The 144,179-nt window shown below is 44.4% G+C and overlaps 2 protein-coding genes across 2 annotated transcripts in view; both read left to right on the top strand.

Moving 5' to 3' along the window:
* Window positions 1–641: 641 nt before the first annotated feature.
* Window positions 642–96,023, top strand: LOC146801723 (transmembrane protease serine 3-like). Its single transcript, XM_085624036.1, has 6 exons — window positions 642–781; window positions 20,352–20,524; window positions 48,229–48,324; window positions 60,293–60,435; window positions 89,277–89,429; window positions 95,580–96,023. Exons 1-6 carry the CDS (start codon window positions 747–749, stop codon window positions 95,679–95,681), a joined length of 702 nt encoding a protein of 233 aa, XP_085480162.1. The 5' UTR covers window positions 642–746; the 3' UTR covers window positions 95,682–96,023.
* A 44,748-nt stretch (window positions 96,024–140,771) lies between these two features.
* Window positions 140,772–144,179, top strand: part of LOC146801724 (putative gastrointestinal growth factor xP1) — a 9,580-nt gene continuing 6,172 nt past the window's right edge. Inside the window, exon 1 of the mRNA XM_085621210.1 lies at window positions 140,772–140,923. Within this exon, the coding sequence (XP_085477336.1) occupies window positions 140,842–140,923 (82 nt within the window). The 5' untranslated portion in view covers window positions 140,772–140,841. The remainder of the gene's footprint in view (window positions 140,924–144,179) is intronic.

Here is a 144,179-nt window from a genome sequence, read left to right on the forward strand (position 1 = left end):
GTGTTAATGGCCTGTACAGTAATACTTCAGATTTAGAGTGCAGGAGTAAAGTATTGCAGAAAAACGTGTAGGAAAGTATGTGTAAATACTACACTCTCTTTTGAGCACGTTTGTCCACATCTGTGTATGCTTTTGTAATCCCAGGGGCTTATTTACAAGCCCCTTGCGCCGCCTGTGCATCACTTTTAAGACCCTTCGGCAGCACAGAGTGCAGCTCCATGTCAACGAGGCCATGCAAAGCCACTTCGGTTCAGCGTAACATGTAGGTAATCATTTTTATCTTGACTACTATTATATTACGGGATGAATTTCATCTGGGGCAGATATTAATGGTCGCAAAAGTCCATATAGTAAACTATTTCTTACTTTGCTAGCATGAAATAGCTATTTTACCTTTTTCACATCCCTCTGCATTATTTCAAAGTTTGTCCTCAGGTGTGAATTATGCATGCATAATAGAGAAATAACCCCCTGGATTAATTTGGAAATTAATTTAAGTAACCCACTGATTTTGCTTCGTGAGTTGACGGAAAAACTTCCTATCTATCTCTTTGTAAAGATATTCAAGCTCTGGCAATGTTGCAGTTACTGCCTAGAATGACAAAGCACATTTTCTTCCAGACTGCGGAAGGCAGAGAACGGTACGCATAGTCGGCGGCTCCTCCTCTTTCTCTGGACGGTGGCCGTGGCAGGTCAGCTTGCACTGGAGAGGAGTCCATGACTGTGGCGGGTCCATCATCAGCCCTATGTGGATAGTGACAGCAGCACACTGCGTTTACAAGTACGTGGTGAACCTTATCTCTCACCCAATGACTATTTTATTCTAAAGCCCATGACTAACCAAGTGGTGTTATTTGAACATAGAATATTTTTTAGCCAAAGGAATTTCCACTCAACTGCCCTTCTATTTTCCTGTTTTTCAATTTTTCACGCAAGCTACCATTGAACATTTAAATCAGGGTGGCTCAGTGAGTTGAATATTCACGGTTAAAAAATGTGATGATTAATAGGGCACAAGTTTGAATCCTAACAGCTGACTCAGCATTTCATTCAAAGCAGCTAAATTGAGGAGCAATGTGTTACTCACTACGATTTCCTTGCATGTATCTACATATAAAGATTTTTCTCTTATCCTGAAATTTCAGGAAAATTAAGAGAAACATGAAATTACGCAATGTGCATAAAATATTTTTGCTGTTTCCGTTTCCGACATTTCGGTGTCAGGGCATATCCCTTATAGAAAACTAACTTAATATACCATCAGAAGACTTGTTTAAGTGAAAACATTATGCACATTTTGCATTACATCAGATTCGGGAATTATGCAAGGCTACAGTGGTGTGATAAAATGATACACAACCCTGTATATAAATGCACTTTTCTAACGAGGAAGGTGACGATTACCTTTCACAACGGGAAAGATACCTTTAAAATTATTTCCTATAGTAAACTTCCTTGAGTTTCTTTTTTATTATCATTATTATTATTGAGACTTATGTAAATGTAATGTAAATAGAACTGGATTGCGGTACAAAGAAAACTATTTAAATTAAATACGGATTATAGCACTTCTAATTAAAATGTGAATAATGACTCTTCAACATACCCGAGTAACAAGTCACATTAAAATGTTAAAGTCCGGTAAGGTAAAACAAATAACAGATGAGGAGGTAAATGGGTAGCCGCTACTAAATAACCTGCACACGACCTAAAATGAATCAGTAACCCATAGTCATAGATTTCTAACTAGGCATTCCAAATTGCTTGAACTGTTTCCATATTATCATGAAACCTGAAATAAAGACTTTACATCAGTGCTAAACTGGATAACTCATATGATCAGTAGAGAAATGATATCTCTTGTTTATTTTTTCAATTCCAGTTACCCAGATAATTCAATGGTGGGCTGGGTGCAGTCACTATAACTCAGTCGGAATAATGACCTAAAATAATATTAAACCAATAATATTTACTACCATTGTATTGTTAAGGTAAGTTTGTATGGAATCAAGACTTGTGAGGGGCATATTTATCAAGGGTTTTGCATCGCCCTTAGACCACGCTTCTTTCCTGAAGCTCCCACCTCTCTTGGAAACAAAGAATATGGTAGCTAGAAATGTACTCCGCAATGTTCAGCTTTTTCTTTATTTCCGCTATGTTCCATGAGAGGAGCCCAGGTTTGGACAAATCACTATTGTAAGTGTGAGTGGTTGCGGCGTTAGCGATCATAGGAGGGTTGAGGGGATATGACATCAGTACTCCCAGGGGGCGAGTTACTTCGGCCTGATTATGACTTTGGTGGCGTGGGCTGCCATGCCACCACCCTGCTCCCACCACACTAAAGCCGACGGCAAGCCAGATTACAAATTTTTTTCGTGGTCTGTTGGGCAGATGGTGAGGCCGTCCCACGGCAGTGTCTACAAGAAAGATACTGCAACGGGAGCGTCAAAGGCTGTTCCTGCACAACATGTGCCCCCCTGCATGCATCCCAGTGAACAGGGGCAACAGGGGGCCCTGTAGGGACCACTTTGTTTCCCCACCACCAGCATTTTCAGGCAAGCTCACTGCCATGAAAAGGTTTGTGGTGGGGAATCTTGTAATATGCTTGGCAGTGCTAACAAGGAAAAAATAATCTCAAAAATATTTGCTGATTTTCCAGGATTAAAAATCAGAAGAGATTATCTGGCAAAGTTAGGTTTTACAATTGCACAAATTTGTTTTTTGCTAAATTGTTGTTTCTTTCCAGCTAATTGTTTTTTTTTTCACAAGAATGACTTTGTTTATTAAGAATAGATTCAATTGGAAAAATGGATTGGGTAAAGAAATTCATAATCCATTTTTGTTTCAAATTGACTTTTTTTAGTTTAAGTTTTGTTTAGTTTTTATTGTGAAATGATGTATTTTGAAAAACGGTTACTTTTTGAAGATTTGTGGAGATATGCCTTTTCCCAGGGAAGATGATGGTGGGTGAAATGAGGAGAAATGAAAAGAGACCCATAACCAATGTATTTTTTGGGCATATTACATTTGTGGAACCCTAGTAGTGAAATATCTCTTTTAGTGAAACAAAAAAAGTCATCAGTTGCTGTGAGACACATTGGTGAAGTTTAAATGTATGACGTTTCTAACCCAAACTTCAAGCACACGGGGCTAGTAATTTGTAAAAGACTGACTTAACTGATTTAATTTGTCTATTTATTGCTCCAAGGTAATCTCAGATTAAGATTCACGTGGTAATGTAAGCTTCCCTATCCTGCCCTATGAGAGCTCTTTAAATTTGAGTTCACTGCCAGAATATCGACCCTCCAAAAATACCCACTCTGAAATATTGTGACAAAAATATTGATGTCAACAATATCGTTACCCAATACTTATAACAGTAAGTACAAAAATATCGAAATAAATATTGTTGGAATATATATCGTTGCATTATATATTGTTTTTGAAATATATATCAAAGTTAAACACATATACAATAATTAATATATATATTTACATATACCTACTTCAGTACAACAGTTGGGAAAATGTTGGATTGCAGAGGGGTGAAATTTACTATTCCCACTCCAGTCAGTACAGCAGTAGGGAAAGTGTTGGATTGCGGAGGGGTCAAATTTAATATTCCCGCTCCAGTCAATATAACAGTAGGGAAAGTGTTGGATAGTGGAGGGGTAAAATCTGCTATTTCCACTCCAGTCAGTACAGCAGTAGAGAAAGTGTTAGATTGCGGAGGGGTAAAATATACTATTCCCACTCCAGTCAGCACAACAGTAGGGAAGGTGTTGGATCGTGGAGAGGTAAAATGCACTATTACCACTCCATTCAGTACAACAATAGGGAAAGTGTTGGATAGCGGAAGGTTACAATTTTCTATTCCTACTCCAGTCTGTACAATAGTATGGAAAGTGTTGGATTGCGTAGGGGTAACATTTACTATTGCCAGCAACATTAAAAAAAAAAAAAATCTTGAACAAAAAAACATTATTTCAAAAACAAGGTAAATAAAAGATAATTAAATATGTACAAAAAAACCTACAAATATATGTAATATTAATTTTTTTTTAAATGAAAACATTACAATGTTAAATACATATCACACATAACTACAAATTTTATTAAAAGTAAAATTGAAAAATAATTTTCATGCAAATATATATTTTTATTTAGAAATTATTTATTAACAAAAAAATTTATTACATAAATTAAAGTTAGTCACTCCCTACCCTATAACCCCACAAAACTCACAACCTGCACCTAATACTTAACTGTAAAAAGCAAAATATTGACACTATTAATATACATATTTATCTAAAAACGAATTATGTTAATTAAATATTAAGGCCTGATTAAGATGGCGGTCGGACTTACATCCGACCGCCATCCTAGTGGGAAACGCCCGACAAGATGTTGGCAGTCCAGCACCCTGAATAACAATGCAACCGCCTTCAAGACAGTCCCAAAGTGTATTTTTTGTATTGCGGTGGGTGCTGTGGGTTGCAGCACACGCTGCAGTACAAAATATGCAGCCGTGCATATCCCTGCACCATGTGGCAGGCACCATGCAGTGCCTGCCACATGCTGCAGGGATGTTTTGGGGGGCACAAGTGGTGCTCCAAGGGGCCATGTCGGAGGGCCAAGGAGGAAGGGGGGGCCCCCATGGGCCCCCAGTGTCCCTTTCCGCCTGCCTTTTCATTGCAGGCAAACCGCCATGAAACAGCTGGCGGCGGTGCCTGGCAGGTGGCAGTCTCAACAACATCGTAATCAGGCCCTAAGTTATTAATTAATTAATTATAATTAATTTACTTCCCAAATTATACCCCCACAAAACACAAAACACACTCATAAAATTTACCCAAAACAGTATTTACACAATTATAAAAATAAAAATTAATATTAATGTAAAAAATAATTCTTAATTACTTTAAATTAATTTATTCCCCACCCCATTCCCCTAAAACACCCACAAGCCACAACTAAAATCTTAAAAACAAATGTAATTGCACAATTAACATAATCAATTATCAATTAACCAAATATTATTAATCAAAGACTAAGTATTAATTCATTACAATTAATTAACTTCCCACCCTTTACCCCAATAAAACCCTAAACCCACACCTAAAATTAAATTAATTATTAATTAAAAAATAATTAGTATTTAACAACTAATTATTAATTAATTTGAATTAATTTTCTCTCCACAGTTTACTCCTTTAAACCCAACAACCTGCACCTGAAAAAAACATTTACACAATTAACATAATTAATTTTCAATTAATCAATATTAATTAACAACTAATTTGTAATTAAATAAATGACTTTCCATTTACTCCTATAAACTCCACTATCAGCACCTAAAAAATATAAATAAAAATACACAATTAACATAATTAATTATCATTTAATTAATTAATTTTATTTAACAACTAATTATCAATTAATTAAAAATAAATTACTTCCCACCCTTTACCCCCATAAACCCAACAACCCACACATAAAGTTTACATTTACAATAATCAAAAGGACAATTAACATAATTAAATATCAATTAAATACATAATATGAAATAAAATAATAATACTTATATGTTTTATAATTAAATTGCTTCCCACCCTATATCCCTATAAACCCACATACCGCTACGGCACTAAAGATCACAAAAAATAATTTAATACAATTTCATAACTACTAAAAGTGTAACAAATATATTAAAAAACAAACAAACAAACAATAAGTATACAAAAAACATACATCATATACATTTCAAATATATACTTAAATACATGACAATAATAAGAGAATGATATTTTAAACAACTATATTTTTGCAAACTGTATTAATGACTTAAGTATTTTAAAAATCCCTTTTACTTACCTTAGAATTGATATTCTTGACAACGATATTTGCTGACGATATTTTGATATCACGATATTTTGGACACGATATGTTGGCATGGCGATATTTATTTTAATTTTGTCAGCTTGTTGCACCTTGCATTGAGGGAAACGGTCTATCCTGCATGATTGCCGTGAGGGGAACAGCTCCAATTTGAACTCAATCGCTGTGAGGGGAACGGCAGTGGACTACATTATCCAGCAGCCTCGCGCCACCCTGACGCTGTTCTCGCACCCGGAGGCCCGATAAATTACGACACCACCTCCCGCACCGCGGGACGCTTGTCAACTTGTTGCACCTTACAGTGAGGGAAACGGTCTATCCTGCATGATTGCCGTGAAGGGAAAGGCTCCAATTTGAAGTCAATCGCCGTGAGGGGAAAGACAGTGGACTACATTACCCAGCAGCCTCGCGCCATCCTGACGCTCCACTCGTGCCCGGAGGCACGATAAATAGCCACGCCAACTCCCGCACTGCGGGACGTGCACGGGCATGCCCGGGCAAAGCCCGGGCCAAAGGCTGGCCCGCCCGTGCCCGTCAGCGACCGGAGGGGACTGGGCTGGGCCACCCCAAGAACTGGTCTTATGTATGAACTGTCCGGTAAGACTATAAGATTATGTGCATTGTCTTAGATCAGTGTGGTATTGATTGCTGGTCCTCTTTAATTAAGTCATATTTGACTATTGTTACCCATACGTCAATGACTATGAGTAAGCGCAAAGGCGCGGCAGGCTCGTTAGAATCCCTATTGACACATGAAATCCAAATGACTAAGAGACAGTTGTCATTGGATCTTACACAACTTCTAACATATAAGCAACCATTTATTTTTTATTCTAATTCGAATGACTCACCACAACAACTCCCACTAAATCCAAAGATAATTGTTCAAAATAAACCAATGACATCTGCTTTGTCAAGCATATCATCGCCAGTCATAAGCCCAGTCTCAAATGATCACAGTAGACAGGGTATAGGAACAAGATCACGAGCTCCAAATGTATTCGAACAGCCCAAAGGGAAAGTGCACCGAGCTAAGCAAAAGCGAGTTATGGGTCACCAAAAATCCAAAACTAAGAGTTCCGGGGGATCTAGGCCCGTGTCCCAAAAAACTATACATGTAGACGACCAAGTTGTAACATTAACAAATACTGTCAGCACACAGACAGATGAAGTTATCCACCCTCCCACCCTAACCATGAAAGAAAGTCTAGGGGTTCATGATTGTACATTCACAACAGTATTAGAATCAACATTTGGGACTATATCATTACAAATTACTGAATTGATGAACACAAAGTTTGGCATTTTAGACAAAAAGATCGATCATCTATATGCAGTGATAGAAAATATGGAGGTAGTAGGGACTCAAGCCACCCGGATGCTATAGAAGGGGCGTGTGATCCAAAGAAATTAGAGGGTTCCCAAATTCTTAGCTTAGCTGGAATAAGTAACGGGACAATAGTACACACGTGGAAAATTCCATATCGCAAAGAGAAAATAAGGAGAAAAGTATACGGGCAAGGCCCACAGAACAGATCATAAAATAGGGGAAAGGCAAGTTATATGTCCTGAACAGGTAGCCCTAAATGTATCGGTAAATCGCTTGGGTTCGGTTGCTACAAAAAACTTGCAAGGCGCAACTTTGAACCCAAGTATTGATGTTATAGGGTTACCACCTGCCTCATGTCCCTACGTATTAATTTTAGCTGGGGTCCCCGCCTTAAAAAAGGAACAGAGTAAATCATGGACCAATTTGCGGAACAAGACCGTTGCTTGGTTGTTTAAACATAAATATTTTAACCCACAGAACGTGAATGACATTCTAATGGTTCACAGAGTAGATTGGTGTTTCCCCAAAGAAGCTTGATGGTGATTGTATAATAATACATTTTTGCAGACCCCATATGGTTCAAAGATTGCTAAATACGCAACAGGAGATATCTCTCCAAAAAACCTGCATCTGTGTACTCCCCCTAGGATATTTTTATAAACCACACCCTAGGAAATTTGTTCACGATAATACCCCAATATTATCTTCAAATAGATTTCAGACGCTTTTTGACCTAGATGCCCTAGATTGACAACCAACTCATGGAGAAAACAACATATATCCTTTTGCTATTACTCAGCCAAGTTGTAATGTGGAGCAGATATGCTCCCCATTAGGACAGCACTTAAAGGAGACACAGGGGGAGGTAAACGTCATAATACAGCTGAGTTGAATGGACAATTAGGAGTGGAAGAGTCATAGGGGGTACCATCTAGCTTTTCTCAACCTCCTTTAAAGGCCTAGGCTAAATTCAATAAAGATAGGAGCAAAGAAAGTGCCAGAAGTACACCTTACCTCCTGGAATATTGCGGGATTAAATAGGAATGTTAGGGACACTGAATGGCTGGAATATATAGAGCAAAGTGACATATACCTATTGCAGGAGACCTGGGCATTAGACACCCGTCACAAGGTTGAGTTTAAGACCTTCAGTATTAATGTTATTTCATCAGCTAGAGGTAGGCCTTCAGGGGGTCTTGTTATATGGATAAGAATAACTCTTAAAATCGTGTTAACCCAGTTGGATATATTATATCAGGACTTGATTGGCGTGAAAATCAAAACACAGGATAAAAAAACAATATACCTGATTAACATCTACAATAGGCCAAGTCCAGCTACAAAAGAATCTTTGGTCACTAAACAGCTTGATTCCTTTCTAAACGTACTAGAACCTGGGGCAATGGTAATTATAGGGGGTGACTTAAATTGTAACTTTGAACCAATGGTGGGCTTTGAGAACCTCTCTGAAGAGGAGGATGCAGCAAATAATATCCCTGCTCTTGAAAGTAGCTCGACAGTGCCTTGTACTATAGCTGTCGCACAAATTATGAAATTAACAACAGGACAGGGAATTAGAGCTTGTAATGGTCGTTTACCAGACCAAAAGCTTTTACTTTTAGTAGAGGCAATTGTAAAAGCAACTTAGATGATATATTGGTCTCAATCGAATTCTGGCCAAATGTACTTGATCTGAAAATAGACTCCAGAACTGATAGGGTTCAATGTCCCTTACATTTGACCTTAGCAACTGACCCTTTCATTGATGTTATTGAGTACAATGAAGATATTAATATCTCAACTGATGACATTCTTGTTAGCTACAATCGCCGAGCTGTAAAGTGACCACATATTCTATGAGACATTCAAGCCATGACGCAGATTTAAAACACCTTTGCAGATGTTGTCTCTCTGCACATGGATTCTCCCGTAACAGAGTTTACGACACATTAAGCTTTGATAGAAGCTTTAGTACCGATTGTTAGTAGAATAACCAAAGATCGTAGTGGGAGAGACTCCAAAACAAGAGATAACACGTGGTATAATAAGGAGTGTCAGGAAGCAAAAGCTGATCTTATATTGGCCATTAAAATAAATTATATATTGGGCATAAGGGAGAAAAGATCTAATTATAAGTGAACTCTTACCGATGCCAAAAAAACATGGGAGGACAACATCTGGACAGATTTAATATGTGCAGCCAAGTCCAAGGACCAAGTAGGCTTTTGGCGCCTAATTACAAAGGGCAACAAGACTGGTAGGGACAGTAAGGACCTCTATCTTGATGCTAAAACTTGGGAGGATTATTTTTTCAGCCTTTATGCGGCAGTTCAAAATGAAAAAATTTCTGCCAGTGCAGCTCCTGTAGTTAACCATAATACGAATGAACTCCATTTTAGCTTGGAAGAAACACTAATGGCAGTTAATGCAGTCAAGTCCAGGAAAGCGCCCGGCTCCGACAATATCCCAGGAGATATGTTAAAGCATGACAGTAGTGTTTGGGGGCCATAAATAAATCGTTTATGCAATGCTATTGCATCTGGCTCTCCCATACCTGATTCATGGAAAGGGGGAGAGATCATTGCGATTTTTAAGAAGGGCAATTGCTACGACCCCGCAAATTATCGACCTATAAGTTTATTTGATATTTTACAAAAAATCTTCGCTAGGCATATTTTAATGAGATTAAATGGTTGGCTTAAAGAGAACAGCGTTCTCTCCAAATTCCAGGCGGGATTTAGATAAAAAATCAGCACAATTGGTCAGGTTTTTAGATTAATTTGTTTATGCTGGAAATACATTAATTTAAAAAAGGGCACTTGTATATTGCTTTTGTAGACCTCAGGGTTGCTTTCGACCTCATTCCACGAAACTTACTTTGGAAATCATTGAAATCTCAGGGACTGACAAACGATCTACTCGCACAAATAATAAGATTACATGAGGATAATTTTGCCAAAGTGAGATGGGGACCGAGGGGCTAACTTCCCAAGGCAATCCCGGTCAAAAGGGGTGTACATATTGCAATACTAAGGGCCTTGAAATAAATGCCAGCAAAACTAAATATATGCCAATAAACCCACACAAGTCTTTTAGAAAGAACCTAGCAATTAACAATCAAAAATTAAAACATGTTCAATCTTTTAACTATCTGGGTATAACCTTGGATACAAAGCTGTCCTGGAAGCCACAATTAGAAAAAAATAAAATTACCCTGCTTCAAAACACATTGCCTATAATGAAGAAGCATGGGACTAGTATCTCGAAGGCGGTGTCTCCCGCCCTAGAGGTCTTTAAACATAGAGCTCAATCAGCTTCTCTTTATGGGGTGGAAATGTGGGGGCCTAATTGTAAAAAGAGTTTTGAACCAGGAGAGAACACATTTTTTAGAAGATTGCTAAGTTTACCAGTGCGAACACCCCTAATCCCGATTGTTATGGATTTAAATGTTAGGTGAACAGACCACCACACAATATTAAGACCCTTATTATATTTGGTGCGGCTCTGGTCAACCCAAGAATTGATAGACTATAAGGAAGGTCTTGAGGAGATCTTAAGTATTGACCAGAGCAAGAACATCTCTTGGCTTAAACATGTTTCTTCTTGGTTTGAGAAACTAGGCCTGTACCATTTTTTGGAACACCCGACACAGTTGACACTAACATCTAGAGAACTGCTAAAATCAACATTCTGGACTTACATTCAAAATAACGTGTTTCACGGCACAGATAATGGTTCACTAACAACCAAGTTCCTTCTTTTTAAGGAGGTAGCCAGTTTCGAATATTTTTTAGATGAAGTTCGTCCTCAACTGGCCAAATCGTTATAGTTCAGATATGGGGTGTTACGAACTAATACGAATATGTCAAACTGGGCTACAAATCAAGACGGTATCAGTAATGAATATTGTAAATTATGTCAAAATATGTCTAGGGAAAATGATTCACACATTATTCTCCTGCCCAGCGTATGTAAAACCAAGGAATAAATGGATTAAACCCATTTGTAAAAATATGAATACTAGACATAGCCTAGAGGCAGGAAGAATACTGAAAACCAACACATCTCAAAAGGTTGTTTTTAGTATTAGCAGATTTTTGTTTAATGTGAGCCTTATAAGGGCATAAGCAGGGATAACACTTTAAGGTCTAACAATCAAGAATAGGTATTTTTAAGCTAATTGTTTCAGTAAATTATGCACATGTACTTTAGGCCTATTGGTGTTCTAATGCAATTTGTGTATCCATTGATTGCTATAAAGTATCTTTAACCTGTGCTAACCAAATGGGAATATCATTTAGAGCTATATATACATAATGGATTATGAGCCCATATCGGAGTAATGGACACTGATTTTAAAATGTTTATGTCTAGTTTTAACTATGTATATATTTTATCTGTTACTTTTGCGGCTAGGAAATGAAATGTATTTCTTAACAATAGCCCTTAAATCGATGAAGTGTTATGTATTACAACTGAAGCTGCTATACTTGCACATTAATATCCAAACAAACTGTATGTTAATTTTATGATGCATCTTTTATGGTTTTATGTGAACCGAAATAAAGATATATTGAATTGAATTGAATTGTTTTAGATATTATGTCTGAAAACCTTACATTTGCTGCTGTAGATGAGTGGGAACACAAGGACACTATTGCTATTCATTAGCTCCCATCAGAGCAGAAGCAGCAAAAAATGTTTGTTTATCTCGATGGGGTTTGTTCACTATATGCACATATCTACCTATAAGAAATTAGGTTACTGCTTTGGGGAGGTGGGGGTGAAATCCTTCTCAAGCTACAATCACAATTCTTCTCAAGGTGAGCCACAAGGAAACACTAAATTAACCTGTGCTCAACCCTTTGGAAGCTTAGCACAGAGCAGTCATGCTTAACTCAGAGGCAATGTGTAAAGTATTTGTGCACAAGAGCTGTGCCCAATTGGGGGGCGTCTCCAAGTCGCACTCTGGTTTTGGTTTTCAATAAAGTTCATACAAACAGTTCGTGAAAGTTTCAAATGTCTATTGTTCTTGATTCTTATGCTTCTTTCTTTTTTCTTATTCATGAATTACTACTTTCTTCAGTAATATCAATGTGTTTACACACATTTTTTAAGTTATGCCCAATGCATTTCGGGCTTTGCCCTTCATCAGGGGCCTTTTATTCTGAAAACATAGAATTAACATTCAGCATAGCACTGGAAATGCATAGATGACATTATACATGATGATCAAATTAGGGTATAGTAGAATGCCGATAGTAACTAAAATGTGATCCCTTTCATGGAAAAAGTAGTGACCATATTTCAGTAGGTACATGATGATAGCAACTGTTAACAAAACGAACAAAAGTGAAAGTTTAAGTTTATAGCAGTAGTTGTGTGCCATATACCGATGTTGAATGCGTTATCGATGTTTGCTAATTCTGAAATATTAAAAATCGGAGGTATAGTGGGTTTGAACATGCAACCAAGGTGAGACACGAAACGTAAAATGTGAACCCTGTGGGTTGAGGCGGAGTGATAATCAGCATGCTTTATTTAAAGGAAACGGATTGAAACGGAATGGAAAATATCGACAGAAAGGTCAAAATAGAATGGAAATGGGGCTTGGCATGCTTAGTGAACAAGGAATGAATTAAGAGGATTGTTCTTGACATGCATGGTAAACGTAAGTATATTCATGGTGAACGGAAATATAACCCAAACTTACGGGACTTCCAAATGCTCTCGCAAGTCATGTTCAAGTCGCGTATTACAAAATGTATAAACCTGTGGATACAACTCTATGTTAGTCACAGGGAGCCTGCGAGTATATTTGGAGATTAATCACAATTAAGAATAAAGGCTTACTTTAAGATTTGAAGTGAGAGAATTAGTTCCCGAAGTTATCTCTGTCGCGTTGTACGCGTACCTACTAAGACGCCGTGTTAAACCGAGTCTAACCCGAAAGTACGTGATCATGTAACTGGACTACGGGGGTAAACATAGTGAACAGATTATTGTGACGATCACCCAGTAAAACGCGAGTGTGTGATAAATTACTATGTGTTGTGCATAACAGAATATTATAGTGGTGTCCTCCTAGTTCCAAATGTATCTAGCGTTCAAACGTTGTCTGTACACATGGAACCACGCGTCAATCTAGGTATTACGTGGTTATAGGAGAAAAATCCGGTAACTCTATGTATTGAAAAATGGGTGGACAATGGTTATAACCTAGTTGATAATGGTACTGTAATGACATTCACAATCACCTATACCATACATTGTGGAAGGTCAGAAAACTAGATGGAGTTTATAAAAAGCAACTTAAATCTACTCGTTCATTCAGTTCTTTGGGGTTCACTGTATTGAGGTAATTAATCCAGTGAATATCTCTTTGCAACAGATATCTTGTGTTGTCTCTTCCTGGCAAAATAGTTACTCGCTCCAGTTCCAAGAATCTTAATTGACTCCTATTGTGGTTATGAAAATTGAAATGGCTAGCCACGGTGGATTTGGGCTTTTTGGTATGAATATTACTTTTATGTTCTGTTAAACGTACTTTAATATTACGTTACGTTTTCCCTACGTAGGCATATCCAAAAGGACATTTCAACATATATATCACATTATTGCTGTCACATGTCGCTGTTACTCTTAATTTAACTTGTGTTCCTTTGGTGGGATGGGGGATCTGGTTCCCCTTAATGATAGCGTTGCGATTTTCACAGTTCAAACAGGGAAGAGTACCCCGATAGTTGGTGTCCTTCTTGTCATCTTTTTTGTTAAGTATTTTCTTTAAATTGTGTGTGCGTAAATAAGCGAATCTGTGTCGTTGTTGAAAGATTCCTCTGAAATCCTCTTCAAGTGTTAACATAAACCAGTGTTTGATTATCGACTTCTTTATTCTATGGCTTGGGGTTAAAAATTTTGATACGAATACCATTCCACGTTCATCCTCTTCTGTCTTCTTGTTAGTGAGTAGATTGTCACGTTCTTCCTTTTGCACCTTGTTCATGGCCTCTTGTAGAATGTTTTCCGGATAACCTCTTTGTTGGAATTTCTTAACAGTAGTCACCATGCTTTCTGTGTATTATTCCTCAGATGATGAGATTCTTTTTATTCGTAACAATTGTGAAAATGGTAGGTGTTTTTTAAGGGATGGCTGGTGGAAATGTGTGTAATGTAAAAGGTTGTCACAGTCTGTAGATTTTGTATAAGCACTTGTGGTTAGTTGCCCATGTTGATTTTGGATTTGAACATCCAAGAAGGTGATTTAATTTTTTAAATGGGGGATGTGAAACTTATTTGCTCATTTATGGTGTCTAATTTTTCATTTGCCTGGGTCAGTTCTTGTTGCGTTTCTTTCCAAAGGATGAAAATATCATCTATGTATCTTTTGAACATGATCAAATTATTTATCCAGTTCTGTTGGTTTAATATGTGATCCAATTGAAATCTGTACATAAAGATATTTGCATATGCTGGGGCAGCACAGATTTCCATGAAAGTGCCGGAGGATTGGATGAAAAACTCTTCCTGCCATTTAAAATAACTGGAATAGTGTAAAATGGAATAATTCAATCAAAAATTTCTTCAAATCTTCATCCTTGTCTGTCATCATTAAAAATTATTCTACTGCTTGTATGCCTAGATTGTGAGGGATTGAGGTGTAAAGTGATTTTACGCCGATTGTACAGAGGAGGATATTCTCGGTGTAACTTGATTTTGCTTTCTCCAAGATGTTATTCTTGTGTATGTGTTTTCATCATTCACATGGATGTTTACATTTTCCAGGTAAAAGTCGGTGTCCATAACAACCAATGCTCCCCCTTTGTCCGCTTGGCAAATAGTTATTCTGGTATTGGTAGCCAGTTGTTTTAGGGCCTCCCTCTCTTTTTTCGTGATGTTCGTTGATTTTGATCTGGGTTGCTTAAAGATAGTATCTATGTCTTTGAGTATGACTTTTTCAAAGGCGTCCAATACTTTATGACTGATGGGTGCAGTGAATCTACTCTTGTTGCGTAATCCTTGTAACATATCCTTCTTTGGCTCTTCTGCTTTTTCACTATATTTTCAAAAAAGTGTCTTAGCCTTAAAGGTTGTATGAATTTATATACGCTGATTTGAGTTTCCAAGATGTTTGAATGGTATGTTGGGACATAAGAGGTTCCTTTTTGTAATGTTCTGGTCAGTTTTTCTTTTGAAATGTTGAGTAGTAAGTTCTCTCGTGTTTTTCGCCACTGGATCTGGTGGTATTCTTGTGTTTTGACCTCCCCCTCCAGGTTTTCCTGGTGGTCCTGGGCCCTTCTCTAAAAAAGAACTGGTAGTTGTACTTGTTTGTGTGGTGATTGTGCTTGAAGTTGAAGGTGTTTCATCTTCTGCTCTTTGGTTTTCACGTTGAGTAAATGGTTTCTTTTGATATTGTGAATCATCTGATGATGATGTATCATTATCCGTAGATCTACCTGTGTTGGGTTTCTGTTTCCGACGGCGCACATATATGTCAGTCCAATTGTAAACCTCACCAAGCTTATAATCTATTGTGTCTCTTTTGAACTTTCTGATTTTTCGTTTGCTTATTTCTTTAGTGTAGGTATCCAATTGTTTGTTGATGTCGTTCAAAGTTTCTTCCCAGTCTTCTTTAGTCATAGCATCAGTGAGTTCCTGTTTTAATTGATTGACTTCTTTGTTTAAATCCTCTAGCTATTTTGATAATCCCTCAATTATTAATAATATTAAGTCTAAAGAGCTCTTATTCAATACAGCATACTATTTGTCAGTGAAACGGGTATTGTTTTTACAAAGAGTAGATTTTAAGGATATTCTTAAACCCCAGGGTGTTCGCTGTGCTTTGTGATATTTGATGAGTGTACTTGCATGTAGATGTTGGTTAATGATCCCTTTTGACATGTATAAAAGTTGCTTAATATTGGTTTGTTTCGATCCAGTACCGGTACTTATGCTGTTTCTTCTATGAGTGAATAAATGCGTTGGGTTTCATCGTTGGTAAAACAAAATGTTTCTGCTCTGTGTTCCGTTAAATTTGATATATCCTCAAAGGACATGTTGAATGTTGGGTGCATAGTCTAGATTACTCAGAACACGAATATTTATTTCTTCCAAATGGAAATTGGACCCTTCGAACAACTACGTGGTTTTATGATAATCCTGTAATTTTGGGTTCAAGCTGAATTAAGTATATTCATTGATGCTGGTTGGTTAATCCTCCTGAGTATGAGGATGTAATAACTAGATGAACAAGCGCTGTCCCCAATTGGGGGGGCAAGTGGACAAAGGGGGAGCATTGATTGTTATGGACACCGACTTTTACCTGGAAAATGTAAACATCCATATGAATGATGAAAACACATACACAACAATAGCATCTGATCCAACTAATGAATTCTTAAAAATTCTTGTCCAAATCATTGACAAAGCAATGGAATATGGTACAATTGGTAATAAGGAAAAAGAATGTCTAATCAAAACAAACCCGGCCATACCATACATATACCTGATCCCCAAAATTCACAAACAGTCCACAAGACCGCCTTTTAGACCAATAGTTTCTACCATCAACTCAATCCATGAACCAATAGGAAAATACCTTGATAAACATTTACAGCCCATCGTTCAAAACATGTCCACATATATAAAAGACACTACCGACTTCATAAACATTTTGGAGAAAGCAAAATCAAGTTATACAGAGAATATGCACCTCTGTACAATCGACGTAAAATCACTTTACACCTCAATTCCTCACAATCTAGGCATACAAGCAGTAGAATACTTTTTGATGATGACAGGCAAGGATGAAGATTTGAAGATATTTTTGATGGAATTACTCCATTTGACACTTTTTCACAGTTATTTTAAATGGCAAGAATAGTTTTTTTATCCAATCCTCCGGTACTTTCATGGAAAACTGCTGTGCCCCAGCGTATACAAATGTCTTTATGTACTAATTTCAATTGGATCACATATTAAACCAACAGAACTGGATAAATAATTTGATAGTGTACAAAAGATACATAGATGATATTTTCATCCTTTGGAAGGGAACACAACAAGAACTAACAGAGATTTAAAAATTAGACACCATAAATGAGCAAATAAGTTTCACATCCACCATTCAGAAAAATGAAATCACCTTTGTGGATGTTCTAATCCAAAAACAACATGGGCAACTAACCACAAGTGTTTATACAAAATCTACGGACCGTGATATCCTTTTACATTACACGAGTTTTCACCAGCCATCCCTAAAAAACGTCTACCACTTTCACAATTGTTACGCATAAAAATAATCTCATCATCTGAGGAATCATACACAGAGAGCATGGTGACTACTGCTAGCCATTTCAATTCTCATAACCACAATACGAGTCAATTAAGATTTTAGGTACTGGTGTGAGTACCTATTTTGCCAGGAAGAGACAACACAAGATATCTGCTACAAAGAGAAATTCACTATATGAATTACCTCAATACAGTGAACCCCAAAGGACTGAATGAATGAGTAGATTTAAGTTGCTTTTTATAAACTCCATCTAGTTTTCTGACCTTCCACAATTTATGGTATATGTGATTGTGAATGTCATTACAGTACCATTATAAACTAGGTTACAACCATTGTCCACCCATGTTTTCAATGTATAGAGTGAACGGATTTTTCTCCGATAACCATGTAATACTGGGTGATCGTCACAATAGTCTGTTCACTATGTTTACCCCAGTAGTCCTGATCACGAACTTCCGGGTTAGACTCGGTTTAACACGGCGTCTTAGTAGGTACACGTACAATGCGACAGAGATAACTGCGGGAACTAATTCTCTCACTTCGAATCTTGAGGTAAGCCTTTCATTCTTAATTGTGATTCATCTCCGAATATACTTGCAGGCTCCCTGTGACTAAGATAGAGTTGTATCCACAGGTTTATATGTTTCGAATACGCGACTTGAACATGACTTGCGAGAGCATTTGGAAGTCCCGTAAGTTTGAGATATACTTCCGTTCACCATTAATATATATATTCGTCCACCATGCATGTCAAGCACAATCCTCTTAATTCATCCTTTGTTCACTAAGCATGCCAAGCCCATTTCCAATCTATTTTGACCTTTCTGTCGGTATTTTCCATTCTGTTTAAAACCATTTCCTTTAAATAAAGCGGGCTGATTATCACTCCGCCTCGACCCACAGGGTTCACGTTTTACGTTTCGTGTCTCACCTTGGTTGCATGGTCAAACCCATTATACCTCGATTTAAAATCTTTCAGAATTAGCAAACAACGATAACCCGTTCACCATCGGTATACGGCACACAACTACTGCTATAAACTTAATCTTTCACTTTTGTTCGTTTGTAACAGTTGCTATGTTGATGTTAATGGTTAATGTTATCAACACTTATAAAGCGCACTACCCTGGCGCTATGATATGTGTGCCCAACTGATCACAGATGATATAGAAAGGCAGTGAGCAATGTGGACAGAAGAGGACTAAAAAATGATAAGAATCATGCTCTGGGATAGAGCCATGTCTTTATTCTTTTCCTGAACTGAAGTAGGTCTTCCAACTGTCTGATATCAGTTGGGAGTTTGTTCCAGAGCCACGCTGCTGCGGTGCTAAAGACCCTACCTCCTGATTTTGTTCTTCTAAATCTGGGCACTTTCACCAGTTTGGCAGAGGAAGAACGAAGGCTCAGGGTAGGGACATACCATACAAATTTGTTCTGCACTGGTTTAGGTCCAACACCATGCAGAGCTTTAAACACAATGCAGAGCGACTAAAATTGTGACCTTTGGGATACTGGGAGCCAATGCAGCACCGAAAGAGTCTGAGAGGCAGATGAGTGTTGTGGCCTCATTAAGGCTAACTTAGCCGCCATTATCTGGATTCTCTAGAGTCTCTCAGTCAAATACCTTGGAGACTCCAGCAGCAAGGCATTGCAATAATAACCAGCCGGCTCAAGATCATACTAGTGAAGTATGGTTACTCACTACTTTTCCTGTGAAAGGGATCACATTTTTGTTACTATTGGCATTCTATTTCACCCTAATTTGATCGTCCTGTATAATGTCATCTATGCATTTCCAGTGCCATGCTGAATATTAATTCTATGTTTTCAGAATAAAAGGCCCCTGATGAAGGGCAAAGCCCAAAATGCATTGGGCAGAACTTTAAAAATTTGTGTAAACACATTGATATTACTGAAGAAAGTAGTATTTCATGAATAAGAAAAAAGAAAAAAGAAAGAAGCATAAGAATCAAGAACAATAAACATTTGAAACTTTCACAAACTGTTTGATTGAAATTTATTGAAAACCAAAACCAGAGTGTGACTTGGAGACACCCCCCCCAATTGGGGACAGCACTTGGTCATCTATTTATTACATCCTCATACTCAGGAGGATTAATCAACCAGCACCAAAGGATACACTTAATTCAAGTTTAAGCCGAAATTAAAAGGATTATCATAACCACCTAGGTGTGCGAAGGGCCCAATTTACATTTGGAAGAAAGTATTTGTGCAACACTTCAAACAGTAACACAGTGAAAACCCACCACAAAAGGATCCCATGTGAGTTTAGAAAATAATAGTATTTTTAATAAATGAAACTAGACCAAAACAACTAAAATTCAATCAGTAGAACTAGAGATATTCATAATAAATAAAATAAAGATTTTGGTGAAAATAGCACCAGAAAGCACAAAGGTCCACTAGTATCATTTAATTTACAGACCCTGGGCACATGTAGTGCAACTTTAGTACAGACTTACAATAAATTAAATATGCCAGTTGGGGATGAGCCATTGTCACCATGTTTTAAGGAGTGAGCACATGCACTTAAGCACTGGTTAGCAGTGGTAAAGTGCGCAGAGCCCTAAGGACAACAAAAACGAGGTCACCAAAAATGGAGGAGGAAGGCAAAAAGACCATCCTAAGGCTGACAGATCTAAAAAAAAAATCAAGAAATCTAACCCAACTAAAGCAAAGCACTAACTAGTTGAAATGGAAATAAAATGGGTCTATGTATTTAGAATGAGAAGTTGCCAGTCCACTAATTCAATGGTAGACTAATTTTGTCAATACAAATAATAAGCCTAAATAATTCTGTCTCTGTTGTAGCCGCAAATCTCCGTGGCCCTGGAAGGTGTATTCTGGGATACTTGATCAGCATAGTCTGACAGAAGCCATGTCTCATCGTGTGGAGAAAATCCTGCTGCACAACAACTACAGTACCCTTTCTGGAGACTATGACGTCGCTCTCATGAAAGTGAAAGCCCCGATAATATTTACAGGTGAATCATCGAGTGTGATCATGCAGAATACAACAGGTGTTAGACAGTTGATTCGATGTAAGGCCTAATTATTTATTATTAACATTAAATTAAAAGCTATCTTAGCAAAATTAACCTTACTGGAAGTTAAAAAAGGAGGTTTTCCATAGATAATTCAATGGGGAACTCTGCTAACTGTTGCACAATATATAAAGGCATTGTGTAAAGTATTTATGCATCATTCAAACAGTAATAGTCTATAAGTGTAAATACATACACTATACACCAAGTGCCAAGTGCCAATCATCCTCTTCTTTTTCTAATCTTGACAGCAGTCATTAAAATACTAGCAACAATAAAACAATCAAAGTCATTGGATAACATTTGTAAAAAGATAACAGCAGGTCAGACCTGAGTGAACTCCTTCCCTGTCAGTAGAGGAAGAATAAATGATCTTTGGTGACACAATAAAGATTGCAAAACAGGACAAAATGAAACCTATTCTGAAAAGTTATCACAAATACAAGGGCCTAGGTTATCAACTTTGTTCCAGCCAATAGAGTCCGCTAAGAACCGGTGCAATTGGTTCAACCTAAAACGAGTCAATAGAAAACAATGCTGGAGATTAGTAACAGTAGTGGGGTATAGCCTAATACCCCCAAAAGTAGATATGATAACATGCGTACAAACAGAAGGATTTTATTAATTCTGTACTCTCCCTGATAGTCTGAGCTCTGGCACAAAAATGTTTTTTCCCTTCCAATAAATCTCGCCTGCTGATGTTCTCAGAATGAAAGTACAAGTTAGGGCGACCCATCTCCTGGCAAACAGAATTAACATGTTTCAGCCCTGAGATGGATTTGGCCTCACTCAGTAGCATACAATCTCTCAAGATGATGCTGTTAAACTTCAAATCAGGATTAGACCATATTGAAATCCATAAAAAAGGCCGTATAGTCAGTAAGTCCAAAATGTAGCCGACCGCTAGTTATTCATGTATCACAAAAGAAGCTGTGGATTGGAGCACTTCCATGAGACATCTCAGAAATGTATGTTCAATGATTTGCAAATCATGTTTTTTTATAGCTCCAAATATCACTCCCATATGACGCCAAAGAGATGCACTTAGATTGGTAAATTTGAAAAGAGCCTTGATTGGTTTTTCCCCTAGGCGATTTGCAAAATCAAACACAGAGTCCACTGACCTGGCTTTTAGATTTTAAAAGTGAGCCCAGGAGCCCTTCACATCGAAAAGGACCCATAGATAAGGGAAAACACTAACCGTAGTAATCTCAGCCCCTGCCAGGTTGTAAGCTCACCTCTTCTTGGTTCCCCTTGCTAGCATCATTACTTGTAGTTCAAAAGAGTTTTATTGAACAATGAACCGGTAAATGCAGTACAAAATATCAATTGGGAAAGAGAGGGAGAAATAAAAGGGGGGTAGGAAAAGGGGAGAGGAAGGGGATTGCAAATGAAACGTATAAGAGAAATTGCACAGAAAAGCGATGAACATGGGCATTGAAATGAAATAAAGAAATTGTATCAATCCTGACTAAACAATAAATTACAAAGAGCATAAAAATAAAACAGCAGGATAAAATAAAATATGCAGAACGTGAAAAGGGTATCATGGGGGCTTGGGAACTTCTTGTTGAGCAGGCAATGGAAGGGAAGAGCGAGCAGCACAATTATCTAAGTATAGCGTAATGGGGAGCCACAATTCTGCACGTTTAGCTGCTAGTTGAACAGGAAAGACAAATGCATTATCAAGTCTTTGGTTGTAACAGACATTATACCACCACGCTTTAAAAGAAATGTTGGACGCATTTTTCCAATTGACAGTAATCTGCTGAAAAGCAACAGCCAATAGCAAATCAACAATGCGAGTAGACAGGTCTACGTTATTCCAGCTAGTGGACAAACTACCCAGGAAGAGGTGAGTAAGAGAGAAAGGAATGCAAGTGTGAAAAATAACATTGATTTGGGCCCACACCTGTAACCAAAAATCATGTACATGTTTGCAAAGAAATAGCATGTGTGGTAAGGTAGCATTGGGAGCATCACATGACCAACAGTTGTCTGGGGTGGTAGGAAATCGCTTATGTAGTGTAGAAGGAGTATGAAGTAGCCTATTGTAAATAAAAAATAGAGATTGTGTCAACGAAGCCGCTCTGGAAGTCTTGCGTAGTTTTGTCCAAACTTTATCCCATAAGGATATCGGCCAGTCTGTCCCAAGGTCATCCTCCCAATGAAGTTCAACCTTGGATTTGGGTCTAAGTGACTCGGGTGCGTGAAGGTATTTATAAAGAAGAGATGCCTTGGGAGCAGTGCGGAGAAGAGAATGAAGTCGAACAATAGGGGTGGTAGAAATAGGGGAAGGAGAAGAAGCCGAAAGTCGTAGATAAGTCTCCAGAACAGCAGCCTTGAGGAGAAGGTACTTGGAGAAAAAGGATTGAGGTAGGCCAAAGGAGGAACACAGGTCAGGAAAAGAAACAAAGGTGGAGCCGGAAAAGAGCTGCGAAATCCAAATCAAACCACGGGTTCTCCATGATTTCCAGTAAAAGGGATTATTGCCAATTAGGAGATATTTATTATGCCAGATAGTGGAAGAAATGAAATCAGCCACAGTCATAGGAGGGCCAGGAGCAACTGACAATAAGAGCTTAAGAGTATACTTATGAAAAGGAGTGGGAATCGATGATGGCTTACGGGAAAAAGCGAGATATTCTGCAAAGGAGAATGGGGAGAGTAAAGTATGCTCAACCTTAAGCCATAAAGGGCAAGGGGAAGTGGAATCTTGTAACCAGAGGGAGGCTTGACGTAATAAAAAGGCCTTCTGGTATGCAGGGAAGTCAGGAAAATTGACACCACCTTCAGAAGCCGAATGCATGAGCCTAGCCCGAGACATTCTGGGTTTTTTGGAGTTCCATAAAAACGAGGATAACGTTGAGTTAATCTTGGTAAAGAATTTTACTGGAATGGGGACTGGAATATTGGAGAGTGTGTATAGAACAATAGGAGATAACATCATTTTAATAGTGTCAAGACGACCCCACCAAGAGAGGTATAAAGGATGCCATCTTGTCGTGAGATCTGCAATCTTCTGCGAGCATTTGGACATACATAAAGAAATCGTGTCTGAAATTGAGGGGGTGATATATAGACCTAGATATTTAATGTGGGACGGGCTCCAAGTAAACCGAGATTCAATAAATTCTTGCTTGAAAGTAAATTTGGGGAGGAGGAGCCTAGCGCGCATCCAAGATGGTCGCGTGAGCACAGGGCTCCCCGGACCCTTTCTGCTCCTCGGAATTTATCCTGAGAATATCCTGACGTGGTTTATGGAATCTGGGAGATGAAGACCAGCTGACCACATATCTCTTTTCAAAAATCAAATCGGACCTGGGAATCCTGAGTTGTCGTCGTCGGAACTTTTGGGACCCACCCGACGGAGGTGACCGGGGTGAAGGTGACCCGTGGGGCCGGGCTGCAATTGAACAACAGCGGCTTCAGCGCGGTGCCAGTTGCCGATCCACCACTTTCGGTTTCGGTTTTGGACTTCAGGAGACCAGCTGGCGGGTGTGCTCGGGGTGGCGAGGTGCTTCCTGGGCCTCTGCACGAGGTTTTCTTCCACCTGCCACTAGAGTGCCTATCGCCTCGGACCCCCTATACCGACATTTTGGTGGTTTTCTTGCTGGTGCCCTTACACCTCTTGATTGGAGGACCCCTTGAGAGACTGTGTTCACATGGGGGGCAAAGGGGGTCCCGAGGGGCGCAAGACCAAGGCTTCTCTCCGCGGAGGAGCAGTCCAGAGCAACAACATGGACCGCTACACCCAGGGCAGGGGGTCCCCTGGCGCTGCTGGCCTCCCCCCGGATGCTGCAGGGGGAGGCACGACCGTCTCTACGGAACTTTCCCTGCAGGACATTATGGGCGCCATCGAGGGTATCAGGGAAACCATCGCGACGCAATACGAGGCCCTGGCCCGTAAGATCGACACTGTCGCGATTGATGTCACCCTGATCCGGGCCGACCTCTCCAAAACTAACGAGAGGGTCCAGGCCCTCGATACACGGACCTCCACCCTGGGTGCGGAGGTGTCGGATCTGCGGGCCGCGCTTGGAGACATCAGAGTGGTCAACGATCATATGGCCCGGCGGCTCGAGGACTTCGAGGGACGGGCCCGACGCAACAACATCCGCGTCATAGGTGTACCGGAGTCCTCCGATAGCCGCCCGGTGGACCTCGTGGTCGAGGAACTTATCCTGCAACAGTTGTCCCCGGCTGGCCTAAGTAAGTTCTTCGCCGTGGAGCGGGCCCATCGAGTTCCGGGCGGCCGGCCGCGGCCGGGGGCCCCCCCGAGGCCTATCGTGGCCAAATTGTTCCACTACAGGGACCGCGACGCTATTCTGCAGGCCTCACGGACCCATGGCCCGGTCCGTCACGAGAACTCGACCATCAATTTTTATCCGGACTTCACGCAACTGGTCCAGAAACAGCGGATGGGATTCCAAGGGGTGAAGCGCCGTCTCCGCGAGCTGGGCCTAAAGTATTCGATGCTCTACCCTGCAAAACTCCGAGTGGAACATGGGGATCGGACAGCCTTTTTTGACTCTCCTGTGGCCGCAAGTGACTGGCTGGACTCGCTGCCGGACGGAGGTGGCCGTCCCGGACCCTCTGCGGGCACCGCAGGTGACGGGTCCCCTTTAGAATGACTTTTGGTCCTTGATTTTGCCGTTTTGCACTGTACAGTTGGGTCTTACTTCTTTTGTATATTGTGTTTCACCAGGACCTGTGAGGGGGGCGGGCGGGGTCGGGTCCCTTTCCTCCTCCGGGGTCTTTTCGTAGAATGGGGTTAGTGGGGCGACAGGCACACTGCAAGTTGGGGGGGTTTCTTGGCCCGCAGGGGTGCAGGGTGGGGGGAGTTGGACTTGGGGTGGGGTTGGGGGGGAGGAGGGGTTGTTTTGCTGTGTGTTTTTTGTTTACAGGGCGAGGTATTGATTTTTGTCCACATCTGGGAACTGTGCTGCAGGCTGGGGGACCCTTGATCTATTGGAGGGGATGGGGGGGGACGGGTTGAGGCTTATGTCATGGAACGTCAATGGGTTGGGGGACCGTATCAAGCGGGGTGTAGTACTGCAATATTTGCGTCGTTTGACTCCTGATGTGGTGTTTCTCCAGGAGACGCATCTGGTTGGTAATGTTTGTCATGCAATGAACAGGGGGGGATACCGCCTCGTAGCCCATTCTGGTTTCACAACTGGTTCCAGGGGGGTGGGCATTCTCCTGCGAACCTCCCCTCCGGTGGAGATCACTAAGATAGTTTCGGATGACAGAGGGCGCTATGTGTGTCTGATTGGGAGGTGGGAGGGGCAGCCCCTTACCCTGGTTTCAGTCTACGTCCCCCCGGGCCTCCAGAACTCCACCTTCACTGACTTGGGTCGAATGCTGCTTGACCTTCCGGACAGCCTCCTGCTCATGGGCGGGGACTTTAATTCTGTGGTTTCGGGTGAACTGGATCGTCACCCACCAAGGACCCTCCCCGCTGCCCAGGCGTGGCTGGGAGGGATGTTGGAGACCTTCGGCCTGGTGGATAGTTGGAGATTAATGCATCCGACCCAATGTCAGTTCACCTTCCACTCGGGGGCATGGGAGTCTCTCTAGGTTGGACTACTTCCTTATGCCCGCGGCGCAGACCGGTCGGATTCGAGAGGTCAGGCACCTGGCGCGGGGTATCTCCGACCATTCTCCGCTGTGGCTTCTTTTTGACACCGGGTCGCGGTCTGCAGGGCGGATCGCTCCCATTAACCCATGGTACCTGCGAGACCCTACGACTCGTGACAGCCTGGTTAAGGCTATGGACCAATACTTCCTTGATAACGAGGGGTCGGTATCGTCTGCAATGTCCCTGTGGGAAGCCTTTAAAACGGTGATCCGCGGACACGCCCTCTCCCAGATAGTGGTGGCTAAGAAGGTCAAGAGTGAGGCAGTGGTGAAGCTGGAGACTGACATCTCGGGGCTGGAGTCGGCCTTGGAGGCGAATGTCACTCCGGACGGGCTCCATGCCCTTAGCCTGAAACAGTTTGAATATAGGTCCCTGGTCACCGACGTGGCCAAAACTATGTATAGGGAGCAGCAGGGCCGACTGTACGACGCCGGGGACAAGGCGGGAAAGTTGATTGCGTGGCTGGACAAAAAGGAGAGAGTGAATCGTGTGGTCCCGGAGTTGCGTGCTGCGGATGGTGTGTGTGTGACTGAGCCGGATGAGATTGTGGAATGTTTTGCCGACCACCTCCGGGCTGTGTACTCCCCAGTGACTGACAGGGATGAGGACGACTCTCGCCTTCTACTGAGGGATATTGCCTTGCCCGGCCTGTCCGTTGAGGACCGGGAGCGGCTGGACGCCCCCTTGTCGGCGGATGAAATAGCGACCGCGATCCGCTCTCTTCGCTCGGGCAAAGCTATGGGTCCCAACGGTCTGCCCATTGAGCTATATAAATTGCGCCCTGATAAGCTTGCGCCCTTCCTCAGTCGCATGTTCCGTGAGTCTCTTACGGCGGGTTCCCTTCCGGCCGACCAGCGTTTGGCCACGATAGTCGTGATCCCCAAGGAGGGCAAGCCGCGAGACCGCTGTACTTCTTACCGGCCTATTTCACTGCTAAATGCAGAGCCTAAAATCCTGGCGAAAGTCCTGGCCAATCGTTTGTTGAGCGTCGTGTGCGATCTTATTCATCCGGACCAATGCGGCTTTATCCCGCACCGCAACACCGCTCTTAACTTGCGGCGTCTTCACGGTGCCCTTGCCAGGGCGGAGCTCCTCTCCGAACCGGCCGTGCTGGTTTCTTTGGATGCCACGATGGCCTTTGACACCATCGAGTGGCCATTCCTCTGGGCTGTCTTGGCTAAATTTGGCTTTGGGGAAGGATTTATTGGCTGGGTGAAGCTTCTTTACACGGGACCCATGGCTCAGGTGGTGGTGAATGGGCGGGTCTCTCGGCCCTTTGCCCTCGGCAGGGGCACGAGGCAGGGGTGCCCGTTGTCCCCTTTGCTTTTTGCTCTCGCCCTGGAGCCACTCGCTGCTTGGCTCCGCTGGGAGCCCTCGCTTAGAGGGATCCGGTGGGCCCCGGGCTTCGAAGATCGGGTCTCGCTGTATGCGGACGATATTCTCCTGTATCTCACCTCACCGCGGCAGTCGCTCAACGTCCTCTTTGACGTTCTGACTTCCTTTGGGAACAATTCGGGTCTCACGATCAATTGGTCTAAATCCTGCGTCTATCCTATCTCTGGTGGTCCTCCTCTCCTGCCGCCTCGGCTTCCGATCCAAATATCTCTGAGCGGCTTTAAGTACCTGGGGATATACGTTTCGCTGGACCCGGTGGCTCGCTATGAGCAGAATCTCCTGCGTCCACTTCGGCGATTGCGGGAGGACACGGCCCGGTGGTGCAGGCTGCCCCTGTCCCCGCTGGGTCGGGCCGCGTTGTTCAAAATGATGTCCCTTCCCAGGTTCCTCTATGCACTCCAGAACTCCTTCGACGTTATCCCAGTGGCCTACTTTCGGGAGGTGGAGAGCCTGCAGAGGAGACTGGTGTGGGACGGGCGGGCGCGTATTGCTCTTGCTAAGCTTACTCTCCCCTGGTATGACGGGGGCATCGCGCTTCCTGACATTCGCAGGTACTATTGGGCCTCGCAGCTATCGGCCATTAACCATGTCACGTATGCGCCTGGCTTGAATCCGGCGTATGAGATGGACAAGTTCCTGCTTCCCGGCGGGAACTATAACAGGGCACTTTACTCCCGCTTGGCTGGCCGGACCCTTACGGGTCCTACTAAGATTGCGGTGCGGACCTGGAGGGCTGCCACTGCGGCCACGGGCTGGAGTGAGCGACTAACATGTGCTACTCCTTTGTTTGCCTCCGACCGCCTGGGCAGCCTCTGGACTACGAAGGGGTTTGACCAGTGGGATACGATTGGTATCAGCAAAGTGGGAGACCTGTGGCATAAGGGCACGGTTAAGACTTTCGGGTTCTCCAGGCCGAATACGAGCTTACGGACAGGGAGTTCTTCCGCTACGCCCAGGTTCGACACGCCCTGCTCTCGGTCTTTGGGGAGGGGACCAAGATCCCGGTTTCCTCGCCCCTCGAGGACCGCATACTTGACGGACATGTCCCTGACAGTACTATTTCTTTAATTTATAAAAAACTGATTAATCATCGGGCTGACCTCTTTGTGCGCCTTCGGGAGGCTTGGACGGGGGATGGGGTGGAATTGGACGACGAGGATTGGCAGTCTGCACTGTCGTCCCCCAAGGAGGTCGCCATTCCAGCTCGTCTCCGGTTGGTACAGCTCAAGATTCTTCACCGGGTGTATGTGACGGGTCCTCGCTTGGTTTCGATGGGATTTTCCGACGACGGGCTCTGTAAGCGGGGTTGTGGGCTCAGCGCCACCTTTCTCCATATCCTGTGGGAGTGCCGCGAGGTGGCGGACTACTGGCGCCGGGTTCATACGGTTATGGGACAGGTCACTGGGGTTGTGCTGCTGCCGGAGGTGCGTCGCTGTGTCCTGAATGTGTGGGAGCCCAATGATTACAGCGCGGCTCAGACTCGGTGGGCGGCCCTGGGGAACATGATTGCCAAGAGAGATATAGCGCAGCTTTGGGGCGCCCAACGGCCGCCCACCGTGTCAGTATGGAAGGAGAATATGGACTGGTGTATGTTTAGGGAGAAGACTGTGTATGTGGCCCGTGGCAAGCCGGGGGCATGGGGTAGAATCTGGGGGCAATGGAACGCGTATCGCGGAGGTATCTGTACGCCCCCCCTGGTAGACACTGATATCGCCATGTCCCCCTGACCCTTGATGGTTCCTGGCACCTTTTGGAATAACTACATATGGACGTTCATCTCCCTTGACCCCCCCCCCCCCCCCGTCCCCAGCCTCCCGGTACTCCTTCCTTTTGCCGGCTGCTTAATGGTCTGAACTGGAGTTCCCCGGAGGAAGCCTGACCTGCACTGTTTGCCCTTATACCTCGCCTTTTGTCTTTCTTTTAGTTTTTGTGTCTGTTGGACTTAAGTCTCCTGTTCCTCGAGAACTATCCGGAGCCACTACGGGGCTGAGCCCCGGGAATTGACTGCAGCCTTGATATATGGATATTTCATTCTGTACCTAGCGGCCGGCCCTGGTGGTTGTAGGCCCGTGCTTGTAACCGAATTATTGTTCAATAAAAATTTTTATAAAAAAAAAAAAAAAAGAAAGTAAATTTGGTTAGGGGAAGGATCTCACATTTATCATGATTAAGTTTATATCCAGAGATAGAGGAAAAATTCCTTACTTCAGTAATGAAAGCAGGGATGGATTCTGCAGGTTTAGAGAGAAAAAGTAATATGTCATCTGCATATGCAGCGAGTTTAACATGCGAATCTGCAATCTGGAAACCATGGATGGCAGGGTTTTGACGCAACCTGGAGAGGAAGGGCTCCAAAGCAAGGTTGAAAAGAAAAGGGGATAAGGGGCAACCCTGACGAACGCCTCTACCTAGGTCAAAATAAGAGGAAATTTGACCATTAGCAAAAACTGCCGCTCTGGGATGGGAATATAATAGGGAGACCAAAGAGATAAATCTAGGACCAAAACCAAACCAAGTAAGAGTGTGGAAGAGATAGCGCCATTCAACACGATCAAAAGCCTTTTCGGCGTCAAGGGCAATCGCTGCAAGTGAGTGTTGGAAGCGTGAAGACTTTGACAGGATATTAAATAAGAGTCTAGTGTTGTCCGTAATATACCGGCCCTTAACAAACCCAGATTGCTCCTCGCCTAGTAGATCGGGGAGAAGGTGGTCCAGTCGAATCGCTAATGTTTTAGCGAAAAGTTTGTAATCAATATTGACTAGAGATATGGGCCTGTAGTTTTTGCAGTATTGTGTATCCTTTCCGGGTTTAGGTATGAGGCAAATATGGGCATCGGAGAAAGTCCCTGAGGAGGCACCGCAAGAAATAAAAGTATGAAGTAGAGAGTGAAGTCGTGGGATCAGTAGTTTAGAAAAGTGAAGGTAGAATTCGACAGTAAAGCCATCAGGACCGGGGGCTTTGTTGGGTTTGAGACGTTGCAGTGCAGTCAATAGTTCCTGTTGTGTGATTTCTGATTCTAGGGAGGAAAGATCTGGAGGGAAGTCAGCTGGTGTATTAATGGTGGAAAAGAAACGGGCAAGGGAGCTGGGGGTAGACTGGGTTTCAGAGGTATACAGGGTTTCATAGAAACGTGAAAATTCAGCAAGAATATCAACATCCATATGCTTTAAATTATCATCAGAGTCATAAATAGATTCAATATTTAACTTATTGTGCTTAATCTTCAAATAATTAGCTAGGAGCTTCCCAGCCTTATTCCTACCCCCATAAAATTTAGCAGTAGATTTCAGCAGGTACAAGGAGGCATCTTCTGTAGACTTCTCATTAAACTTCATTTTTGCTGCAATGAGGGCTGTCAGGCTATCAGCAGAATGCGAGGTAAAATACGCATGTTCCAGTGTTTTAATGTCAGAAAGGAGATTTTTAGTAAACCTTCGGGCGTTCTTACGTTTGTTCGCAACATAACTAATAATAAAGTCACGTGCTGCTGCCTTAAAAGCATCCCAAATAGTGTGGCCAGGGAGGGTAGCGTCATCGTTAAGGAGAAAAAATTCATCAAAAAAGGAAGTAAAGGTGGCTGTAAATTTGGGGTCTGTGAGAAGGGAATTATTAAAACGCCATCTCCTAGGGCCATCATTTTTAGGGAGTACATCGACACATGTAAGGACGGGAGCATGGTCAGAAAGCAGTATCGGGCCTATCTCAGAGTGTAGGAGTGACTGAGCGAGGTTGTGTGAAAGAAAGATGTAGTCAAGTCGTGACTGGGATCGATGACAGGGAGAGTAAAAAGTGTACTCCCGCAACTTTGGATTGGAGAGGCGCCAGGAATCTATTAGTTTATGCTGTAAAATAGCATGACTAAACAGCTTGTGGGGTTTGTTGGGGACATAAGGGGCTTTGGACACCCTGTCAATAAAGGGATCAAGAGGTTGATTACAATCCCCCGCCAGGATAAAATTGTGGTCCATAAATTTAGTTAAAAGTGAAGAAAAGTCAGCCCAAAAAGAAGGTTCGCCTGTGGTAGGCCCATATACATTGAGAAGAGAAACTGGAACACCTCTAATTGACAACTTAGCATAAACCCAACGACCAGAGGTATCCGACTCATGGGAGATAACCTGGAGGGGAAGAGACTTGCGACAAAGAACTGCCACACCATTGCGTTTGCCATCACCTTGTGAAAAAAACAATTCGCCCACCCAACCACGCTTAAGCTTAACAGATTCAACCTCAGTTAAATGCGTTTCTTGGAGGAATGCAATATCAACATTCAATTTGGCAAGATGTGACAGAATCCGTTGACGCTTAATTGGGGAATTAATACCCTTCACATTCCATGATAATACATTCAACGACATAATAGCAATTTATTCATAAAAAATGTAAGTGACAGATCCAATGAGAGAAAAGCCTATAAACAGTAGAGAGTACAAAAGGAAAAAAGAAGGAGTAGTGGAGACATATTGGAGAAAAGGAAAGAAAACAAGTGGTCATAAGTATGAGCCGTATGAAGAAAAGGAGAATAAAATGCAACAGCGTCGGAAATAACCCAAAAAGCTAGAGGTAAGGAAGAAGTAGAGAGAGACATGGAGTCAGGAGGAGAGGAAATACATTTCTTACAAAAGACAAGTGCAAAAGCAGTAGCAGGAGGCAGAGAATATAAGAGAAAAATAAAGACATTGGAGTAAGGAGCCAGAAAGGGGAAAGAGGTTGAGAAGCGAGTGTAGCATGAAAAAAGAAGAATGCAATCCTCAAAGGTGCAAGGAGTTTCGAACAATAATAATAAATCAACGTGAAAATATGCGGACGAGAACACAAACATGAGAAGAGATAAAAGGGAAGGGAAAGAAGAAAAACCAACGGATAAGCCAGGAAGATGAATAAGGAAATGGGGGGGAAACATACCTACAGAGGGGAGATACGAGAAAGGGTGGAGGGAGGAAGGAACCACAAGGGTGAGGCAGCACATCGAGGAGCAGCGAGACTGGGGTCGGAAGACATCATCAAAACACGAGGACAAACTCCTGTAAGATGAAAAAAGAAAAACAAAGGGTTAAAATGTGCTGAGAAGTCAGGATGAAACCATGACTGAACACGGAAAACAGGGAACAGCCATAATGTTTAAACAATAAAAGAAACATTAACGGAGCCATATAAAGGAACAGAGAAATTCAGGCGAGCTATAACAATGAAAAGCACTAAAGAAACACAGCATAACATGCATAGCCATATGAGAATTATAAAAACAGTATTCATCCAAAAGCAGAGGATGACGGTCTGGAGGCATCCATAGCAGAGGATTTATGTGCATTAATGAAACTTTGCAAGCGTATTGGGTCCTCATAAGTTGTAGTCTTGTTATTGTGGGTGACTTTAAATAAACATGGGTGATAGAGGCCGTATCGAGCCCCCATCGCCCGCAAATCCGCTCTCAGATTTAGAAAAGCCTTCCGCCGGGCAGCCGTAGCCTTGGCATAGTCTTGCGCAAAAAACAGGGGAGATCCAGACCAGGTAAGATTCGGAGAGGCTTTGGCCGCCGCCAAAACCATCAAAAGGTCAGTGTACTCCAAAAAGTAGATGATGACCCCTCTGGGTCTCTGAGATGGAGAAGTTGAGGAAGGTGGTCGACCCAACCTGTGAGCTCGCTGAATGTTGAGGGACCTGTCCTGTGTCAGATGCAAGAGTTTAGGAAGGAACGACTTGAAGAAAGTGATTGGGTCAGATCCCTCAAGTCCCTCGGCCAGGCCATAAATACGAAGGTTGTTGCGCCTGTTTCTGTTTTCCAACTGTTCCACTTGTTGTTGAAGATCAGAGACTTGAGATTTTAAGTTGGAGACCACAGAAGATGTTTCTTGGAACGACTGAACAGATTTTTCAACTAAAGTTACTCTCGTTTCCATTTGCGACCAGTTATCAGTAAGGACCTGGAGCTTAACATTAGTCTCTTCCATAAAAGGACGCAGGGATCTTATCTCTTCTAACAACAGTTCCATAGATACAGGCCCCGAATGTTTTGGAGGCGAAAGAGAGTTTGACTTGAGTCTCTTTGTGTTAGATTTAGAGGTATCCTGCGGGATCTTAGATGGCTCCATTGGTGTATCTGAACCAGATGAGTTGAGAGAGTCTTCCAATTGCGACAGAGCGGAGAAAACCTTAGAATTCTTCACAATTTGGGGCGTAGTAGAACGAGGCAGGCGCGACATTGATTTAAGTCTGCCCATGTGGCGAATCCGTGGAATGGCTAACTCATTGGAGATCACAGGAGGCAAAAATGAAAACAGCACAAGAAAGAGCACATCAGGGGAGCGACGACGTCTGAATATCACCAGAAAGGAGTACAGCTAGCTTCAAAGCACCACAACGAAAACCTTCATCTGAGCGCACATAAAAAGTGAGTGAAGCCGTCCGGAGAAAGATCAAAATATCATCCATGCGTCAATGTAAAGTGGAGAGGTGGCACCAACTCACTTCGTAATTCAAAGTGGACTCAATCAGAAAAACGGAAAGATGAAAAGAAAAGTCCTCTCACGTACTTCACAAAAATCCGCAGCGCAAAAAAAGCGTCGACAACAAAGGGCCTCCAGGTGCGATGTAGTGAAATAATTTGCTGCTGGAAATGAAAGCAGATGAGAGGGATAGTGAAAAGTTCATGACTGAGAAAAGAGCCTTTCATGGAGGAACGTCGTCCTTAAAAGAAGTGGGCAGTCCAGTAATGCTGACGCTTCATGACAAGATAAGAAAACAGGAAAACAGGCATTCTGAGAGTCGTTAAGGGCTTGGAGTTCTAAGCATGGAGATTGCTGAACTGGTATCACCGCCGTAGCCTCATAATGCGTGTCGCGCTACAAATTCAAAATGGCGGCCGCAGCCTGACAGGACTTACAGAAGCATTTTGTAGCGTCATGGAGCCTCCAAAATGTAATTGAAAACAGCGAGTAGGGTCAGGGCATGTTCCCACACTTCACCCGCCGTTCGTCATCCGGAGAACTGGGCAGAAACCGGCATGCCTTCCAACGCCGCCGCGGAGCCTCACCGATGCGCCGCCATCTCCCGCAGGCGCCAAGCCACGCCCCAGCATCATTACTTGTGACTTTTTGAAACTGGTGTATGAATCCAGCCCACCCATAAAGGCACCAAAACATTCAGCATTCCTTTGAAGGGTGACAGAGATCCTAGAAAACTGGACAGCGTCGTCAGTGTACAAAAGAGCCGGGATGTTGCAACCACCTGTACAGCGGATATCTGGGCTAGATGCACAAAGAGTCTGCCCCAGCTCATTAATATAAAGAGTAAAAAGCACAGGGGTTAAAATACAGCCCTGCCTCACTCCACACTGCACTTTAAAGGGGGCCATTGTATTACCATCTTTATCATTTCTAATACTAGGCACCAGATCAGAGTGCAGGTCTAACAAAACGTGTATTATCTTTTTGTCTAGGCCGTTATTCAACTTAAGTTATCACTTATTAAGTGTGATAAGGTAACCCAATGTTATCATATGTGATAGATAGGTCTTGTAATAGTGAAAAACGACTTTAGGAGTTTTTCAATACCAGGACATGTAAAACTTAAATTCAGATGTCCAACTTTTTAAATACAATGCACCCTGTCCTAGGCGCCTTAGGGCCTACCTTGGGGGTGAGGGGGTAGGATTATATGTATTAAAAAGGACAGTTTAGGCCTAGCAAAAGTTGTATTTTGCCAGGTTGAAATGGCAGTCGATAACTCTACTACAGACATCTATGACAGACTTGAGACATGTTTTAAAAGGGTTTTGTAGTTGATGGTACAATGAGTACTGTAGGCACATTAGTAACATTCAATTTTGGGTACCACATTACTAGAGATTTACAAGTAAATTAAATGTGCCAATGAGGTGTAAGCCAATTGCACCATGGTTTACTTTTAGAGAGAGAGCACAAGCACTTTAGCACCGGTTAGCAGTAGTAAAGTGCACAGTCCCAAAGCCAACATAAACAAATTCAATAAAACATTAGGGGTGAAGGCAAACCGTTTTGGGACTACCATCTAAAGGTGTCAGGTCTAACCCATGCTGTCTGAGTAAAGATCTTTCTGCCAAACTTAGTGTAATTCCAATCAGGCATTTTATTCGGTAGTGATTCCCACAATTTCCTATGAGAATTCACATGCAACACATTGAGATCCCTGCTTGATGAATCCCTCCTAGACTTTCCTAGAAGGAACTGAGGTGAGTGAACATTTTTGGAAAGGTTTATCAAGATCTGTCAAGCTACATACTTGTTCTACTATATGCGTATATGCTGTTAAGACCATAAAGTATGTGCTCTGATGCCTAACACATGGTAACATTGACTGATCCCAAATTACCATATTTAACTTTCCAGTAAGGTCATAGTATATGGTGCATGGAAATATACCAATGGTGTGGGAAGTGGACAACAGAATCTTTTGTCCCATTCGCTAGGCTGACGAGGAAAACAAGATTTCAGCCCTACGCTGGTAGGAGCAATGCCACCAGTCATCTCAGAGGAGACCCTCATCTGGTTCTCCCACAGATTAAATTGCACGTTAAGGCAAACAATAAATATTGATTAACAGAATAAACAGTAATGGGTCCTACACAGTAATTGAGTTCTAGAACAAATAAAAGTTAAAGGGTTTTATCACAAAATTAAAAAATAAGCAGTACAGAATAAATGCCATAAAGGCTCTCAGGTACAAATTTATACAGAGTATGCAAAATCAGAAATTATTCTAAGTCTCAAAGGAGCAGCAAAATCAAAAATGTGTCTGACAGCATCCCTAGTAGAACAGGAAAATCTTCTCTCTCACCTCCAAAATCAAGGGTTCTTAATCACAATTTTTGCATAGCGAATTAAGAAAAATTGCAAAATCATCATGGTGTTAGCAAAAGTGTTATCAGCAAATCAGAACACAAAGAAAATTACACGTTTTTATCGTAACACATAAGAAGAATCTCATTTCTAAAAAACATATTCAGCATCCTCTATGCTAATTAGGGGTGGGTGAAGAATTCTCCTCTGCCGGCGGAGTTTGCAGAGTTTTGCCCACTCGGCGGCGGAGTTCAGCAAAGCTCAGCAAAGTGGTGCAGAGCACTGTTTTTTCTCTCGAGCGGCTCATCAACGTTAAGTTGGCGGGTGCTTGTGAGAAAAAATTTCTCGCTAGACCTCCCCCCGGCAAGCTTTTTCATTGCAGGTGGTCACAGCTGCGCAAGACTGCTCGCGTTGAGAAATCTGCTGCTTACGTTGAGGAAGATGCCGGTCTAGTAGAATGTCTACTCGAGCGGCAGAAAGGAGCAGCGCTTTGTAGTGCCGTTAGCGCTAATTTTACAGCTTGGTACAAACTCCCTGTGCTAAAAATCAGTGAGGGCAGCGCAACTTAACAGACTCCACTGCTGGCAGAACTTCGCAGAGTTCCGCTGAGTATAACTACGCGAACTCTGCCCAGGCCTAATGCTAATATCACCAAGAGATATTCTAACAGTTATGAAACATTTAAACATTTAAACTTTCACCAAATGAATGGACTAGTATTCACAACGAAAGGCAGCAGAAGGGACTTTGGTAAGGTAATAGAGAACAGGAGAAAGTTCATGGAAAGCAATGTAATTATAACAGTGGAAATAAACCACTACACATCAAATTGAACGTGCTCTGTGGAGCTTGGGGGGAAGAGAAGACGTATGCAGGAGAGGAAGTAGGAGTGAGTGACAGAGAGAAAGCATCCATCTTGCCTAAGATGGCATCTAACTGGAAAATGTGGCTTGAATAAAACACATTAATAAGCACACTTCCATAGACCATATCAAATATGTTTCAACTATAATCATGCTATATATGCAGAATATGCAGCATGCAATATGCAGCATATTAACTAAATATATTAATGCACAATATATAAACCGTGAAAAACTATTCTTACACATGCATAGCTTGACTGCTGCAGCTTTTAAATATGCAGGCAAACCTGTCAAAATAACCTTTTTTGACAGGAAAGAACCCTACTTTTAAATATTAGGTAAGTCACCACTAAGTTGGCTTTATGGCCCACAAGATAGGGTGCCTAGTATTTAAAAGTGGTGCATGCATGGCAAATTCCTGAAGAAACTACCCCCATAACTAAAGTGTAATATAAATACTATTTCGCTAAATATAGTTTCGGATAAGGCAAAGAAAATATTCAACTGCTGCTTTTCATTTCTATGAAAAATTCTGTCCAATGGTGAAGTTGGATTGCTGAAGTTATACAGGAAAAGTAACTTATACAAGTTACATTTTGCCTGCCTTAAGCACCAGTAGTTTAGTTACCATTAGGTTGCCAGCAGCTGCCCGTTGGCAGTGCTCTCCCCTTAATGAGGTGTGAAAACTGCTCCCAAAGCAGACTCAGTAGCTTAGGCCTTTGGCAGGAAAACCCGGGTGTGAGAGGTGTGGCTCATCTGAGCTCAGAAAGGGCATTTGGTGAAGGTTCATTAACTTGAAAGAGACCAGGAGGAAGCCTGTTGATTCATATGTAAGTGTAATGTGATATCTTGGGCAGATATCTCAGGGCACAGTGTAGCCATCCTGGCACCATCCAAGTGGAAGGGAAGCTGGTCTCAGAACCATTTTGGTTTGGTTGAGGAAGAAGGGAGTGTTTATTTCCCAAGACACACCCCTGGTTAGGCCACCATTTTCCTGCAGGGATGTAAGGGTTCTGTCATGATGGATTTCCCTAACAAGAATACCCTACAGAATAGTTTGCAGTAAGACAAATAGGATGTGACAGAAAAGAGGAAGAGTTTGCCTGTTGATTAGTGACTGCCCAACAGTAACCCCCACCCACTGAATAGTGAAATCCTATAAAAGTGGCATCTTACCCTCAGCTTATCAGACCAGTTTCTAGACCTGTGGACGAATGGAAGGGCACTAGATCTGCTGTCTGTGACACATTTCAAGACCTGACACTCTGGACTTGCTTCCACATGTACCCACAGCTGAAAAGTATTTCTACTGAAAAAAATGTATAGTCATTGAAAAAACAAATGTTAAAGGGACGTTATATTAGGTGAAAATGTCAATTAAAATATACTATTATATACTACAAAAACACTGAAATTCACCATTTACAGTAACTATAACCCCCCCATTCATGCACTGTGAAATCATCGATGATGGCATTTCAGATGCTGCAGTGATGTGATCAATGCAGTCATTTAACTTGAGTGTTGTAATATGAGAGGTAATTACCAGTGTGTGCAGATGGCGCGAGTTATAGTCACTTTAGTGCATAAGTTATAGTTACTTTAGAAAACTGTAACTTGTGATTTCAGTGTTTTTGTTAATTTAAAACAGTATGTTTTAATTGACATTTTCACCTAACTATAACATCACTTTAAACTATGCTTTTTCCAGTGATTTTCTATGTTTTGTTTTTAACGTAAGGTAAGACTAATGCACAGTGTGGATTTGGGCGCAGGGCCTGGCCTGTGCCCAGGCCCCGCGTTCAAGTTTGCTGTAACGTATATAGTAAAACATATGAAAAATAGGACCTTTGCACTCTGGTAATAAATGGGTGAATGTGTGTTTAGTACTACAGTTGCTCTAAATTATTTATGTTACTGGGCCATATTTATTTTTACTGCCATGGCATGAATACATTCATGCCATACTGGTGAAAATAAATATGGACCGATAAAACATGGTTTATGGAGCAGCAGTATTATTACATATGCATTTTCACATCTATTACTACAATGCAATGGTCATTTGCCATGTTATACATTTTCTCCTGCTAGGTATCTTGAAAATTCTCTTAGCTCTACTGTGCTTAACACCTTATAACAAACCCATCAATCGAAGATAAAGCCTCCAATGTCTGCTTGGTAACAGGTCCTGAATTTTCCTGGATTCTGCTGTAATCTGGTCTTGTACACGGAACGGCTAAATATGACAGAAAACAAAATAAATTCCTGTAAGGAGGATATACAACTCTAGCTTAACTTACTTTATTTGTGTACCAGTTGAATGCATTACCCATATAAGGAAAGACATGAGTATTATATAGCGCAGAATGTAGTTTAGAGCCATGCTAAGAAGGCAGCTTCAGAACCTCACTCTCTTGTAAGTGAGAGTACAGTTGACAGTTTCTTAACTCTTTATGTGAAATAACATTTTTCAAAGTTTAGAAAATCTCCTTAAAAATCTCTGTCTCTCTGGATATAGACCTGCAAATTCTCATTGTGATGTGTTGGACCTAGCCCTTTCTGCAGGGCCACCCCAAACATTTTGCCTTTCTCATCCCCTTTTGCTAACCAGTGCTAACGTGCATGTGCTCTCTCCCTAAAATGTGGTAACCTTGGCTTTTCCACAATTGGCATATTTAATTTACTTATATGACCCTAGTAAAGTGCACTACATCTGCCCATGGCCTGTAAATTAAATGCTATCAGTTGCCCTGCAGCACTGATTGTTCCACTCACTTCAATAGCCCTTTAAACATGCCTTAGGCCTGCCATTGCAGAATCTGTGTGTGCAGTTCAAACTGCCATTTCCACCTGGAAAGCTACTTACTTGCCAGGCTCAAACCTTCCTTTTCATTACATGCAAGCCACCCTTAAAGTAGGCCCTAGGCAGCCCTAAGTGCAGGGTGCAGTGTATTTAAAAAGTATGACACGTACTTTTAAGTTTTAGATGTCCTCGCAGTGAAATACTCTTCAATTATTTTTTCACTACTGTAAGGCCTATCTCTCCCATAATGTAACATTAGGACTGACTTATAACATTTTATAAGTGTAGTTTCCCATTGGGACAAGATAGGAAAATCACATTTGGTGTCTCTGGGCTCACAATTTAAAAACACAACCTATGGTGAAGTTGTTTTTTAAATTGCAGTTGTGAAAATGCCACTTTTAGAAAATTGGCATTTTCTTAGTTAAACTGTTTGGTGCTTTCTGCCTGTTACTGGAATACACCTCTGGGGTGGGTGACAGCTGGCTTCCTGCATTCCCTCTAGATGGCCACATGCAAAGACTGAGTAGGTGTGACTAAACAGCCATCTGCATGTTGATGGGTCATCCTGTGGCAGGATGAGAGGGAGAAGCTGGCACTTGCACCTGATTAGGGCTTTGCATGTCCCCACACATAGGGATGCATACCCCCATGGTGAGTCTGGGTCCAGGGCAGGAAAGGCAGGACATTGTGCACTTCAAAGCATCTCTTTGAAGGCACCCTACTTCAAAGGTCAAATGGGGTATAAGTACTGGACCTCTGACACCATGATTCTAGAACACTTATGGATCTAAGGGCATTCTGTCAGGAAGAAGAGCTGCTGTCCTGAAAGAGCCACTTTACTAAATGTCTTGCTATGTTGGCCTGCTGTTTGCTGTGCTGTAGGAGGGACTGCCACTTTGTTACCTGCTTTGCTGTGCTGGCCTGCTGCCTCTTGCCTTGGAGTGAGAAGGACTGGACCTGCCCTCTACATCCTGGAACCCAAGATCTCCAAGGGCTTGCTGGCTTGCCTCCTGTTTTTGATGTCTCAGGGCCATCAAAGACTTCCTTCAACTCTGCTTCAGCACTCGACTCTGCCAACTGAGAGTCCTGCCCTGAAAAGAGGTGCCAATCCAGTCTTGGGCGTTGAGAGTAGGTTCTGAATCTGTTTTTCCACACAAATCAACGCAGTGACAACTTTGCACCAATCGGACCCAACACATTGCCCTTTGAATCTGACACAGAGCCGCTTCAAGGACATCCTTGTGCGACGCTACAACAAGGTGGGACCTGACTGTGAGGTTCTACACCGACCTAGTGCTTGCATCATGAAGAATTTGATGACAGCGTGAGACCCGACTGTGAAGTTTGACGCATCGGTTCAACTGCGTGAATCAGAACTGATGCATCGAGTCTTTGATGCTGATGCTTGCTCCATCCAAGGTACTTTTTGAGCGCGCCCTGTGCGGGTCCTGAAGCTGCCTGAACTTGGGATTTACCCCTGTCCAGTGCGGCCTCAAGTAACCCCTATGCGTTATTTTCTTCTAAGCACTACATTGCAGTTTAATCTTTAAAAATTCATATCTCAAGTTCTATTTATTGGAGTTTTGTCGTATTTGTCTTGTTTTACTCAGATAAATATTCTCTATTTTACTAAACTAGCGTGGAGTCTTTTTATGGGGTTTTCACTGTGTTACTATAATTAAAGTGTGCACAAATACTTTACACACTGTCTCTTAAGTTAAGCCTGACTTCTCTGTGCCAAGCGATTTTTGTTGTGTTTCTGACCTACCCTGACTGGGATTGTGGATCCTGCTTGGACAGGGTGTATACTTTGCCAACAAGAAACCTCAATTTCTAACATGGTGAATACTATTGTTTATAACTACTGTATGTGAAAAAACAGCATGGCGTAAACCGGATTGTAGGTGCAATTGGGGCCTATACTGCACATGTAAATTTACTCTTGTACTTTGTAGTACATTTAATACTTCTGGCTATACACCGTTTCTGACTATAAATTTACTACAAAGTGTAGACTTACATGTCTCCACACCCTTAAGCAACATGTGGAGCCAAATATATAAGTGTAAAGTTACTCCAGCCAAGGAAAGACCTGGAGTGAGTTCAGCACCACACATGGCCAATCAACGATCAACGGTACTGCAACGCTCTGCCGTGTAAAAAAACGGAGGCAGGGAGTTAAAATAGAGGCCCATAGCAAATAATGTAAAAAAGAAAGAAATATTTTGATGTTTTAAAATCTATATAAACGTAACACTTCTGGCCATTCATCATTACTGAATATAAATGTACTTCAAAGTGTAGATTTGCGTGTCCCCACACCCTGAAACAGGGGGTGGAGCCAAATTCATGACTGCATATTACTACAGCCAAAGAAAGACCTGGAGTAAGTTCAGCACCACACATGGCCAACCACTGGTACTGCAACACTCTCCCATAGAAATTAAGGGAGGCAGGGAGTTAAAATGGAGCTCAGAGCAAATAATTTAAAATGTAATTATTTATTTTGATGTTTTAAAATATTATAAATCTAATTTAGTGTTAAGAGGATAAATAAATAAAACATAAATATGTTATGCTAAACTATTTTAATAACATTTTCATTTCCTAAAAATGTTTTTGAAAAGTTGAATTGATGGTTAAAACAGCCTTTTGTCTTTCTTTCACAATGACAGTGTTGCTATCGCATCTTTGATCAGTACACTTGATAAGCTCACAATTGCAGTCCTACTCTTGATTCAAGCACCTACCAATGAATCCTGCCTAGTGTGTGAAAATAAACATTGTAACTGCAGGACCCTCTCAGCAAAATGTGATCCTACATTGCACTTTACAGTCTTAATTTATATGTCTTATTAAACATATGCTATAGTGTCAATATATTACAAAATAAATAAATGTTTTAATTACCTTCAAAGTGCTTTGCATGTACAGTTTCACCTCTAATAATAAACATTGTTGCATAAAGTACATGTTAAATATTAGCAAAACTTTACAGACATACCTGGGATTGGGATGACATTTATAAACCACTTGACCTCCAGCATGATAGTTTATAAATGTCACACGAACACCCTTGAATGGATTATATTGCACAGTTAGCCCTTGTGCATTCTCTCTCTCTCCAAGCAAGCTCCTCATATTTTAATAAGAGAATTGGCGGCACTCCAGGAAAGTCAAATCTAGCTATATATGCATATATGTACACAGGAATACATACAAAACGATTGTGCTTTGCCATTTGAGGTTACAGAGGGTTTTTTCAAAGCAGTGGATGATGTGGCCAGAACTCTAATGTGGGACGGGGTGCCTCGAGGATAGCCCTACTCACACCAGCCTGGATATCCCTGGAGGGGGGATTGCCCTGCCTAATCAGCGTCTCTACTACTGGGGACCCAGCTCCTGGTAGTTAATGATTGGGCTTTCTCATCCAAACAAGGGCCATCACTAATGGCGGCCCGGCTGGCAATGGACCCTGAGGGCTATGTTCACAGCCTCTACAAGATTAGAGAGAGGGCCCCCCTGCCCCACCATTGGAGATGGTGGTAAAAATCTGCAAAAGGGCAACGAATGCCCTGGGGTGGAAAGGTAAAGTGATACCCGCTGTGGGAGGCTGATGTCTTTGAGAGGGATAGAAGACTATGACAATTTAGACCTGCTGGGCCTATTTAAAGTAGTTGACATCTGGTGCAATGGTAACATCTTAGCTGCAAGACAAATATGATTTGGCTGGCTCTCAATACCTCCGATACCAACAACTGTCATGTATCTTATTGTAGTAATCAAGTCCAGGCTGATTGTGATGTTTCAAGAGGATTTATTCAAGTTGGTTACAAGATGTAGGTTCAGTAGTATTCAGCAGTAGATTAGTTGTAAATCAGCCCCACCAGGAGCAGCCAGCAAGGCGCTCAGCCCTTCTCCAACTGTGTAATTCTTAGATGAACATTCCACATTACATCATCTCCACAGTGTTCCACTGGTGGAGCAGTGAATGGCAAGAACAACACTATACCAAGATACTACATATCCTCCTATATTCCAGAAGGAAAACAAAACAGAGAAATAAAGAATTAGATATAGAGCTCAGAAGAACAAAATCGAGAGGAAAGTACAAGAGAGAAAAGAGCGGAGGTAGAAAAAGAGAAAACAAGCAAAGGTCATAAAGAAACAGATAAAGAAACAGATAAAATAACTTGTTTCCCATCCTCCTTTCTATAAATGAGAAAAAGAAATAAAGAAAAGAAAAAGAAACCATCAATGAGTACTCTCTGCACACCAACTGGCCAGGTGAGTGTGCGAAAGCGATCCACATCAGGAAGAAACAAGATGACAGAGAAGACAAGAAATACAAAAGATTACTCATGCTTCCCTGTAATAGAAATAAAGATAATAAAATGTTAACAGCACTGGGTAAAACAATCTACTAAAACAGGAAACAATACGAAGAGAAAGAACATAGCACCCAGTTAAAATAAAGATAAAGCGCAGGGCAACTTACATAAAAGAAACACATGAAGCGCAGGGCGACTTACACAGAGAAACGCGTGAGGCGCAGTGCGATTTACACACAAAAGAACAAATGAAGCGCAGGGCGACTTATGCATAACAAATAACGTGAGACGCTGGGCGGCTTACATACAAGACAAACGTGAGGCACAGGGCGACTTACACACAGGACAAACGTGAGGTGCAGGGCGGCTTACACACAGGACAAACGTGAGGCGCAGGGCGGCTTACACACAGGACAAATGCGAGGCGCAGGGCGGCTTACACACAGGACAAACGTGAGGCGCATGTCAAACGTTATCATTTCGGGTAAGAACCCGGATACATAGATAGGAACCATGACTCAAATGTGGGTAGGAACCCGAACCAATGGGTAGGAACCCATGACAGAGTGCACTTAAAAGAAATGTTGTGCACTGTAAAGATAAAAAAATGTTGTGCACTGTACTACACTAAAAATATTGTGCACAGAGTAGGGAAAACATGTGCATCACATTATACTCAAAATATTGTGCACTGTACAAGAGGGATGACACCCAAGTTGTGCACTGATCAAAAAACCAAGTAGCTGTAAACCTAACATATACATAGAATCTAGTGACCCAACATAAATGTAGAAAAACATGCCTTTCCCATGACAAACCTTTTTTTTTCAAATGCCATGCGTGGTCAGAGACGTCTTGTAGATAAAATGAAAAATCTCAAAACCAATTTGCCCACTAGACGGTAGCGTAACTCTGGCAAGGAAAACAGAATGCGAAAAACAAAGTCTCACCCCACAGTTTAATTACAATGGTGCACTGAGCAACAAGTCACTGTTGTTTGTTTTTTTTAGAGCCACATGTGCTCCAACAGACCTTCCAAATATGTTATACCGATTACGATAAGGAAAAAAAAATAATTCTTCATGTTGCAGATTCTAAAATCTTAAAGTGGAACGAGAAGAAAACAAAATGGATGCTGTCATCAAAAAGTAGACACTTAAAGGATCCAGTCATCGGAAGGTAGACGCGTTGTACAAGAACAACTTTCACTCACCGCTGATGTACAAACCATCGTGCTCAGTCCTCTTAAATACGACGTTCTCGTCAGTCTTCTGGTTGAACTTTATGTAAAAACAAAAGAACATCGTGGTTGGCATGGTTGGCAAAAAGATGTGAGGAAGTAAAATGGCGGCACGTTGGAGATTTGCAGCCGGGTGGCTCACGGCACGTTAGGGCATGCAACAATGGAAGCAGAAGCACTCAAGGAAAATGCAGGACGTCACAAGAACCATGGAGAATGTCGAGGTAAGTGCATGCTTTTCTCCTTGCTCTCGAGACATACTTTGAAAAACAACACAGCTGTTGATGAAACTAGGATTCTATATGTCTCAGAGGGGCCCCAAGAATAAGTGACAAAATAAGGCTCACCTTGCCACGTGTGAATTACACTGCCAGACATCGCCAGTGAAAAGCACAAGAACCCAGTAGCTCTCACAAGAGCCAAGACAAAGATTGTCTCGAATTTCTCTAAATGTCTGCTGATGTTGAAGAGAAAACGTGCTGCCTATCATAAACGTGCTGCAGATCATAAACGTACACAAGAGGTAGAAAGGACGCTCCGTGTATCTTCACGAGCGATGATTCAACCTCCTACCCGGCTGAAATGTAAAAGGATGATGATCCCAGTGAGGGGATGCGGCAGTGAGAGGAAGCTTATAAATAAGGCAACAGCTTCTTTACCTAAAAGCACAGTTGAATACTCTAGGTTAAATAAAACCTTCACCAGGCACTCGAGACGCTGTAGGAACAGCATGCATAAATGTCACTTTTCTGTTGAAACGCGGTAGGGAGAGCATGCAAGTACGTGCATGTAAATGTGACACACATTCAGTGTGCAGACAGCTTACTCTTCAGAAGAGAACCAAATTAAGGCAGTTCAATTACCTTGTTTGTTGATAAGCTTGAGCTGGTTTTGAGACAGGAACTTGCACTGAAAAACCTTGTTCCTTGCATGTTGATGCGCTCTAGGAACAGAAGAAACAGCCCTTTTCAGATGCAGTGAGAACAGCAGGCAGAGGCTTAAGCTGTGCAGAAATTGGAACTGGCGCTATTGCGTTGAGGGCGACCGGTGGGAGGTCACTGGTGGGGCTGATGTGTTGCCAGTAGATAAGTAAGTGCAGCTGTAGATACAAGAGTAGATTGAGGTAGAGAGTAGGTACTCCAAATGTCCTCAGAGGTAGCAGAAGCGGGTTCTTAGGTTCAAATCGTCGCCAATAAATTGTAGTAATCAAGTCCAGGCTGATTTTGATGTTTCAAGAGGATTTATTCAAGTTGGTATCAAGATGTAGGTTCAGTAGTATTCAGCAGTAGATTAGTTGTAAATCAGCCCCACCAGGAGCAGCCAGCAAGGCGCTCAGCCCTTCTCCAACTGTGTAATTCTTAGATGAACATTCCACATTACATCATCTCCACAGTGTTCCACTGGTGGAGCAGTGAATGGCAAGAACAACACTATACCAAGATACTACACTTATAGGGCTAGGGAGGCCTAATGGCAAAGATCCCAGAAGAAACCCCTCTGGAATATAGAGTCCTAGGGCTCCCCTGATTAGTCACGCGATGTCACAAATATACTCGACCCTGCTGCACAATAGTCTTCCCCGTTCAACAGCCTATGGGGTAATGGGAGGAGTACCTGGATAGGTTGGAGGATGATGATTAGGGGGTGGACAGGAGCTATCCTTGTGAGCTGGCCATCAGGGCAGGATTCAAACTGATACAGCTGAAGATTCTGCATTGGGCATACTACACCAAGATCAGGCTGTATTGTATGGTTAGGATAGAGAATACCTATGCGCTCGCGGGTATGGACACAGAGGGACATTACTCCATATGATCTGGAGCTGCCTGAAGATTCAGGGCTTTTGGAGGGGGGTGCGAGACAGAATCTCAGATACTCTGGACATTGCAATACACATCACCCCACAAATAATGGCCTTAAGAGTGTGGGGAGATCAGACCCTGGAGTGCTATACTCTCCTTTTCTAAAGTGTTGATCGGATGGTGGTGCGACATGACTTGATCTGGAGATGGGGAAGTAGTATAACCCCATCTATGCAGGAGTGGGAAATGGGTCTGGATTGGTGCATGAGGAGCTGGTGCATCTAGCGAAGGATTGCCCCAAACAAATAGATAAAAACTGGTGCTCATAGCGAGCGGCAGAGGAGGCCACTCCCTGACAGCTCCAGAGGAGCACTGACTGGTGGGGTGGACTGGGAAGGAGGAGTGTTATGGGAACACGGGGCAGAGTAGGCCTTATTGATGGTGTTTCCTATTGGGGAAGGAATTCACTGTACCAATCCCACAGTCTCACTCTTGGGGGTCTATCGTTATGCCTTTTGATACTTGAGGGAATTTTGGAAGGAAGACTGGGTCAGCGCACCTTACACTGCTGTTTTTCTTGTTGTTTACCAAGCTTTTGTACTTTATTACCACTGCGGTGGCATTTGAGATGCTAATCTTAATTTAAAAAGATTTGAGGAAAAAAATGTCAGTGCATTGAATGAATCTATGTTTTTTTCCACGCCAATCTTTGCAATCTTTCTTCTCTTCGTAAATGTTAGATTTGGTGAGACCCATATGCCTTCCAGCCACAGGACAGAACTTCTCATCTGATGTGCCATGCTGGATTTCTGGATGGGGAGCTCTAGAAAGTGGAGGTTAGTGCTGTCACAAACGTTTTACTTGAGAATTTTTTTTTTTACCGCAGTAGCTATACCAACATTACATCTCAAGCCCTGTAGGACACACTTTGATCTCTACAGCACACCCTTAACTCACTGAGCCATTGGCAGCTATTTTCCTTCTAGTAGAGGGGCGCGTTAAGGCGCGGCAGGGTCTCTTCCTGAGAGGCATCTTTCCGAGTTTTGGATAAGTGGTGACTCTACACGACTGCTCTGCAACTTGGTTCTTTCTTGCCAAACAAGTGCTGTCTTATCCTGGTGTTAGTGATTCCTGTCAAAGCTTTTGATGTCTATCGAGGAGGGGGTGTAGTCATATAAACACTGGGTTGCTGTGGGCCATCCCCCTTTTACGGACGTTATCCAGTTATGCGGAATGGAGAGCGTGCGATGCAGCACTTTATTTACACATAGTTTTATCGAAAGTGTAACTGAAAATGACACAATCTCTGTAAACGAAGAGCTTAACTGCCACACCTACATGACTATAACTTTCAGAAGGACTCTACATAAGTTACCTTCGCAGAGCTCTGAACCAGCGGGAGGGAAGAGAGGGGCGCTGACTCCATTGCTGGCCCAGGTGCCTCCAGTAATGGCCCAGCCGCCTCAAGGACCCTTGGCCTCATGACACCCAATAGAAGTTGCAGTGAACAGACAGCACAGGGATTTAAATTCTAAAGGGTGGGGGAGCAGATGGGCTACCAGTGTTTAGTTTATAATTAAAACAAGGAGCGGGAGCGCAGCCCGATGAGAGTGAGCAGTATCAGGGGAGCCCGAGATAGCAAGGGGAGGAGAGCAACCGTATGAAAGATAAAGCTCTGAGGCAGGGAAATGCTCATTCAAATTCAAAGAAATAGTTCCTGAACAGAAAGTAAAATAGAAAAAAAACAGAAGCTGACAAGACCTGGGAAATACTCCAGGGATTGAACAACTTGGAAAAAAGGATGAGCAGGAAGCCAAAGTAACCAATAGCAAGCAATATTTCTTACAAGACAAACAACTAGACCAATACAAAGTGATAGGAGGAGTCAAAGCCCACATAGTACATGCAACAGGTCATCCTGACAGTGCAAGCGCTGTCTAGGCTTTACCTAACAACATGCCCTTTATTAATTCTTAGAACTTGCATCCCCGTAGGAAGATAATCCAAGTTTGCATAGCACAACTGTAGGTAAATCTTGCAAAACTGACTTTGTAGACTGAAATTTCAAACACTTCTATAAATGTCATTATTTTTGTCTAGGGTGTGGTAGTACATTGAACTAGAGCATTCATATTGATTCTAAAATTACATTGAGTTTTTAGCAGTGGCATGATCTGTTTGTATGACTACAACTGACCACTGTCAGATAGAGGGGTTTGCAGGGAGGGTGCCAGATGCTTCCTGACTTGGCACCTGAACCCAAAGGAAAGGTCAATCAGAGGCCCAGCAGTCCAAAGTAAATCCTTTGTCCCCATGGTCCTTCCTCAGTTTGCTTATACTGTTGAATAAATGTCCCTTTCTAGATCATTTACCAAACATTTGACCCAATTGGATCTGGGCTTGAAAACACCCTGGCACCTTAACACACATACCAACTGTAATACCAGTGGAGTGATCTACATGATCACGTGCCCTTCATTGAAATACATAGGGATGGCCACTCATAAAGTAAACACAGGATGGTGGAACATCGGAGTGCTTTTAGATGTAAAAAATCAAACACATTATTGACAAACCTGGATATTATGTCAATATGGAGCCCCTGGAAAAATTGCTGTTTCGGCGTGAACAGAGGTGGGTGTTCTGGACAAAAAGCCACATGACAGGACTGAATGGGGATATTCTGTGGGGCTCAATGTAATGGGTGCATATAGAATATCAGATATTTGTCTAGAGTACCATTGGCGGGAGTGTCCAGTAGGTGACTTTTGTTAATAAGAGGACGGATATATTTATTCCCTGAATAGACTATACTGTGGGGGATTTTAAAGATTACCCTTCTTGAGACATATACCTTTCAATTACACTAATCACATCACATTCTATGTTTAGACATGACAAGTCCATATATCTATTCAATGCGAGATTAGATTTGTATTATTCCATGACTGAGTCATTAATTTACATATTGTGGGTCTAAAATGTTAGATTCTATTTGAGGATGATTGGCTGCACCATCTAGCTTTATTGACAATGTAGCTCATGGTGAATGCACCACGATACAACGTGCTGAGAGACTACAATTCCCATCTTTTTGTAGTTTTTGTAGTTTTCTGTAATTGGCTGCAGCACCGATCTTTATTGAGAATGTAGCTTATGGTGTGTGCACAACGTGACGAGAAACTATAATTCCCATCTGTTTGTAGTTCTAGTAATCGTTTTGTAGTTCCGATACTTTTGATATAGGTGTGTCCTAGTTTTCCCTCCTTTCCTTCCCTCCCACCCCCCTTTTCCGTCGAGGGTGTAAAGGAGCTATACCCTTGTGTAAACATCATCCATTAAAGGCACGCTTTATTATCTGAAATAGTAGTTAGTATGGAAGCGATGAAGTATGACCAGCAGTAGAACTACTTGAGTAGTCTTGTGGCAAAACCGGAAGTTGCTTTGCACTTCCGGGGCACTACGCACGACGTACAGGTTGTTTTAAACGGAGGACACCGGGATCACCCCTTCCCCTTCGGCCGATACACAGACAGCGGAGGACTCGGGGAAAGTCAGTAAGTGCACAAGGAAATAGTTCTGGAACTGATAGAAATTTGTTGTCTTATTAAGTAGATGTCGATATATATGCTCAGCAAATGAGAGTATGCAGCACTGGTGGTCCGTTGTTGATGTAGGAACGTTATGGTTGACATATTAGGGTGCCTCACAAGTATGAAAGGAAGATGATGTGCCTTTAGGGTCTTTTTTATAACAAATTGATCGCAATGCGACCACCTGAGGAAACTATGGTCCATTGTAAGTGATTGATGTGTATACTGTATGATGTAGTGACCGGGGTCAGGGCACTAGGACCCTGTAGTGGACGATGGGGACAACAAGGGAACCAAACACCACATCCGGTCAAGGATGTGGGAGGGGACATTACATAGCGAGGAGAGAGCATGAGCAGACGTGCGTGGGCACGGCACAGCATACGATATACAAATAAAGAATACGAGATCCTTACCTGTCTCCTGTGTATCTGTGGGGCGATGACACGACAACTGGCGAACGAAGGCGGGATCGTCCATCACCAAAGAAAAAAAAAAAAGGACCAGAAGTGGACCGGAACGTCGTTTTCCCTGTGAAGAAGTGCGACGGAACCAGGAGCCAAGCCTGGTCCGCTGGCCAACACGAGGGACATCGTGGCGAGTGGCGCGGCGGTGACAAAGACGAAACGGAGCCAGGAGCCCACCCTAGTCCGAGTGATGCAGCTGAGAGGCAGCAACGCGGGAGCCTACCCCGACCGCCGAAATAGCGGTAAGAGCGCTGTGAGGCTGCATGCGGCAAAGAAATAAGGCATCGATATACAAAAAAAACAAAACAGAAGAGCCGGCAAGCGTCAGCACCGGAGAGTGCTCGAAGGAAAATAAAGGAAAAGACGCGCGTTAGTTCAAACGAACTCTCGCGAGAGCGGCTGCCATTTTGAAGTCAGGCAGAACGAGCCAATGAGAAGCGAGAAACAAGCAGCGGCCATTTTGAGAGGTCAGGCAAAGCGAGAGGGACAACGAAACATCGCGAGACTACGGGGGCCAATTTAGGGTCAGGCAAATAAGTCAATAGGAAGCGAGAAACAAGCGGCGGCCATTTTAAAGTCAGGCGTCCATTGAAATATATAGGGAAAATGGAAAACAGTATAAAAAAGACTGAAAATAAGAGGAAAACAGTGAAATAAAGTAGAATAAGGAGGAAAATAAAGGAACACATAAAGAAATTAAGAAAATAAATAGGAAGAAGTACAGAAGAGTGCCAAAGAAAGAAAATGAGTGATGATGAGAAGCAGAGCATGCAAGCAATATTCCGTAGGCCACTACCGTTCAGCCTATCGGAGCCGCAAGCACGCATCCGGTGGGAAAGATGGATTAGAAAATTTGAGCGTTACATGAGTGCCACAGACGTCCCGGATAGCAAGCAACTGCACCTGATTCTGAATCTCGCAGGGGATGAAATAGAAGATCTGTTATTAACATTCCCCGTAGATCAAACAGTGGATTACAAGGATATGATACAGTGTCTCACACAGAAATTTGACCCCCAACGAAACATCGATTTTGAAAGATACACATTTCACACGGCATGCCAGCAAGGAGAAGAGAGCCTAGATGATTTTGCAACGAGACACGAGTTTGACAAATTTGACAATGAGCAAGCAACAAGACTGAGCATCTTCGAAGGTTGTCAATCAGTGGAATTTCGATCACGCATTCTGATGCAACCAACGACGCTGGAAAAGATATTGACGATAGCTCGCACAGAAGCACGGGCTACAGAGCATGCCAAGCAGATGGAGATGGGAAAGGAGAAAAGAGTAGCGCAAGCACATCGCGTCACTGGGAACTTCAAAAAGAAAGAATTCCAGGCGCCAGTCCCACCAAAGAAGGGCGAACAAACATGCTACCGATGTGGCCTCGAATTCTCGAACGTTGGTGCTTGCCCAGCAATGGGCCAGAAGTGCAGGAAGTGCAACAGGGACAATCATTTTTCAAGTACGTGCATGACCAGGCAATTTAGAAATGAGAGGGGCAGAACAATAAGACCACGGATAACCAGCAACAGGTATGCACGACACATGGAAATGGCGAATCGCAGCTCCTCCGATGAAGCAGAAGAAACAGCAGCACCTGTGAGGGAGGCGAGACTATATCTTATGTCAGACGTACCAAGAGAAGCCAATGGGACAGAGCACGTTCACCTAGTGGAGAAGCAACAAATAAAGAAAACAGCCACTGTGGACATTGGTGTAGGGGACCACCAAGCAAAATTCGTGCTTGACAGTGGAGCAACATGCACCCTCATGTGCATGTCAGAATACAAGAAAATAGAGTGAAACCACAAATATCACCGTCGACCGTAGATGTGTTCACATGGGGCTCCAAAAGCCCGGTAGAAAATATGGGAAAGTTTACAGAAACTTTAACGTACAAAGGCAGGTCCTACCAAGAAGAAATACATGTGCTCAAGGGAGACATCCCAGTGCCATGCCTGTGACGGCACAGGTGATGGGGCTGCTAGCAATGACATACCACATGTCGGAACCTGAGAACATCCTACAAGAGTACTCAGCCATACTGAAAGGTCTTGGTAAGCTGAAAGGAAAACAGATAACATTACACATCAATGAAGCAATCAAGCCGGTGGCCCAACATCATAGACGAGTACCAATTCACCTACAACCACAAGTAGAAGAGGAGATAACTAGCTTACTAGCGCAAGATATAATTGAACCTGCCAAAGGGCCAACGCCTTGGGTGTCTCCGATTGTGGCAGTTCCAAAGAAGAGCACATCAAAAATCTGCATCTGCGTGGACATGAGGATCCCAAACACCGCAATCGCAAGAGAACGTCACCCAGGGCCACTCCTAAATGACATGATCAGCTTCCTAACTGGGGCCTGCAGATTCTCGAAGCTAGACTTGTGCAAGGGGTACCATCAATTAGAATTGGACCACCAGTCCAGGTACATCACGACATTCTCCACACACCTGGGTCTATTTAGATACAAGCGACTGAGTTTCAGAATCTCATCCGCTGCGAAGATATTCCAGGGAACAATACGGCAAGTGATAAGGCCGATACATAACAGTCTAAACTATAGTGATGACATTTTGGTATTTGGGAAAACAGACAAAGAACATGACACTGGGTTGTGTCAAGTGTGCACACAACTGGAGCGAGTGGGCCTAACACTGAATGGAGAAAAATGCGAGCTGGGGAGAAGGGAACTAGTGTTTTTCAGACACATCTTCTCCAAGCAAGGGATGAGGCCAGACCCTAGCAAAGTTGAAACACTGAAGAACGCAAATCCACCGACGGATGTTGCAGAAGTAAGATCATTTCTGGGACTCGCCAGCTACTGTGCGCGGTACATACAGGACTTTGCCACAGTGAGCACACCACTACGAGAACTGACCAAACAAGGACAGAAGTTCATCTGGTCTCAGGAATGCAACAAGGCATTCGAGGAAATAAGACAAGCAGTGGTTACTGTGGAACATCTGGCCTACTTTGACCCTCTGCTCTGCACTGAACTGACTGTAGATGCCAGCCCAGTAGGACTAGGGGCAATACTAGCGCAGTACGTGCCAAGGAGAGATTCACAACGGAAAACTGTCGCGTATGCAAGCAAAAGCTTAACAGACATTGAAAAGGCATACTCACAACCAGAAAAGGAGAGCCTAGCAGTGGTATGGGCGCGTGAACACTACCACATGTTTATCTGCGGGAAGTCATTCACTATTGAAACTGATCACCAGGCGCTAGTGACGATCTATGGCAGCCAGTCAGCCAAAATGCCACCCAGGATTGAACGCTGGGGCATAAGGTTGATGGACTATGACTTCACCATTGTGCACAAGGCGGGGAAAGAACACAACCAGGCAGACTACATGTCGAGACCCATTACCACATGCACAAGAAACGACATCGATGGCAGAGGAATACCTCAACTTCGTACTAAAACAAAACACCCCAGCACCGATAACACTCGCGGAACTAGCAAGAGAAACTAAGGAAGATGCCACACTGCAAAGGGCCATTGAGGTAACGAGAAGGCAGAGAAGGAGACACATTAACAATAACTGCACCTGGGTAGCAGGAGTATGCAAGGAAGAAGTGCTAGCTTTAAAGAAGGTACACGAAGAACTGTCGGAGACAGACACAGGAATACTGATGAGAGGGACACGAATAGTGATACCAAGCTCACTCAGGGGCAACTGATAAATCTGGCTCATGAGTCACACCGAGGCGTAGTAGCAATGAAGAAAATGCTAAGAGAGAAAGTATGGTTCCCTGGCCTAGATCGCATGGTAGAAGACACCATAAAGACATGCCACCTCTGTCAAGTGATAGGACCACCGACTAGGCACGAACTACTAAAAATGTCAGAGCTTCCACGAGCAGTGTGGACGACACTAGCAGCTGACTTCTTTGGACCACTAGAAACAGGAAACTACCTGTTTGTGGTCATCGATGAATATTCACGACTTCCAATACTACGACACGTCCCGTCGACATCTGCAACAGCAACATTACCGATACTAGATTAAATATTTGCAGCCTGGGGTTCACCAGAGACACTAAAAACAGACAATGGTCCTCCCTTCTCAGGAGAAGAATTCTGCAGATTCATGGCTTATGTAGGGATAAACCACAGGAAGATAACTCTGCTGTGGCCTCAAGCAAATGGAATGGTGGAGAGGTTCATGGGGAATATCAAAAAGGCAGTTCAAAGGGCGAAGCTAGCACAGATATCACTTAGCCAAGCTCTGTGCCAAGAACTACGTAACTACAGAAACACCCCCCACAACTCCACTGGAAGGTGTCCGGCAGAGTTAGTCCTGGGAAGAACAAGCAGAACGAGGCTTCCACAAATAGAAGCAACAATGGCGCCAGATCACAGCAGCATTGCGGCAAAAGACAGAGGAGAAACAAAAAATGAAAAGATATGCAGATGCCAAGCGGCACGCCAGCTCGTCAGATCTAAAGGAAGGAGACACGGTGATAGTGCGTCAACGACAACTAAGGAAATCTGACAGCATGTCCTCCAAAGATCCACTAATAGTTACTAAAGTGAAGGGCCCAAAGATCACGGCAGAGTCAGAGCATCAGAGGATAACACGGAACAGCTCACATTTCAAAGAACTGAAGAAAAAGTAAGGGGGGGGAGGACAAAATTAAGGAAACAGCAGAACAAGAAGAGCAGGAGCAAAATCGGAATGAAATGGAGAAGGACCAGGAGGAGAGCGACATGCAGACGGCCAAAAAGACTTATAGAAGAAATGTAATGGTGGGAAGCGCACCGACCAGTGCCAGGGCAGATGTACATCGATCGCCATCAACAGACCTCTGCTTTTTACTTGCTCGTCACTTCTTCGTGACAAAGGGGGGAGATGTAGTGACCGGGGTCAGGGCACTAGGACCCTGTAGTGGATGATGGGGACACCAAGGAAACCGGATACCACCTCCGGTCAAGGATGTAGGAGGGGACATTACATAGCGAGGAGAGAGCGTGGGCAGACATGCGTGGGCACAGCACAGCATACGATATACAAATAAAGAATACCAGATCCTTACCTGTCTCCTGTGTACCTGTGGGGCGAGGACACAACATATGGGTGGTACACTTCTATGATCGGATTTACGTGCGTCTGAAATATGTACTATATAAATCAGAAGCGGTATCCTTAAGTCCATACTGGGTTCCATCATGTTGTCAATTGATGGCACTTACACTGCTGAAGTGACACACCTATGACGTACATGTTTCTGACAATGGAGCGCATATAATGTTTGGAGCACTCCTTTGTTAATCATTCGACCGTGTGACAAGAGGAAGATATGTAGATAGGATACTTTTATGTGTAATAATTTATGATTTGTGCACATACTACACCTCTAGATTCTCGAGATCCATGTGTAAAGGACCTTTTGAAGGCGGAGGCAGACGAGGTGTCTAGTATTGGTGAGATTGTGTTAACAACACAAACCTTTTCTCATTTTTTTGTCACATGTGTAATAAGGTGGTATGCACACTGGTGTTTTTGGTTGGCTTGGTGGGTACATTGAATTCTGATTGATAGAATTAACTCTATTTTTACAGGATACGGACCAAACTACAGCTGGTTTATGGTTATTTCCATTCAATTAAGTCTGGTAATTTTTACATTCATTATTTTTCACAAACAATAGCAGAGTGACATGATTTGGTCCTGAAGAATGCCACGAACCTCTGTGGTCATCAAGGCAGAAACATGTTGACCTAATCTAATATAGGGAACATCCATACCCCTATCCTCACACTGGGCCCGATTCACAGAATTAACTTAAGACAAAATCCTAAACTTACTACTTTTGGTATTCACAGAATGCACTTACTACTTTTGGTATTCACAGAATGGATTTACGACTACTAACTTTACGTCCGCACTCGAGCTGGAAATTCCGGCCCGGAGGCGGAGCTTCCGGGCCAGAGGCGGGGCTTCCGGGCCGGAGGCGGAGCTTCTGGCCCGGAGGTGGAGATTTTGGCCATGGCTAAATCTCCACCACTGGCCGGAATCCCCACCTCCGGCCCGGAAGCTCCGCCTCCGGCCAGGAAGCCCCGCCTCCGGGCCGGAAGCTCCGCCTCCGGACCGGAAGCTCCACCTCCAGGCCGGAATTTCCAGTCCGAGTGCGGACGTAAAGTTAGTAGTCGTAAATCCATTCTGTGAATACCAAAAGTAGTAAGTGCATTCTGTGAATACCAAAAGTAGTAAGTTTAGGATTTTGTCTTAAGTTAATTCTGTGAATCGGGCCCACTGTTTTTATGTCTATCCTTTGAGGACACCTATTAAGGTTTTTTGTCCTCTCATGAGATTGTTTTATGTCACTTGTTTATAACTTTTTTTCGCACTCTGCCCCTCACTCTCACCACCATTTGATGATTAAAACACCCCTCGCTCCTCTCCTGCTGTAGCCCACACTGTGTACCTTGCGGTTGCAGTGTGTAAGAGGGAACCCAATGATGAAGCATGTCACCTCTGGGTGAGTGAGGGTTCTCGTCTTTACAATAATAATTGTCCCCACGTTTACAATCAAATATTTTCAGGCCATCCGGTTACTTGTTGTTAGTAGGACAGATGGTGCATTACAGAGCTGTGTCCCATATATTGCCTAAAAGGATATATTGTATAGGCTGTACTAAGAAAGGAGCTCACAAAACACTCTGGGCCCGATTCACAGAACTAACTTAAGACAAAATCCTAAACTTACTACCATTTTGGTATTCACAGAAGGCACTTACTCATTTTGGTATTCACAGAAGGCACATACTCATTTCGGTATTCACAGAAGTTAGGAGTCCTATCTTTAGGACTCCTAAATGCCTTCTGTGAATACCGAAAGTCTTAAAATTAGGATTTGTCTTAGTTTAGTAGTAGTAAAGTTAGGACTCCTAGCTTTAGGGCTCCCAAATGCCTTCTGTGAATACCGAAAGTCTTAAAATTAGGATTTTTCTCAATTTAGTAGCAGTAAAGTTAGGACTCCTAACTTTAGGACTCCTAAATGCCTTCTGTGAATACCGAACGTCTTAAAATTAGGATTTTTCTCAGTTTAGTAGTAATAAAGTTAGGACTCCTAACTTTAGGACTCCTAAAATGAGAGAAATCCTAACTTTAAGACTTTCGGTATTCACAGAAGGCATTTAGGAGTCCTAAAGTTAGGACTCCTAACTTCTGTGAATACCGAAGTGAGTGAGTGTCTTCTGTGAATACCAAAATGAGTAAGTGCCTTCTGTGAATATGAAAATGGTAGTAAGTTTAGGATTTTGGCATAAGTTAGTTCTGTGAATTGGGCCCTGGATTTCTTTAGGATTTGACTTAGTACCCTGGTGCATTCTCACTCCACAGAAGTAATGCCATTCGACTGCCCTTTCTGCACAGTCCGGCCATGTTTACTAGGGTGTGTCTGTAATGCTGTGCAAGGTATGTGTTCTTTTTATTCTTCGTGAGCTCCTCATAATTACTACATTTTAGCTGTGCACCAGGTTCGCATTTTGCGCTGCCCCTTCTGATCCTCTCCTCCAGATACTGCACTTTGCTAAACTTCTAAATTAACTCATGTCAAGCGGGAGCACTTTTACTGCCAGCACTGCATGAAAAGAGGGAAAACAAACTGACAAGTACTCAACGGGCCATCACCAAAAATACGGGCAAGCTGCCAATTTCAGACACGGAATTCCTAGAGAGGTCTGCGCGTGCACGGAAACTGGGACATACACATGAATGCACTGGGTACATCATTCATGTCTAAAGTGCACACTCACACCTGGCTTTTGTTCTGTGGAGTATGCTTACAGTGCAAATGTGTACATTATGCCTTTTACAGGGTTAGGGGTACACTGTTAATAGTACCCTATGTGTACAGAGCAGTAGGAAAAATAAACATGTTAATTTGTTTGTACGTGTATAGTTTAAAGAACCCAAAGCCCTCTGATGTGGTCTGGCCATGTCATATAATTGTTTTACTTTAAGCTAAGAAACACAGCAGCTGACACCGCTATGCAACATTTAAAAAAAATAAAATTGACAAAGCCAGTAGATCTTGTATAGGCGAAACCTATTGGCTTAGCCAATGCTTATAAAAAATGACTACCTACCAAGCTTTCCTTATCAGAATGTGTTGCAAAAAATACCACAGTGGTAGCAGAATTCCTAACAGGATACATAACACTGGTAAATGGAACCAATATAACTGCTTTATGTATAAGCAGGCAATATGTCTCAATAACTTAAACACTCGCTGCTGACTTCTGCTGTGACTCGCCACTCACAATCTTTTTTTTTTTTTGCTGAGTTTTATATAGCGTGAACTTGACCAGAATTGGGTATCAGAGCGCTTTACATAGCACCAGTTACGTTACATGAGGACACATTCATTTTTGTCAGGCACGGGGAGATTAAGAGATTTGCCCAGAATCACAGGATGTTCAGCGTCGTTGCCGAGACTCGAACCCCGTTCCCCAAATTTGAGGTCGAGCGCTCTAGCCGTTAGGCCAACTCCTCTCCCCAAGTTTGAATAAGAACAACTTCAACTCGGATTTCCATCGTTTTGAGGTCAGTAAATCGAGTCCCATCAGATTTGGTAATAAGAACATTGGTTATTTAAAGTGATTAGAAGACAGAAGTGCTGTATGAAAAAAGAAGTTACTGTTTTTTGTTTCAGATATTTGAAAGTGCATAATGTAAGTGAAAAGTTGCTGATAATCAGTCACATATTTTACTCCCGCAGGTGCACCATCCATGATGCTACAAGAGGCTCAGGTCCTGCTGATCACAAATGCTGTATGCAACAGCCCCCGCTACTACGGCGGGCTGATATCAGGCCGAATGCTGTGCGCAGGGTTTCCGCAGGGCGGGGTCGACAGTTGTCAGGCAAGTATCAGCCACTAGAGTTTCCTGCTTATTGCATCCCAGCATGGCTGCTACCCAGGCCCCACTACAAACAGAGATAGTGCTGGCAACATGTCAAGGGCACGGCTTACCAGCAATGGTTAGTCATTGCTTTATGTGTTTTTATGTAGCGTGTACTTTACCCGAAGGTGTGAGAGCACTTTACAATAGACCCAGTTACATTACATAAGTACTTCAGAGCACATGGATCACATATGAGATACAAAACAGACCATGAGTCTAAACACAAAAGGAAAACGGTAGAATGGTGTTCACAAAAGATGTGCAATTTAAACTAAGAGTGTAGATGTAATCTGCTACTATTGCAGGAGCGGCCGGTGCAGGTAAGTGGGGTACGGCAGGGGGATGTGTGAGGGGGGAGTCGACAGATGACGATGAGGGAATACAACATTAAAAAAAAGAAAAACACTTTTCTTGCGCTCGCTGCATTGCCGAGTCAGTGATGCGACGAGCGTAAGGTAAGTGTTTTTTTTTTTTTGCATGGGATGTTGAGCGTGAGTCTGGCCATCGGGTTCTGAATGGTCTGCAGCCTTCTGGTGCTTTTTAATTGATCCTGGCATGGAGGGTGATCCTGTATTCCAGCTTGCTTGTGACCAGGGCATGCATGACGCTTTTCTGGGTGCTGATAGGGAGCCATTTGAATACCTTCCTCAGCATCTTCAGGGTATGGAAGCATGAGGTGGTGACAGCATTGACTTTGTAGCTTATGACAAGTTGATGTTGATGATGATACTGAGGTTCTTGGCATGGATGGTGGGTATTGATCCTGGCTCTGTTTGCCACCAGGTGGAGTCCCACTGTGATGTGGTCTTCCCAAAGATCACAATTTCAGTCTTGTATGTGTTCAGCTTTAGACAGTCTTCATCCAGTGGGCAATTTCAGTCATGCAGGCATTGTACTTTATCTGAGTACTGGGCTTCTTGTCGCTGAGGGAGAGAATAGAGTTGTGTGTAGAGGACATCAAAATGAGCGAGTGGACTTTTCTGGCTAGAGGGATCATGTATGCATTGAAGAGGATCAGACTCAGGCCTGATCCTTGCGGAACTCCGCAGATGAGGTTGTGGGCATCTGGGATGTACGGTTCCAGGTTGACAGACCGGCTCCTTCCAGTCAAGAGGGAGCAGATCAATCAGAGTGCTTATCCCTGGATTCTGGTGTCATGTAGGCACTGGATGAGCACAGGGTGGGACACTATGTCAAATGCTGTGGAGAGGTCAAGGAGGATGAGGGCTGCAGTTTCTCCTCTCTCTAGAGTCATGCTGATCTCATCTGTAGCAGAAATGAGGGCAGTTTCTGTTCTGTGGTTGGGTCTGAAACAAGACTGAGTGGTGTGGAGGAGTTGGTGGTCATTGACGGCCCTGGCTAGGATGGTAGCAGAGAGATTGATCTGTAGTTGGCGAGTGCTGAAGGGTCCGCAGAGGGTTTAGTCAGCAATAGAAGCGCATTTACGTTTTTCAAAGCAACTGGGAATGTCGTGGAAGAGGTGGAGGTCTTCAGAATGTATGTGAGCATTGCCCTGATGGGTTGCAGTCCTCTGCAGTAGGAGTGGTGGGGGGAGGGGACCAATGGAGCTCAATGGTGGAGTCAGTTTCTTCTGGGATGATGACAGGCCATGTGTTTAGAATTGATACTTGACGTGGTCTGTCGGATCTGGGTGCGGGCTGGAGTTGCGCTAAATGTTAGTAATTTTGTTGCTGAAGAGTTCTATTCTATTCTCCAGAACTTATAAAGCGCATGGGTACCAGGATCAGACTTCTCAGTGCTATTGTAAAAAGAGGAGTGAGTGAATTAAAGAGAATGGGAAAGAGTTAAGAAACAAGATACGCCTTAAGTTTTTAGCTGAACCTCGCAAAATTGTCCTCCAATCTGAGGCTGGTAAGCAGAGAGTTCCAAAGCCTAGGTGCAAGGTAGGCAAAAGAACTGCCCCCACTTCTAGCTTTCTTAATTCTGGGTACAAAAAGCAGTCTACAATTATTTGATGGCAAATCCCCATTGGCATGGTGGGAGATGTCCATTTGCTGCAGAACAGATGGGCCTGTGTTATGCTTTGGCCAATATAAAATGCATAGTGATTTACATTGTACTTTGCAGCTTTTAGGCAGCCAATGAAGCGTTTTAAGCACAGTGCCAGCCAATTGTGTTATATGAATACCTAACAGTATCTGTTGAGAGATATTATTACAGATGTCGTGCCCGGGATAGATCGAGGTAGAGGTGGCCGATGGTGAGGTGAACTCTTTCACAAAGGTGGAGATTTCTTCACTTCTGTTGGTGTTGGCATCGATGCTGTTTGCCAGAGCAGCACATTTGGTGGTCCGGATCATTTGGTCATAGCGTCTCATGGCGGATTTGAATTGCTCCTTTTTACAGTGCAGCTCTGTCTGGTAGCTGCTGCTGTCCTCGTTTGCTGCTGCTGACCCAAAGTTCAGGAGTTTGAGGCCCTCCTCCACCCGCAGGCTCCTGCCTGCACTTCTTCCCGAAGACACATCAAAGGCAAGCCTCTCTGCACCAGGGACCCTGGTTCTCGGAAACTCCACTGCTACGAAGCCATCACCCTCCTCACTCTCAACCCTGGATGCCACGCCGCCTGCCATCTAGCATCACTGAAGATGAAGAAGGTTCATGAGCCCTTCACCAGCTGGAACTGCAACCGCGCCTTCACCCACGCCAATAAGCCAACTTCTCTCGCCGCCGCCCAGCCGACCAACAGTGCACCCGACAGGCTCAACTGCATCCCTCTCAACGTGCATTCTCTCCACAAACACGCCACCTCTCCTGACATCGCTTTCTTCACTGAAACCTGGACTAACTCCTACTCCGGACATCACCATCGCCATCCCAGATGGCTACAAAATTACCTGCAAGGAACACCCCATCCGTCCAGGAGGAGGCATCACCATAGTCCACAAGAACACCCCCGACTGAACACGCACTCTAACAAACCAATGACAACCACAGAGGACCTCCACTTCCAGATCCAGACCAACCACAACACCACCCTCCACAGCACCCTCATCTACAGGTCCCCCTGCCCCTGATCGCACTTCACCAATGCTATCATAGACCTCATCGCACCCCAGGCTCTCGCATCCACCGACTACATTCAACTCGGAGACCTCAACTTACGCAAGGACAACCCCCAGCGACTTGAACACTGCCTCCCTACTGGAGAACCTCACCAACTTTGGACTCAAGCAGCTAGTCACCGCACCAACTTACACAGCTGGCCGCACACTCAAACCCATCTTCTCCACCAGCAGGAACATCAGCTACAGCCAAAGCTCCGAACTCTTCTGGACTGACCACCACTGCGTGCATCTCTCCTTTGCCACACCCACTGTACACCACCACCCTCACTGCCCCATCACAGCTGGATCAAGGCCACCGAAGAACTTCTCGTTGACTCCACAGCACAATGACTCCACCTATGCCAACGGACGCCAACACAGCAGCACGCAACCTCCACTGATGAATCTCCACTGCGCCAACTCTCTGGTACCCCTCAAGGAAAGACCAGGCAAGCAACACTCCAAGAATGCCAGCTGGTTCACTCCTGCCCTCCACAAGGTCAGACGCACCTGCAGCCGACTCGAGTAGAGAAGGAGGAACAACAGAACACCAGAAACTCACGCTACCTTCAAATCCTCCATAAACGCACACCACCTCCTCCTCAAAACCACAAAGAAAACGGCCCTCAAAGACAGAATGAGTGCCAGTGCACACAGCAGCAAAGAACTCTTCACCATCATCAAGGAGTTTGCCAGGCCCCACAGAGGGACCACAAACGTCATGCCCTCCCAAGACCTCTGCAACAAACTCGGCACCTTCTTCCAGCACAAGATCAGCCTGATCTATGACAGCTTCAACACCCTAAACCCTACCACTATGCCCAACACCACTGCATGCAACCCCACCGCACCACAGCAGACCGTGCTCTGCCGGATCCCACTCACAATAGAGGACACACTCAAGACCACGAAGAGCATCCACTCAGGATCCGAGTCAGATCCCAAGCCAAACCACATCTTCCACAGAGCAGCTGCCACCCACACCACCCAGTTTTGACACACCATCAACTGCTCCATCAAAACTGCCATCTTCCTCGATGACTGGAAACATGCCGAAATCAACCCCCTGCTGAAGAAGCTGTCCTCAGACCCAATAGACCTCAAGGACTTCAGACCCATCCCCCTCCTCCCCTTCCCCGCCAAGGGCATTGAGAAGACCATCAACGCCCAACTCTCCGCGTTCATAGAATTGAACCACATCCTGGACACCTCGCAATTGGGCTTCCGAAGCAACCACAGCACCAAGACTGCTCTCCTCGCCGCCACCGATGACATCTGCTCCCTCCTCGACCGGAGCGTGACCACTGCCCTTATCCTACTGGACCTCTCAGCCGCTTTCGACATCCCCTCCCCCTGCACCCTAATTACAAGACTCCACAAAGCTGGCATCCACAACAAGGCACTGGACTGGATCCACTCCTTCCTCACCATCTGGACTCAGCGAGTTAGACTACCCCTGTTTCTCTCAGAACCTACAGAGATCATCTGCAGAGTGCCCAAGGGTTCCTCCCTGAACCCCACCCTCTTCAATGTATACATGGCCCCCCACGCAGCCATCATCAGAAGCTACAGACTCAACATTGTCTCCTACACTGATGAAACCCAGCTGTTCCTCTCCCTCACCAATGAGCCCACAACCACCAGAACCAACTTCCACAGCGGAATAAAGGCCATTGCTACCTGGATGAAAGACAGCTGCCTCAAGCTCAACTCGGACAAGACTGAGGTACTTATCCTGGGACCCACTCCTTGAGCCTGGAACAACTCTTGGTGGCAAGCAGCTCTGGGACCCCCCTCCCACTCTAATGGACCTCACATGCAACCTCGACATCATGCTGGACTCATCGCTCACAATGAGCCGCCAAATCATCGCAGTTTCCTCAGCCTGCTGCCACAAGCTCCTCCTGCTTCCAAAGAAATTCAGATGTATCCCCACAGAATCCATAAAGACAGTCACCCATGCACTCATCACCAGCAGACTTGACTAAGGCAACGCACTCTATGCTGGCGTCATGCAGAAACAGCTCAAGATAATATAGAATGTTCAAAAGGCCTCAACCATCCTGCTCCCCCACATCCCCTGCCGTAGCCACATCACGCAACACCTCCGACAACTCCACTGGCTCCCAGTCAACAAGAGAATCACCTTCAAGCTCTTCACACATGCCTACAAAGCTCTCCACCACGAAGGACCAGCATACCTGAACCACCGACTCACATTCCACATCCCCGCCAGACAACTCCATTCCGACCAACTTGCCCTAGCCTCCATCCCCAGGATCCACAAGACCAGAACAGAAGGATTTTCATTCTCCTACCTTGCTACCAAGACCAGGAACACCCTGCACCTCCACCTTGGGAAATCCGCGTTGCTGACCCAGTTCATGAAGGACCTCAAGACCTGGCTCTCCGAATGATCCTCCATGCAATGGGACCCGCAGGCCCCCTCCTCCCAGTGGCTTGACACCCTCATGGGTGAGTAGCCACGCTTTACAAGCCCCTGATTGATTGATGTAGATTTCATTACTAGCTTTCTGTTGGGTCATGTAATTGTGCTCCTGCTTACATACATTAAATCCGCCCAGTGCAGTCGGAAGACCTTGGTATCATTTGTCTTCATCAGTGCAAGAAGTTTGCCATTGTTCCTGCCTCTGAGTTCATGGTCTGGTGGAGTTTTGCAGGTTGCTTTGTGGAGGTTGCAGGACTGCCACATGGGAGCTCTTCTTTCTCTTATGCAGCACAACAGCTTGGCCATAGCTCCTGCCCATCCTAGTTGTTTTTCTTTCGGTGCCCAAAACAATATTAGTCTTTCTGTATTTGCTTCCGTTTTGTCCTACTCTGGCTTGTCCAATTTCTTCTAGTTCGGCTGCCAGCAGACTGCTTAACCATGACATTGCCGCACACAGTAATGACTGTGACAAGACAGACAGGATGTGGAGGTAATGCAAGCAATCTTAATTACTCCTACTCCAGGACATAATCATCACAGTCTAGAGGCCAGTCTCTCCCCTCCCTATCTGCTGTTATTAACAGCTTGATATGTGCAGGCCTTGGTGCTGCTGTTAGTGGGATTTAAGTTTAAAGGGGATGTGTGCTAAGAATTGCTAAAGGAAAGGATGGGCTATTTCTTCAACAATTCAAGGGGATACATTTGAAAGTAATCACTTGAAGGCATGATGTAATAAGGCTAGCTATCCTGTGGGTGAACCCAACCTCACACGTGGAAGATGTATGATGAGGAAGATGTGGACTAAATGTATTGCAGGTTGCAAATAAGTAATCTGGACATTCTTTTCTCTTTCTGACTAAAGTCTTGAGAAAGTGAAAACTAATTTAAAAACCTTCAAATCTCTCTTGATGGTAAAATGTTCCTATTCTAGCCCTGCTTTCTCACCATAGCTGTTTAATAAGATGTCTAATACTTTTTATCATGAGTCAACTGAACGTTATCAAATACACCCAAAGACCTCTGATAACTTTAAGGTAAGGTTAGTGTTTGTTTTAGAGGTAGTCTGGTTCAGCCTGTAAATACGTTTGCCTGCTACGCCCTACAATCAAAGTAGAAATGTGTGTGAAGTGTGGTGTTATCATAACATTTAAAGTCTCTACGTGGGCGTCTCAACTGTGATTACCTACTTCTGGGCCAGACATATATGCAAAATACTGATACTCCAATGCTTACCTGTACTAATATTGAATTGAATGTAAGCATTCAAACCTGCCTTTGTTTCAAAACTCTTTAAGGTTTCTGTATCTTTCTTTGTTTCACCTTTTTTTTTAAAGTTTCTTTAGCACAATTAAAATTACAGTATAATAGATGGCGTAATCAGCAGCATTTTGCAAATAAAGTTACAGTGGAATCAAGTTGTGCCCAGGATTAATGGCATGCAGGGCAAACAGTAAAGGCAAAAGCGAGCAGTGTGACAGGTACCCCTGGTTTGTTTTGTCTTCTTTGTACTTTCATTACATGTGAAGTTCCATGAAACCCCATTTGGCAATTCACAAGTTGTGCATCAAAATGGCCGGCTGGCGAGAGCTCATAGAGAGAGCTCCGATGGCTTGGGATCACATTTTGTGATATCCCTGTTAGCCCCAGCCTCAATTGCATCGAATCTACAGAGGATTGTAGGTAACAACGGCTGCAACTTTGCCACCAACTTTATCTTGATTCCAGCTTATTTACCTCATCACCAGCTGGGTTGTGGGAGAGGTCTAGATCCTACGAGCATTCGGGATCAACAATGATGCTGATCTAGAGATTCGGAGGCATCGACATCAGTGGTTCGACTCCTGATCTACGTCTGGGATCTCTCTACTACTGGACCAGGACTGGACTGCAGGTCTGGCGGGATTAATTATGGAGACGCTCGCAATACAGACCAGATATCCCATCGTCTATCAAGTGGCCCTGATAACATAAATCGTTGGCTACAGGGTCTTGGTCATCAGCTACAGCCACTCACAGCAGCGGGTCCTGTGGCGTTTTTCCTGCCTCGTTCCCCCTGCCTCGAAACCGCATTTAGGAGTGAGATCGACGGAGAGAGGAGGGGGTGCTGGACCTCCCTGTGCTCGTTCAGTGCTTTACTGCTTTGTTCCCCCCTGAACCAAGACGTGCTCTTAGGTGTGATCGACGGAGCGTGGTGGAGGCACTGGGCTCTCCCTTCGTTTGTTTGGAGGTTCGGACCAGTGATGGTTGTGTGGAGCCCTTAATTGCTCGTAACGCTTGCTGCAGGTTCCGGATCGAGAGCTCCGGTCATGTCCTGCATTTGATACCCGGCAGGCTTTCCTCTCGTTGACCTCCTGCCACGATCCCCCTCCTTGTAGACTGTGATCAGGGTCGGAGCTGGAATGGGGCTGGGGCGCTCTACCTTGGGCACTGAATCTCCCCAAGTTCTGCCGAGGATCCTGCAGCAGCAGGGGACCACTCACCGAGTGCCCTGAAGGCATGATTGATGCCCGCCCTCTGGAATCGACCTGGGAACGACCGGCCCTGACCCGACGCCACTGCCTGGGGTGAATTAACAAGAAGCGGGCGGGTGAGTGATACCGGCCAATGTATCTGGCCGACCATGCAACAGTGATTTTGGTCCCACCCACTACAGTGCAAGTGCATTGCAGTTATCGGGCACAGTGTATATTTAACGAGAGCTGAAATTCCTGGCCCTGGAGAGCATTCCCACATCTGGGGCTTGAACTCTATTTTCTATGAAAATCACGTCTCCCTCTTGCCTGAACACAAGGATCGCCTCATACAAAATGGATAATCCCAAGAAACAAACAAAGGCCTGTAATCTTCAAACCCAGTGATAGGAAAGGAAAGAGGACTTCATTTAAGGTGATTATTGCAGTCATTTTACCCTAGTCTTCTAAATAAAACTAATAACCTCTCCAACAGTTACACTACAGACTAAGATAGACTCTTAAATTCTTAACCAATACACCATTCCTACCGTTCTCCATGCCATGGCTTTTCGATATCTTTCATTAGCCCCCCTTTGGGCTTACTTAACCCGAGATGGTTCCCTATCTCGTTAAACAATGGTTGCAAAATTGGAACCCACGGGCATCAATGCCTTTTCCATAAAATATCCCCCAATCTACTGAAAAAACCCCAAACTTACCCTGAATATATACTAGCAAGGGACGCCCCGCACTGTTGATGGGGACTACTTTACGTACGCTCCAGGAGCACTAATTGACCTGTCCCAGCTCCCCTCTATTTAGCTCTCTTCCCCTGGTTCCCTCGAACAGTAATAGGCAATGTCACATGACCGCAGCTCAACACTGCACGCATAGAACATGGTCACAATGTCAATAGCAAACTGACTCAAAAGGCGCACATCCTCGGCCTCCATTATACCCCACACCCTAACATGACATGACATGACTCAAGGTCACTGAGGTTCATATACTAAGAACCAGTATACTCCCTCTCCTCCTCTATTACTCACGAAATAATCCCACCCCAACATGCCCCTCCGCTCAGCCTTCACTGGATTCCAGACTCTGGAAATCAGGTTCGAATTGCCACACAATTAACTACCCTCCCAACCTCTCCAAAAACGCTATTAAATCGCTAAAACACAGAATACTCAAAGCTAACCCAGAAACCCTTATCTTTGACCCCTATTTCTGTCAAAAGAAAGGGGCGATCACTAGCGACTTGATCTTCATACCAAAAGAAGAGCTCAGTGGAGAACTGTGTTCCAATCCTTACTCAAAATTGCCGCAGCTAAGAAATTTCCCCACGGTCTTAGACCTTCGGCTGTGACATCACCCTCATTCAGAGCAAATGCTACTATATCCATCTATAACAATGGGATTATACTAATTCAGGCCACCGACCGCAACCTGGTCATCATTGACTTGACCATAGTGACACCCCTACTCACCTGAGGAATGACCTTTCACTATCTTCAACTCATGGCCAACCTGAGCGGGCGCTATTGCCCCACTACCAACGATCAACAGCTCCTCATGCTTTGAACAACCTGCATAGGACCCCAGTTTTAGGCACCACATACTCATCGACCGTACCCCGACCACCCAGATCTTCCCAACTCCATTCCAGCACAGTCGAAGAAGCCTCTATCCCTAGCCCCAACATCCTCGCCCACACCCCCCACTCTCCCTTCCCTCCGATCTCACCCCCACATAACTCCCTTTGCCCACAGCTGGCTGGCCCTCTCTCCTCCAGGATAGCAACGCCCACTAACCCTAGCTTCCGGCTTCCATCTAAGTCGGAAATCCTCCTCTGAAGCTGTCCCCCCCAATTCCCCTTATGTGAACGCAATTACGTCCACCATAGTGGACCCCACCTCCCATCCCATACACATGAAACATGAACCACCAGCAGATCCAGCTGCTAAGCTCAAGGAATTAAATCAGGAACTGCTCAAGCTCAAAACGGCCATTCAAAATCTCATTAACACCACAGCTGACCTGGCCCTTGAACACGCCCCCAACAAGTCATCGCAGGACCTCCTGCATCCAATCCAGCACCACCATATCCCCCTTACCACTCCCACAACACTACCAACCTACCACATGCTCAAAACCACATACAAGAACACTATGAATACCATCCCCTACCCAACGACCCACACAGACTCACCAGAGCTAATAATCAGCTCTCAGAATCAGATACTCTCGCCCTCCTCCAAGCGTACAACGCCCCCACTCGACCATACCTGACCCCTATGGATCCTCACAACCCTCCCCCATAAATCCCCCTGTGACAGGTCCCCACAATTCTTACCTTACAGTTGTGGAGAGATCCCACAGGGATGACAAGGACAACCCCCTCCTGGACCCTTTTCCTCCTGGAAGGACCGAGTGCACTAACCAGGACAGAGAGGGAGCTGGGGGAGGCTGCCACGATCAGGTGAGGGTGGTGTGTCGGGATGGGGCGTCTCTCGTGAACAACCGGGGTCTTGGGTCGGACGCGAATCCCACCTAATCAGGACAGAGAGGAGAGTGGTAAGTGCGGTTTCCAGGAAAGGAAAACAGAGGCACAGGTACGCAAACACTAACCCCCTGGTTATCGCTCACTGCAAGTGTTACCTGAAGGTGGCGCTCCTGCGCAGGAAAGATGAGACAAGTCGGCAAGCGCTTCAGGGTGGGAGGCGAGAGAGGGTGTCAGCGTGGCGGAAGCATACGCTCCTGCGCTGTGTGCTGATGGGTACCAGGAATCGGTCCAAGGGGGAAAGCTCGTGGGTAACCTGGCGTGGCAGCGCACCTGCGCTAGTGAAGGAGGGGCAAAGTAAGGGTGACTCCGTGCCGTCGCACAAGTCGTGGGTGCTCAAGGGGGAAGCGCACCAGCGCTAGTGAAGGAGGGGCAAAGTAAGGGCGACTCCGTGCCGTCGCACGAGCCGTGGAGAAGCAAGGAAGATAGCGCTCCTGCGCTACGAGAGGGAACAGAAAAGGCGATGGAGACTCTACCCGAGTCTCGGTGAACAGCAGCTGTAGGCGCCCATGCGCGGTCCAAACGGAAGGTCTGGTTGCTGTTAGAGCCTTCGCTACGCTCCTGCGTATCCGGCGAAGCTCCGTGGAATGAATCCGAAGCACCGGCGTGGGCGTCCGTCGGCTTAAAGTACACAATCCGCCGGAAGTGGGGGACGGCCAATGACAGTGGCCGAGTCGATCACAGCCACTAGACCGCTACTCCGTGAGAAGCCAGTAGAGGGGAGGAGTCTCGTCCCGTGGAAGGCCTCGCTTCCGGCCGTCGGGAGCGAGGAAGCGGACGAGATCATGACACCCTGAAACAGAAAATCCCAAACATGACAGCACAAAGGCTATTAAATGCATCACACCTAGAGCCCTTAGACTCAACACCAATACCTTAAACCCCAACAATCTCATGCAGATACCAATCACGCTACCATCAAACACGGAACACAAAACACATCTGAAATGCCTGCCACTTACCTATGCATAGATATCTCCAGCAAGCATAGACCAATTTTTAGCCTTCGCATCTTCTATCACCCGCCGGGAGACAATCCCCCCTTTATTGAACATACTATGGAAACCATCTCCTCCAACCTGGGACAACACTGCCCCCAGGTCTTTCTTGGAGACTTCAACCTCCACTGGAATGACCCACATGATCAGGCGGCTAATACTCTCAGAAACTTCCTTAATGATCTCTCCCTGACCCAATAATGTGACAGTCCCACTCACAACCTAGGTGCGACCCTTGACCTAATGATCGCCAATGCCAACTCCATACAACTTGATTCTATTCTCCCCTGTGACTGGTTGGACCATCACTATATCACCTTCCGTATCCTTGCAAGTTGGAACTCCAAAAGATCTCAACCTCTAAAACAGAAACATTGGAAAAGAGCGCTCCATAATACCAACATTAGTGAACTCAAATCTCTCTGCACTACCTAACTACTATCCCCAGCTAACATGGCCAACGTTCACGACCTCACTGATCACTACAACAACGCCATGCTCTCTGCCCTAAATGCAACTGCCCCCCTTCAACTAAAAAGAAAGCTCATCAAAGACTCCAAACCATGGTTCAACGACAGCCTAAATTCCGACAAACGCAGCCTTGGACTAGCAGAACGTGCCTGGAGAGCTCCTCCGTCCACTGATCTACTCAAAACTCTTAGACTAAAAAGGAGCAGATACAATAAACTCATCAGAATGGCAAAAGCAACCTTCTTCACAACCCAACTTGACAAAGCCAAAAATTGCCCGAAAGACTCTTTGAATTGATTAAGTCACAATCTAATAACACTTCCAGCCTGTCACCCCACATCTCCTGCACTCAGCCCAGCTGTGAGGCAGCTGCTGACTTTTTCCTCGAAAAAGCAAAAAAGATCTGATTGGACCTCAAATCGGCTCTAACCAATCTCTCACCCTTGCCTGAATCCTCAGTACCTGCCCCCCTCCTACGCTATGCCGCCCCTCCCCAAAAAACAATGCCTTGTGGAGCAACTTTACGCCTGTCAATGACACTGACATCCTCAGCATACTCTCGACCCTGAAACCCTCCAATCACTTCAATGACCCCCTTCCACTCAACTTCTTCAAAGAAATGATAGGAACCCTAGCCCCGCTCTGGTCCAAGATCATTAATGCTTCGCTTCTCCAAGGGGAGATCCCTAAATCTCTGAAGGCAGGACTAGTTCTCCCTATTCTCAAAAAACCCACGGCTGACCCCGAAGACCTGAATAACTATCGTCCTATCAAAAACATTCCTACCCTGGCAAAACTCCTCGCAAAATGTGTTCATGAACAACTGCTCAAAAACATTGAACAATTCCAACTCCTCGACCTCTTCCAATCGGGCTTCTGCGCTGGACACAGCACTGAGATGTCCATCACGCATATAGTGGACAATGTCCTCTCTTTGCTTGATCAAAATGAAGCCAGCCTATTAATACTACTCGATCTTTCTACACAACAACCTACTTAACCTCCTTGAAGGTAGGAAGGGTCTCTCAGGCACTGTCCTAAAATGGTTTGCCTCCTTTCTCAACAACGGAACACAAAGAATTAAAACCAATCAAACCCTATCCGACCCCAGTCCTTGCACCCTGGGTGACCCTCAAGGGTCCTCACTCTCCCCCACGCTCTTCAACCTTTTCATTGAACCGCTGACTGTAATCCTCAAAGACTCAACATCCAATATCACATTTTTGCTGATGATACCCAATCGTCCATGAAATTATCCTCTCCTAAAGACATCCAGTCACTCAACCGAACCCTGCACAAAACCCTAAACTGGCTAACTTCCAACCACCTCAAACTAAACACCCTTAAAATTGAATTCCTCCTCATTTCTCTGACTAGGCAATCCTCCACTGTGGGGCAATTCCTAACAAACCTCACCGCTCTCAACTGCACACCACACATCATTGACTCCACTAAATCCCTGGGCGTGGTACTGGACAAGAACCTAAACATGCAAGATCACATCAGAGCATCTAGCAAAGGAGCGAACTCCAACTAAGCATCCTTAGAAAACTTAAACCTTACCTACCACAAGAAGACGTCAAATCAGCGGTGTAAGCACTAGTCATCTCAAGACTTGAATACGGCAATGCCACTCTATGCGGTCTCCAGAAACTTAGTTTAGCCCCACTCAGAGCATCTTTTAACGTTGCTACTAGACTTATCACGGGTTCCAAGAAATCCAATCACATCTCTCCTGACCTTAAAGCGCTCAACTGGCTCCCATTAGAGGCAAGGATCCAGTTAAAAATTGTGTGTATGACCCATAGAGCACTCTACTTCAGTACCCCTATCTACCTGACAAATAACCTCGAGCTATTGGGTAGCGCCAGGCCCTCAAGGAGCTCCAGCACTCTACTCCTCAAACCAAAGAAATTAAAAAAACTGAAAACCTACATACGTACTTTCTCTGGGACTGCGCCGAGAATTTGGAACTCCCTTCCTGTGGAAATAAGACTAATTCCCTCAACTCTTGCCTTCAAAAGGGAAGTGAAAGCTCTATGGATGAACAATAACCTGAACTAGAAACTTTGCTCCTCTATCGCCCTGCCTGATTTTACTTGACTTTGCTACCACATTCTATCTTGATGTAATTGCTAACTGGTCCAGTTAAATTTGTCACTGTTGTAACTGATATTTACTGACCTAAAATGATCCCATAGCGTTCGATCTATGTCTCCCACAACCCTTATGTTAAGCACTCTGATACCCGCCTGGGTCATGTTCGCGCTATACAAAACTTTAAATAAAATAATAATTAAAAAACATAGAAGTGATATATCGAAAACATAAATAATAAATAAAATGAATAAATATTCTACTCCAATACGAGAGCAATAATGACGCTTTAGAACACCACCTTACTCCTTGTTCGAAATAAAATCAATGGAAAACAAATGAGCAGAGACTGAACAACTCACATTTTTGACAGATATCCATTGCAGCTTAACTGTAAATCAGGAGACACATCATTTCACCAAGTACAGGTTTACATCCAATTAAACGTTTTACGTACCTAAGTGATCTGATGCTTTTGGACCAAATTATAATTGGACTTTATCCCAACAAGCAACATTTTATTACCATTAATATGTCATAAATTGAGATTGAGATATTTGTGATATTATAAATTAAAGTGTGGGTGCACGGTTAATATTAAAGTAAAATTGGGAATTGCTGTACAAGACAATTGCAATTAATAATATATTAGTTGTAAAGAACTTAAAAAGTTTGAATGACATGGTTATCCTTTGGCTCCATTATTTAAAGCATATTAATCTTAACCCACCTTTATCTTTATTATATTTTATGCTGATTCAAGCTATTATAAACATAGTTTGCATACTTTAGCTATTTTTTAGCAGAATAATGTGTGAGCTCTTCTAGGACCGTCTAATTTAACCATCCAAGGCACTTCAAGACTGGAGATACATGCATGTCCTTACTGGTGGAAATTACTAGTCATTAATAGTCATACATTTGATCTGAAGGAGTAGTACTCCCATTCACCCCAGTTATTAATACGGACAACTTTGTGAAAGCTAAAACTTTGGAATATGACATCTACAGTTGTTGATAATTGATATCAATCTGATGGCTTTATAGAGTGATGCTTTGGTGATTCAATCTAAAGTTTGTCATATGTTTAACCATACATTTTATTAGTCTTCTGTTGTTTTAAACTATAATACTCTTTTTTTAAACTAGGAACATTGCCTTACATAGAAAGCAACAAAAGTAAATCAAGTCAAATCAAACAAAGCTTTATTTTGATTGTATTGTAACAATCATAAAAAGCACAGATAAAATACATCACAAATTTAAAAATAGACACACATTTTTGTCTCATAGAAAAAGTACATTTCATGTATATTTAAATCACATAATCACAAGTACGATAAAAAGAATAAAAACAATACATCTAAAATGAGCCGCCTCCTCATTCCTAGATTGCAATACTCTTTCTTTGATGCAATATATTTTTTAAGAACATAGACATCCTCCGAGCTACATTCTCATTTTCTAAAAGCTGAAGCTTAATGAACGCAGGGCGGCATTGTCTCAAGCCATAGTTCTGTAAAATTGGGACTATCCAAGTCTTTCTTAACTCCTTATAGAGTTTACAGAATAAAACCAGATGTAGAGAGGATTGATTTGACAAACAATCGCATGGACATAGTTGTAACTCCCTGGCCCAGTCGTTCATATTGGGGAAAGGGGAAACATCGTTTACAACGCGGGGATTACATCGCGATGCCATTACATCGCGGTTTTTACAACGCAAGTCGTTACAACGACTTGCGCTAGATGGCGCTCTAGGACAAGGAATAGTATAATTTACTATCCAACACCTTCCCTACTGTACGTAGACTGGAGTTGGAATAGTAAATTATACTACTCCTAAGTCCAGCGCCCTCCAACGCAAGTCGTTGTAACGACTTGTGTTGTAAAAACCGCGATGTAATGTACCGCGATGTAAATGTATGCGTTGTAACGTCATACATCCTGGGGAAAGAGACTAGTCTATGTATTGTCCCCAATCTAAATCTTATTAATAAAAACCTATCAAAAACACTGGGAATAAATACTAAATATGGCAGCAGATTAAAAGTTATAAGTACCATCTGATGCTGTAGGACACTGGGCTTAATGATTTCCCCTGGCAGTCGTAGTGTGTCGAGGAAAGTCAGGATCTTTTTTCTAAGGTCTTTCCTGGATACCAAAGTGATGGTGCTAGGGTTGGTAAAATATTCGGGATTACCCATATCTTTAGTAAAGTCTCGAATATACTTAACCCATGGTATGCTTTGGGCACCGTCCAGCCTAAGACTATCTTGTAATAGGTCCCTATTACATTTAGTCTCTTCCTTAAACCAGATCCTGTGCCAAAGCAGAAGTGGCTCAAGTTTTATGAGGTCGGATATATACGGGAGACCCAGCTCCGTATGACAGACATAGGTGGATGTACTAGTGGATGCCGACAGAACATATCTTAAAAAAGAGTTCTCAACCAGTTGAATTAAGTTAGTGTCAGCAAAACCCCAAATCCCAGCTCCATAGAGAACAGTTGAGACACATTTGGCTTTGTAGATCTTCAGAAGTTCCAGCAACAAAAAGTATATTTCAATCTCATCTATACTCACTGATGTAAAATAAAATGCTATGTGTAGAGCTAACTATATGAGATATTGTTTAAATCTAATTAAAATTAGGATAAATTGGGCCCTTGGTTGTCTTTGTGGAAGTGCTCCAATGAATTTTCGTAAATTGTACTGGAGAAACATAAGATCATTTTTTAAGAAGTTTGGATACCAAATAATTAAAGGTCACGACCTCTAAACTGGACCTATCCACTATGTGTGATCTGGCACGCTTTCAGTGGGCCTCGCATACTATTCGATATCTGGGTCTCAATTTGGCTTCCACTCTATCAACGTGGACAAAACCTAATTGGGCATCTTATTGCAAATCTCTGTCGCTGGCAGCCTCTGCGTGTGTATCTGTTTCAAACAATGCCAACCTCTATCCCACAGGACGACATCATAAGTCTTCAACAGGACATCCATGCCTTTATTTAGGGGGGAAGCTACCCAGATTCTCAAACTCTGTCTTGAAGCTCCCCAGGGGCCCCTAATCTCCTTGACTACTATTGGTCATCACACCTCTATTTCATATCGGAATGGGCAGTTAGGGAGATCGAGAGGCATTCAAACGCGGACTCATTGTGTTTCCCTCCCCAAACACTTCGTGGCCCGAAACCTGTACTTCACTCCAGTCCTGGAACGCCACTCCTTTCACAGCTGGGAGAGGGGAGACTGCATCACTTTGTGCAACCTGTTTCTGGGAACCTCAATTAAAATATCCGAACAATGCAAACAGGAATTCCAAATACCTGAAACGGCTCTGCTGCAATACTGTAAGCTGCCGCGCTGGGCACTGCATACCAAGAAGATCTGAAGGACGACAGGACAATTCACTCTTTTTGAAACATTGGTCAGAGCTTATGATGGCATCAGAGTATCTCCCAAAGGCAGTGGGAAATGCTGTGGCGAGACATCCCCAGGACCTATCGCAGTATACCACAGCACGAGTCAACGTACAAACTGATGAAACAATGGTATTATACACCGACATACCAGAGAACCATTTATCGCACCACATCTGATTGTTGCTGGCGCTGTATCCTGGCCCCTGGAGACTTTCATCACAAATGGTGGTCATGCACAGTCATTTCTACCTATTGGAAAGAAATACTAGGCCACATTAAGAGCATTCTGGGATTCTCCGTCACTGCCTCCTATCTCACAGTGAACCTGGGCCTTTGCCCTGTGGACATGGAGGCCACGACACACATAGATTGGTGTGTGGCAGACTAAATGTTCGGTGCTGCCAGGAAAGTTACTGTTCTTCATTGGAAGTGAGCCTCTGCTCCTGCTGTGACATTATCATTTACCCGCCTTTGGCATATTATGGCTATGGAGCTTTTATCACATATAATTGCACATTCTGATGCTAAATTCACTTGTATCTGGCAGCCTTTACTTGACTATTTCAGACGACTGGAATAAACTTACGTCAATCCTCCCAGCCTTAAAGCGCTCCAGCTCTTTAACTCTGTTACACCAGGGCTGGGGAGATGTGCCTCTGACGCCTTTGACAAGTCCTTCATCCATTCTTTCTTGTTGCCTGGCCAGGGGCGGCTGGTGTAAACGGGCGAGATGGGCGTCGCCCTCCCACCCTGGGGGACCAAATAAATGCCTAATAGGCACTGAGCAGTTTAGAAATAAATTGTTCTGCTGGCTGCTCGTGAGTCCTGACAAACATGTGCAAATCTGTGGTTTTCTTTAGGGGGGTGGGGGAGGATGGCCCTTGCTCTGTGCAATGCTTTTTGGCTGGGCGAAGATTCCTTCGACCTGGAGCCAGAAAGCAGGGCAGTGACGACACAGTGGTGGGTGCAGCCTGTGTCTCACTGCCAGAATAACATCCTGATTTTGGGCATTATTAGCTTGGCCCAGGGAGGAGTTGGAGTCCCTCCATTAATTCCAATGGCTGTGGGCGGGGCTGTCCGGCAGGTTTAGAGATGTGTGGGGGTGTGGCAGTGGCCTTTACCTCTTCCACAAGACCCAGCAACAGTTGCAACTTGCTTGTTGTTCTGCAAGTGATTGGTTGCTGGGATCTGGGGAGGAGTCAAAGACCAAATCCAGTATTTTCTAGTTTCAGTTTGGCTTGTGCCTGCCTGCGTGCTTGCCACGCTGTCTCTGAAACTCTAGACTAGTTCACTCTGCACTGCAGTCCTCCTCCTGAAGCCCGGCTGGAGAACGTTGAGGACAGGAGGACACTAAGGTAAGCGAGTGCGACCCACCCGGCCACCTGTCCCCCACAACAACCTCTTAATTATAGGGGTACTGTTTTTTTTTCGATTGATGACGATGAGGGCCTGACATGGTGGCGTGGTAGTACACAGGCCTGGTGGTGTCTGGTTGTGTTGTGCATAAAACGTTGTTTCTACTTTCTGCAGTTCAAGCCGTTCTTTGAGGCCTGCTGTGCCGTGGCGGTAGTACTAGTTGGGACCGGGGGAGGAGGGTGGTGGGCGGGTGGCTTTTTTTCAGCCTTAGAGCACTTTGCGAGTTTGCGTACCCTGGCGGTAGCGCGCAGCGGACGGTGTAGACGCCCTTTGAGGCCTGCTGTGCTGTGGCGGTAGTAGTGCCTTTTTTATCAGCCTCAGAGAGAGTACAGTAGCACGTACTGGTGTGAGTGGGAGGCACGGGAATCGGGGATGCAAATGCAGCACGAGTCACGACTCGGCACTGCCTGCTGTGTCAGACTTGATTTATTTCAGTGTAGTGAAATAATTTCACTGAAATCAAGTCTGACACAGAGCCCCGGGCCCGGCAGTGCCGAGTCGCATGATCCCCCTGTGCCTCCCACTCACACCACACAGGGTTGTTGTCACAGGCGCACTCCGGGTCCCATTGACGTCTGAAATGATCTCCGCTGCCCAGAATCACTGTTCTCTACCTCCCATACTGTAAAGTCTAAAGCGCCTGCTTGTTTAAACACATCAAATCTTAGGGATGCCGGCCTTTTCCATCACAGTTTGCGATCGGGAGTTAACTCTTTGCCTATCACGTGATCGGCCACAGCTGTGGCGCCATTTTAAGAGCTCGCAGGGAAACGCTGCTTTCGTTTACTTTGCAGCATCGCCAAGAATTGAGAATTGAGTGGCGGCAGATTTGTTTGCATTCAGGTCAGTTGGATATTGATATCTTTTATTTTCCGTGTTTTGTACTTTCGATATCGTCCTTCAATTCATACGTGTTTCTTTTATTGGTAAGTGTTGAGCCATATTGGATTCATTACCAGGTATTTTTTGTTGGATTCCTATATCACGCATTTATGATGTTTTGGAGCAGAACTTTGCGGCAGTTTGCATACAGTTTGGAACTGGCCCTCTTATAGGCTGCCAGTAAGTATAACTTCCCATGTTTGTGCTCACGCTTTGACTTATGGTAGACGGTGTGCACATGTTGTACGTTTCGGTGTATCATATTGGCATGTTATATGGCTGCACATTAGTTCTCTGCAGCCTAACGTAGGAAGGTCTTGGCAGAAAATGAAATGTACATTTTTACTTCATCTGGCCTTTTTTCCCCCTGTCCTTATAATCTGCCCCTCTAAACGTCGCCCAACGCTAGAGACTTACTGTCCACCCCCTGGAGAAGGAGGAGGCTTCGTTGCACACTAGAATGGCGATGTTTTTGATGTTGTCACCATTCTAGTGTGCCAGGAAGCCTCCTCCTTTTACTCAAAGTGCACCGGGTGGGTTCCTTCACTCTTTATTTTCATGGGAGAGGGCAATATACTGAGAGTTAAACACACATAATGGAACCTTCTACTTTGTTCAATTACAGCTGTTCCAAGCTCTCTTCTTTGGCCGGTTCACTGTCAGGCTTGTACCAGTATTCTGAGGTGCTTGCTCACAGCTGGCCCACGCTATCACATTTCAACTATTGTTTACAACGGTTCCGCTGTAGCTGCGAGGATAGTTGTTGTTTGCGCGCCTCATTACCTCCAGAGAGGCTGGCGCTGCCAAAGGGCCACTAAAAGCCACTCACTGCTGCAACTTCAGCCTCAGAAAAGAAATAAATCTAAAATGTTGCACAAGTGACTGAGACAGTGTCAGTGAGCTGCTTTTAATGGCCTTTTGGCAGTGCCAGCCTCTCTGGAGGATGTGAAAGTCAAGATAATAGTCTGCTACTCGGGAGAGGGGGGGGTGTGTAAGACTATGTGTAGTGTACACATGTTTGGGCAATCCTTTCTGCAATGGTTCTTTGTGCGGGGCGACAACAAGGTAGAAAGCCAGCATACTGCCTAGTTCTTTCGACCCCTAGTACCAAACATCCTTTCCCCACACGCAATTCCTTCTTCTGGAAATTAAGCAGCAAGATGCAATGTATTTTGCAGTGCCGTGGCCGGCAAGCCACATTTATTGTACACGAGATGCAGCAGGTTTTCCCATGACAGTAAATTTCTGGCCTGTCTTTCATACTGCGGTGCATGTATTTATATACGTCCTTAATTTATGTCAGCTGCCTCTTTTCTGTATTTTCTTGGCGACAGGGACCCGTCTGATGCCCCACAGAAAGACAAAGTACGCCAGTTCCATATGTACATAGTAGAATAGGGACATCTTTTATGCTCTGTTACCAGCATTGTTTGCATTGCGCATAACTGCTGTGGTATTTTTTTATCTCCTGCACTCTAGATGTCTGGTTTGTAGTAATTATTGCGCTCGAGCAGTCTGTGGAAGGTGCAGGCAGTTTGTCAGGTCGAGAGCTCCACGAGGGCGCTAACAGACCACCAGGTGGCGCTATGTCTTGGAAAGCATTTTCTAATTCCAGTCTGCTAGGTGTGTGTGCCTGTTGGCTGTGTTTCTGCCCGAGTGAAATGTGAGATGAGTCGGGGGTCTACACAATGTAAGTATGAGCTAAATGGTTCAAAAATGGAGGTTCTAGTAATTGGAGGCAGGGATACGAGCTGGACCAAGGAGTGGTGGCCATCATGTCTGGGGCCGTTACCCACTCCTTGCAAAGCAGCTAAGAACCTGGGGATCTGGGTTGATCCCAGACTCTCCTATGACAACCATGTGCACAAAGTGGTAGGGAAATGCTTCGGGGTGATGAAGACCTTGAACCGTACCCTAGACCTCCTCCCTCTTGAAGCCAGGCGCACTATGACCCAAGCTTTAGTGACCTCGAGGATTGACTATGGTAATGTGCTTCTGCTCGGAACAACACAAAAAAACATCAGGAGACTTCAAGTACTCCAAAACACGGCAGCACGCCTAGTCCTTAGACTCCCAAAAAGATCAGCCTTTTAACCAGCCCTAGCCACCCTGCACTGGCTCCCCATAAAAAAGAGAGTCCTATTTAAAGCACTTCTAATGTGCTACAGGATCATCTCACACAAAGCTCCCCCCTACATGACTGATCTGGCTATCCCCTACGAGCCTAACAGAACTCTCCGCTCTGGGGTAACTGGATTGCTTAAAATTCCCCACGTCAAGAAAGCCAGAATGGGTGGTTGTTCTTTACGTGTAATGGCTGCCAAAGAATGGAACTCTCTCCCCATGAGTATCAGACTAGCGGATTCAGAGACCTTGTTCAGAAAACTTCTGAAAACCCATCTGTTTTCCCTTTAATTTCCCTCTCCTGGCCCTGACTTTTCTCCACAGCGCGGGGACACGCCGAGATGGCGTCACCATGCGCTTTACAAGCCCCTTTATTATTATTATTATTATTATGATGGGGGTTGACGCTGCCTGGTGGAGCTGACTCAGTCTGCACACTATCCGGAAGATTGATGATGGACTGTTAATAATTATATACGTGTCTCACGTATTGCAATGTGTCTCACTTATTGTAGTGTGTTAAGTTTTCTTACATCAGATGTGGACAATCCCAGTACCATTTGAGTAGTGTTTTCACTAGGATGGTTGCATGAAATTGAGTGGAACACGTGTATGTTTTCATATGAGGTGCTGTTCAAGAGCAGCCTTTTGCCATTTGCATGACTTTTGACCAATGTTTGCACAACAGTGTGGTGTTTGGGCTTTTGGCGCGTTCGGCTCTAAACCATACTGCTTACGTTTATTAAGGATATAAGCAATGGACATTGAAACGGTTCCCTTCAGGGCCCTGTAGTCATGTCCTTAACTATTCAGGTAAAACCACTCGCTGATTTCTGAATAGTGAGTGAGAGATTGTTAAGGTAACCATGTTGTTTCTGCTTACATTTCACATGCTTTACTTAATCTTGCATTCCCTATGAGTGTTTGCTTTTACTTTTTTTTTTTTAGGCACCATATTACTCTTATCAAGTGCATAATTTGAATTGAGCCACATCCAAGTGTTTATAGCGGGCACAATTAGGTTGTAGCTGAAGGCAGTGCGAGTTTCTCTCAGTGGGGCAGTATGGTGTTCAGTGGGGGAGAGGATGTGGCACTATGGCCAGGGCTGTCGAATTTGGAACTGGGGAACTGGGGAACTGGGTTCAGCCATCATGACCAGTCCACCAGACCACTCTACTGAGGGAGCATATTCCCATGCTAGACATTAGAAGGCCCCACTAGACCTTAGAAGGCTTGATGTCTTAGCACAAGCAGGTGTACCCTAGTGGTATCAATTGTGAGTTAACCTTGAAGGCCTGTCCACCACAATCCATACTGAAGTTCATCTCCAGTCTTGCGGGCAGGCCTATGAAGCAGCACACCCTAGAGCATGGGTACTCACAAACTTTCTCTCGGGGGCCAAATTTACAGTGTGGTTTGTGGCCGAGGGCCGCATCGGTGGGGGCGGGGTCAGAGGGGGAGGGGCGAGGCTAAAGTTAAAATAAATTGTGACCATGAGGTTGAACACAGGTCCCTGCAGCAGACGCCTTCGTCCAGTGAGCCACCAGACCCGGTATACACACACCTCTCAATCTCCCCGTCTCCCTCCCCCCTCCGTCTCTGTCTCCCTCCCCCCTCCATCTTCGTCTCCCTTCCGTCTCCCTCCCTGTCTCCCTCCCTGTCTCCCTCCCTGTCTCCCTCCCTGCCGATGCTGCTTAAAAGTTTACATTGTATAAATTACTGTTACTCGTTAAATATTATTGTTCCAATATAAAGAGTGGAAGCCAAGCTTTGCCACTTTAACATATTTGTGTCTATTTAATATTTTTTTAACCATGTTAACCAGTTGGTGTGGTTTTATTTATTTGTTAATGCCAAATTAAAGTTTACATTTTATACTTCACTTTTCTTTTGTACATTACGGACCTCATTTATGAGGCCCCTTGCGCTGCCGCAATGTCTCTTTTTGTGATGTTCCGTGGTGCAGGATTTTTATTTACGAGGCAGCACTAAGCCACTTTTTTTGGCTGAATGCTGCCTCGTAAATATGTTCCCCTTTAATGCAGTTTTCTGCGTGCAATGCGTGTTGCTGGGGGCATTCCCAGCAACATCCATGGCTTTTTGACACTGCCCCAGATTTACGAGAAATCGTTAATCTGAAGCAGCACCAAAAACTTACAGAGGTACAACGCGGAGAAATCTCTGTATTTCGCCTCATTTTCTTTTTTCTATGCATATTGCCTTCTGCAGCACACAGGGAAAGAGGAAAACGTCTCTTGTAATTGCCCGCAATGCAGGCACCAGTGCACCATGGTGCAACAGTGCTTGCATTGGCGCACAGCAGCTTATTGTGTGCCGGTGCATGGAGAAAGGACAGGAATGCGCCGTATCTGCTGATAGATACGGTACATTTGTGCCCTTTTCTTTTGTTGTAGGGAAGGGCAGCAGGAAGGCCTACTGTTCTGCCCTACAGCAAAACCTCATAAATGAGGCCCTAAATGCAAACTACTTTCTTCACTGATTTCAATTTTTTTCTTGTAATGCTCTACATTTATATGTTTTATTATTTATGTTTCAATTTAAAAATGTAACTTATTGTGTTAACTCCTTTTTCTCTATTGTAAATTTTGAAACACTTTATAAACCATATCTGTCTTTTTCAGTATATCTTTGCTTTCCACCCAAAACCTTGTCGTTAGGTTTGTATGTTTTACACCTCAATTTCTGTTATGTGGACTTTCTGTCAGTGTACATTTATAGTATATAAATGCTATATTTTGCAAAATAAACACAGTTTGCTGAAATATAATTTCTGTTTGTCTGGCTAATCTTAAAAAAATCAAGGATGAACTGCAATCCTGGGATGGATCTCTTTCGCCATCTAATTTTCAAAGTATTTGCAATGTACGGTCTTACCAATGGTGTGAGCCTTGATGACTTCATTAACCAATACAGTAAAGAGGAAGAGATGTGTTACAGGTAGAAAACGCTTAGAGGGCCTCTTCCCATTGGCTGTGTGTGCTTGGCTTGGGAGTCGTTTTGCAAGCAGACCAGTTAGAGGATTGAGCACATTTTTGATATGTTTGTAATGTTTTCTTCACACTTGTGCTTTAAAATGCTATATTTGGATCCCGTTTTTGCAAATATTTACAGTAAATATGTGGTGTAAAAACCACCATTTCAATACATTTTTTGCAAAATTTTCTTGCGGGGGGAATCCCCCCCGCACCCTTCTTTTTCAGTTCGGGCTCGCTCGCATCGCTCGCGCTTTGTGCAAGGGTACACATTTTTAAACCCACCACTTTCAAAATCCACCAGCCGCCCCTGGCCTGGGCCCTACCAACAGTTAACCATATCTTCCAAACACCTATCTTGTACTGAATCCCGGAGGCCTTCCTGACAGGCTGTCATATGTTCTGCTTCCTTGACCTTCTGTATTATGTTTTCTATGTTCTATTGTTTTGAAATATTCGCAGGCTTAGGCAAAAGTTACAAACGTGCTCATTTTCCCTGCTGCCATCCTGATGTGTAAGGGAATGTATTGTTATATGCTTTCTCTGCTTATTAGAGTTATCCATTCCCTGCTGTTCTCTTGGCTGTGACGAGATGGATGCCGTTGTGCACGTACAGTCAGATGATTTCACTGCTATGTTGATTTATGCAAAGGTTTTCAATAAAAAGAGTTCTTGTAAAAAAAAATTAGGAAGTGGCTGGGGAGGAAAGTGTATTAATGTTACTGAAATAGGAAATGTGAGAAATACACATTAGGCGGTCCAATGGCAATCAGAAGTTACAATCTCCAAATTTTGGTAACTGCCATCTTTCACCACAGGTGTCCTAGAATCTCTGTCCAGTGGACCCTGAAACTGGGAATCATGAACAACTTTTAGCCCTTGACTTTCAGGATAGCGGGAAGAGCAGTGCAAGGCTGGTTCAGGTAGTTGCTGTGGCCTAGGGACTCAGAACTTAGCAATGCAACAAATGACACTGAATAAATCAATGTATAGTCATCACTATTTATTTTTTTAAAAAAGGCCTGCTGGAGTGATTAACAGTAGTTTGGGGAAGAAATTCTATAGCAGGAGGACAGAAACAACAAACTTAGTGACAACGAGTGGCTGCTGCTGTTCGTGTCCTGAAGCATTTGGTGGCATATTAACAAGGCGGCGATATGAAATTATCGCCGCTTTTGCGTCTGTTTTCGGGCGAAAAGCGGTGATAATTTCATCGCCTTATCAGAAAAGACACGCTATCGCGTGTCTTGCTGACTTAGCGCCCGTTTGCAGCACGCCTCCGATCGCATCGCTAATGAGATGCAAAGGAGGCGTGCCTGACAAGACTCCCTTGGGAAAATATTGCGAAGGCAGCTTTGCGATATTAACAAGGGATGGTAGCGATTTTTAAAATCGCGTTAAGTATGCCTTAACGCAGGAATTTAACGTCTGTTAAATTCCTGACTAAGGCATACTTAACATGGGGGGTGGATTTTGTGGCTAAGACCACAGGCCCTATCTAGGATAGCGCCGTTTTCCACCATGGAAAACGGCGATATCCACACTATCCCTGGAATTTTTATCGCCTCGGCGATGCGCGTTGTTAATAACGCGCAAACCGGGCGATAAATTCCAGAGATAGCCGGCGATAAATATGCAAGCGCTAAGCGCGCTTTGCTATATTTATCCCCGGCCCTTGTTAATATGCCCCTTAGTGCTATAGACTCAATGCAAAATGCATCCTCTTTTACATTTTGAAAACAAGGATGTATTTTGTGCTAAGAAAATAGTGCTGAAGCTGAAGTATGCCCTTTACATAATTACGGGTAACTATGAGTAGTTTTGTTGTAATTGGGCATAATTACGCTGGAGGCAATTATGCCAGTTATGCTCACCCCTAAAATACACACTTCAGACAGTCTGTTAACAATTGGCCTCCTGGAGGACAAGGGAACTGCCTCTGGGAATGAAAAGGATGAAGTGGTGTCAACAGTGTCCACTTGGAAGGAATTAGTCATCTGTGATGGGGCGAGAAGACCAGAGGTCAAAATAAAGAGAGGCATTCCCAGCTCTTACTTTGGAAGTGTAGACTCCAGATGGGGATCTTAGGAACTGATACCATTAATTTCCTGAGTCATCCTAGACATTTTTTCTGTACTCCCAGCAGGAGGGAATGCAGTTTCAGCACAGGAAGAGGGTAGGAGCCTTATCTTGATGGTGTTGGGACTGAAAAGGGAGACCACGTTCTTGCACAGGGAGTAATGCTAGGCCATCTTAAATGCTGCACTCAGACACTTTTCAGTAAGTTGGAAGAGGAAGTGCAGAAATATGCCTTTCTTTCAAGGGGAAGTGGTCAGAATTGGTTCTAGGGAATTCTCCAATCACTGACCAGTGCACAGGTTGTGACTGACACATCAACACCACATCCTCAGAACATCCATGCATCTGCGAAGACACGTATGCAAGAAAGAAGACTCTGACTGACTGCTGAAGCAACAAGAATGAAGAACCTATGACTGGAGTACAAAGGCCTCTTATCAATGCTGCAGTGACACAAAAGGCAGAAGGACTGTCTGCTCTGAAGAAGAACCAGTTGACCAATTTAGGTCTGGACACTGAGAGTTCCCTACTCAAAATGAGAATGCAATAAGCGGGGTTAGTGCACCCCCTTAGGGCAGCCTCATGCTCTCTGCAGCCATCCCCCTATAGGGGTGCATTCACTTACTGCACCTACCTGCAGGGGAATCTCTGTGCCTTCTAAAATGAAGGCGGCTTGCTGCCTGAACAGAGAAACACAGAGTGACTTGCAAACAGCCACTCTGTATTTCGCTGAATGCACTGCCCTCAAAGCATCATGGGATCGTGGTCCGGGTAAGTGCATTCATCGCAATGGGCCACACTATCCCATTCTGTGCCAGGCACACCTTTTGAACGGTGCACCTTGGCACAAACAGGAAATGTGCACCCTATGTTTAAAGGAGCCTTGCCATTTAAAACCTTGTCCTTAGCGCCTTGCGGCTGTTGGAAAGACCAGGAGTGATCTCCCATCAGCTGGAACTTTGTGGGACTTCAACCTCAAAAGAACCAGGACAAGGTACTGGGGTTACCCCAGGGTAAGTACACCTTTGATAAGGCAAGACTTCTAGGTCTGCATTTATAGCCATGAAGTAAAAGGCTAGGAGTTCAGGGGGAAGGTATCAACCCTCAAGTGAGACACACAAGTGGTAAACAGACCTCAGCTGGTGTGAAACCTTGCTTTGCCCTGCTCTGAACGTTTGCCACCAAAACTGAAGGCTTCAGACAGAGCTCAATGAGGGACCTTCATCGGGTTCAGTATCCTGATTTGCTTCACTGGAATATTTTCAGAATAAAAAATAAAAAAATTTAAGTTTAAAAGTAAATACCTTGACAGATGTGACCCATTCACCACTTCATTCAAACACATTAGGCCTTATATCTCTCCTAGGTTCTGGTCCGGTCAACTGCAAACATTGACATTTCAATTGAACCATTGCGATTTCTTAGTGCTATTTACCTTAAAACTCTATGAAACTTTTCTTGATTTTCTAAATTAGTTTGAAAATGTTATTGTGTTGTTTTTAATGTTGATTGGTGCTGCTTCCCTTATCATAATGGTTTTTGTGAAAATTCTTGCTGCTTGTGTCTTTGCTACCAGGGATTGGGCAGTGATTTACTTAGAACCTTGTTGTGAACTAATCAGTGTGTTTTCATTAAAGTGGTAGGGGTACCCCTTTCCAAATTAATAATCCACTTTCTAAGAAGAACCTATTGTAAAGACAAGGTCTAGTGTTTCTGTAACATATAACTATCCGCTTTATTTCAAACTCATTTTTGGGCTTGTTGCCTTCCTTTCAACAGGGTGACAGCGGAGGGCCTCTCTCGTGTGATGGTGCTTCCTTTTGGTCATTGGCTGGAATTGTCAGCTGGGGCGAAGGCTGTGGTGATATTTTCAAACCTGGTGTTTACTCAAGTATGGCAGAGCTTGTGGACTGGGTACATCTCAAAATGGAGGCAAGTACTGTAAGAGAATAAATGGAGTCACGACCTACAAACTCTGTTGGCAGATAATTTATTTATTCATGCATTTATACATAAATGATACATATTGTACCTCTGAGTCGCAGACTGACTCAGCAATCTTTTAGAATACATTGAGGCCAGCGGCTGACTTCAGTGAACCTTACTGTGGCCGATTACTTTGTTGGTTGGAAAGCCTCTGACCGCTAGTTGGAAGCTTTACGACTGGGATCGGAGGTTTTTCGTCTGACACGGTCGGTTTGCGGTCCGACTGCCAAATTACAATGTTGGCGGTTGAAGCGTAAACTGGCTGGTCATTCCGACGTTGTTCCGACCAGCTCTCGGAGGCTTCCGGGCGGTCGGACCCTCACCGTAATCCCCTATGGACGGTGTTTCTGCCATCGGGATTACAATATTGATTTCTGACAGCCTCTCCGTGCCTGCCATTCTGACATAGAAAGGCTGTCAGAAAGTGACTTTGACCCACGGTTCTTGGCCAAGGGGGTACCTAGGATGCCCCCCTGTAAACCCTGCACCGTGTGGCAGGCACCCTGGGGTGCCTGCCACACAGTGCAGGGTTTTACACCCCCCATTTCTTTCTGGGGGCTGTTTTACAGCTGGTTTGCGTCTATAGCACAAGCTCCCAAAGAGAAATGGGAGAATGCGACCAAACAGTGTTCGGTCGCATTGGAATCAGGCAGTCGGAACCGCCGACCAGAGGTTGGTCAGTCCCATTTCCACCATGGTGTCGGTAGGAGGAAACTCTGACTGACATCGTAATAGACCCCTCTGTGTTATACTGATTTATTCTAGCCAAAACTTTCACATACTCCAGGACATTCTCTCACTCAGAACATTGCCCGAAACTGTCGTAAGGACATCATGCTATACATTATATGGTTTACATTTTCCTCAAACATCCTTCTTTATTCTAATTTAGGGATTTCTAAAGAGTGGGTCTAGCATGCAAGCTTGGATTCAGAAATCAAGCATATTTTGGTCCGCAGATGCATAATTCTCAATTTATAAAACAAATTAAAAATATGTGCATTGAAACTTTCAAATACTAATGAGGAAGCAAAGGATCAAGATAAACTAAATAATCATCCCATGGGGAAATCCTGTAAAAAACAATATGTTTGTGTTTCTCACCTCTCCATGCTTAACAAGCATAATGCAAACGTCTATAGACCCGAAAACAAAAGTTCTGTCCTTCCCTCCCCTTTGTACTTCCACATTGTGAGAATAAAGTGAGTAATTCAATACATCCGGCATTATATAGTTAATGTACTTTACTCCAGTACAAATCATAGATGATGCAGGCTAGATTTACTTTACGTAAATTAAGATTCATAGGCACATAATTCTTCTTCACATTGTCTGCCCCACTCACATTCCAATCACCCTCACACTTCATTTTTGAAGTTTTCATCCTTCCGCTATATTTACGCTCCATGTAAAATCAATTTGATCCAATATCCTCAAGCCAGGAGAGAGTGACACCAATTACTTAATATTCACCTTTCTTTTTGCCTTTTTAGCTGAACCTCTATCAATTTAATTTACCAATTAATTATGGGGTCCAAGGGGCTAGAGACAACAGCAGGGCCATTGCATCTTTACATGGTCTCACTCTGCCGGCCTTCAAAGAGAGAACTGAAAAATGCCTTTGTTCCTTCTCATGGCAATGGTTGATTAAGAAAAGAATAATACAATGAACCTAATTTTTTTTAAATACTGACTGGCACATTGGGGGTAATTCTTAGCATAAGGAAGGACAGCTGTGGCATTTGACATGGGGGGAGAGGGGGCAACCCTGACAAAATCCTGGCCCTGACATACAAGAGGTAATTTGTGACCCAAGGACCCCCCATGGTATATGGATGAGAATACTGGCAAAACTCTGCCCTGCAATATCGTGTATCATTTTTGCTTAAGGGAGAACCAGGACAAAATGCTGGCCCTGGCACAATTAAGGTAGTTTTTACATATAGTGGCACCTATAGCGCATTTTGAAAGGCTTCATTGGCTGGGCACACCATGAAAGGGCCTGAATATTTAATGCGTGCCCTTTCAGACCCAATAGCAATTTAGAAAATGTATCTGAAGATTGGCTTTAAAATGAAATAACTGACTCCATTTTTTGCAAACTTTTCTGAGCGGAATACCCCCAAACCTCTCTCGCTTCAATCGTTCACTACAAATCAGGGCAAGTATTACAGCACACAGTTTTCAAAGATAATGCCAGAAACCAATATAGATCAGATCTAAAATAGATATTCACTTGTATTGTGATGGTATAATAACCATTCAGTTATCATCTAACTTTACTAATGTCAGCTATTGTGATGTGACCAAGGCTATGGCCATGTGACATCATTTTATGGGAAGATTAATGGTTAAATGCCATATGATGTCACTTCCTGTGACTTTATTAAGGTCAAAGGGTGTGTGATGTCACTTCTGCTAACCCTGATATTTTGGTGAATCGAAGTCCATGATGCAAACCTATAAAAACATATATGCTGTCTTCAGTTTTGATTCCAGTGCACACGGCGGTGGCATGGCTCCAACTACCTAACCTTCCTAAAGAGGATTACAATCTGCCAAGACTGAGAAGATGCAGGGCCAGGTGCTGCTAGTTTGAACAAAAATTAGAAGAGCAAGGCAGGCGGTACTCATTCCCTGCAAAAGGATATTTGCTTTCAGATGAGAAATATCTGTTGTTTCAGGGCCATCATTCATCCTGAACACTGCACATTACACAGATGTCTGATTTAATATTTGCTGCTAATCATGCTGTCATTGAACATTATGAGGACACTCTCACTGCAAATTGGCACTGTCCCACACACTCTACACAGTGTTTGTTAACTATGATAAAGCATGTGGATACATGATGACACACCATACCTCATCAATGTCTACTGACACTGCACTTGCTTACATTGTTCTAATTGACATTGTACACTTCTGACACTGCACATTTTGAAACCAGATCCCCTGAGAATGAAGACCACAACGTTGCAATCATTGCCACTGCCCACTCTGCTAATGACGAAGCAGACACTGAAGATTGTGAAGCTAAACCCAGACAATTGTCAATGATTTCCATCCAGTGCAAATCTTGGCATTGCCCATTGACAAGTCAGACCACAATATGGCCTATGCTGACAGTAACTAACATTGTACTGCCCAGAATAATGCTGCCTATTGACATTGCAGACCTTGATATTGAGGGGACTGCTGTGAAACTACAGCTGGTGTTTTCCCTGACAGTCAGCTTCCAGAGGATAGGGAACATCCACTGGAGTCTGACCTGGAAAGAAGAGCTGTCTCCTTGTCCTGAAGCGCCTGGACCTGCTTGAGAAAATACTGTCAGAATGAGCCATCCCTGGGGGAGCTGCTGACTATCAGGATGAGCAAAAAGCAGCTGTGGGTCCATCCCCCAGAACAGACTCGAGTAGGAGCAACTAGGATGCTGCTGAACAAGAGCATTATCTCTCTTGCTTAAAATGGCATATGATGTGGTACTGTCCTAAAGTGTGCCCAGAGTGAACTGCGCCCCAGTGATTCCGTAGCAGCAGGATTATGGCACTGCTGAGGTGTGCCAGAGTGGACTGAGCTGCTGTGTACCTGAACATGGTCTTTGCTGTAGAACTGTTGTGAAGTGTGCCAGAAGTCGACTGAGTTTCTGTGATTTCAAAGCGGCAGGGCTGTGGATCAGGCGAAGTGTGCCCAAGCGGACTACGCTGCTGATATCATGAACATTGTGGTCCAGTGCAGACCAAGCCAACCTGCTGCCCGGGAAGTTCTTGAATTAATTTCAGCCACTGGAGATCGCTCAGGGCTGCATTCCTGTCCTTCCATTTTTGCCCACCATGCCACTCTAGACATAGATATGGCTTATGCAAATCAGTACTGACCCAGCTTCTCAAGGGAAAATTCCATCCCTAAATTCCAGGGAAGGCCCCCTCCAGAGTGGATGAGAAGCAACTCCAGACCAGATTCTGTCTATTTGGGCTTCATCCGTAGGTTGTAGCTTGAGTCCTATGGCACAGTGTCCTATGGGACATCTGGCCCCGCTTGACCGGGACAAATTCAAAGTTTCAGGCTGACTGAGATGGAGCCCTGCACGTATACCCCTCACGGTAGGCCTCGGTCAAGATTTTACCTTCTGACTTACAACATTTTCTGGAGCTTTTTCTGCTGGGGTCTCTCGATCCTCTTCACCAGTCTGGGTTCAGTGAGGGTTCACCGGCTTGTTTTCCAGGGAGCTCCTGGTCAAACTCTGTAAGTCAAGACGCAGGTCATTTCAGCAGGATGAACCAGCAGGCCAGTCGGGCTTGCAGTTGAAGGTGAGCTTTTTGGCTATCGGACCTTTTTTCCAAAGTTGCTTCAAACTTCTGGAACTTCTTCCTGAAGTTCCACTTGATGATCCAAAGTGTCTAAAACACACTCCAAGGGTCTGGATTCTCCAAGATGGCCCTTGAAAGGTTGGGACCACATTTCCCACAATGCACCTGGATGAAACCCTTACAAATCCACTAGACGCACTCCAGGCAGGGGATTCTTGGTGGTGATGGTCCAGGTGAGATCTGCTAACCTGAAGCTTGCAGGGAGTCCACTCTTTATTCCTCTTGAAGCAAGGTACATCCAAAGGGATGTAGTTCCAAATAATGCAGCAGGGGGGCAGTCAGAATGCAGGGCCTGATGGAGCAAATCAAGCTTCCAGATTGGCAAGCCTATTTCTTCTCTTAGTTTCAAGCAGCAGATCTGAGAGGCTCTGCACCTCTCACATATTTATCAGTGTTCTCAGATGTCAAGCAAAAGAGCACTCCTGTCCAAAGAGGTGCAGGGCAACACCCCAGAGCATGACCACTTTCTCCAAAATGTGGGATAATGTTCTTCCAGAAAGCACTATTCCTCCAAAATTCAGTATGGCTGAAATCCCAGCAGAGGAATAAGAACTAGTTAAACCAACGTCCGGTATGGCTCATTTCCATAGGTCTCCACCCCTTTCCATTTGCAAATTCCTGCGTTAAGCTTGCTATCTGGCTGGGTCAGAGGGCTGGGGGGTATATGGTCCTGGGATTCACTGCCTGTCCTATTCCTCCTTTGATGTTCATGATTTATCACTCTTCCCCCTGCTTTGGCATTTCTGTGTAGCAGATCTCTGTCAACCTAACATAACTAAGATGTACTGAAGCAACAAATCAAACACTTTCTAACAAGAAGGGTAGACATAGCTCTTAAAGGCCCTGAATCTGAGTAATAGACCTGAGTTGCAGGCGAGGGCTCATAAGATCAGGTGTAGCCAAAGGCAGAAGGGCTTTAATGCCATTAGAACATGCCATTCACTGAGGGTAGAGTATTCTAAATTAAAAATGGAAGAAACGAAACAGGAATATTGGAATGTTGGAGCAGAATCTTTGTATCAGCCATTACTGGCCCTGAGCAACTCCACTGTTTTCAAAGGAGCTGACAACATTTCAATGTTCTAGTATGTCAAAGTATTAGATATTGTCGCTATAGTATCTGCCACATAATATGCCTTTAACTGCATAACCTGTTTTGCATTTTGTTGCCATATAATTTACATTTTCTTGTTGCATAATTTAGCATTTCTTGTAGAATTAGGCCCTCCATTACTGCATATTTCCAGTTATCCTGTTTATGTTGATGATGTTATTAAATCACTTTGCCTCCCTCCAACTATTTCCCTGAATGTGCAGGTAATAGAGGGCGGGGTTCACTGCACTGGCTTCAAATCATATGTTTGGAAACTGAATGTTACAACATTTCTATACTCTTTCTATAAAAGTAACATTATGGCAGACAAAATATTATATATTTTAAAAAATTGACCTAGGGGAGAGGATGTGGCAAAACGGCTAGGGCGGTCAACTTCAAAGCCGGAGAACAGGTTTCGAGTCTCAATGTCCTGTGATTCTGGGCAAATCATTTAATCTCCCCCGTGCCTAACAAAAAATGAATGTGTCCGTCTGTAATTTCTTAAATTGAGGACAACCAAAAACACTAACTTTTTCATCGTTTTTATCACTCTAGTGGACGTATTTTGGATTATTTACAATGATGTGTATTTGAATGGCTCGTTTCAATTCTTTTTACATTTTTTAACAGGAAGACTTGCTGAGTGGCGGCTTAAACTCCTTCACTTTAAACTATGGCTTCCTGCCATTTACATACCTGGTCTTCACCCTCATCATTCAGTTCTACAGTTGAATCGTTCAAGGTTGGAGGATCTTCAGAAAGATGTGCTCTGATGCCAAAATGGAAAGCAGCGTTCAACATTTGAGTGATGGAACACAAAGTATTCTTTACATGACTTATTGCACGGGGTTAGTGCAAAAACGACATGAATTGATTCATTTTTTAAGAAGGTGGAATAAAAAAATAAACAATTTAGCATACTTTATTAATCAAATGATTGTAATGGACTATGTCCCATGAACAAACGTGAAATAGTTTGAGAAAAAGAATATTGGCCATCACGTTGAATTATAAAATAAGTTATATCATTTGCTTTCTGATGTCAAGTTGGGTATTAAATTCCAGTTAATGCACAACCCCTGTTTGCACAGTGATTGAAGTTTTGTAACCACTGTAATCGATGCCATTTTACGCATGTTTTTTTTCAGTAGGGCACACCTGCCATTTATGACAGCAGACAGTAGCATGGATATACAACAGTTCATCGCATGGTTCTGTCTATAGTAGTGGACTGTAGTTTGTCTACTGTATCTCAGACAAAAATCTCTCGAAGGGCCGGCTTTAGCCCTTGTCGCACCCAGTGCGACAATGTTTGTTGGCGCCCCTCCATCCATGGTGGAGAGCACCTCCACCATGGATTCCCCCACCACCACCTTTTAACAGTGCCCCTGAAGTCTCCATAATGACTCTCTTTTAGATGCATTTAATTCGTTATATAGCGTCACTCCTATCAGTGCACTTTGCATCACATACACATTACACATAGAAAAGATCAATCATGCGTGTGTAAATTAGCGTGGTAGGCAGTGTAGCATAAGAGTCCTTGGTCTGGAGAAGCACAAACTCAGAATTAAAAACGGAACACCATAGTTGGGGGTCCTCTTTAATAAGAAGAGTCGATTTCTACCCCAGTGAGCCTTTTTTGCAACAATAATCGAAGCTCTAATCTATACTTTGCAGTGTGCATGTAGTTCTTTGGTGAGGGTTAATAATTCACTGTTCTATATTAGAATTTGAACTTATGAACTGCAAGTAACAAAAGGATGTCTCTTAGAAAAGCGGTAACCACTGAACTATTTACATTACATGCACTGTGTGATCTTCATGGTACACGTTCATTGCATCAGGCATATCCACGCTGGGCTATTTTAAGATCAGTCAAAACCTCAACTAGACAAAGCTCCGATCTCTCTCCAGACAGAACATTAATCACTGGAGTTATCTTGACATTTTCATTGTTGCCTGGAATTTTCTGGAGGCAAGGAATGCTGCAGCAGGTGCTTTCAAAACCAAAATTACATTGCAAACTCGGCGCCCCCTGAAGTCAGCACCCAGTACGGCGGTACCACCCTAGAGCCGGCCCTGCCTTCGTGCGCGCTGCAACGGACACCGTTTTCTTCACTGGCAAGCAGGGCATCCCCCAACTGCCCGCCTGTGCCATCACTCAAACCTATTGAATATGCTTTGCTTTCCCTAACCTCTTTTCATCTACCTTCTTAACTTTCTTCTCACCCGCATCTAGAGCCCAGAACTCTTCCTCTGAACCCTCATCTGCCTTTTCTTTTCTGATTTCATAATTTTCCTAACAGCTTCTTGTACCTGCCTGTGATGGAGCCTTTTAAGCATTTGATACTCGACAGCCTCACTCGAGACTACTCGATTCCTCCTGATTTTCAGCCATTTAAAACGATTTTAAATTAGTAATAAATAAATAAATAAATTCTCAAAAACCCCTTTCAAGCACTGACATACACTTAGTCACCACAAGTGAAGCATTACAAACAAATTTCCTGGTTTGTATGTAATGCTTCACTTGTGGTGACTTCGTTGTGTGAACAAGCCCCTTGAGGGTGAAACGCGTCATGGCGGGTTTATGACATTAATAAACCCCCTTGGTTGAAAACCTTGGATTACTGGTGATTATTGCAGAGATCTGAGTGCGCGATTGGAACTTCGTTTTTTCTGCATATTGAATTCCGGCTCACTCCGCTGGCATCGAGCCACCCCTCTATGGGCCACGATCTCCAGAAGGAGTAACTTTTGTAACGGATATATATATCCATTGGGTTCTAATATTATGCCAGTATGCTGGACACTGGCTAACCGGCATGCCCTCCCGATCTGGTGTGACGTGCAAAGACCAGCACCTTTGGATGTTTGTATATAACTACAGCGCGTCACCCCTCCAAGTGGTTGTAACAGCACAGGCTGAGATGTACTACACGGGGAGAGAGGCTGCAGCAGCTGCTGCGGGGGTCACACCAGGTACTGCAAATATTATCCCTGTGGTCGAGAGCGGATGTTTGCTAGTCGCCGAGACACACCACTTGGTGTTTTGCAGCCCTTCACTGCATGGGCTGTCACTTTGCACTAGACTAACCAGCATGCCCCTGTTCTCGAAAAAAACACGGGAGGCATTACAGCCGACAGCAGAGGTGGGGAGTAACAACTTGTGAAAGGGAGTGGCCTGAGATCACCACAGGACCTTGAAATAACCCCCAGGTGTGAGGCTCTATTGGGAAACAAGAACCGGCACTGAAGAAAGCACAAAGACTCGCTGAAACGCGTCTGCCTGGTGTTTCCTGGACTTTGCTTTTATTTTTTGCAGAATAAATACTGGATTGTGTGCCATATATATATATTTTCACTGAAAAAACCATAGGTTTCAGGCCTGATATAGTTAGGAATTAGCATTTAAAAAAACCTTAGAAATTCACTGAAAAAACAATAGGTTTTAGGGGTGTTATAGTTAGCTGGACATTTCACTCAAACAAAACCACTGAAATTCCTCCGATATAGTTAGTTGTACTAAATACATCTCGCGCGCCCGCAGTCCACTGCTGATTAAGTCACATATTTCATCATTCATGACATGGTCAGTGACATCACTGATGACATCTCAAATGACATCACTGATTACATCACTGATTACATCATCCAGTGAATGTGGTTTGGTTTGTTATTTAAATATGTATTATATATATAGATATCAATTTGCATTGAAGAATGAGTGGATATATAAATATAAATATCTGGATGGAGGATTTGGTAGCAGTGTGATTGACTGTTTACTTGACTAATTTATAGTGTCTCACTAAATATATTGGATAGTGACTAAACTGTGTGAATATCTGTATCACTTTGTCAGTTGTTGTGTAAACTGTTGCACTAGTTGGCTACTAGCTACGTGAAAGTCTATATTATTTATTGATTAGTTAACTGGGTATTTGTATGGGAGAGTGAATGTGTGTGTGGTTCGGTGGGGGGTGTGTGACTGCCCAAAGATGTGTGAATAGTTGATTCAGTAGGTATATGAAGTTAAAACTACATGTTATAACAGTTGTTTGGGTGAGTGAATATCTTTATGGGTGTGGCGATGAGCAAATATATGTCTCAATGGTACATGTCCAACAAACTAGAAAAATAAAAGCCAGTGTATGTGTCAGTTATGAATATAAATAAGTATACATAAGAATCAGTCATTGTATGAGTGACTGTATGGATAACTGTATAGTTGTAATAGTGATTTTATAACACACTGGGTATGAGCTATTATCTATATGAATAGATGAAGTGGTGTTTTTATAAGTGTATAGCTAAGTAAAAGTAAGTATGATCCATTGTTTGCAGAAGTGAGGAGGATGACTTCATAAGTGAATAAGATGTGTGCTGGTGTGTAATGTCGATATAGGTGTATAAGTATATTTGATAGTGTTCTATTGATCATTGACAGCATGTATGAGTGAATCTATAGGTAAGTGATTAGATGTGTGTATAGATCTAGGAATCACTGAGTGGGTGTTTAGAAACTTGCATTGGTGTGTCAATGGTTTTAAATCTGGCACTCTGTATTTTACAGTGAGTGATGAAAGGTTATACTAGTGTATGATGAGGTGTTTCTGATTGTCACGTGGATGATGTCATCAGTGATGTCATTTGAGATGTCATCAGTGATGTCACTGACCATGTCATGAATGATGTAATATGTGACATCATCAGCAGTAGATTGTGGGTGCACGAGATGTAGTTAGTACAACTAACTATATCGGAGGAATTTCAATGGTTTTGTTCGAGTGAAATGTCCAGCTAACTATAACACCCCTAAAACCTATTGTTTTTTCAGTGAATTTCCAAGGTTCTTTAAATGCTAATTCCCAACTATATCAGGCCTGAAACCTATGGTTTTTTCAGTAAATTTCAAAGGTTTTTTAAAAGCTAATTCCTAACTATATCAGGCCTGAAACCTATGTTTTTTTCAGTGAATTTCAAAGGTTTTTTAAATGCTAATTCCTAACTATATCAGGCCTGAAATCTATGTTTTTTTCAGTGAATTTCAAAGTTTTTGTAAATGACAATTTTTAATGTATTAATTGTTATACTGATTTTTTTTAATACTGATTTACTACATTGTTTAAACTGTTTATTTTTAGATATTTTATTTTTTTAATTACATTATACATTACAAGACAAAATATACTTTCTCAGAATGAATTACTTTAGTTTAAATACTTTGCAAATAGGCACTAGACTTTTAAGTACAGTAGTTACAGTTGTTGCAATTTCAAACACAAAGCAACCTTGAGCTCAATGTGAATTTCTAGTCAAATGCAATTAGTTACTTTATGGATTACTTTTCTAACCACAGGACTGGATCCTAGATTCAGTCCTTGGACATCTCCCGTAAACAGTTGAGTAAAAGCGTTTTGGTTACAATAGTGATTTTTAAGGATTATTATTGTATTTTAAAAGTTGACACTTCGAAACATTTTCACATAGAATCACCAATGTAATCCTATGGCAGAAAATTCACTTAGCAGGTATGTAGTGTTATCGTTACTTTTTCTTACTCAGTGATAGGTCCTGGATCCAGCACTGGCCAAGCTCATGTAAACAGTTGAAAGAATGTGTTTAAATCATACAGACGATTTTTTAGGAATATTTTTAGTTTGTGAAAATGAACATTTTCTGCTCAACACCACACACTGGATTCCAATGGAAGGAAATACAAGTTACTGGTAAGTACGCTTAGAATTACTTTTCAGGGTCAGTGCTGGGCTAAAAGATGCAGCACTGGGTTCTCTCCTGATAACAGGTGAGTAAATCGGAATTCGTAGTTCGGCTGATTTTAGAGGAATATTTGTACGTTTCAAAAATGGACACTTAGAAACTTTTCTGGTGAAAACCACACAATGGATTTCTATGGAAGGAAATACAAGTTACTGGTAAGTATGCTTAGAATTACTTTTCAGGGTCAGTGCTGGGCTAAAAGATGCAGCACTGGGTTCTCTCCTGATAACAGGTGAGTAAATCGGAATTCGTAGTTCGGCTGATTTTAGAGGAATATTTGTACATTTCAAAAATGGACACTTAGAAACTTTTCTGGTGAAAACCACACAATGGATTCCTATGGAAGGAAATACAAGTTTCTGGTAAGTACGCTTAGAATTACTTTTCAGGGTCAGTGCTGCTCTAAAAGATGCAGCACTGGGTTCTCTCCTGATAACAGGTGAGTAAATCGGTATTCGTAGTTCGGCTGATTTTAGAGGAATATTTGTACAATGGTGACGGAAGGGGGCGGGGCCGGAGTTGACGTGTGCAAACACGCCCTGTGGCACATTTTAAGTTGGGGAATTAATTCCTCTTCAATCCAGCGGTCCCCTGGGGGCCAACTAGCCCACCAGGTACCTCCAGTATGCGCCAGGGAGTTGCGTTACAGAGAGGTGTTCAGAGGCCACGCCAATTTTTACAACACTCTGCAACGCAGCTCTGTGGCACTTACTGGAGGTACCTGGTTGGCTAGTTGGCCCTTAGGGGACCTCCTCTGGATTGAAGAGGAATTAATTCCCCAACTTAAAACGCGCCACAGGGCATGCTTGCACACATATCACCTCAGGCCCCGCCCCCTACCTTCACCACTGTGCAAACGCGCCCTGTGGCATGTTTTAAGTTGGGGAATTGAGTCCCCTTGAATCCTGAGGTCCCCTGGCGTCCAACTAGCCCACCAGGTACCTCCAGTATGCGCCAGGGAGCTGCGTTGCAGAGAGGTGTTCAGAGGCCACGCCCCTTTTTACAACACTCTGCAATGCAGCTCCGTGGCACTTACTGGAGGTACCTGGTGGGCTAGTTGGCTGCTAGGGGACCTCTGGATTGAAGAGGGATGAATTCCCCAACTTAAAACGTGCAACAGGGCGTGTTTGCACAGTATCACCTCAGGCCCAGCCCCCTACCTTCACCACTGTGCAAACGCCCCCCTTGGCGCGTTTTAAGTTGGGGGATTAAGTCCGCTTGAATCCTGAGGTCCCCTGGCGGCCAACTAGGCCACCAGGTACCTCCAGTAAGCGCCACGGAGCTGTGTTGCAGAGAGGTGTAAAAAGGGGCGGGGCCTCATTACACCTCTCTGCAATGCAGCCCCCCGGCGCCAGTAGGTAATATATATATCTATATATATATATATATATATATACACACATATTTAATTATTCAACAGTACAGTCTATCCCCAAATAAAGTAGACTCTATAAATCAGTACCCAAGAAACAACACAATTGTGAGAAATTGGGTTATTGGTTGATCGGGGTGTAAACCCTGGTCAAACAACAGCCACAATCCTATATAGGGTGAACCACAAAAAGTCCCTGAATTATTCTGTTTTTAACCCTGGGTTGCTTGGCACCGAAAGCAGTCAGGCTTAACTCAGGGACAATGCGTAAAGTATGTATGCAGCACACAAACACTAATATAGCAAAAATACAACACAAGAGAAATCCCTAGAGACAATGTGCAAAGTATTTATGCAGCACATGAACAGTAATAAAGTGAAAATACACCACAAGAAAAATCCCAAATCAATTTAGAAAAATAGAGCATATGTTAATAAATTATTTGACACCACAAAGACAAAAATCCAATCAGTAGAACCGGAGTTATGAATTTTGAAATTTTTTAAAAATTAGTGCCTAAAAGATCAAAGTACCAACCACGGACATCTAGTCAATCGAGACCTGTTCAAAGTCAAAAGTTATGGTCGACTGTGATAGAGTGTCATTCGGATACAGAAAGTGGATTGGGCCCAGTCGGCATTTACCTTTGGACTTAGAAGAAAATCTGAGAAAAAGTGTCTAAGATGGTAAAGTTCAGCAGGGAAAGGCTGCAGGATGTGTCCAAGTAGAGAACGTCATAGTTGGATGGCCTTGGGATGAAGCTGGGGTAAAGATGTCTACTTTCTGACTAGGTCACTAAAATGGAAGCCTAAAATCTCCAATGGTACAAGGCAAAGAGCTGTAGCCGAAGACAATTCCGCTGAAAAGGATTTGCCGCTGAGGAGAAGAACATAGTGGGAGTAGTCGCAAAGTCGATATGACCCGTGATAAACCTCAGGCTGATAGGCGAGCAGGTTGGTCCCGGTCTAAGTCCTCTGTTTTGTGATTTGGCATCTTGGGCCAACTGGGCACCTTGAGCACCATAACCAAGGGTCCCGAACTGGGAGGACCCCTCTTGGGGGGTCAGGACTCACTAAGGCTGAGTCCTGGTACGGGTTCAACAGGGTCCGAGCCATTACAGACCCTATGGCTGTAAACAGGAGGCCTTAACCCTTGGAGTAACTTCTGGTAGACCTGGGTGCAGGTAAAAATGCTGGGCTGAGCAGCAGGGCTGGCTTCTGAGGGTTCAAGGCAGACTCCGGGCAGCACAACAGTACTTCCAGGAACAGCAGCAGTCTGGTTGAGTGCACAGCTCATTGAGTGCACAGCTCGTCACAGCAGCAGGTAGTCCTCTGAGAGCCCATCGACAGGTCGAGTAGTGATATAAAGAGTGGGTCTGAATAACCTGGTGCTCTTCTTCTGGAAGGTGGGTGAAGCTTCTGGAAAGGTTTTTTGAAGTGCATGGAATTTCCTGACTCCCCTGCCTTGACTCCAAGCTGGCTGCAGTGGCAATGTAGGGCCATTAGGTCTTTTGTATGAAGGCAGATCACGTTATTCAATTGTAAGTGGAGCAGTGCTCAGCTCCACCCCTACCCTGCCAGCAGATGACCTATTGAGGTGCACCCATTCCCTCCATTGTGTGACTGCCTGAGAGGAATTCACAATAACTATCCACGACACCCAGTCAAGTGAACCAAAACAGGTTGCAGGCACAAAGGGCTGGGGCAAGAAAATGCCAACTTTCTAAACGTTTAACAACAACAAATACCTTTACTGATAATTATTTTGTCTACACAATTCAATTCAATAAAGCTTTATTCGGTACAAATTAATGACCATAAAAGCACAAGGGACAGACATAGTAAAAAATACAAAGGGCAAGTTACAGTAAACATTGACAATACATTAAGAATCACAATAAATTAATTAAAACTGGTTTAAAATGCGAAAAACACAATTACACACTTTGTTAAAAACACATACTTTTCCTGGAATTGATGCATTTGTTTAAAAAAGTTGCGGTGTAAAAACAAATGTCCGCAGATTGCAAATTAAATTTTAATTTCATTGCGTGCTCAACTGTACGTATTCCATATTTAACAAACATTGGTTTAAGGAAAGCAATACGAAAATTAGAGTACAGTTTACAGAACAAGATAAAGTGCAGTGTGCTTTGTGTGGAAGTCCCATCACATCTACAAGGCCCAAATGGATGTTTTTTCGCTGTCGGATGGGCCACCAAATGGTGTACCATTCCAAATCTGAGTCTTGTTAACACAAATTTATGCGAGGGCCTTGTAACCAAAGTTAGATAGACAGGGAATCCTTCCGTAGATAAATACCTATTGTAAAACATAACAGTGGACAGAGTTCCGGCAGCGACTGCCCTCTTTCTCTCTGCAAAATCCAGAAAAGCCCTTTTCAGCTCAGATTTGGGGATCGATAGAACTGCTTTGGGGTCTTTTACAATATTCAGGTTAAAAATATCTGAAAAACATACAATAATGTATTTAATCCAGGGTATTGCTACAAATTTGTCTAATCGCAAACAATCCTGGATAATAGACCTAGTAAAGGACTTCTCATCCTTCAGCCAGATAGACCGCCAGGTCATCAAAGGCCTAAGGGATAAGAAGTCGAGTAGGTAGTTAGTTAACAGATACTTCCTGGTGACTCAGAACATTAGAGGCCGAGGTAGGCAAGCATAGAAGTTTTTTAAGAAAAAGATTTTCTTTTGTCTACACAATTGGACAAAATAATTATCAGCAAAGCTATTCTTCGTTGTTTGATTTATAAGTGGCCCAACCAGGCTGAGCAAATAGGCCCAACCCTCCAATTTGGAAACTTTCTAAAAGTGGCATTTTTAAAGTTGCATTAAAAATGTCTGACTTTACCATCAAAGAGGGTTTATCTTTACAATTTATAGGCACCAAACATGACATATTTACCTGCTCTCAATTAGGAATTGCAGCTTATTAAATGTAATAGGAAATCTCCAATGTTATCCTCTGGGAGGTGTAGGCCTCACAGTAGTGAACAAATGTAGGAGTTTTTCACTACCAGGACATGTAAAACTTAAAAGGCACATGCCCAGCCTTTTAATTACACAGCACCCTGCTCTATGGGCTACCTCGGGCCTATCTTGTGGTGACTTATATGCAATAAAAGGCGAGTTTAAGGTGTGGAACGGGGGTTGGTTTTAAATGCCAAGTCAACATGGCGGTGTAACACTGCATTCAGGCTGCAATGGCAGGCCTGGGACATGCTTTAGAGTGCTACTTAAGTAGGAGGCACAATAAGTGCTGCAGGCCCACATCTAATTTACAGGCCCTGTGTATATGGTATAACACTCTACAAGGAACTTATATGTAAGTTAAATATGTCAATTAGGTATATGCCAACCAAACCATGTTTAGGGTAGTGAGCACAAGCTCTTTAGCATTGATTAGCAGTGGTAAAGGGCATAGAGTCCTAAGGCCAACAAAACATATTTCAGCAAACATTGGAGGTAAGTAGGCAAAACATTTTGGGTAAAACCACTCTAAGGCTGACAGGGCTAACAACAATCAAACAATCTCAGAATTTAAAGCAATTAAACCAAATGAGAAAAAAACACTACTTATCTGCAAAGGATTAGCAAACAGAAGAGGTAGAGATGGAATATTTGGGGTTTATATGTGTGTTGACTGATGTTCTACTTCTATTATGATGTCATGATTAAGCTTTGAGGTGCTGCAGGGGGCAGCAATAAAAGGAATGTATGCATAATGCTATGCTATGGTCTTGCCATAACATCTTCTTGGCCATATCCATGCGATGAAAACCAGGGAAATCTAGTATATGGGATCATGTATTGTGATGAGAGAATTGTGATGGTGTGCTTTCTTCGTTACTTGATCATTTTATAATGCATGTTAACTCTGTGAATTTTGTACCTGATTATGAATTGATTGACTACTTTCGATAATTTTATAAGGGATGTCAATTTATTATGAAGTATGCAATTTATCTGGATGTTTTCTCTTTTTTGAAAATATAGTTGTATAGTTGCAGTCAATTAAGTATAGATGTCAAAAATAAATAAATAAATAAAATGTTGTCCTGGTTCACTGCCGTACATTCACTTCCTAGTTAGAAAGATATCATGAAACCTTTTGATATCCGTACACACGTGCAGTCTTTTCAAAATGTCAATGGCTGACCCTACCAGTCTCCTGAATTTGCAGTGCATTAAAATGAACTGTGTTTAGGCTAGGGCTGGCATGCTATGTGCAGTTTAAAAGATGTGTTTGTGTTTTTTCTAATCCATTCTTAGCATTAGAATCTGGCTTTACTAGACTGATCAATTTTTTTATCCACTAGCAATAGACAATCACAGAGATTCCTTGAATGAGCTTTTATTTTAACAGTATTTACCTGTGTCTATTTCTAGGATTCCCTTTCTGTAATGTTATACTGTGTCATGTTAGCTTTAGCTTATATCACCATGTTGCAGGTATCACTAGGTCTTCATTGGAATGTCATGCCAACCTGGTGGACAACAAAAATATACTAAGCAATTGCCAAACTTATAGGCCTAACAGGTTTTAGGTCCATGGTTTCTTTGTTGTAACAGACATATGTGGTTGGGTAATGTTTGAATGCACAAACTGAACGTACATATATGGAGACCTATATACACCTACGCCACAAACATTTACAGATATATTCACACAGACATTACACATACAAACGCATATGCAGCCAGACAACACACATGTGGGCACATGCAGACAAAAGTAAATGAGTAGATGAATAGCTTAATGGCTCTGTGGTAGACTATTCAAATGAAAAGGTGGATAGATGGCTGTGGGTGCATACAATGGTGGGTGGGCAACTGGATGTGTGCAGTTGCATAGGTGGATGTGTCAATGCATTTGAAAATCTTTCTTGGGGACAATCAAAGAAGGCTATAAAAGTTTGAGAGAAAAAAATATAACAATAGATAATGATAAAACATTTTTAAAAAGATATCCAGTATGCAATGTTAAAAACAATACAGTTAAGAATCCCCATCTCCGTCCTCATACTACAAATGAAGATAAAATACTTTTACTAATTTGAATTGCACCCCAAATATAAAGAGAGATGCTAAGACATAACAAGCATTGGCAATGCCAATTGGTCTCGGCATATTAATGAGTTTAGTGGTGTAGCAGTTACAGCATAGTTACCAGGAGAGCAGTAATAGCAATGTAAGCAGGAGAACTGCTACATTAGAGTGAGCAGTACAGCAGTGACAACAGATTTAGCATGACAGTAATGTGAGCAGGGAGAGCAGGACTTTAGTGACAATTAAATTAGCAGGACACACTAACAGCAAAATTAGCAGATAAGTAGTAACAGCAGTGTGAGGAAAACAAACAGTAGCAGGAAAGCAATAATAGGAGTGTAACTACAGCAATGGCAGTGGGACAATAGTGTGAGCAGTATTATTAAAATACTGACTGCAGTAGGAGGAGGACAGCATTGGTAACAGTAGGAGAGAAGTGAGAGCAGAACATCAGTGTTAGCAGGATAGCAGTGACAATGAAATTAGCAGGACACGCTAACAGCAGAATTAGCAGGATAGTAGTAACAGCATTGGGACGAGAAAAAACACAGTATCAGGAAAGCAATAATAGGAGTGTGACTATAGATGTGATGTATGGGGGTCAGTGCGGCTGCAGACAGAGGTTTCAAAGGGCAAGGGCTGCTTTCTGTCATTGTCACTCAGATCTTCGGAAGCAGAAACAATGTCCTTCAGGTCTTTAACTTAGCTTGCTCACAGGCCATCTGGGTTAAAGGAGCAGTTGGGAGATAACGTGTTCTTTCAGTGTGCACAGCTGGTCCGGTCTGCAGATACTGCGTGGCTGGAGCACGGTAGTTGACGTGTACACTCCCTCGTACTCACTCACACACACACACAGACTCTTGTACTCTTTCTCAGATGCACAACCTCAGTTGCGGCACTCTCTCTCCTGTTAGCCGCCTACAACAGAACAAATTACTAACCATGAAAGTGGGCAGAGGATGTGGCTAATGTCCAGAGCTGCCAATGGAGCTAGTGCACATATGGCAAGTTCAGCTCTGAATTGGGCCTTAGGCCTGCTCACATCATAAGGCAAAACAGGCCCATTTTTTTCAAGGCTCGTCTTTGAAAGCATTTGGAGCTTAAGATACTCATAAACAGAGACCTCGAGCCATTGCAAGTGCACGGAGAATGGTGCCCACCCGCACATTCCAGGGCCCGTTACCACAGCCAATCATTACTGCAGATCTGCATGTGGAGAGGTGTGGTGCAGTGGCCAGGGCAGCTGCCTTCAGAGCACAAGGTTCACAGTTAGATCCCCGGCTCCAGCGGCAGCTCAGCCCAACACCATGTGACTCAGTGCAATAGCTCACTTAATTTCCACGACGGCCCCCAGCGCTTTGAGACCCGTAAGGCGCTTTACAAATACGGATTTTTTTACATGTGTATTTTGGGAAGGATGCGACTGTCATTCAACATATTCAGTCCCAGTCCAAAATCTTTCACTAGCAGAGGGTACACAGCAGGACGAACACTTTGCTACAATAGCTGCTATGTGCATCGAGCATGATAAAAAGGCATTGGTTAGTGACCTGGCATAGGGAGCGCTGCAGAGTTTCTATGGCGGTCTCTAGACCATCACAAAAAATGCCTTTGTAAAACTGGCTTTAAATAATGAAATTAACATAACTACTTTATTGTACTTTTTAGAAAGTGTAGCACATTTGTAGTGTCACACATAAGTACCCTGAAAACAGCTAAATGTCTCCTATGCTTACTGAAAACTTGGCAGCTATGCTATGTTTTACTAGTCTTTACCGGTTGCTGTTAATCCGTCGTCCTGTCAGTCACTGATCTTTCATTTTCTTTTTTTGGGGGGGGGGGGGGGGGGTGGGGGGAGGGGGAGGGTGCTTCACCCATTATAAGTTTTAAGCCCACCCAGATCATTGTAGGATCCACATTGTTACTAAAAGTAAATTCAAACAAGAAACTTAAAAAAACAAGCCAAGGCTCGAACCCGGGTCCCCAGCTCCAAGGTCTGCAGTTGTAGCCGTAAAACTAGAAACACCTGGAGGTACCTCAGTTCAAAGTAGGCACTATACAAGAGTAATGTGCTACGCGAAAAAATACTGAAACACCACGTGACATAACATTCTTGGGGAATGCAAAAACAACGTGAATTATAAAACAGGGACTGCTTGGTATTACCGTTAACGTATTGCCGTTAACGTTCCTTGTGCACAAACTGATCAGTTTGTTTGTCAGACGGTAAATAATAGTGTTCCATAGCAATCTGTTTCAGTGTGCGTTTTGAATTACTACGGAGACTGCGGCCTACCTAAAGCCGTGGGCCTAAGTCAGTCATGCGGACTCATTTCCGTGTCAGTATGCGCCTGGCATGTGACTGACTCATACCAGCCCCTCTGGCCTTTACGAGATACAGTCATTCGGATATCTGAGTCGGCGCCAGTCCGACATATATATGATACATGACTGACTTTTCCTCGGCACCCTGAGCAGGCCAGAGGCACCGTACTGAGGTGACGGACTGTGCCCTAGTCTTACAGAACTGTCAGAGAGAGACACTGGCCTGAGAAGGTGACTGACTGCCTTCTGATGCTGCAGCCTGACAGGTGACTGACTGCTCCCCAGCACTACTGGCATTTCATAGACACTGCCAGACACATCCCTGACTGCACGTGCTCTCTGGGCCTGTTGGTGGCACCAACGTGGTGTGTGAGTGATTGTGCCTCAGCCCAACAGGACTATTGGAATCACAGACCTGACCTGGTGACTGGCTCTGTCCCAGCACTTCCGTTATGAAACGGACATAGGCTCCTGACCGCAAATCATTGCCTTGAGCACATCAGACACTGGGTTGTTCGGTGGATGGCAGAGTCGGCCAAACACACATGAAATGAATGAACATGCGGTTCACCTAAAGGGACTGTCACATAGTGAATGGTCAGTCTGAAACTCTAGTTCGAACCCGTCCCCCCTGGGCTGTGAAGGACACCCCTCCACAGGGACTTCTGTCCTGAAACCTGCTGTCCAGAGTCGCTGTACACAGATCTGTTGCCGTGCACTGAGTGACAGTGTAGCTCACACCGGTAGTTGGAGTGAATATGGCATTGGTTCTAAGTCTCAGAGGGCATTACTGAGTTGGGGGTCAGCAATCTAGAACAAGCAACAAAGAGCAACGCGGGCCGAGTCTGCACCGCACCCCATGCCCAACAGCTGGCGGGGCCCTGAGGCAGCGGCTACCCGGAAGAGCAGAGGGAAGCAGAGCATACAAAGTCAGCAAAGAGTACAGCACAGCGCCCAGCAGCTGCCTGGGAATGAAGTGGCGACGACGCCAGCACCTATAGAAATTAGTTCTCAATAACATAGCACTCACTATTATTAGGCCTCACACGGGCTCGGCTACAGTGCCCAGGCCCAAGTCGCTCCCTGTCACAGGCATTCCTCCGAGTGACAGTGGTGGAGCCCGCCCTATGGCGACTTGGCACTTTGGGCTGCAGCCAACAACGAAAGAGATGCGCTGAATGACAGGCACTTTACGAAATCAAATGCACATACACATGAAAGCGCACCTCAAGAGGCAGAAGCAGACTTTTGCCGCGCATGCGCACGATCTAAAGCTTCGTGCGCATGCAGTCTGGACAGGTCAGGCAAAATAGAGTGCGAATGCAGGCAGCCAATCATAGGAAAAAACAAGCATTTACAAATGCAATAGGACTTGAATTTACGCAAGTCCTATTGCATTGTAAACAAAAATGCGGGCACCGAAGAAGGCAGGAACGGGAGTGGGTGGGGGGTGGTGGTGGCCAGAGAAGTCACAGACTGCGGGAGGGAACAGGGGGAGGCAGGGGAACAAAAGAGTTGCTGAAGTAAAGGAGCTGATAGCCATGGAAGGATAAACATGATGTCATGGCAGTAAGGAGGCGGGACTAATACGCCGGCAACCAATCAGAATGCAGTTTTTCTGATTTGAGCCAATCAAAAGCATGGGCAGAAAGTGGGCGGAGCTTCCCCCACAATACTGTATACAGCATCTCTCGACGAGACAGCGCATGCGCTGCCTAGCCGAGACCTAAAGAGGGTCCTCCAGTGCACACAGATATCGTAAAGCAGCAATATAATTCCTAATATTCTTTGCAAGGAGAATCGGTTTCAAGTGATATTTACTTAGGCCATCATAAGGGCTGCAGAATAAAAAAGAGTGTTGAGTACTCTGTTGCAGGGGGTGGGGCCATTTCCGAGGGCCTTTGCTTCATAGTGGGGAAGGCGATGAAAAAGTGTACCTTGCCCAACCGCAGCCTAGTTAATATGAAGCGGTGTTGAGTATTAGTCATCAGAGACAAATATGGTTGGTAAACCGCTTGGAAAGCATTCAACATGTAAGAGACAATTTTAGATATCTTTGACACAGCAAGGGCTCTGTTTTCAGGTTTGGCACTTAGAAAAGAGGCCTTAACCTCACTCTTATGAAAACAAGCATACTGTTTGGGTCATGGGTTACAGGAAGACCAAATAATGATTTAAACGATTCATTAATGTAGGAAAGTCAGGGGATATTAAAAGCATGGTCTAGTGCTAGACAATCCAACAAAATTGATTTTGTAAAAGCTGTTTCGACTTTTGCCCAAATGAAATGCCAAAGTAGATCCTCCAAGTGGGGTAGACCGACCTCATTGTGGGCAATACAAGTTGGCACGGAAGCCGGAGTACACAGCGGACGCATAAGGAAACATTCTCCTTAACCTGAAGAGGACCGCAGGATGTGTAGCCCCAAAGGCCTTGGCCGTATATGCAAGCCGACAATGCTCACACCTTTAATATTTTGATCATTTTGATAACAGGCAGCGGCCAAGTTTATAGGAGAACCTAAATCCTCCCTCACAAATTCTACTCATTTTCAATCTGGCATTTTGTATATGTTGAGATTATGAGCCGTTGTTGGGAAAAAGGATTGCCAAATGACAAAATGAATTAACCCTCTCAAATGGAGAGCCCCCAATCTTGAAGGCCCTACATTTTTGCATTTTATTTCCACAAGACAACGTAAATGCTTTAGTGTTATTCATTTTCATTTTCTGGCCTCCATAAAACCACCAAAGGTGTTCATCACTCTCTGCAGGACAATGGGAGTCCTTGATATCAGCACAGCGTCATAGGTGTACAACAGCACAGGGACAGAACGTCCGGCGATGATGGGCGTGTTGGCCTGCAGAGCCTGAAGGACCCAATTAATAAAAGAGAGATAAAGAACTCAATCCTGTCTAATTTGCCTCATGATTTTGAACAATGGGGAACATTCAACATTAGGGCCATAACAGACCTTAGCAGACAGATTCTCACACAGTTGGAAAAAAAAATTAAGGACATTGTTCTCAGGGGCCCCATTCGAAGGCAGTGTAAGCCAAAGAATCGAGTGGTCAACCAAATCAAAGGCGATGCTGAGGCCAGCAAAACATAAATAGAGGGACCCTGACTCAGCCTTAGTGTATTTCTCGATGAGCAGATCAGGATTCACACAGTGCTCCACTGTCCCCAATCCCTTCCTGAAACCACACTGGTCCACGGAAAGGATGAAATTGTCAGCTGCCACTGTTCAAATATAATTCTTCCTTAATTACTTAATAACAGGGTAGTCCCTAGGGAATGGGTCAATGTTTATATTTAGGTGCAGAAGTGCATCGTAGTCCAAAATCACTCAAGGCTCTAAATTAGGAAGAGTGTGGCATCACATGCTGGTGCTAACAAACTGACTTGAGAGCCAAAATATTAGGTGATGACACACATCAGAATCACAAACCAAAGAAATGCCAGAAACCGGTCCTAGGAAGCTTGTTTCCGGTCCAGGGAAGACATGGCTTGGCAGTTCGGGCTGGACTGTTCCCATGAGGCACAGGGTCAGACTGATTTGCATATGGCCATGTCTGAACTGGGGTGGCAGAGTGGGCTAAAGAACGGTGGTGGATTAAACCCAGATCAGTTGACTGGGGGTGAGTGCTTGCAATGTTCAACACTCCGTCCATCATTTCCTTTGGTTTTGCTTTGTTCGCCATAAGTTGGCAGGGTATGCTCAGACGTGAGTCCCTTGCTCACTTTGCCACTGGATTCAAGCAAGCCTGGCTGAAGACGGCTGAAATGCCAGAAACCGGTCCTAGGAAGCTTGTTTCCGGTCCAGGGAAGACATGGCTTGGCAGTTCGGGCTGGACTGTTCCCATGAGGCACAGGGTCAGACTGATTTGCATATGGCCATGTCTGAACTGGGGTGGCAGAGTGGGCTAAAGAACGGTGGTGGATTAAACCCAGATCAGTTGACTGGGGGTGAGTGCTTGCAATGTTCAACACTCCGTCCATCATTTCCTTTGGTTTTGCTTTGTTCGCCATAAGTTGGCAGGGTATGCTCAGACGTGAGTCCCTTGCTCACTTTGCCACTGGATTCAAGCAAGCCTGGCTGAAGACGGCTGAAATGCCAGAAACCGGTCCTAGGAAGCTTGTTTCTGGTCCAGGGAAGACATGGCTTGGCAGTTCGGGCTGGACTGTTCCCATGAGGCACAGGGTCAGACTGATTTGCATATGGCCATGTCTGAACTGGGGTGGCAGAGTGGGCTAAAGAACGGTGGTGGATTAAACCCAGATCAGTTGACTGGGGGTGAGTGCTTGCAATGTTCAACACTCCGTCCATCATTTCCTTTGGTTTTGCTTTGTTCGCCATAAGTTGGCAGGGTATGCTCAGACGTGAGTCCCTTGCTCACTTTGCCACTGGATTCAAGCAAGCCTGGCTGAAGACGGCTGAAATGCCAGAAACCGGTCCTAGGAAGCTTGTTTCCGGTCCAGGGAAGACATGGCTTGGCAGTTCGGGCTGGACTGTTCCCATGAGGCACAGGGTCAGACTGATTTGCATATGGCCATGTCTGAACTGGGGTGGCAGAGTGGGCTAAAGAACGGTGGTGGATTAAACCCAGATCAGTTGACTGGGGGTGAGTGCTTGCAATGTTCAACACTCCGTCCATCATTTCCTTTGGTTTTGCTTTGTTCGCCATAAGTTGGCAGGGTATGCTCAGACGTGAGTCCCTTGCTCACTTTGCCACTGGATTCAAGCAAGCCTGGCTGAAGACGGCTGAAATGCCAGAAACCGGTCCTAGGAAGCTTGTTTCCGGTCCAGGGAAGACATGGCTTGGCAGTTCGGGCTGGACTGTTCCCATGAGGCACAGGGTCAGACTGATTTGCATATGGCCATGTCTGAACTGGGGTGGCAGAGTGGGCTAAAGAACGGTGGTGGATTAAACCCAGATCAGTTGACTGGGGGTGAGTGCTTGCAATGTTCAACACTCCGTCCATCATTTCCTTTGGTTTTGCACACATCAGAATCACATCACATTTAGTTGACAGCACACTGAAGTGCAAAATAGCCTTTAGTGCAACATCAACATGAATGCTGAAATTTACATTGAAGCCATTTTGTTGCACAATCACCTTTAGGTCAAAACTCAAGTGCAGCCATTAAATTGTTCTTTGTGCAAAGTAAGCAGATTATTTATATTGAATTGAATAAATTGGGATATTAGTTGAGGAAGGGAAAGTACCCACCTCAAGTAACAATCACACTCCTTGTCAGGATGTACCACTAAAGTTACTAAATAAACCTCAGGTCAACCCCTTAATAGCTGTGGCACAGAACAAAGTGGCTTAATTAAAGGCAATGTGTGATGTATTTCTACAGTACTAAAAAAGTTATAAAGTTGAAACGAAAAACAATAAAAATCTCAACATGATGTATAAAATAGAGTACAATTTAATAAACAAAATGGCATCAAAATGACAAAAATCCAATAAGAGGAGCCAGAGATATGAATTTTTGGACTTTTAAGCAGAAATAGCAACAAGAAGCACACACTGCTATTGATGGTTGTGGCAGGGCAGCATCAGTCCACCACAGGAGTACACTTTTAAAGCCCCCCAGAACCCGAAGGGAGGTACTCCGAGACTCCCACAGTGGCAGCCTGAGGCCAACAGGATGATCTAGTCCAGGATTACTTGTCACTAGTCACATGAGCATTTGCAGGAAAAGGACTCTTGTAGCTTGTACTGCTTCTGTAGCTTTAACTGGTGATCTACCTTATGACCTTTGGAGTCCACTTCTTTGTCCTGTGTAAAGAGAGATAACAAGTCAGATCACAGACAGCAGGGCCAGTCCTCTTTTGCTCTCCTTCAGGTCCAGGAGTGTTCTGAAGTGGGATCCTGAGCTAGTGGGTAGGAATGACCCCTGGGATGCCCAAATCAATTGTGCGAAGGTGTCTAGAGCTAGCCCTACTCACTTAAGTCAGTTCAAGATGTCCAAAGTCTTCAGTCACATTAAACTTGGGCTGTGAGGACTGGGAATATGTTGGGGAGTATTCTATGGTAAATCTAGTGTCCTCCAACATCTAATTCTAAAATCCAGTTTTAGGCAGTCCTGTGGCCACAACAAACTCAGAGACAGAAGTCTGGTAGACCAAAGGTGACCTTTGAGTAACCAGACAGTGGATACAAACAAAGGGTCTGATTACGATGCGTGTCGGAAAGCCTCCAACCGGAGGTAGGAGGCTTTCCGAGCCTCACCGCTGTTTCAGTTTCAACCACTGCATTACAATGTCGGTCATTCTGGCTGGATGCCAATGGGCTCAAGGAGACTGGCACATAATACCAATGGATGTCTTTTCTGCTGTTGGGATTATGATTATGATTTACAACAGGCTTTCCAACATGGTAAGCCTGTCGGAAAGCGACAATTGGGGGGGGGTCCATAGCAGGGCCCCCTTTACCCTGCGGCCTCCGGTTGGGGGCCAAGGGGGCACCTATGGTTCCCCTCTGTGAATCCATGCACCATATGACAGGCACCTCATGGTGCCTGCCATAGAGTGCAGGGATTCACACAAACTCCCATTTCTCTATGGGAGCTTGTGCTACAGCCGGTTTACAGCCGCAGCACAAGCTCCCATAGGGAAATGGGAGTATGTGACCGCACCATGTGCGGTCGCATTGTAATTAGCTTTGCAGAACCGCTGGCCAATAGTCTATTGGCTCCTATACCGATACAGTGTACAGACATCATAATAAGGTCCAAAGTGTTTTGACATTGTTTCCTTTTTCTGAAGTGTGCCCAAATGTCATATTAACATCCCCAGTAGACCTGTCAAGCAGGTCTTGACACTCCAGCAGAATCTGACACTATAATGTCAACAAGAGGCCTACTGTGATGGAGGCCAGTCTGGCTGGAGCAACAAAAGAAGGGTGCAGGCATGGGCTTAAGTTATTCCTGCCTGTGACACGGCAGGCTTCTTTGAAGAAAATCAATTCCTTGAGACCAGCCCTCTGGGCATTCCGTCAAGGGTACACAACACCTTCTCACAATGAAGGCTTTTCACCTCTGTCCTGGGAACAAGTTCAAACCTCATTCACACCCATCGAAGTGATAATTAATGGCTTTCAGAAGTGAGAGAGCAAAATGCAGATTCAGCTTCCAGGGACTTCAGGCAGGGCAAAGGTGACATTTTATTAGTCATCTTTCCAAATTATTTATTAGAAATCCCCCCTTCACAAGGGAAATAAGCTTGTATTAAATATTTCCAGAAGCACAAAAAATTAATTTGTAGCTGTTTCCTAGAATGACACGTATTAAACATATTATTTTTTATCCAATGCTATCATACGGACCAGCCAACCCTGCTACAGTAAAAGTAGCTTTGTGGGAATTTTCACTGTAAGGACATGGTTAACAAAAACAAATTCCATAGCCTACATAGCTGATACTTTATTTGTTTTCATGTTTCCAAAATAGAGACCGCTCTATACATTTTTCTTCAAACCATAGATGTCCCCTTGTTTCTTCCTTTCTGCAATTATTGTGCATGTTTTACATAATTACTTATGACATACATCTAAGGGAGAGACTGTTGGATCTGCATACACTCTAAGAAATCTGCCTCTAGGTCTGGAGGGGAGGTACCTCACACATCCAGTGAGCTTTATCCAGCATTGTTCATTGAAGTGCATATGCCCCTACCTGATAATTCTGTCAGCATTGAGTTCACATAGATATAGCCAATAATATTAATATGACAACTATAAAACCATATCCCATTCATTTTTATAAGATACTATTTAAGAGTTGCATTTTTGGTAGGGAGAGTGACATTTAGGTTTTATCTCTGAAGCTTTGTGACTTTACAAACTTTTCTTGTGGAAGTAGTTTAACGAAACTTTTCCAGTGAGAAAATTACAAGCCATGCTTAATCGAAAGCATGTGAGACATAAATTAAAACAAAGCAATTGCTGTAGAAAAAAGAAGAAAGTGAAATACAACAACAGACTTGTAATATATTACATGTATTGAGGCACTCATGTGTTGTGAAGAATACTTGAATTGTAATAACGGCGCTCCATTTAGTAACAAAAGTGAAAACGTACTTGTGCATCATGACAGGTGACAAATGTTGTGACCAATATTTACAGAGACTGAGTTAAAACAAATTGCAGTGCAACAAGCGCCTGCATGAGGTCTGTCTGGGTTCAATGTAAATGTCTGTATTCTCAATGCCAGGGTGAAACAAAATTCTCCTTTTTTATTGCCCTTAAAGGATGATGATACAGTACAGGCCAGTTGACAGATCGTCGACTTTTTCGACCCAGAGCAAGGGGTTACTCAAAACCTTTCACAAGGGTCTTCATCAGGACAAGTGAACCTGGAGTCACATGACCTTAAACCCACAAATGGATGTTTTCTCACTGAAAGACGACGGCTGTGCTTCAGTGCAGCCATACAGAGGGATGATTTCACACGCCGAACAGCGGTCATTCTTCATTCATTCCTTGTGAAGGGCTTGCTTTGCTGTTCCGCCACACCTGCACTAATGAATCTGAATTAGATGCTTTGACTGAGTTATCCAGTCCTTTAATATGAGCGCACAGCTGTCTTCTTTCATTGAGAAAACATCAATTTTTGGGTTTATGGTCATGTGACTCCAGGTTGCCCCATTCATTTGTCCTGATGAAGACCCTTGTTGAGTAACCACGTGTTCTGGGTCGAAACATCAATGATCTGTTAATTGGCATGTACTGAATCATGATCCTTCAAGTGCAAGGAAAAAGAAGAACTTCGGTTCACCATTGCATTGAGGATACAAACTTTTACATGAAGCCCAGGCATGCCTTGTACAGGTGCTTTTTGCATTGCAACTCGTTTTGACTGTCTCTGAGAATCTTGGTCACAACATTTCACAATGCAGAAGCACTAATTTTCACTTTTGTCACTAAATGGAGCAAATGTTATGATGATTTAAGTATTCATTTCAAGATACAATTACCTCAATACATGAGGTATATTACAAATTCAGTTCTGGTGTTGTATTTCTCTTTCTTCTCAGTTCCAAATGAATTGCATTGTGTTGATTTATGTCTCATGCTTTCGATTAAGTATGACTTGTTAACAGAGTTGGTGGGTGTATATCTTGAGATGTATTACCCATTCTAAAGTAAAATGACTGTTGTAGAAAGAAATCTAGTAGGAAGAAATCAGCTTTTGACATCATTTGACATAATATGCCCATCCAGGTGAGACATTGGCCCAGTGGGACGGTATCACATTCTAACTCCTATCTCTTTCCTTAATGAAGCTCTACAAGTTACAGTCCCTAGAGTCATTAACTAACCTATTTTCCCTAACTGGCAGTATGGAGATAGGGTTGCTGCATCATAGGAACAATTTTGCATATAAGGAGGGTGTAGGTTGCTAGTGAGCTATTCTGTTGGGTTCTCTGGAATTGTTTCATGGTCTGAATTAAGGAGCACTTGTTATACCACTGAACTGGCTTCTGCACAAACAATCTAAAGTAATCTTTTCTTTTTAATATGAGAATTGGGAGGAAATGAAGACTCATGAGTAATGAGTTAGAGAAGCTTATAGGTAATGTTATGTTATAGAATTTATAGAGTGCGTAGTTGCCCCAGCAATGGGGCTTTCCAGTGCTAGTCCATAACTAAAAACAAACTGAAGTAACGACTTGAAAAGAAAAATGCCCAAAAAGAAAATGCCATGTCTTTCGAGTTTTCCCAAAGGACAAGTGGTTCTGGACTTTGTGGATAGAAGTAGGAAGCGCATTCCAGAGAGCTGGGGCATTGCACAGAACGAGCAGCCTCCCGCTCTTACTCTCGCAACACGAGGAACAGTGGCCAACTTAAGGTTGGCTGAGCGCAAGCGATGTGAAGGTCAATCCATGGATAGCTGATTAGACGCATTGGGGGCCCCTTGGGAATGTATAATCTTATTGGCAGTGCACAAGGCCTGGAAGTGCACATGCTTCTCTGCAGGGGGCCAGTGTAGTTTGCGAAGGAGGCCAGAAGCAGGGCAAGAGGAACCTTTGCCAAGGAAGAAACAACTGAATAGACTGAAGGAAAGGACTGACCCTTTCTGTGTGTTCTGGGGCTGGCCTGCAGTTTGCTGTTTTAACCAAGGAAAGGCTAAAGGTACTTTTCTGTGTGTTGTGTCCCCCTGCTTGAAAGGACTTTGCTGTGCTGTGTCCTGAAGTAACTTATCCCCAAGGGCCCAAGGTGAGCTGGCTCCCTGTTGTGAAAACTCAGGAACAAAAAGGTTTCCAGGAGAGTCTCAGCGACGCTGTGTGCATGTGCTTTTTGCAGCCTGAGACCCTCATAAGGGGTGCCCTGTGATCGTGGGCACCTGGAGTCCAAGCGAGTCTCAGCGACGCTGTGTGCATGTGCTTTTTGCAGCCTGAGCCCTTCTTGAGGATCGTCCTGTTATCGTGTGCACCAGAATCCAAGTGAGTCTTAGTGACGCTGTGTGCGTGTGCTTTGTGCAGCCTGGGACCTTCATGAGGATTGCCTTTTTTAACGTGCACACCCGGAGTTCAAGTGAGCCTCAGCGACGCTGTGTGTGTGTGTGATTTGTGCAGCCTAAGACCTTCGTGAGGATTGCCTTGTTACTGTGCACCTGGAGTTAAAGTGAGTCTCAGCGACGCTCTGTGCATGTTCTTTGTGCAGCCTGAGACCTTCGTGAGGAGTGCCCGGTGATCGTGCACCCGAAGCTCAAGTGAGTCTCAGCGATGCTGTGTGTATGTGCCCTGTGACAGCCTGAGATCTTCGTAGCAGTAGCGGCCTGGACTGGCAGTCCCGGAGGAGCTGTGTCGCCGGCCCGAGCCCGCCGTTGCCAATTCACAAAGATTGCATCGGAGGCCAAGTTTCTGGTAGAGGAGAGGAGAGTGAGGTCGCACCCCCCAGGTAACATGTGTCGATGCCTGGGGTGGGGTGCGGGCTCGGAGGGAGAAGCTCTCGGCCTCTCTCTCATTCCGGCAGCGCGAGCCTCTGCTAGTATCATGGCCCATACTGGCCAAGGGAGTGGCAGTACCGGGGCTGGAGTGCGGAGCTGCACTTTTGTAATGCCATAACTGTGTTGGGGCAACTGTTGACAGAGGCTGACTGCGAGTCCACCTAAGGCACCGTGTTTGGTGTTAGAGTGTATTACGCATTACCTTATTTCTGCACAACGGAATATCTGATTGTCGTATGACGCATTGCATTGTTTCTGCACATCGAACTACCTGATTAGCGTATTACGCATTGCATTATTCCTGCATAACTAACTACCTGATTAGAGTATTACGCATTGCATTATTTCTGCATAACGAAGTACCTGGTTGTTGCGTTACGAATTGCATTGTTTCTACATTGCAAAGTGCCTGATTGTTGCGTTACGCATTGCATTATTTTTACAATGCACAGTGCCTGATTGTTGCGTTACGCATTGCATTACTTTTCCATTGCAAAGTGCCTGAATCTAGCATTATGAACTGCATAACATTGTATTAGGACTACAGTGGAATGTTTAGAAGTATTCATTAATATCACCAGAACGTACAAGGGCTGGCTGGCCTAACAACCAGCCAGGAGGAATATTACACATACTCATATGTTGGATTTATATTGTGTGGTCTTTTCGTATATCTTTTTGTATAAAATGTATACTCGTTTTTATAAAAGTCGTGTGGAGTCCATTTGTGGTGTCATCATTGGGTAGCTGTGAGCGTGGTTGCAAATACTTTACACATTTGCCCGGGGGCTATCACAGAAGGTGTCCTTCCTTTCCCTGACATGGAAATGCGGGTCCCTAAGGTGCCTACCTCAGCCAACCAGGAACCCCGGTTTAACACCCACCAATTGTTGCCATAGGAGTGGGCGTCTTTTCATAATAAGAGAATTTATGTTTTGCTCATATTCAGTAGTAAACAGCATCCACCCATGCTGCAACAGCAAGCATTTCCCTCTGAAAGCTGGGGTTGTCAGAAAAGGAGAGCACAAGCTGGGTGTCACCTGCATAGGACACCAGTGCAGGCCCTAAGAATTTAACAACCTGAGCCAGAGGTTGAATATAAATATTGAACAGAGTAGGGCTCAAAGAAGAGCCCTGGGGAGCAATGTGGTGCAGAGCATGCGGTAGGGAACTGTAGGTGGGGGGATAACCTGGAAAGATCACTCAAAAAGAAAGGAGTCAAACCAGGACAATGCAGATCCTCTTATGCCAATATCCTGTAGGCGCTGGAGCAGGATGTTGAGGGACAACATATCAAGTGCGGAGCTTAAGTTGTGCTCAATCAAAACTGCGGTTCTGCCCTCATCTTAAGTGCTATGGAGTTGCTCTGTAACTGCAAGAAGTGCAGTTTCCATTCTATGTGCCGGCCTTAAGTAAAGAGGGCTCATGATATTCGATGCTCTTTCTTAACAGTCCTGCAGTTTCTTCAAACTTTATGGGAATAAGCTCCAAGCGAGGCAAACTAATTAGCTAGCTATGTTATCCTTCTCTCTGGATACTTTGGTGAGTTGTGCGCCTCCTCTAGAGGCCAAATAGTTACCCAATTTGTGGAAGATGCTGGAAAAGTAATAACCCATTTCTCCAACAGCCTCAGGACCCACAGGAAAGCACCTTCTAATCAGGTCTCTCTCCAGCTCTGTCTCCTACAGACTGGTTGCAGTCCATTTCGAAATAGGCACCTGATTCCACAAATGATGGAACCCTTCTTTAGCTTTTGCATCCCCGAGGCAACACGAGGCCTATCAAATGACCCTTGGGTGGCAGGTCCACGGTCCAAGAAAAGGGCAAGATATTTTGAATCGTCTTCACAGGCAGATCAGGTCTAGAAGTGCTCAAGTGAGCTGGCAGTAGTTCACATTTTAATCCTGTACTAATGCAAGTGATTAGCGACATCTATTGTCCAATTCCTGCAGACCTCCCACAGCCCAGTCATCCCATTTTGGAGCAGTTCTGTTTGCCTCCCTGCAAAATATTTCCAGATGTCTTCTTCGAAGATTCTAGACACACAGTCCAGAACACACCCACTCTCCCAAAGCCTGCCATATGGAAATCAGTAGCCATTGCATACAATTGATCTTAGTACAGATTTCCTCATAAATCAGCAGTGACAAATGTCTGAGAGAGATCTGCTGATCAAAGAATTCTTCCACATTAGGTCCCCCATATTAACTTAGACATGTCAAAATCCAGTCCTTAGTTTTACCGCTCTGCTTGTCCAACTGTATCTGGCCACCCCCAACTGCCTAATTCGATAATTCGAAAATAAGTAGCTAGCAGCTAGTGTCTGCCCCTATCAGTATTCCTGCTCTCAGAAACACTCCTATTGTCTGCTAGAAAGGTAGTCTTTTCACACCTCATGAAGAATTAATCATGGCCAAGACAGAAGCCCGGCACAATTCATTTAACTACTGTTAAGGCTTTCTGGCAGCACATAGTATGAATTTATAAATTAACATTTGTTACATGTTGTTGGAAAATGTCTCTCTTTGCTTGATCCCCTCCATTTGTTTTTGGACTAATACTGCTGATATTTTGACTCTGCGACTCTGCTAACCAGGCCCTAGCTTATGTGCTCATACCCCTAAAACATGTCAACATTGGATATACTCCTAATTGGTACATATGACTTAACTATAAGTCCCTAGGCTTGTTAGTTTAATGTCACTAATGGTCTGCTGAACCTGTTCTGCCACTATTAAAGTGACATTAGAAAACATGACTGCAGGTCTGCTAGCAGTAACCTGGCTGTGTGCGTTTACACTGCAAATTCAGCCTGTCAAAATAATCCCTGTTGACAGGTCTATATCCTCCTTTAAAATATTAATAAGTCACCCACAAGTAGGCCCTAATGCCCAATAAAGCAGGGTGCATGGCATTTAAAAGTAGGATATGTAATTTCTTAATGTAAAATTACCTTATTCAATTCAATTATGAGGAAAGATCGCCTCTCAGGGAGGGATGGCGGTTTAGCTATTATTTTTAAAAACTCCCTCACCTGTATCTCTCTAGCTCTACCCGCTTTAGACAGTGCGGAAAGTCTGGGTTTTTTGCTGAATATCTCAGCTCATCAAACAATAGCGGGAGTTTTGATATACCGGCCTCCTGGCCCGACCAATGGATTTCTCGAATCTATAGGTCAGTTGTCGGCCTCTATTGCGGCTAACTATAGCCAGTGTCTAGTCTTGGGCGACTTTAATATCCACATGGATAAGGCTCTTGACCCTGTTATTATGCAATTGTACGAATCTCTGGACGTTCTTAATCTTGTCCCCAACCTTAAACAAGCCACCCATGAAAAAGGACACGTTTTAGATCAAGTCTTTTCTTCTGTGGAGATTGTATCTGAGGCCCCTCTCGCCCTGATGTGGTCAGACCACTATTTAATAAAGTTCACTATTAGGAAAGAGCTCAATAAAGCAGGTCCTACGGGAAAGATTCCTTCCCGGAGCAGGCTCAGAGCCTTTAACTTGATAACACCCGAGGCAATTCAGAAGGCTCTAAGTCTGTGCCCTCCCCTACTGTGTGGTCAGCCTGATCATGGTGTATCCTCATTGGAAAACTGGTTAAGCCATCAGGCTCAGACTCAGGCACCTCCCAAAATGAAGGTGGAAAAACCTACTAGAGTGTCAGCCCCATGGTTCACTACTACCTTAAAAACAAGTAAAAGCGCCTGTAAACATCTGGAAAGGCTATGGCGCAGACACTATAATCCTGCAGATAAGGTAACTTATAGTCTAGCCCTGAAGGAATATTATAAGAAAGTACGTGAGGAGAAAAGATCGTTTTTAATGACAAAAATTGATCATGCAGCTAATAAGAGTAGGAAACTCTTCACGATTGTAAAGGATTTTTCTTCCCCTTCTTCCACGAGATGCCTGTTCACTCCTTCAAATGATTGGACCAAACGGATGGCTAATTTTTTCCATGAGAAAATTATGGACATCCAAAATTCTTTTAGGAGCAAATCTGGTGAAGAAAAGACTGTATTTTGGGCAAGCCATAAGTCTCACGAAATTCCCCAATATCAGCCCCAATCAGTCCCTTTCTATTATGAAGAGCCTTAAGTCTGGCTCGCCCTCCGATCCTTGTCCTGCTAAAAATCTTTCAGCTATTGCAGAAGTGATTAATCCCACTGTGAATATTATTTTAAACTCTCTTTTACAGAAGGGCCTTATGCTGCAAACCTAGAAAAGCGCCAAAATCTTACCTCTTTTACAAAAAAAACAAGGCCGACCCCGATGATGTTATCAATTATAGACCAATTTCTTTATTACCCTTTTTCGCCAAAGTGCTGGAAAAGTTTGTAAATAAAGTTATCACTGACTTCTCCGAAGCTAATAATCTTCTCCACCCTAGTCAATCCGGCTTTAGAGCCAACTTCAGCACAGAAACAGCTCTGCTGGAGATGGCTGATACTGTTAAAACTGTGCTGGATAGGGGTGGCAGTGCAGTGTTGGTGCTGCTTGACCTCTCCGTGGCCTTCGACACCGTCCCTCATAACCTTTTACTACAAAGGTTGGAGAGGGGCGGGATCGGAAGACTGGTCTTGAAATGGATGAGATCTTTTCTTAGCAACCGGACTCAAACAGTGTGGGCACCACCTTTCTCAACCGAAATTCCTGTCCTGAATGTTGGGGTTCCACAGGGATCTATCCTTAGCCCCACGTTATTTAATCTGTACATTGCCCCCCTTGCCCTTCTGGCTGAAAAATACGGAGCTAAAATAGTATCTTACGCCGACGATACTCAATTACTATTCACCTGTGAAAAGGGTTTGGAATTCGATGGGGAATGTATTAGAAACTGTCTCGGGAAGATTTTTACTTGGTTTAATGATAGCCAATTAAAATGTAATTCCGACAAATCGGAAATTATCTTTTTTGGCCCTCAAGCTCATGAAGCCTGGCTCTCCTGGTGGCCGCATGACATGTCCCCCCCGCTCTCTGAAGTGACACTTGTAAAGAACTTGGGAGTCAAAATTGACTCTGCTCTCTCCATGAAGACGCAAATTCAAACTGTCACCGGCACTTGCTTTGGGATAATAAAGATGCTGAAAAACTTCCTTCCTCTTCTCCCTATATCACACCGAAAATTGGTGTTGTCTAGACTTGATTATGTAAACTCTTTATACCTGGGTCTTCCTGAGTACTTATTAAGTCGGCTACAAACCATCCAAAATGTGGCAGCCAGGTCTATTTTTCTCATCAAGCCTAGAACTCATACTTCTCAATTGTTGTCCTCACTTCACTGGCTCCCAGTGAAGAAAAGAATTTACTTTAAGGCTTTGGTCCTGGCTTTTAAATCCCTTCACGGGATTGGAGCCCCGTACCTACGAGAAAGATTGCAGCCCTATACACCTCAACGTTCCTTAAGATCTTCCTCTCAGTCCCTTGCCGTAATCCCTAAATTTAGACTCTCACGGACTGGAGGAAGATCCTTTCAAGTTATGGCCTTGCGCCTTTGGAATGATCTCCCTATCTCTCTTCGTCAGAATTCTGATCTTTTGTCCTTCAGACGTAATTTGAAGACGTGGCTTTTTACGCTCTAGCTTTCCTCCCTATTTTTTTCTTTGGGTTGGCTTCTAAGGGCATGTATTTTCCACTTTTGTTTGTTGTCTGTGGTCAGCTCTAGCGCCGGGACACTCCTTGGAGTAGCCGTGCGCTGTATAAATCACGCAAAAAAATCCAAAAAAAACCTTATTGTGACGAAGTGGCAAAAGGCATTTTCACCGTAGCAGGGTGAGCTAATCATACAAAAGCATTGCAATCTAATATTCCATAAGAAAACAGTTATCTCCACCTAGAAACCAGCTAGCAATTTCATCCTTGGGCTTTTTGAAATACGTATAAACCCACTTCAGTGTTAAAGTCGGATTTGTAATAATCATTTTACAGAAGGACCTATTAAAAAGTCACCTGTGTCTGCCTAAAGCCTCCAGAAGCCAATTTGTCTGACCCTCCAACTGTCACCCAGGAATTGAATAGCTACTTGATGAGGAGGGAAATGGCCCCAAGAACTGAGACAAAGGCCTTGGATGTGGTGTGGTGTCTGTTCCTCTGACAGGATGATCATCTATCCTGTGCCCAGAAACATACTTAACTTCAAAGAGTCTAACCTGTGATAGGTAGAGGTATCTAACACCTGGGTCAGGCCCCTACCTTTGTACCCCTAGGCAGTCAAGCACCATGCCAGTTGTAGAGGAGCTGCCACCAGAACCAGTTTTGAGTGACCACAGAGGAGTAGTTGCTCATTTCACTACCACACCTATATGGAGAGCACTGGAGGTCTGTACGGGGGAAGAAGGGTTCGGTCACCTTGATTTTAGTTAGCGAGGGGCACTGTGGAAATTATTGCAGTAGAGAACGTAGGAACTGCTGCAAGATTGGGTAAAATTACCCTTAGGAACTTTCGCCTAGTTAGTTAGGAAGGGGTCAAGAGTTACCCCCACCACATACTTGTGTCATGCATATATGTTTCACTCCTGGGCACCCTCTTCAGGACACTACTGGACCTGTGAAAGACAGTAGAAGGACTGCACCTTCTGTTGACCTGTAAGGAGAACCCTAAGGGCTGGACTTGCTCCCACTTATATCAGGGCAAAGAAGTGGACTCCAAGAGTTAGTTAGCTGACCTCTTAAGCTACAGGGATACAAAAGCTGCAAGAAGCCCACTTTCCTGAAAGAGCCCAGCTGACCAGTCTCAACTAGACCTGCCATTGACACTGCTGGTGACTCTCGTTTGAGTGAGTCCTGACCCCCCAGGTGCCGTTCCTAAGGTCCTGGAACACTTGGCTGGTGTCAGGGTGTACTCCTTCTGCCTATTAATAAAGATTGGGGACTTAAACAAGTTTCTACAAACTTTTTGCCAGGAAAACCATTGAGGGACTGAGACTAACCTGCCAGCTGATCCACTGACGGTGCATCGCTGGTGGGCCTGACTTCACCGTAGCTCTGGCTTTGTTTTCAGCTCAACGTCAGAATCAGTCGATGCTGAGGCTGCTTCAGTTCCATCTCACAGGTCCTTTGATGGCAGCATCTCGCGCCGGAGCTTTTACGACCTAAATCAAAGGTTTTGCAGAGGCTCTATCTCAATGGTGGAATCTTTTTACATCAAACCCCTTCTCTCTGCTCCAGCCCACTGCCAATTTTCTGTGAACGTTGTTGACAACGTAACTCTCCTACTGGATAAGCCTGACCCTTGTAGCAGAGCTGCGCTTCATTGCGGTCAGCCTGGAAACTTACCTTTAGCCCAGTCTCGCACAATCATTTGCCTGCAGTTGGTTCTTAGTACATTTTGGGTCTATTTTCATCTAAAAGCATTACAAAATCTGTATCTCCCGATATCCTTATTGGATTTGTGTTGTTCTGGTGTTATTTTGTTCATTAAAATATTCTCTATTTTTATAAACTGGAGTGGGTTTTTATTGTGTTGCATTTTCAACTTTTTGACAGTTTTGGTACTTCTAAATACCTTTCACAACTCCTTAAGTCACACTTATCTGCCATGTGCCATAGCTGGGTTGAGTTTAGGTTCAAATTACTGAAACCTTTACTGGAATTAACATGAATATTGACATTATTACGCGTGGGGAACTGCCATCCCCTGTAACTAATAATCTACTTTCTCACACATATTTATCAAAAATCAGCCTTCGCCATTGAAATAGGGTTTTGTTAAATATAAAAAATAGACTATGATCGACTTTTCTAGCATTTTCCTAATATGAATTATGTAAACTTAGCTTTTAATGGCATCCAGGACTCTGAAAAGCCACATTTACCTATCCATAACTTGAAAGGGAATGAGATTTGGCAGTTGGTCACTCTAGGCAGACACTTTACTCAATATTTTACATATAACTTGTGTATATTAAGCACCTAGTCTTGTGGGATATAAGCAACACTTTGGACCCGATTATGAGGTGAGTGGAGTGGAGTGGAATTTCCAGGTGGCATTATGTTCTACTGAATTAAGTGGACTAGTGTGCCCACACCTGGATTTCCAGGGTGTGGGATCAGAACCTCGGAACTGATATTACTGGCTGAAAAATCTAGCTGTTAACATCTCATTGAAACTGGGATGAAGTGCAGCTGGCCCTGGTATAACATCCCACCTGACCCTCGACTAAGGCATAGGGACAGTAAGTAGTGCTCTCTCTGTCAGACAATATATTTCCCTTCCCTTGTCCACTTCTCCCACAACCCCCCCTCCACCTGCTATGCACTGGCTGTGGGTCACACATTTTTCACCTGCTCAGACTGTTGGTATTAATTAATTGTATGAGAGATATGTATGGACATACTGACTGGAATCATACATTTCAAATACTCTGTATCACCACACATATACTCCATACTTGTAATCGGGCCTTAGTGGTGAGTTGGCTAATGTATAAAAGCAGGGCTTCTGATGTGTATTACTGCAGTGTTTTAAACTACAGCAAGACAGCCCATAATAGGGAACTGAAAGCCATGAGTTTTCATTCACACATGTGGGTGACGCAAATGTATACTGCGGCCCACATATGACGTTTATGTTTTATTTCACTGGTGCACTCTCTGAAACTAATTACTGTGACTTTAGATAAAAGTTAAAGAAGCCATTGGGAATAGACATTTTTATCACAATTTACAAACACAGCACATGTATTGTGTAATTTAATTAGAAACTCAAAGGGGCATAATAATAAATGCCTGGCGATAACTATCGCCAACGCCAGTTAGCGGGAGTTTTGTTATCGCTGTCTATCCCTGAAATTTATCGCCATGTTAGCGACGTACTACCAACAAGTTGATAACAGGCGATAGTTTCAGGGAACGGCGTTGAAAACTCCCGCTAACTTCTGCGCGATGGCGATAGCCACTTAGGCGTAAGCAGGCGGTATATAGCGATTGCCACATTAGCGGCAGGAAAAGTCCCACTAAAGAGGCGATAATGGCCTGACAATTTGCCCCGCAATTGATGTAGTTCACAGACCGGAGTAAAGGTGCCACTTAATTGTGATAATTGTGATTGAAGTCCCAACCACCTCCCCACTGATATACCAAGCATTGGTTTTCCCAAGATCACACAGCTTTGCTCAGTTGTGAGGTAGCCACGACTTGTGATTACACAGCAGGTGATAACACCACTAGATGCCCTAAGTACGGAAGAGAGCGTGGGAGGAATGTGGCCGGGGAGTAGGCTTCAAGGGTGGGTGCGACGAGAATCCTGTCCAGTTTGGGTCTCGTGTAAATTCATGAGTAGCTTGATGAATTCATAGGGTTCCGGAGATAGACTCTACCAAAGTAATGGCATCAAGGCGCCCACTGGTGCACTTGTGGATGGATGGCTAGGTGAACAGACCTGTAGAGAAGGATTCTGTTATTTGAATGGCGTCAAGCTGCCTTTTGGTTCTCTTGTGGAAGGGTGAATAGCCAAGTAGTGAATGACTGGTGACTGAGTCACCTCAAGGCACCCAAGAGCTCTCTTGTGAATAGATGGATGAATGGGTGGACGAATAGGAGTGTGGAACACTATTCTGTGAACTGAATCATCTCATGGTGGTACCTGATCCTCTTGTGAATAGGTCAATGAATGGCTGAATGAATAAACCCTTATAGAATGGCTTTGTTAAGTGAAGGGCTCAGAACACACCTCTTATGAATGGATGAATAGCCTTGTGTAGGAAGGTGGAATCTGACTATATGGTTGCCCCCACTTTTTGCCTGGTGTTTTGCTGGTTTATGACTTAGTTGGACTGGGATCCTGCTATTCAGGGCCCCAGTCTATCAGCTTTCTCTGTAAAATGGTTTCCATGTACATTAGGTACATATCTAATTGGATTCTGGAGTGCCTTATAAGCCCCTAGTATATGGTATACTATGTACCTAGGTACCTCAGAGGCCTACCAGGGGCTGAAGCATGTATTATGCCACCCCTGGGAAGCACTCCAAAATGACACCACAGGTCTGCTACTGCAGCCTGGGTAAGGTGATGCTTGCACCCCTTACAGTGGTATAGGCTACCTATATTCACCTATATATACAGACACATATAAACCTATAAGACAATCCTATGGCAGGCCTTGACAATCATGAAGGCAGAGTGCTTGGGTTTGTGTGAGAGGGTGCCCAAGCATGAGCTGAGCCCCTCTGCAGCTTTCGGAAATACTTCCTTATGGCTGTTCTGTGATACAGCCATACCATATACTCTTAAGTGCATTATAACCTCACGGTAAATGCTAACTTTGGAATGGCTGCATCCAAACATGTCGAGTTTGGTGTCAAGCGCTTTGGAATACTGCCCCCGCCAGTTCTGGCGACGGGGGCAGCATTCCACCCTTCTAGAGGGAGAGACACGTTCACACTGGTCTACCCCTGTTAAAACTTTCCAAAGCCCTGGTATCACAAAATGGATGCCACTGCCACAGACACGGGTCTGGCCTCCTGCTGCTGAGGGAAACTCCGGCAGGGGAGGGCCGGACAATAGGTTTCCTGTCACAGGGAGGTGTAACCACCTCCCCAGACAGGCAGATGTGTACTGGGGCAGGGTGGGTGCATTCAGAGAATGCTTTTGATACACTGCCTGGGGCACACAAGGTGTCCCAGTGCATAGCCCAGTTCAAACCGGTTGCATAGGCACTCAGCCCCTGCTCTGGCATTAAACTGGACAAAGGGGAAGGGGTGTAACCACCCCCACCCCAGGTCCTCCCATAGGTGGGACCTTAGAGTTAGTCAAACTCCTAAACTTAGTATAAGTATAGGAACCCAGTCCCTAGGACTTTAGATTACCCTGGACGAAACTCTGCAACATATATCCTGGACATTCGACGTTCTATCCTGACTAGAAGACTGAAGAAATCTCCCTTGGGGTCAAGGAGTGACTCCCTGCTTGGCAGGCACCAAAGAAGCAACTGACCGGTCTGCATTGCTGAAGCTCCCGCTGGACACCGAAGTCTTTGCATCACCAGAAGTGGATTTCCAGACTTCTCTGAGGCTTCCCTGAGTCCACAGCAAAGCTGAGGCCCATGGCTATCGTGGGTGATGTGGAACCGTGACCCCCTGGACACCGTGAACTTTTGCACCAACACTATCTTCTGGGACTTCCTCGAAGTTGTGCTTTGGGCTCCGAGTAGCCCCAACCTTGAGCACCTCCTGCACTGAAGATTGCTGACCTCCACTCCATGAATGACCCGTGGACCAGTTTCAAGTTCGACCGCTTGAGGCTCCTTCATGATCGCTAGCCCATTGGTTAGTAGGTCCCCACGAAGACAACTCCTCTTTTACTTGAGCTTTCTTGGTTGCTTCAGATGTGCCCTGATTTACCCTTGATGGGTGAGTCCCTCAGACCTTGCTGTTCTGCACCACAGTCCTTTCTCTGAATTCCTGTGACTTGCCATTGCCAAGGCTTGTTGGGTCCATTCTGGTCGCCGACCCCGCAGCACTCGACAGACTTTGTGGAACAGCTCGAATCTGGTTCGTGGACTTTGTTGACACCTCCGGGACTTCGTGGCTGAAGAGTCAAGACACCCATCAACTCACCTGAAGCACCCGACATCTGTGGGCATTGGTCCATCCTGCCCTCGGTCACTGGCTTGTGACCCAGACTCTGTCCCCTCTGCTTTCAGGTTCCTTCCATCCTAGATCCAGGCTTGGATCTCTTCGGACACTTCTTCTCTTCACGGCAGCATCAGTTCTTTGCAGGCTTCCATTGAAATCGATGACGCGACCCGTCACCAAAAGACACCTATGCACCCGGTTTCCCTGGGTGAGGTAACTCGAGTACTCTGGTGCTCCTGTGGGTGATAGCCCTAGAACTTCTTAAGTCCAAAATGGTTTGGTCCTGACTCGATTCTAAGTGTCCCTAATCTTTAAATTTCCAACTGCGACATTGCCCATAGAAGCTAATGGGAACCCGTGGTTGTGTTTACACACTGCATACAGTCCCCGTGGGTCCCCAGTGTCACTAACTTGGGTGGTTGCTTGGGGTCCCAGCGATTCTACAGGCTCTAGGCCTTGTGTCTATCCCAGTCGTGGTTCTTATACCACTTTTTTGGTATATGGTTTGGTACGCCCCTAGGGCCCAAACGTGTATTTGGGCTATTACTGTTGATTGCTAACTTGTGAACTAAGTACTTCAAGCTCCAGTCTCATAAAGAGACTAGAGGGGTGTGTTCTATCTTAAATACATATATTTTTAATAAATACCTGGTGTGGTTGTCCTTTCATTTGATCATTCAAGAGATTATAGACTGGTAAAACAAACTGCTTTACATTCCTTGAAGACTGCTCTCCATAGCTACCACTAAGATAGCTTTCAATAAAGGTTGTCTTTAACCATTCACCATAAGGGGTTGTTGGACTGATACAAGGTGCCCACTAGAACAAGTGGACAGCATGTATCAGGCCACCTTCTCACACCTTGTACAGAATTACGCAATCCAATTGCCTCAAAGCGCCTCCAGGTTTTCTTGTGAATGGATGGGTGGCTGTATGAATAGATGTGAACAGAACAACTCTCTCGACTGAATCTCCTCAAGGTGCCCCATCTTTTCACGCCTTCATCTGAGCAGCAGGCGCTCCTTCGGCACTGCCAATAAAAGGTGTTATTTACTAATTTGGGTGCACTGCCATCAGAGGGACAAAAGTCTCTTTTGGTCGAACAATTTACCACGTTCCGCCTTCAGATTTTGCATAAATCTGTGCAGCAAGTGCATTGACCACCGAGCTGTTTTTCTGGGTTTGGGACTTGGACCCCTGTGTCTGCCCAGAGCTGCCTGGATGTCTTACTTGGACAGTAGGTGTGGACTGCGGGCGGGGAGTGGGGGGACACAGAGAGCTGCAGTGGGTGTGAACCCGTTTACTTGTTACATTGCGGTCGGATAATTTGTCCTGCATGTAAAGCACAGATAACCTGGAGCGGGAACATTTACCCACTCAAGATACTTCTCTCAGGGGCCTATTATCAATGCCTGGCGATAACTATTGCTAACGACAGTTAGCATGATTTTTGTTATCGCCGATGCTCCACTGGACCTGCGTCTGGAGCCTGGATGCCTCGCTGGACCTACGTCTGGAACCTGGATGCCTCACTGGACCTGCGTCTGGAACCTGGATGCCTCGCTGGACCTGCGTCTGGAACCTGGAGTGAGATGTGGAGGAGCTGTGGAGTCGAAGAGCTGTGGTGGGATTCATTGATGGGCTACGATTGCCCATACCTGGTGGTGAAGTCTGGCAGGTCGCATGGAGACACGTTGCTGACCTGTGTGAGAAGATCGCCTTGCGACCCTCGGAGCTGTTAATGGTAGAGGCGCTCCTGCGCACTAACGTAGTGAGGTCCGCATTGCATACTATTTTCCACCACTACACCGGGGTGCACGGTGGGGATTACCAATGGTGGGTGCCATCTCCCTGCATCACAGGCCGGACGATGTTGGGCTGGCCGTACGCTGTGGAGGCTGAGGCCCCTGTGCTACAGCAAACTTGTGTGGTGTGAGCGCTGAGCCTTCACGGCTAAGGGGGCCCTGCTGCATCAACTGCATCGGAAGGTCCACCAGCGTATTAGGCGGCGACTGCTGTACCCAGCCAAGTGAAATCACACCTGACTGAGGCTCCTTCTGGCTGAGTCACAGATTTGGAGAGAGTGCAGTAGATTGTGCCACGGTGTCAATGTCCAGATAAGGAGAAGATGGGATGTGTAGCGCAGGAGGGCCGGGGGTGAGTTGCTCAGGCCTAACACACGTAGATGACTCACCCCCAGTGGCGGCTCTTCTGCTATGATAGAAGAGCATTGCCCACCACCTCAAGTAATGCAGAAGAGGAATAATCATCACATGATGATAACTCAATCAATGAATCAATCAGGGGAATTGTAAGCATGCTACTCAGCCATGAGGGTTTCAAGGCGCTGAGGGGGGAGGGCGTAGAACTGATAGTCAAAAACCCAGGTCTTGAGGGTTTACCTGAAGGTGTTCAGGGAGGGGGCGCATCTGATGTCTGCCGGTAGCTTGTTTCAGGTCTTGGATGCAATGTGGAAGAAAGATCTTCCACCTGCTCTGGCTCTGTGGATGCATGGGGTTTTGGCCAGTGCGAGTTTGGAAGATCGGTTATTTCTTATGTGTACGTGAAAGTTGATTCGGTCGTTGAGGTATTTGGGTCCATTGTTGTGTAGGCATTTGTAGGCGTGAGTGAGGATTTTGAAGGTGACTATTTTCTCCATGGGGAGCCAGTGGAGTCTACGTAGGTGTTGGCTGATGTGTTCGTACCGGGAGATGCTGAGGAAGAGTCTGGGGGCAGTGTTCTGTAATGTCTGGACTTTACAGAGTAGGGTCTTGTAAATGCTGGCGTAGAGTGTGTTTCATTTGTCCAGTCTGCTGGTGATGAGTGCATGGGTGACTGTCTTCCTTGACTCCGGGCGGCTCCATTAGAATGTCTTGCAGAGGATGCGGAGGGTGTTGAAGCAGCTGGAGGTGACGGCGTAGACCCGTAGGCTCATGGTGAGGGATGAGTCGAGTGCGATGCAGAGGTTTTTGGCGTGGTCCGAGGGGGTAGGTTCCAGGGACAAGGACTACTGTCTTCTCGGCGTTGAGCTTCAGCCAGCTGTTGGTCATCCAGACTTCGACGTCATGCATTCCTTTTTGTAAGTTGAGTCTGGCGGTGGTGGGGTCTTTGGTGAGGGAGAGGATGAGCTGGGTGTCATCAGCGTAGGATACGATGTTGAGGCCGTGTTGTTGGACGATGGTGGCGAGGGGGGCCATGTAGATGTTGAAGAGGGTCGGGCTCAGATATGCCACCTGTAGGACTCCCCAGGTGATTTACATGGGATCGGAGAGGAAGGGGGGCAGTCTGATCCTTTGGCTTCTTCCGGTGAGGAATGATCCGATCCAGTCTAGGGCTGTTTCTTGTAGGCCGGCGTCATGTAGTCTGGCGACTAGTGTGCGGTGGGAGACGAAGTCAAAGGCCACTGAAAGGTTGAGTAGGATGAGGGCTGCGGAGTGGCCTTAACCCAGGAGGGTACGGATGTCATCTGTGGCGGCGAGTAGGGCGATCTCGGTGCTGTAGTAGATGTAAGGAGGGCAGGGGTCGGTGGGGGCCCCCGAGTGGATGCCGTTCATGGTCGAGGTGGTGTATTCAGCTGTGACCGGCATCCAGGTGGAGATGGTGGGCTGGTTGGTGTGTCAGGTGAGGGCGGGGGGCCGTCTGTGGCATCTGGTGGATGGCCTGCAAAGTTGTTGTAGAGTTTTTTTGTTCTTGAGGTGGAAGTAGGTTCCACGCTTATCGCAGAGGTCTTGGGACGGGGTGATGTCCATTTCTTCGCTGTGTGGGTTGGTGAATTCATGAATGACTCAAGAGTTGCTTGGAGTTGGTGGAGTTGAGGTTTGGTTGTGTTAGTTCGTCTTCGCGTCCTTGTAGGTGGTGTAGACTTCGGGTGTCTTGGTGTTTCTCCAGTTCTTCTCCAGGCATCTGCAGGTGCGTCTTGCTTCTTGGAGATCGGTGGTGAACTAGGCGGCTTTCCTGGGGAGCTGTCTGTTGGGCTTGCATAGCGGGACGAGCTTGTATGCGCAGTTGGAGATCCAAGTGTGGAGATCGCTGGCTGCGATGCTCGCGTCAGCTGTGTTGAAGGCCGGGGTGGTGGTTAAAGTCTGGCAGCAGTGGAGGCAGGAGAACTGGCCGTGGGTCGTGTTTGGCGAGGCCACTTGGCAGTCTCTGAGTTTTCCGTGGTTGAGTGCGTGGAGGGTGGCTGTAGCAGGGGCTAGCTCGAGATCCAGGGTTCCTGTCGCTGGTTGAGGTCGGGTAGCAGACGGACGCAGACGGCCCTGCCTTAGAAGCGCCTTTGGCGCACCAGCGGCACGCGTCTGCTGTGGGACCTCGCAGCGGCTGCCATTTAGTAGGAGAGGGGGGAGGAACGATCATCTGGGATGCGGGAATGGGCAAGGACAAGGGTGCGGGCCGCAAAGGCAGCAGCAGCAGGAAGCGGGAACTGCGGGCTCAGAGAAGCCAAAAAAACTGATTGAGGGAAAAACAAGGGCTAACTAACTGATGTGATCATGCTATGTAGTTGCAGGGGGTGGAAGGGTGGGTTGGACTGCTTCAAACACGGAGCAGGGCATGGGCGGTTTGGCATGCCCTCTCAAGTGTGCAATGACTGTTTGGTCGACCCACTCAGGACGCCCAAAGCAGTCATGCGTACTTCCCTGTTCGCAATGCAGGCTGCATTACAGCCTGAATGGAGAACATGCCCACCCCTCCGGTCCCTGGCTGTATGACTTGTCCCATTGCCAATTACCAATCCCACCGCCGCATCGCAGGGTTGTGATTGACTCAGGGGAGGGAGCCTGCCTGCCTACTTCCTTTTCCTGGAAGCAGACGCAGGAGAGCAGGAGCTACGAAGACATGAGACACCCAAAAATCTCATTTGAGACAAATGCACACCCCATTTTTCATATTTTATATTTTATATTTTACCCCAAAACACACCCCATTTTTGATATTTTACCCCAAAACACACACCATTTTTCATTTTTTACCCCAAAACACACCTCAATTTTAAATGTATACATCCGAAATCCCATGCCCACCCGAAAAACTTTAAATTACCCCATTACTGACCTCACAATGCGTTGTATTCTAATGCGATGTTAATGCACCTGCATTGTCAGAGTTGTGTTGTTAACAATGTACTGCCTGCATTGTAATGGTCGTCTCCCTTGCCAAAGGCAACCATAGGCTACGCCGTTTGCATCCGTCTGCCCCTGGACCGTGCTCAGCACCAACAAGCATTCCTCTTGGACACTCCCCCGATACAATGCCAGCAGCCTCCACGCCATCAACCCAGGACACCACCTCGCCTGCCAGGACCAACCTCTGCTCCGGGCCGGACATCGCCATCACTGACGGCTGCAGTATCACCCACAAGGGGCACCCCGACTGTCAGGGAGGAGGCATTGCCATCACCTACAGAAGCACACTCCGACTGACCACGCACTCTAATGACTGAAGGGTGACCATGTACTACGTCAACTCCAAGATTCAGACCAGGCCCAAGAACATCCTCTGCGGCACCCTCATGTGCAGGACCCCCGGGCCATGGCCCCCATTCTCCAATACCGTTGTAGACCTCATTGCACCCCAGGGTCTCCCATCCACCGACGACATCCTGCTCGGTGAACTCAAGTTCCACCTGGACAACCCCAGTGACCAGGACACCACCCCCTCTTGGATAAGGTTCCCTACATCAGACGCAAGCAGCAAGTCACCGCAACAAGCCACTTAGCAGGGTACATGATCGGGCACGTAACCTCCGCCAGCATGAACTTCAACTGCAACCACAACCCCAGACTCTCCTGGACCGACCATCATTGGTAAAATCATGTGTTCACCTTGCCCACCGTAGGTCACCGCCATCATCGCACCCCCTCGCAACTGGATCAAGGCCACTGAAGAATATCTCGTCAACTCCCTCCTCACCAACACTCCACCAATGCTTCCAAGCGATGACACCGCAGTGCGCAACCACCACCGATGGATCTCCAACAGCGCCAACATTCGGGCACCCCTCATGAACACCACTGAGTCAGTTAATTCTGCCTGCCTGATGGTAGACGTGAGGGTGAGGCAGTGCCACAGGGATAGGCTATCCCCATGCATTGCTGGAGTTGCATCATGGTTGTGACACGACTGCAGCAATGCGTGACTTTAGCGCAGGCAGATATGTCCGGATTCCTGACGTATCTGTCCTTAATTGCATCATGGAACACTGTCCAGTGATTATATCACATCCATGCTGTTGCAAGAAGGGCGTAGTGAGAAGTGTTGCAACACTGTCTTGTCGCAGCGCAGCAACACTTTTCATGACTGTGGCACAAGAATGCGCACTATCTTATTGATTGTGCGCATGCCTGCACTGTAGTTTTGTCGCAGGGCAGCGCTGAAACATTGCTGGCAGCGCTGGCCAGCGACAAAACCTGCAGAGATATGGGCCCAAGTTTTATCACCATTTTTAGGACCAGCTATTATCTGGTCTTAAGTAACTGGCTCTAACTGCAGTTAGAGCCAGTTTTTTGGCTCTTCAGGATTTCAAGGAACCCCTTGATAATATTGATTAGTGGTGTTTTCGTGCCTTTTTGCATGGGTATGCCTACTTTACATGTCATTAGCGATAAATATCACTGACATGTTTGGCGAGAAAAAAACGGGCCTCTATCGACAAAAAAACTGGCGCTAAGGCCTGTTACCGGCAGCTTGCTAATACTGTGATAAAGAGATCGCCGCGTTAGCGGCAGAAAAGTGCCGCTAACGCAGCGATAATGGGCTTGATAATATGCCCCATAGTGTCCAGAGTGAAAATACCCACAAGGCTTGTTAAAAATGCTTAAAACAATCTAGAGAGACCATCCAGAAAGCAACTTTGCTGCAGAAAACCAAGATTCCCATTGGGGCAAGTCTCCACCCCAAAATGGGCAACACAGTCTTTTTGTTCCTTGTGGGTCAGATAGGGCATTCCCCCAATTTGACAGCCTAGGTTGTGGTAAGCCCACCAGCCATCAAAGAAACAATAGGCCCCAAAAAAGAGGGTGTGGGGGTGACCAACCCAGACATCAGGCCTTCTTGAGTGAAAGAATGGATGGATGGATGAATGAAAGAGAGGATGGATGGATGGATGGATGATTGAGTGAAAGGGAGGGTGGATGGATGGAAGGGAGGGTGGGTGGATGGATGAAAGGATGGATGGAAGTGTGAAATGGTAGATGGATGATGAAAGAAAGGATGAATGGGTAGTTGAGTGAGTGAAAAGATGGATGGCTGATTGAAAGGGAGGGTGGATGGATAATGAAAGAAAGGATCGATGGATGGTTCAGTGAAACTGAAGATGGATGAATGATGTGAGAAATTATGAATGGATGAGTGCGTGAAAGGGTGAAGGGTTGAATGAAAGTGAGAGTGAGTGGATGATGAGAGAAATAACGGATTTATGATTGAGTGAAAAGGAAGGTGGATGGATGATGAGAGAAAGGATGGCTGGATGAATGAGTGAGTGAAAGGATGGATGACTGAGTGAAAAGGAGGGTGGGTGTATTGATGATGGTATGAGTAAGAGGGAAGATGGGCTGATGGATAGAGTAAAAGGGTGGGTGGATGGATGTTTGAAAGGGTGGATGAATAAGGGAAAGGATAGATGGATGAGTGAAAGGATTTATGAGAGAAAGGATGGATGAGTGAAAGAATGGATGGCTTAGTAAAAGGAAGGGTAGATGGATGAAAGGGTGGATGGAGGGATGATTTATGAAAGAATGGATGCATTGAAGGAAGGTTGGATGGATGAAAGAGCGGATGGATGAGTGAAAGCATCAATGAATGGGTGGATGTATGGAAGAGTAAAAGGGTAAATGGATAGATGGATAAGTAGATGGTGGAAGGATGAGTGAAAGGATGAATGGACGGATGTGTGAAAAAATAAATGGATGAGTGAAAGTGAGGATGAATGGACGTCTGGATGATTGAAAGTGTGGATAGATGAGTTAGTGGATGGATGGAAGAGTGAAAGGATATATGGATGGATGGATACATTGATGGGTGGAAGGAAGAGTAAAAGCATGGATGGATGAATGAAAGGATGGATGGATGGATGGATGGATGGATGGAATAAAGGGTGGATAGATGGATGGATACATGACTGAATGGATGGATGGGTGCTGGATGAGTGAAAGGATGGATGGATGGATAGATTCTTTTCTGCCTACTTCTTTGGTGAGAAAGCCGAAACGTGCTGAAATATGGTTACTGTTTGTCAAGCTAGGTAACTGACGTCCTGATTACCCCTTTGCATTTCACTGCCACTTGGGCAATCGCGTATTATCACTATCGCTGGTGCAGATACACTTGTTTGTAGTAGGAGACTGGAGATAGCAGGGCAGGGAGTGGCAGGAGCGGTGCCGATGGTGATGTTTGCGCAGGAGAGGGCCACTAGTTGGTCACCGATTGCTGCTAAAGCGATAGATAATTTTCGGAGCAGGTCATCGCGGATTTGCCAGGTTTGGGCGATCCCTGATAGAATACTGAGGCACGTCAGAGCAGGTTTGATGACTCACAGAACCACATCTCGGACCTATCTGCCTCGCCTGAAGGGCCGAAGCCAAGCTGGGCACACGCCAATTTCTCTGCTGGTGCCAGAGCCAGAGTTGCTCTGCTCGATGCTCGCGTTCACCAGCAGGAAAAAGTCCCACCAAGCAAATGTTATCTGAGTCATGTGAGCAAACACCGGCCGAGCATATAAAATGAACTCCTCCTGGAGGGCTTCATTCTGGACTCACCCTCTCTCCCTACACCTGACAGCAGAGCAGTGAGCAGTGCCATGGAGTTCAAGGTGCTGTGCTTGGTGGCCGTGGCCCTGCTGCTGGGGCTCAGCAGCTCGGCAGAAGGACAGGCTGCACTCAGTGAGTACTTCCGTCCTGGGGTCATTTTCTATCTGTAGCAGTTTTTATGGGCACTCTGGCATATTTTATGTCAGACTGATCTTTCGTTCATTTTCTTTTTTCAAATTGTTGAAATGTTGTCTTAAGTAAAAAATACCCATCACGTCTCATACTCCATATCAATTAAAAATGAGAAACAATATAGTCTGGGCAGCATGGTGTATTTCACATCAAATATCTGGTTATAATTGTGTACACACACCTACGGCTGGTGATTGGAGGCTAGTGATTTTGGTGGAAAATGTCTCTTCTCATTTTGTAGTGTGGACGGTAATTTATTAACTTTTGGGTAATCACATTTCGATTAAACAACTTTCTATTTAAACTATAACTTGATTCATTAACCCCCCAGCTCGATACTCCTCGCCCTGCGTTTGTTCTCCATGGGGCTTCTTCCACCTGCCCAGACCAGCAGGCTCAGCCCTCCCATGCAAACATTTCTGCCTTCGTGGTACCAAAAAGCTGCAGGTTTTACTTTTTACTTTCTTTAGGGATGAAAGGTTCACCCTCACTTATTCAACTACCTTCACTTCAACCATGGACATTACCTGGACTTTGACAATGCTCGTGTGCCACATTACTGGGACTCGGGTCAGTCCAGTAAAACTTCCCAGCGGGGCCCATCCAATGGAAGGCTGAGCTGAGGCCATAGTGTTGGTGATGGCCCTGGTCTCACTACTCCTCGATGACAGTGGAGTCAGTGGAAGTGATGGAGGTCGAGGTGAGGACAAAGATCAGAGAAGAATCAAGGGCATTTGAGGACAGAGCTCACCGGCACATTGCAAAGCATGTGAGCTTCACAGAGGCTTGTTCACGAGTCTACTACTATTAAAATATGGTAAAAATAAAAATGTATTCAAGTTCCTCCGTGTTGTGATTAGAATAAAGGAAGAGATCTCTCCTGAAAATGCCTGTGTCCTAGCTGGTGGACCGCCAAAGAAGTCTTGTTATGATTCCCATTTAGATTTTTTTTTTTTAGCCCAATCCTTTGTCTGCAGGGCAGGGGCTGATCCTTGTTAAGTCGTTGTACAATCGGAAAAAATAAAAAAATAGTTCAGCTCCTGGATTCACTGAGAAAGGAGTCATCATCCCCAGGGCTCAGTCCCTCAGCCCCACGCTCTTCAACGCATAGATGACCCAACTGGGCAACATGGTCAGATCCATGTTGAGACATAATTTCCTATGCAGATGAACGAACTCATCTCTCACTCACCGACGACCCAACCACTACCAGTACCACCTTCCACAGATGCATGGCAAACGTCGCTGAGTGGATGAAGAACAACTGCCTGCCGCTGAATAGGGACAAGGCAGATGTACTGATCTTTGGCAACAGCAGCAACAGATGGAACAACTCCTGGTGGCCATCAGACTGAGGACCCACACCCACTCACTCCAACCATGACAGAACCATTGGAATCATCATTGACAACAAGCTCACAATGAAATCACAGATCAATGCTGTCTCCTCCGCATGCTTCCTCTCTCTACACATGCTACGTAAGATCTTCAAGTGGCTACCCCTACACACGAGATGAACCGTGACACTAGCCCTCATCACCAGCCGACTAGACTATGGCAATGCCCTCTACGTAGGAATTACCACAAACATTCTACAGAGACTTCAGATCATACAGAATGCCACAGCCAGACTCATCACTGGCCCTCCCCGACAAACCCACATCACACCCAACCTCAGGAAACTCCACTGGCTCCCCTTATAGAAGAGATGCCAATTCAAGCTGCTGACCCACCCACACAAGGCTCTATAAAAAACAATGACCTGCCTACATTAACCACCGCCTGAACTTCTGCCAACCATCGAGAAGACTACGCTCCCCCTCTCTTTCACTTACCCATACTCCCACATCTACAGAAGCAGAAGTGGAGGACGCTCCTTCTCCCACATCGCAGAAAAGACCTGGAGCAGACTCTCCACACACCTCTGGACCCTCAACTCACTTCCGGAATTCTAAATGGCCCTCAAGATCTGGCTGTTGGAATAAACCTCTGTCAAACCTTCTTTTAGACAGCAAATTCTTCATGAGATAATAGTTCTTGTTGTTTGTTTTCTCACTTATTTCTCCTTTATCGCATGAAAAGCGATATCCTGCATTGAGTAAAGCCCAGGCTCTGACAAGCTGAGCTGAAAAGACAGTGCACCAGCAGAGCGCCTAGTAACTTCAGAAAGGTTTCATATTGATTAAATGTAAACACAAAGGACCGACTTCTCATTGAAAGTTACTTAGTTTGAGACAAAACCTTCAGATCAAGCCGCTTATTAAAAAACCCCTGAACTGCACTTTTTCACATTCATGGGAGGTGCTTGTCATACACACACACACAAAGCACAAAGAGCACTTTTTAAAAGTTTGTAAAGTTTAGCGCCTGAACCACAACAGTTAACACCTTTGAATATTGGGAAATCAGACCCACAATCAGCTGCAATTGTGACAGTAGCCCCGCCGTCAGATGAACAACTGGTCTTTAGACCCCCTCAATAGTAAGTATTGGGGTTCGCCCCACCAGAGGTGAAGACTGGAGCGTGGGTCAGGCGAGTGATGAGATGTTAGTCCCATCCACAGACGAACAATCGAGCTCATGTCCTGTCCACACAGAATTCAATCCTGTGAAATGTCCACATCCAAAATGTACTGAGGATTCAGACTAATGCAAAGTTGTTTTTATGACACGTTCCCACTGACAAGCCCTGACTGGGGGCTAATTCCACCCAATGTGAATACGTTAATTTATGCCACCCCACAGTATGTCTGTATCTGCCTCAGGGCACAGAGCTCACACGAACTCAGGGTGAAACCATGCTTAAAATTCTTGAAGGAAACTGGTACGTCCTCTTACACTAATGGTGCCTGGTAAAACGTGCGATCTAACGAGAGGCGTTTATATGGCTGTAGCTCCAAAATTATTTGGGAATCTGCAGTATCGCTGCTCAGTTATATAACCCGTGTGAGCTTGTTCTGACCGCAATCAGTAGCCTTGCCAGTGTGTCATGGTTCCAAGTGCAAGGAAGGATATAGCCCCCTTGGTTGCTGGTTGCAATGGTCAGGGCTAGTGGGAATCCCAGGCCTCTGGGTCCCGGTGCCACTGCACCTGCTGCACCAATGGAAGTGATGCCCCTGACCATAATCCTTTATAGCCAGCGAATCAACCTGAGGGGAAGCATCCCGTGTGAAGGCCCTCATACTACGGGCAGATA

This window comes from Triturus cristatus, chromosome 8 (genome assembly GCF_964204655.1).
Source record: "Triturus cristatus chromosome 8, aTriCri1.1, whole genome shotgun sequence".
NCBI lineage: Eukaryota > Metazoa > Chordata > Amphibia > Caudata > Salamandridae > Triturus > Triturus cristatus.

Bases quoted from the DNA above. Each gene is read 5' to 3' on its own strand.
- LOC146801723 (XM_085624036.1), top strand. From the start codon at position 747: ATGTGGATAGTGACAGCAGCACACTGCGTTTACAA. The intron at 782-20,351 runs GTACGTGGTGAA...TCTCTGTTGTAG, and splicing joins GCAGCACACTGCGTTTACAA to CCGCAAATCTCCGTGGCCCT. The intron at 89,430-95,579 runs GCAAGTACTGTA...ATTTTTTAACAG, and splicing joins GGGTACATCTCAAAATGGAG to GAAGACTTGCTGAGTGGCGG.